This window comes from Myotis yumanensis, unplaced genomic scaffold (genome assembly GCF_028538775.1).
Source record: "Myotis yumanensis isolate MYYU_CA2020_CCGP unplaced genomic scaffold, mMyoYum1.0.hap1 SCAF_2, whole genome shotgun sequence".
NCBI classification, from domain to species: Eukaryota; Metazoa; Chordata; class Mammalia; order Chiroptera; family Vespertilionidae; genus Myotis; species Myotis yumanensis.
This window is the reverse complement of record NW_027223753.1, coordinates 48578669-48690753: the sequence shown is the minus strand read 5'-3', so window position 1 is coordinate 48690753 and position 112085 is coordinate 48578669. Positions and strand designations below refer to the sequence as shown.

General features: G+C 38.6%; 1 protein-coding gene across 1 annotated transcript; it reads right to left on the bottom strand.

Annotated features, from left to right (window-relative positions):
* Positions 1-16843: 16843 nt before the first annotated feature.
* On the bottom strand, positions 16844-84260 carry IL23R (interleukin 23 receptor). The gene is made up of 11 exons (XM_070403366.1): positions 84197-84260; positions 83025-83127; positions 79793-80089; positions 72749-72872; positions 60053-60213; positions 54437-54582; positions 47558-47714; positions 27493-27582; positions 24705-24810; positions 21912-22002; positions 16844-17497 (listed from the first exon to the last, which is right to left on the bottom strand). Exons 2-11 carry the CDS (start codon positions 83092-83094, stop codon positions 16844-16846), a joined length of 1896 nt encoding a protein of 631 aa, XP_070259467.1. The 5' UTR covers positions 83095-83127; positions 84197-84260.
* Between the last annotated feature and the right edge of the window lie 27825 nt (positions 84261-112085).

The window sequence follows — 112085 nt, the reverse complement described above, 5'->3', positions numbered from 1 at the left end:
TGGTCACTATGACACACACTGACCACCAAGGGGCAGATGCTCAATGTAGGAAATGGACTGGTGGTCAGTGCGCTCCCACAGGGGAAGCTCTGCTCAGCCACAAGCCAGCCTGATGGCTGCCAGTACAGTGGTGGTGGTGGGAGCCTCTCCCGCCTCCTCAGCAGCGCTAAGGATGTCCGACTGCAGCTTAGGCCTGTTCCCCGCTTGCAAGTGGACATCCCCCGAGGGCTGCCGGGCTGCCAGAGGGATGTCTGACTGCCAGCTTAGGCCCAATCCCCCGGGGAGTGGGCCTAAGCCAGCAGGTGGTCATCCCCTGAGGGATCCCAGACTGTGAGAGGGCACAGGCCCCCCTGAGTGCACAAATTTTTGTGCACCGGGCCTCTAGTGGTGTTAATAAAAAGCAAGGGGTCCTGAGACAAGGAGAACTTAGTTCCTTTAGCTAAGTCTTCTCTGACTCCCTAATGCCTTTCAAAATTATGTTTCGTCTCTGGACTCCTATTTAATTTATGCACAGCCCCTTCTCCAGATTTCTGAACCCTTCTAGATGCTGGAACAAGAACCCCGGCACATTGTCCCAGGAACCATTCTAGAGAAAGGGGCCACAAAGATAAACAGGACAGATAGTGTCCCCACCCACCTTGAACTTATGGTCCAGGAGGGAGGACAGACAACTAAACTCATTAACAAAAATAATATGCACTAAGTGCTATAATTGTGAAAATATAAGATGCTTTGGGGACACCCAGCTAGAATATCTAGCCTAACATCCGAGTAAAATCAGTGGCTGTAAAGGAGATAGGTAAGCATTTCAGGGCCCTTCTAAAGAGTTGGACTGAGATACATAGGCCCCTCAGCAGGCTAATACCTGGTACTCCTTTAGGGAGATGGTTTTCAAATAACTGTTCAACCTCTGTTCAGAGATGCTGCTGAGTCTGTTTGGAAGAAGAGCAGAGCAGGACCACGGGGTTTGTTCCTACCACTCACAGCCATCCTGTGCTGGCCACAAACCCCTCAGAACAGAAGCCAGCACTCAGGCTGGCTTCGAGAGTGTGTGACTTGTGCAGCTACTCAGGCCCCAAGCTTAGAAGAACCCCGTGCTTCGTTTAGTTCTCTGCTGTCACCTTCTTGAAATCCTTAATAATTTTTGAAAAGGTGGTCCCACGTTTCCATGTTGCAGGAGGCTTTTTAATTTGTATAGCTGGTCCAGCCTAAGTACATTTGCAATCCTTAAAGGGCAATTTAGCGTGCTCCTTGGGAGTTTCATAGGACCAGGATTGTTGTAAATGCAGACACTCTGGGCCTACTCCAGCCCCACTGAGTCAAAATCTGCATTTTAAAAGTTCCCCTGGCAATTTAAGCATATGAAAGTGTATGAGAAGTGTTCACTGAGAACACCTCATGCCCCCTGTGTGTTGAGAGTAGAGCTAACCCTACCCCTGACTCCTCTGATGAACACATGACTCAGCCTGGCCAATGAGAATTCCCCGGTAACAGTGATTAATTAGTTTAGAAATAAGCATGTTACACTGGTTATGCCAAGCATTGTAAATATTGAAATTTGTGTAGGAATGACTCAGCTGAGACCTTCTCCCCCCCATAAACCCCCCCCCCCCCCCAAACTGCTAGTTGTAATAGTGACCTGAGTCTGGAGTTGTGGCCACCATACACCATACAAAGCCTGCAAATGAAACCAACACTGCAGAAGCCAAGAGATGGGGAGAAATTGTCATCTGGATGCCATAGCCTTAGCTTCCAGGTCAAGGTGTGCTTGTAGTTAAAGCTAAGCCTGGTTTTTTTTAATTACTTGATCCAATAAATTCCTATTTTCATTTCAGTTCATTTGAGTCAGGTTTTCTTCTCTTTGGTCCAAAAGAGATCAGATAGGTTAAAAAAAAAAAAAACTCCTGTTCTTGTTCACATGAAGTGACCCTCAGAGGTAGAGAGGTCTGGTTTGCTGTAATCTTAGGTACACAGCAATAGATGCACTTTTCACTTGAACTATTTAGTTTGGTTATCGAGTTGCAGAAATTCACTGGATAATTACCAAATTTTCACTTTGTTTTACTTTAAATGACATACTAGTTCTGGATCAAAAATACTATTTTCTCTTTGCTTGTGTTTCTCTGCTGTTTCAATACATGCAATTCCACTGTAGCTCTTACTGGACGACCAGTCAATTCCAATGTGTAATAATATGTTTCCTTCTGGGGTGTAACTTCCTTAGGCGGTTCACTGAGCCAACAATGCTAAGAATGGAATGCTCCTGTTTTCACATCAGGAGTAAATAGCTGAAAGCATTTCTCTAACAAAAGCCCGCCCTTTCTCCCATGTTCATTACCTCCTTTAATTGTTGCTTAGGTTCCCCAAGGAAATGATTAACCAAGCTTTTTCTTTAAGACAACATCTGAGTCCCTTTTCCTTCAAAGCTTTCCAAACCATGTTTTATTTATCTCTGGCGACCTGGTAGGTAGCTCAGTGCCCTGATTAAGTATTTTCTTAACATGTACTTGTTGATTTCTGTTAAATTAAGTCTACACACACTCATAAGCAGGCTAAGGGTATAAAGATTACAAATCCAGCTCAAATATGAACCATTAGAGCTGGAGGGGACTGAGAGACCCGCTGAACTCTTTTATTAATCTGTCTCTCTCCCTCTATCTCTCTAAGAAATAAAACAGTGTAAATATAATTAAAGCCAACCCTACCCTACTCTTCCTTCTCCCTCCCACTAGAGCAGTGGTTCTCAACCTTCCTAATGCTGCGACCCTTTAATACAGTTCCTCATGTTGTGGTGACCCCCAACCATAAAATTATTTTCGTTGCTACTTCATAACTGTAATGTTGCTACTCTTATGAATCGTAATGTAAATATCTGATATGCAGGATATATTTAGGCGACCCCTGTGAAAGTGTTGGTCCACTGCCAAAGGGGTCGCGACCCACAGGTTGAGAACCGCTGCACTAGAGGTAAGCTCTGGTGAAGTTGGTGTATATTAATCCAGTGCATGTTTTTGTATTTTTATCATGTATTTTAGTGTCTGAAAATTTACATTAGTGGAATCATATGAATGTATCCTTTTGCACTATGCTTCCCCCCCTCCCCCCCGCATTCTTATATTTTTTAGTTTATCCCCGTTGATATGTGTGGATAAGTTTGCACGTGAGCACAAGGAAGAATGTATATAGCTGCTCACTGTAGCACTGTTTGTGATAGTGAAAAAGTTGAAACTACCCAATGTAGGGGAATGGATGAACTGAGGTTTATTTATATTGAAGCATAGTAATTCCTCCTTTAGAAAACTGCTGTTTGAAACTGCTGTTTGAACTACTCTGTTATTCTTAGACAGTCTCTTATTCTGTAGGTCAACTCTGTTATTTTTAGATATTCCCTTATTCTGTAAAATAACTTTTAGTTTGAATAATAGAAAAAGATAAAAACTTAACTGTTTGACCTTGCAAGCTAGCTATCTGACATAACAGGCTAATGCTGATACTGATAATAATTCCTGTATTCTTATGACAAGTATTGGTTCATTATATATTCAAGGTTACAAACTGTCTGTAACAATAACCTACACAGAGCTCTTTGTAAAATCTTCAGACAAAGGGCTCAAAAAAGTATAAATAGAGAGAACTTCCTCTATTTGTTTGCTCAGAGATTTGGGAAACACCTCCCTCTGGGCCCGCACAAATAAAGACTCCTAATTAATTGGCTCATTAAGGTGTCTCCTATCTATCTCGCTGATTTATGATACAACAATATAATGGAATGCCAACCCACAGTTAAAACAAATAACTTCTGTATTTTACGTGGTCCAGAGAGGTTTTGTGAAATGGCAAATGTCACTCAGATGGGTAATGGGACGCAGGACTCCTGCATCTATGCCCGGTGCTTCTTTTTATTAATCTTATATTTTGAAGTAATTTCAAACTTACAAAAATAATTGTGAGAATAATACATACAAAGAATTTCCGTATACCTTTACCAGACTATTTTTAACACTTTGTCACTTCTTTCTCTCTCTCATTTTCTCTCTCTCGATACAGTTTCTTTACTAAGTTATCTGAGAGAGGTTGCTTATATATATTATGGCCCTTTAGCTATATGACTCCAGTGTGTTTTCATATAAATAAAGATATTTTTTATGTATTCACAGTACATGTATTAAATGCAGGAAATTTAACAGGGATACAGCATTTTAAATAAATTCTTTATTGTTTAAAGTATTACATATAGTATCACATATGTCTCCCTTTTCCCCCCTTGACCTCTCCCGGCCACCCCCACCCGCCAATACAAGCCCTCACCCCCCACCCTAGTGTCTGTGTCCATTGGTTATGCTTATATGCATGCATACAAGTCCTTACCTGCCCCCACCCTCTCCTGCCTTCCCACTGAAGTTTGGCAGTCTGTTCAATGCTTCTCTGTCTCAGGATACAGCATTTAAAAAAATAATCTACACCTATATTAAAATTTGGTTGAATGTCCCAATAATAATCATGACAGCAGACCTCCTATTATATATACCCTTGGCATAGAAATCAGTCCAAAATAATGTGTTGCATTTGGTGGTCAAGCCATTTTAAATGATTCATTATTGCTAAATCTGAAAATGTTTCACAGGTGTGCCTTTAGTGATTCCTCTATTACACACACCTGCTGACTATAATATACTCTTGGTAACTGCTATATTCTTGGCATGTACACATTATTACTGCCAAGGTTTTAGTCTTCTATGACAAAGGTTCATTGAAAGAAGCCATGTAAACAGCAGAGTCCAGACCTGAGGAATTCACAGTTGGGCACAGCGCTGAGATAGGCACATGGTATGAGTGAGGTGACCCTGGCAGGATGCCTCATCTCTTGTGACTCAGTTTCCTCAGTGTCAAAGGTTGTTGGGAAGTTAAACAAGATATGGAAAGAGCCAGGTATGAATTTGTAGAACTCATTTATTGCAGATACTTGTTTTCCCCCAGTTTGTGCACTGAGATTTAGTTTCTGTCAAGTTTGTGTATTAATAGTTATGACACCTCGTAGCCCTTAAGTCTATTCACAGCAGGAAATGTGGGAGGTGACACTTAAGTCATTTCTTCCCCAGTTTATGACAAGGTTACCTGGTTTCTGCACAAACACAGATAAAGGGCTTTACCTTTTGCATGCTACACCACATAAAACTTTGTAGTGTGCAAAAAAAAATTTGCTTACGTAGTCATAGAACAGAATTTGTACCTGGTCGCTGGAACATTTTGGTTAGCCATACCTTACTCAAATTCTGAAAGTCAGTCACATAATTTAAAGGGATTGTCCTCTTCTCAGATAATGTGCAATATCAATGTCTAGGCATAATTGTTGAGATGGAAAGCTGAAAATTATAAATACTAAAAAAAATAAAAATATTAGAACTTAATTTCCACTTCAGACTTCCAGTTAGGATGCACAAAGAGTGAATAGTGCAATCCAGTGCTCACAGGCTTTTGAAAGGTATGGTTTTTCTTCAAACTGAATTGCATTTATTTCCAATCCTTCTGTCTGTAATTGCAAAGAGCTCGATGTAGGGGAGATGCTGTCAGGATGGCTTTAGGTTTAACTCCAGTAACAATTTACTGAAAACAACATCAAACATATCTTTGTGCAGTAGTACCTTTCAATTTTAGGTAAACTGATGTACAAGATAAACAGCATCATTGCTAATCATCATTAGAAGAAAATCATATAGATTCTGGGAGCAAAATTCAAAGCTTTTTTTCTTTTTCTTTTTACATCTAGGGGGTTGTATTAATTAGAACTCTCAATTATAAATAATAGAAATACAACTCTAAGTAGCTTAAGCAAAAAGAAGACTATTATACAGGTTTCTCTTTAACTGTAAGTCATGAATGTGATTGAACTGTATTAACAATTAAAACCAGGTCCTTAGATGCATTTAGGCTTCTCATTTCATCTCTTCTCTTTGCCTTTTTCTGTTTATTTGTTTATTATTTTTTTAAAATATATTTTATTGATTTTCCACAGAGAGGAAAGGAGAGGGATAGAGAGTCAGAAACATCCATGAGAGAGAAACATCAATCAGCTGCCTCCTGCACACTCCCCACTGGGGATGTGCCCGCAACCAAGGCACATGCCCTTGACCGGAATCAAACCTGGGACCCTTGAGTCCACAGGCTGACGCTCTATCCACGGAGCCAAACCGGTTAGGGCTGTTTGTTATTCTTGTTCTCTGTATGTAGACCATCCTCCTTTTATTCTGGTCAAATGGAGAGAAACATGACTGACAAAAGCTTCTGAACTTTGCATCAAAAATTCTACCACTGGAGAGACTCTGTTTCTCCAAAGTGCCTGGGAGAAACCTTTGATTGGTCCAGCTTAGGTCAGGTGTGCACCTCTAGCCCAATTGTTATACTCAGAGGCAGGTGTTGGGGAAGGCCTTTGACTGGCCTAGCTTGTTTTAGAATACCTCATACCAATCCCCTGAGCCAGCTGTCCAGGGTGATGCTGAAGGCACATGGATTAGAGGAAAAGAGTAGATCCTAAGAAAGGGGAACTGAGGAGAAAATAGATGACCACCATAGGGATGTACGCCATCCATTCTTTGAAAAAAAAAAAAAATTCTGATTACCTGTTGCAACCATTATGATTAATTCAGATACAAAAACAGGATGACCAATAACAGTGATTTAAAAACATTAGTCTCAGCTAAAAGTAGAGATAAGTGCTCCAGGGCAGCTCCTCAAAATCAACAGGGAGCCTGGCTGGCATGGCTCAGTGGTTGACAATCGACCTATGATCCAGGAGGTTATGGTTCATTCCCAGTCAGGGCACATGCCCAGGTTGCAGGCTCAATCCTCAGTGTGGGGCGTGCAGGAGGCAGCTGATCAATGATTCTCTCTCATCATTGATGTTTCTATCTCTCCCTCTCCCTTCCTCTCTGAAATCAATAAAAATATATTTAAAAAAACAAAACACCAGGGATGTGGGCCTCTTCCATCTTTCTGCCGTGCTATGCCCAGTGAATGGCGTTTGTCTTCCAGGTCACCTGTGGTCCCAGGTGGCAGCTGGAGCTCTAGCTATCACGTCCACTTTCCAGTCGTCAGGAAGGAGCAAGGGGGAGGAAGAGGGGAAATTTTTTTCTATTTGTCTGTCTCCCCTTTTAAAAAGACTTCCCTGAAATCCCTCTAACATCTTCTGGAAATATCTCATTGGACAGAACTCATCGCATGGCCACACCTAGAGGCAAGAGAGGCTGGAGAATGTGTCTTTCAGTGGGATCTATTGATGCTTCAATAATACAGAGGCTCTGTTAGTAAGTAAGAACATGAGAATGGGTGTTGAATAGACACTTAGAAGTGTTTACCACATTTACTCTGAGCCAGGCACTGGTGGATGAGAACAAGATGGGTGTGATGTGTAAACAGGTAACTACAGCCAGTCCCTAAGGGAGCACAAGATGAGGGGGAGAGTCCAGTGCTGGGTGGAAAGATTAGCCTGGAAGGGGAAAGGTGTAGTCCTTTTGTTTTATGAAAGCAAGGAGAGAGAATGAGTGAACGCAAGTTTATAGATGGGGTGGTGATGAGATGCAAGGGCTCCCATGGATTGGCATCTATTGTCCCTGAGAAAACCCGGTGATGGAAGGATTGGGGATGTAAATAATAATGCATAAAGGCAGGAAGTTTCTTTTCACAAGGAGGAGCAATTAAGTTAATGGTTTCAACCCTGGCAGTGCATAAATAACCCCAAAAGGTATCAGTGAAACTGGTGGCGATCAGGCTTCCGTGGTTTTTGCTTCTGTTTTGTTTATGTTCTCAAGGTGATTCTAATGTTCAGGCAGGTGAGAACCACTGGTCCATTTCTAAGCAGCTAATTTGGTGTAGGTTGTGAAAGAGCCCTGGTCTAGGAGTCAGGAGAGTGAGATCTGCCCTAACTCTGCCACCTCTGTACAAATCACCAAGCCAACCCCAGCTTCATTTACAAAATTTACAGGCTAATTTGAAACTAAAGCAGATGGCATTTAAAACAACAATACACAAATACATACATTCTGTGGATTATCTCTACTTGGCTATTTTTAGCAACATATCTTTACACCAAAGTTCCGATAAACTACGAGATGCCTGGTCTTTTAGAATTTAGCTATTGTTTTTTTTTTTTTATTAGTAAGCTATTTATCTAATGTTCTATAAGGCGAGAACACTTGTTTGTTTGGTCATTTTCTTTAGCACCCCACACAATTTGTCTGCCCCTTTCAGTGAGCATCGACCCATGCACCAATAGGTCACCGGTTCGATTCCCAGTCAGGGCACATACATGGTTATGGGCTCAATCCCCAGCACGGGGTATGCAGGAGGCGATTGATCAATATTGATGTTTCTCTCTCATTGATGTTCCTGTCTCTCTCCCTCTCCCTTCCTCTCTCTATAAAATCAATAAAAGCATATTTTTTAAATGTATGCTTGATTTTATGTGGTAGTGAGTGCCATGAAGAAAGGAAAAGCAGGGGAGGAGAGTAGGAAGTATGAGGGTGAGATTTGCAATTTTTGATGGAGTGACCAGGGAAGGCCTAAAGTTACTGTGCTACTAAGCAATGCACCAGTCTCGGGGAAGAGTATTCCAGGAAAAAGAAAGAGTAAGAAAAATCCTTGAGACCAGTGGGATAGAGAGAGATAAACCAATTAGAGCTCCATAGGTCACTGCAGTGACTTGGACTACTATTATTTCGAGGGATGGGAAGCCATTGGCAGGTTTTGAACAAGTGTTTAGCAGGATCACTAGTTACATCTAGTTCTCTATTGAAGACGGACCTTGGGAGACGTTTGCAATAACCTAGGCAAGAGATGATGGTGGTTTGAACTAGGGTGGTGAAGTTGAGGTGGTACAAAGTGATTTAATTTCAGGATATATTTTGAATGTAGGGTAGACTGGATTTCCTAATAGTGTAGACCTGAGGAGTGAGAGCAAAAAAGGTCAAGATGACTCCTAGATTTGTGATTAATTGGGAAAAATGGCAATACTGTTTATTGAGATGGGGATATCTGTGAGAAGAGAAGTCTTGGGAGATCATCTCATGTTGGGTCCTCCAGGCCATGAGGATGTGCAAATGGATATGTCAGAAAGACAGCTGAATGTATGAGTCTGGAGTTCATGGTAGAGGTCAGGATAACCTGTTTTCTTGGCATGTAGGTAATGCTTAAATCCACAAGAATGGACAAGATCACCAAAAGAGAAACTAAGGCCTGGGCCGAGGGCCTCCAGTGTCTGTGTGACAGAGAGGCTAGGAGAAACGAGAAAAGGAGGTTGAGAGTGAGTGGTCAGAGAAACAAGTCATGGACTTGTGGTGTCCTTGGAGTAAAGTGGGGAAAAAAGTATTTCAGGGAGGAGTGAGTATTTAACTCAGTCAAATCTACTTCTCCTTCTCCTCTTCCTCCTCCTCATCCTCCTCCTTCTTCTTCTTCTTTTTTAATATATTTTTATTGATTTCAGAGAGGAAGGAAAAGGGAGAGAGAGAGAAACATCAATGATGAGAGAGAATCACTGATCAGCTGCCTCCTGCATGCCCCCTACTGGGAATCAAGCTGGTAACCCAGGCATGTGCCCTTGATTGGAATAGAACCTGGGACCCTTCAGTCCCCAGGCCGACGCTCTATCCACTGAGCCAAACCAACTAGGGCAAATCTACATCTTTTTAAAAATAAATTATTTTTTTTATTTATTTCAGAGAAGGAAGAAGGGGAGAAAGATAGAAACATTAATGCCGAGAGAGAATTATTGACTGGCTACCTCCTGCATGGCCCCCACTGAAGATTGAGCCCGCAACCCAGCCCGGTGCCGTGACTTCCTGGTTCATAGGTCAGCGCTCAACCACTGAGCCATGCTGGCTGGGCTCAGTCAAATCTTCTTTAGCAAGGTACACCCTGTCCCAGAAAATAGGACAAACAGAGAAAATATCAAATTCTGATAATTGTCCAAGGTCACACACTTGGCATTCAGTAGATTCAGAATTCAAAAACCCTGACTGTTGGACCTTATTTCAAGCTCTTCACTGGAAAATTTAAAAAAGGAGGTTTAGTTCACCTATTGCAACATTAGTTATATTTGTAGTTCTACATGCTTTTCTGCAATTTTTTCTTTTGCTAAATGAGGATTTTCATTGCTTAGTAAAACAAAATAAACAAAATGGAAAAATAAGAATTTTAAAGAGTGCTTTTAAAAAATCAATATTTCATTGAAGTTATGAGGATAGGTTGAATCTATCATCTGTTGTATTTCCTAAGCATTTCTGTGTGGTGTTTTTTAAAAAAATATTATTACAGTTGCTTTTCTGCATTACTCTGGGCTTTAGCAAGCTCCTGCCCAGCTCTCATAGGGTTCTGAATATGCTGCCTCTATTCTATCAAATGGAATCTGCAAAGTAGCACAGAATGTACAATGAATACTAAAAAAGGAAAAGTGAACTTGCAAATATTTGGCAGAGGGCAACTTCTTAAAATCCTAATCGCCTCATTTAAGAAAACATAAGTGATTTTCAATTTCAACAACTAAGATAAAATAAATCTCCTACATTGAATCCCATAGTAAAATGAGAACTGAACTTTGTTTAAATTCAGATAAGAAGAGGTTTGGAATAAGTATCACATCAGCCAGGATCCAAGGAATATATTACATTTTTCATGTTTACTATGAAATTCTGAACACTGAAACAGAACAGCCAAAGTGTGATAGGAATTTAGGGTTGGTGCTGTTTACTGGGTGAACAAGAGCAGTCCTGTGTTGCTTAAAAGTGCATTTTTTTGGGTTTTCTAATCCTATTTCTTTACCTCCTGTTTGCTCCACAAGTCTCCTGACATGTCCTACCTCTCCACTCAGGTACCTCATATTCCCCTTCTTTCTATATCCATTTAGGCATTTATCCTCCCCACTCCCCCAATTCACATACTTGTGTGAAGATGTATATAAGATGAATTATTACAAGAGTGGGTATAATAATGAAAAATGGAAAACATATGAAATATCCAGAATAGGTAAATAAATCATAATACATTTATTCTATGAAATACTGTGCAACTATTTAAAGAATAAGATAAAGCTATATATAACAACATGTAAAGATATCCAAGATGTACTGTTAGGTGAAAATAACAAGTCACAGAACAATACAACATTTTTAACCATTAAACTGCAAAGAAAAACACTAGTTTATTGAGAATAACTATTTTATTAAATGTATTGGAGTGACATTGGTTAATAGGGTCATATTGGTTTCAAGTGTACGTTTCTATGATACATGATCTGCATATTGCACTGTGTGCCCACAGCCCAAAGTCAAATCATCTTCCATCACCATATATCAGGCCTCTTCATCATATTATTATGATAGGGATGGGGCAAGGAAGCAGGGGTGTACAGGCTGACTGTCACTTTCCACTACATTGATACTGATATCACTTTGATTTTTTAAAAGCATTTTTTAAAATACATTATTGTGTAGCTTGAAAATAAAAAGTGCTTTTTAAAAATTTGACTATTCTTTCCCTCTCACTCACTTCTAATAAAATTCTCAGGCCGGATGTGAACAGAAAGAAAACAGTTGGTTTATTGACTTCCGTGTGTCACATGGGTTCCAGTGTTTGCTATTTATGATTTCCTTCCTCTGCCCTGACAGAGTCATGACTGTTAGGTGTGCCTTCATGGCTACAAACAGCATTCTGGTTTGCTTGAACTTTTGAACCAAGGATCTCAGGAAAGAACTGTTTCTCCAACACTTGCTTGATTTAGTTTTTTAAATTTTTCTTGTCATAAAGCTAGGGAAGACTTCTTTTTCTATCCCAAGCAAAAATGAACCATGTAGGAATAAATTCTTAATTTATTGCTAAATGCTAATTATTAAAATTAAATAATAAGTTGTTTTCTTGAACATAAGCATAAAGGAAATACATCTTCAGACAGTTGATGGAAATTCTGGATGAAAAGATGCAGAGTAGGTTGAAAAGTGAAATTAGCAAAATGGCTAAGAGAGTCCTTAACATGAAACATTAATTGGGATTTAATGGTGTAATCTTAGCAGCGGGAAAGAGACGTAAGAATATTCTATCAAACCTTTGTTAGAGTTCCTTATAAAATTGCCTTAACTGTGGCATCCAAGAAAGTAGTACACAATCCACTCCATGAATCAGAATCCAATTATTTTATATTGGTTTCATGCTTTTACCCCAGAGAGCTCCATAAATTGTTTTTAATCACTTTCTTTTATTTTAAATCAATAGTGTCTGCCAAGTGGATAACATTGCCCATTAAAACATCACGTCCTATAATTGGTATAATTACTTCATAAAGAGATAAACCACAGAACAATTCAACAGTCTTTGGGGTTATAATCTAATTATGTTCACAGCACAATATTTTATTCTTAATGATCAAAAAAAGAACATGAACTTGAACAAAACCCAGACATTTATGATAAAGTAATTGGAAAGAAACAAGTTAATTATTGCATGTAGTACTGCTTCTATTAGCAACCTCTAAAAGAAAGCTCCTTTTTACAAAGTCGTTCAGGGTATACGAAGTTGTGGTCCCATTAGCCTGGGTTGGCAGCCTATGGCTGAGATGGAAAGTTTGGTACAATCCTGAGGAACGGCTTCTTAAGGCTGGCCTGGAGTCCTGATCACCCTGGTGTTGAAGAGAGAAGTCCTTGGGTTTTCACATGCATGTATAAGCTGCTTCAGACATGACCTTCAGTCTCTGTTTTAATGGAAGATTTGCTTTCACCTGTTTTACATTTTGGACTTCTGCAAACAGATTTAATGTCAGTTGCTAAAATTTATTTATGAAAACTCTGCCCTATGCCATAGGCATCTGATTCCTTTTTGTCAAAGACTGAAAATATAAGAAAAGAAGTTGAGAACACCCTCTGATTGAGCCAGCAGGGCCAGAGAGCAACCCATGTTGCCCCTGAGAGCCACATGCTAAAACTCATAAGCCTTCTTATATCATCAAATAGTACTTCTATTTGTAAAAACAAATTCCTAATTTAAAAAAGGATAGAACACACACACACACACACACTCAAGAAAACACCTCAGAACTGTACCTCTTCCATTGCTTCTATGTAAAAAAAATAACGAAATAAAAATTAAAAAGAAAAAGAAAGAAAGGAGGGAGGGAGGGAGGGAGGAAGGAAGAAAGGAAGGAAGGAAGGAAGGAAGGAAGGAAGGAAGGAAGGAAGGAAGGAAGGAAGGAAGGAAGGGAGGGAGGGAGGGAGGGAGGGAGGGAGGGAGGGAGGAAGGAAGGAAGGGGAAGCAAGGAGCAGGGAACATACTAGACCAGGAGGAAATTTCATGTCTCTTAGTTTTAGGATTGTCCAGAATTATGATGTCCTGTTTTGCTTCGGCATTACGGAGAATTAACCTGCCTTTCTTTGTATTTATCTTCTCCTCTTCCCTCTCAATGGTATCATTAGGGGCTATTTCCTCCCTCTTTCTCTCTTCCTCCTTCTCTTTAACCCACACCAAGAAGCATGACACATCCATTAGGAAGCAGCAACTTACAAAGATTGTGAGACTTAGAAAGTTAGTAATAAGCCCAAGGGCTAGATGGAAAGATGAAAAGATACACACTTGTCCCCCAAATCTACAGAAAATTCTGCCTGAGGAAGGGAGAGGTGGCGGGGGCAGGGGGGTGTTAGGGGCCACATGAACAGGAGGGAAAGAAGTAGAGATATTAGCCTTGGAGAATTTCTCCAGAGAAAGAACTTGTCAGTGGCAAGCTGATTCTCCCACGTTGGCTCCTACGTGTGATTCAGATGGCAACGTCAGTGTCCCTTTGGGAGGGGCTTGCTCTGACTCTCAGTGTAAAGTGACCACCAAGTTGATCTTCACCACACTATCCCATTTTCCCTCTCTACACACACTTACTATCGGACATTCTTCTTGACTTTTTATCCGCTTCTCTTCATCCCCTGTCTTCCCCTTCCCCACTAAAATGTAAACTCCTCGAAGGGCAATGACTTAGCCACATGGACTGTGTGTTTCTTTCTTTCTTGTTTTTTAAAAATATATTTTATTGATTTTTTACAGAGAGGAAGGGAGAGAGATAGAGAGTTAGAAACATCGATGAGAGAGAAACATCGATCAGCTGCCCGCAACCAAGGTACATGCCCTTGACCGGAATCGAACCCGGGACCCTTCAGTCTCCAGGCTGACGCTCTATCCACTGAGCCAAACCGGTTTCGGCAATGTGTTTCTTGCCCATAGAATATAAGTCCCGACGCTGCATGGACTTGGCTGGTTTTGTTCACCCCCATATCACTCAGAGTGCCTAGCACAGAGTAGGGACATTCAATACTACAGAGAATAATCCTATATAATAAAAGCATAATATGCAAATCGACTGAATGGCCAAACAGCGGAACAACCATCTGGATGACCATCCGGATGACCATCCGAGACCACGCTATGACACCCTCTGGTGCCAGGCCAGCCAAGGCATGTGCGATGCGATTGGTTGGGGGCCCGGCCATCGCCCCATGATTGCCCCACAGAGGGAGGCCCAGGTCCCGGGAGCCAGAGTGAAGCCTGTGGCAGCAGCCAGGGGAAGGAAGGCCTACTCTTGGATGAATTTCATGCACCGGGCCTCTAATATAAATCATAGTAAGAAAACCCTTGCCCGTTTACCAAGGTTTCATTGTGATGAAATTTTCCTGGAGTTAGGGCAAAGGCAGGCACATTGCCTCTGTTATAGGTATTGCCTCAGTTTTTAGTCCATTGGGACCATGAGGCCGAATGGCAAAGTGTCTCCTTGGTGCTGAATAGTGATGTGGGTGTGGGGAAGACACCTTAGAAAGGGAAAGCAGCCCAGAGAACAAGAAGTTCTAAAGGAGACGTTCACTGTTACAGAAGCATATGCAGATCAAACAATGCTGTAATTCTTTAAGCTTGACAAAAGCTTTCTTTAACGTGCGGCAGATTACAATTGTACTGAAATACACTAAGAAAATATTCTTCACATGCTAACAGATGCCATCATCATGTTGGTAAACATGAAAGATTTATCTCAGTCGTTTGTTATTTCTATCTCAAAAGCTACCTGCCTCTTTGCTTCACTATAATTTCCCTCTGAAGAAGAATAAAGCAAAGACATATGATCATTTACAAATCACGATATTTCATATTGGCATTTCATTCGTGATTTAAAATATACTTTCAGGATATGTAAAGTACAACTATTATGTACATGTTTTAGGAAAACAGAATTTCACAGCAGGGGATATGTTTTTTAAACTGTGAGTAGTAACATTCCATTTTTGAAACAAAATGGCTTTATAAATGATATAAAGTAAAATAAAGAGGACTGTCAATGCAAAAAAAGAGATGATGCGATAAGTTACTTACATGCTGGACGTTAAGCAGCTTTCACAGATAGGGTGACCATATGATTTATCATCCAAATGGGATGCTTCTGAGGGTGAAAGGGTTTGCTGATCTTATTTCACTCTGGGGCAAAAACCAGGGAAAGCAGGATGTATGGTCATCCTCCTCATGAGGACACTTAATAACAACAAAACTGCTTTTAACTTTTTAAAAAATTAAATGTCTCCTTTTTTATTTTTTAAAAAAAGCCAAAAACAAAATAGCTTGCTCGTGTGCTACCCACATGGTAGGCAACTGGTCCTTTTTAAAAATTAACTGCTTGACTTGTTCTAATAAAATTAAGCGATTTAATCTGAATATAAGTTATTGTTAACAACTGTAGGAGAGAAAGAGGAATTCAGGGGATAAGCTACCCTGTTTTCAAATTGTTCTGATAATTAAAAAAGTGTTCCCCTTGACCATAAAAATTAATCACAATAGAGAAGTCTGCTGGGTACCAATTCTCAACTTAAAATATGCACTTCATATTTCTAAGATCACCGACCTTACAATATTGACCTGGTTGGCAGGTCATCTCGTCTCTGCCATTATTGATTGTGGCCATCACAAGCACTGTGTTGAGATGATTGACTCTAAGGCCACTTTAGGGCTCAGCAAAAGGCATGTAGTGATCAATTAGTGATGTCTGCCTGAGACATGACATAGGAAGCAATGGAAGGTGTGGCAAGTATTTAGACATATATCTGTATTAACAGTAATTTTCTGACATATATCTAAAACATAATTGAATCCGAAAAAAATTACACCTTGATGATCCTGCATCTGCTACCTCATTAATTCTACTATTGTGTAATTAATACACCAACTATGCCACAGGAGAGCAATGCTATCACTCTTGACCTGAATAAAAATAACAATCTCATGATTTCCACACATCATTGTTTTAATAACTTCCTTAGTTCATAATCAAAATAAGGAAAGGTCAAATCCCTAACAGCTGAATAGAAAATAGTAGAAAAAAATAATACAGCAAACATGCTAATTAATTGCTCTTCTGTTTCTGTCCTTTGCTTATTTTGCTATTGGGGCTATGTTTTTATCTACTCAAGATAATTTTAAGCAATAAAGTGAAAATTAAACTTGCCTCTCCCTTGCAAGCTAATATTAATGTCTTGGTTTTAAATAACTATTTTCAGCATTTACTTCACTACCATATATTTTGTATTATTTATCCTTCCTACAACAGAGAGAGCTGTTCTGTGCCTGACAAGGAGGGAAAATGAAAAGGATATCGTTGATTCTTTTTTAAAAATACAGGAGGTGTCCCTAATATTGCTACTTTTTTTGTGACCATAAAGTATATTCCATCTTTGGATCTTAATTCTCTTATTTTTAAAAAATAGGGCAGAATTAAATTTATGTTGAGGGGGAAATTCAACTTCAGATTGCAAGGCCGCTTTCTCACATTAATTTTGACTACACAGTTCTACTTTTCCAAGAGAGACATCCTATTGAAGCAGTTTTCCAAAATATTTTGTGGGAAATAAGAATTAATAGATGGCAACTCCTCATTCATGATCCCCAAACAGGAGACAAATTCATCGGGCAGCAGGGTCTGTTCTGGAAGAGTTTCACTGGGGGAAGCATTTTCCAAAGGCATGGTGGTTTCATCCTCTGTCGAGTTTTGCATGTCAGAAGGATTGCATTCTCCTTGATTTAAAATGAGGCTTAACTCTTCAAGAAATAGTGTATTGTTTAATGAGTTCATACTTGAGACAGAAAGAGCAAAATTAGGGTATTTTTTAAAAAGGGCATTTTTTCCCAGGTCTAGGGAATCAACTGTTGGTTTGAGAGTTGAGGAATCGGTGTCATCATCATTGCTGAAATGGTCTTCCTCAGTGAGGAAATTAGAAATCTGGGGTTTATACCCCGTGTTGATATCAGGAATATACACAACTGTAGTACTGGCGAGCAGCGACTTTGGCAGGCACTCTGTTGTCTCCGGGGCTCCTGTATTCCCTCCTTTCTTGCAGTCCATGGGCTTGTGTTCTTCTTGGAGAAAGATTTCTATCTCTGTAATCACTGGATCAACATATAGGTCCTGTTCGCTGGAATTATTATTCATAAGTTCACTCTTTTCCTGGGAAGAAAAAGCATTGTTTTAATTTACAAAAGACATTTAAAGGGGCCAGCTGGATAACTGGGTAAGGACTGGAATTCTAATTTCCCTCAACTTTCCTTTCCCTCTCCTGTTTCTCATATTGTTTATCTTCCCATAGGATTTTCTCCTTTGTTACCCTGCTTGAATCCAAGCCTTTATTAAATTCTCCCTTGAGGAGACTGAAGGAAAGGAAAAATAAAAATAATCCATGTCTTAACGACATGCCTTGGTTTAAAATTTTTAAAAAGAAAGCGTTCTGCATATTGTTTCAGGGCCTTTTAAAATTTGGATTTTGAAATACAGTGGGGCCTTGACTTACGAGTGTCCCGACTAAAGAGTTTTTTGAGATACCAGCTGTCTCTCCGCTGATTTTTTGCATTGAGTTGATAGAGTAATTTGAGTTAACGAGCTCCTTAACGAGCTCGGTCTCGGAATGAATTAAACTCGTAAGTCAAGGCCCCACTGTATGTTGGAATATCTTTTAATATTATGAAGCCTTACTACAAGAAAATATTTGGCTGCTTAAATGAAAAACTGTGGTAGGGGGAGAATCCTATTTCGCTTTCATTTGAGACTAAGGTTGTAAGAAGTGTTTTGAGTTGAATTTCTAAAGTTGTGCAGCTGCTCACAATTCAGACACATCTGTGGTAATCAGGAGGGTAGATGAAGAAGACTTTTATTTGTATAAAAGCCTGATAATTCTTCTGGGTAAGAAAAGGTCTCAAGGTTTTCCAGCTGATGACTGGCTTCCCAGGGCAAATAGCTTCCACCCAACACAACTGTAAAATTATAGCTTCTGCTGTGGACTAAATGTTTGTGTCCCTCCGAAATGCATGTGTCGGTGCCCTAATCCCTGATGCGATAGAGTTCTCTTGGTTGAATCATTTTTCACATGCTTGATTTGATCTTGTATTGTTTTGTGCAGTAACACACAGTACATGCTTATAGCCTGGGACCAATAGTCTGTAGCATATAGCCTATGTGTGTAGTAGGCTGTACCACTATGGAAGTGCACTCTATGATGTTTGCACTAGGACAAAATTGTCTAACACATTTCTCAGAACATATTCCATCATTAAGCAGAAGATGACTGTATATACTATGTTTTTTTTTTTCCTATACAGACATACACTACTTTATGACTTCTCTTTGGATAGCCAATTTTCCAACTTCACTACTCTTGTGCTTTGGGGCCTTTATTAAGTAAAATAAGGGTTACTTGAAAACAAGCACTGGAATACCACCAGTCAATCTGACAACTGAGATGGCTACCATGTCACTAATGGGCAGGTAGTGTATATAGTTGGATACACAACAAATGCTCAGAATTGGCACAATTTAAAACTCATGAGTTGCTTATTTCTGGAATTTTCCATTTCATATTTTTGGACTGCAGATAACTAACAGTGGGAAAAGCAAAACCGCGGATAAGGGGCAACCACTGTAGTTAAAGGACGGATGAGGTCAAAGGAACTGCAGGAAACTAAGAATGCAAGGTGACTGTGTTCTGGGGAAGGAGGTGGTTCCCCACTTTGGGCTGGCAACTATGTGAGGAAGTGGGTGGGAGTCAAACCACAACGAAGGACACAAGAGACCAACGGGAACTATTCCAGAGTGAGGGCCATAAAGGAAGAAGAGGATCTGCTCACGAGGGATCAGAGACATTTCCTTGAGCCATAAGAAGCCCCTAATGCCCTAGTACAATTAATAGGGGAGCAAAAAAGAACTACTAAGTGGAATGAATATCAAGACTAACATATTCGTTACCTGTAATTTGGTGAATGTATGTTTGTCCTTCAGTTAATTAACCTTGTACCTCATTACATATGTGGGTTCAGTTGTTTAGATCACCCCTCCACTGTCAGCCATCCAAGCCCTTTCTCTCCTTCCTGTATCCAGAGACAAAGATCCCTCCTCCTGCTCAGGGTGGACTTTCCACCTCTTTCCTTTAGACCAGTGGTTCTCAACCTTGGCTGCACATTAGAATCACCTGGGAATCTTTTTAAAATCCTGATTTCTGGGCCCCATCCTCCGGAAATTCTGTTTCTTTGTTATGGGGTGTGGCCACAACATTAGTAACACAGAAACAGAATTTCCGGAGGATGAGGCCCAGAAATCAGGATTTAAAAAAGATTCCCAGGTGATTCTAATGTGCAGCCAAGGTTGAGAACCACTGCTTTAGACCATTCCCTCCCTTCTTCTTCACAGTCGTGTTCAATCACGTTCCCCTCTCTGTAATAATCTTTCTCAGGCCTGTCCAATTTAGTACAAACATGCTTCTGACTCCACACCCCTCTGGAGTTACTGTTATTCATTCATTGCACAAGTATTTGAATGCTGACCACATGTCAGCAGAGCCCCTTTCTTCCCTTCCCTTCTAGACAGCACTCATCAAAAGATGTTTCCACCCTTACTCCCCACTTCCTCCTTCTCCATTCACTTCTCAACTGAACCTCTGGACCAGGATCACCAATGACCTGCTCCTTGTCACTCCATGGACTCATTTTATTTCTTATGTTTTATAGACCCCCTACAAATGAGTCAGCACTCTGGATTCTTGCTTATTGACACTTTGTCCACACCTCACTGTGCTCATTTCTCTGATCCCCCTAAATCTGCCTCTTTTCTAGGACCATGTCTATTTCAGTTGAAAACTCCCACTAGCTCCTCATTGTCTTTAGCAGTAGTTTTCAACCCCTCAATAGTGTTCTCAACATTGGCCATGAAGTGGAATCATTTGGGAAGCTTTGGAAAATACTGTTGCCTGGGTCTCCCCAGACCCATTCTCCGCCCCCAGAGTTCCTGGAACGGGCCAGGATTCTAATAAGCAACCAAGGCTGAAAACTGTTGCCTTAGAGCAGTGGTTCTCAACCTTCTGGCCCTTTAAATACAGTTCCTCATGTTGTGACCCAACCATAAAATTATTTTCATTGCTACTTCATAACTGTAATGTTGTTACTGTTGTGAATCATAATGTAAATATCTGATATGCAGGATGGTCTTAGGCGACCCCTGTGAAAGGGTCGTTTGACCACCAAAGGGGTCGAGACCCACAGGTTCAGAGCCGCTGCCTTAGAGAAATGGGGAAGTAGTTGATTAATGGGCTTGCTTGCCGAAGCTCCAAATAGAGCCATTTTGTCTTACAAATACTAGTCTTCCTCACATCATTTGAACACGGGGTTCCTAAGCTAAAAATACAGATTTTATTAAAGTTTTAAAACTATTGGTCAATGGAATGAAGTTCCATAGCTGTAAGACCTTTTGTGATCTTATCTCACTCACCATTCCAGTATTTTTCCAACTACTCCTCATGTAAATCCTTTTGATAAAGCAATACCCAGCACACTCCTCTCCCTTCTGTGCTTTTGCTCATGTTGTCCTCTCAATTTTAAACATTCTCTGTATCTTCTGAGCAACTCCTATTCATCTTTCAATATACTCTTGTCATGTCTCATCTTATTTCTGTCACTGCACTTACATCACTGCATTGCAATGCTTGGATAATGTGTCTGTCCCATTGACTAGGTTTTGAGCCTCTTGATGGCCAGGCCAGAGTGCTGGAAAGTAGGATCACACACAGCAGATTCTTTCCCCTCACTCATAATCAGCAGCAGTTCCTCCATAACCAGCAAAGGCCCATATGTCCTCAAGGTCTTCTGGCTCACCCTTCTCTTCTTTGCTGAAGTGAAAACCTGACCCCACCCCTAGCGACACCTGCTCCCAAAGTCCTCACACATTTATTTTCTCAAATTCCATTGGGTCTCAGGAGTGAAGTGGTGTCCTCCTTGGGCTCCACCTGCTTCTCCAATCTCATGTGAAATGAAAACTCCTTTGGGTCTGTGAGGCTCATTCAATTGAACCTTTCTGCCCCCTTTCTTTGGTCCCTGAAGATACCTCCCAATTGCCTGGCCACCAAGTGACTCTGACACCTAGTTCACAATCTTTCACTTCACTTTACTTTTCCTCTGTCTCTGTCTCTATCTCTATCTCTATCTCTCTCTTTCTTCCTTTTATCTTTCTTTATATTGTTGACATTATTACTGAAGTCCTCAATTCCCTACTCCTCCCCCTCCACCCACACCCACCCTCTCCTTCCTCTGGCCCTAAGCACGTTGTTGTCTGTGTCCATGCATATATGTTCTTTGGCTATTCTCTTCTCCTTCTTTCATCATGTTGAATAGCATTTTTTTCCTATCTCTCTTTTCTTTTACTAATTCCATTCTCTCATCTCTTAAGTATGATTTGAAATATGTATTAGTTTGTTTCTACATATGTTTATACAGTTATGCTTATATGTACACACATTTGTTTATTGAAATGGAAATTCTACTCTATTGAACTGCACTCTTGGACACAGCTGCCGTTTAGTTTTTATTTGATGGTGTTTAGTTACCTGTACCATTTTCACAGCATTACTGTTCTTCATATTAGGAATGTCTTCATGAAGCCATTTTGGTATTAGCAATAACATTCTTCTTTTAATGCTAAAAAGCAAAAATGCACATTAGAAGCATTTTACTTTAGGATTGGTGTAGGCAATCCTATGGGAGATTAGGAAATCAACTTGAATGGAATGCATAATAAAATCAAGCTTTCTGAAGCAGAAGCTAAGATTTTAATCTCTTTAAATAGTTAAGTGGGAAGTTGATTCAATGTCTGTAGGGATTTTTCTCTTCTCTCTATTACTCTGCTTTTCTCTAATGAGCCGGAACATTTCAAAACACTCACGCTAGATTCAAGATAAGTGGGAGAACCACCCTGGAAGTGAAAACTGTACATATGTTAGATATGGCAAAGCATGATGAGCAGGAGGTCTCAGTGTGGAAAGGTTTGGAAAACTTAAGGGATATTTTGTAGAACTTTCCAAGGTGACCACAACCACAGAAAAATAGTAAAGAAGAAAATGTTATATAATAAAACCATTTAATTCAAGCTTCTCTAATTCTGAATTTGTAATGATTCCAGGTAGGCTTGAGATGATAGTGGTGGTTCAGACTTTCTTTATGTGGATGGAATCGGGGGACTGGGAAACTGTCTTACAGTATTGTGGCACAGTGAAAATGCCATTTTTTATTTAGCCTGTGTATTCAGGATCACTGGGGTGAGGTGATGGAAAGAAGAGGGAGAAGCTGTGTACAATCCACTTCTTCCCCAAAGCTATCCCTTGGCACTGCCACTGTGTTAGAAGCATTTTCTGCATTTATAGTAAAAATTGATTTGAGAAAAAGATTGTACCGGGAACTTAGAAGAGACTAAACTGATCTATGGTACATTTTCCCATGGTAACAGTGCATCCATTAACAACAGATCAGACTTGTTAATCTGTTTAAGCAGCTTCTCTTTGGACTTTTACTAAGTAACAACCAAAATGTCCAAAAGTGCTTCACTAGGTCAATTTGACCTTGAACTGTAGGGTAAAAATAATTTCCTTACACATTTATGCAATGTTTCATGATTCAGCTTTCTCACTAATTTACACTCTCTTTCTATACCTAAAATTAGACCAAATTAGTAAGTTCATGCTATTGTAGAAAAGTTTTATACAGCTGCTGATACAGTAAGAATATCTATATAGAGAGAGATATCTATATATATATCCACTCTTAGTTTCATTATTTAAAATGTTTTATTCTCTGTTTTTCAGCTCTATTTCTGAAATAAGGCTTATATAAATAATGTATCATTACAGTAAATAACAGTATCTGCTAATATGTACAAAAATTATATTGGAATTATCTCTTGTTCTTTTAACTTTTTAAAAATAATACATATTTAAATAATTAAATTAGCAAAGAATTGTCCTATTTTTTTATTTGTCATTATCAACAGGAAGCTAATTCTTAGGTTATTCTTAGTAACAAACTTACTGTTATTTAAAATTTCTCACTAATATAGACTTCTTGGATAACACAAATATGAATATTTGTATGTGGTATAAGTTTGAATATTAAAATATTTCAAAGGGCTTTGTAATTGAGTATATTTTAAAACAACTGAAAATAAAGTTCCATATTCCTTTGCCCAAGGTACAAGGGGTAGTTTATTAATGTGTAATTTAAATACTTAATTTCTGAGGAAAAAGCCTACATACATTTTAAAAATCACTAGTATACTTTATGTAGAGTAGCTCATTCTAAATCTTTCTACTGTGTTTTGATTATAAGTTTTAAAAAAAAATTTTATCTCATGAAACAAGGGATGGCAAAAAAGAGAGACTCAATGCCAATTAGCACAGTCATATGTGTTAAAATGTGTGTGTCATTGATGTACTGGGAGACTGCCACATGAAACAACATATTATAAATATGTATTCAGTGCATCTAGTAAAATTTAGGAAACTTAAGGCCTTGCTTTCCTCAAAGTCTCATTTTTAAATAACGAAGTGTAGATCTTTACTAATACCATATTGGGGGGAAATGATTGAAGAAGGCCAAGAAGAACGGGCATTGGACCCACGTGCTAAAACACTAACACAATTGGTATCCAGTGATGAATTCAAATGGTGCCACACTTCTCTTCACACTGATTCAGGGAGCATGTTTGGATAGAATTCAAGGCAGGTTATGATGACTTAACCACTCTAAAGAATCCATGTGTTGTGGCTCAGTGGTTGAGCATCAACCTATGAACCAGAAGGTTACGGATCCATTCCTCGTCAGGGCACATGCCCAGGTTGTGGGCTTGATCCCCAGGAGGGAGCAGGCAGGAGGCAGCCGATTAATGATTTTCTCTCATCATTGATGTTTCTATCTCTCTCTCCCTCTCCCTTCCTCTCTGAAACCAATAAAAAAATTTTTTTTTTAAAAAAAGAAAAGAATCCAGGCACTGTAGATACACTTGAGGGCACAGTGAGAAGGCTGTGTAGTGAAAGAGAGTACATGGGCTTTGAGATCAGCCGGGTCTGGACTCCTGGCTAGTGCTTAGTGACCTTGGGCTGACCACCTAACCTCTGTAAACCTTGTGTAAGTCATCCGTAAATTAGACCATAGAGCTTTTCTGGCAGGATCACTGTGAGGATTCAATGAGTGACATTTGTAAAGAGTTTGGCATAACTGTTCCTTTCGTTTTTCCTTCCTCTGAATAAAATTGCTGATGGATTTTTCTTGTAAATAACTGAATAAACTACATTTTGGTGGTACAAATATATGGTCTAAATCAGAAAAATAGAAATTCTGTGAAAACCTACCCAGTTCGGAGTGATTTGTTAAATATCCCAATCAGAGAAAGAATTGAAAACACAACGGCAAAGGAGACCATTCCTGATAAAAGTCCAATGTCTTGCTGCCGGTTGTCTGAGAGGAAAGAAGAGTAATTTCAGCTAAGCATCAGTGTCCATGCGATATCAGAATCATTGTGCTCTCCCTACTCTCCTCAAAGCGAAGGTCATTGATCTCAAAGGAAAAGGGAAAGGGGGAAACAAAATTAATCTTTACCTCTCACTCTAAGGTGACTGCCCTGGCAAACTGCGTGATGATACTTTTTGTTTGAGAACACTGGGTTGCATGTATCTGATGTCAGCGGGTTTCTGGAAGTGCAACTGTAGCAAATGTGGTCGGCATTAGACATTCTTCTGAGCTTGTGCGTGCATATTTTATATAAAAAGGTTTAGTGATGAGCCAAATGGGGTTCTGACACACGTGAGAATTCTCAATTGCTTGTAACAGAGTCTAAAGCTGGCCATAATTACAACTGAGGTTTTGTTGTGTGCATTTTTTAACCTTTTATGTGAGACAGAAGTTGTATACAACTTGTCACCATTCTTCAAAAGTGATTGTTCATGATTTTTTTTCCTGCTGAGAAAGAGCATTCACTCTACTTACTAGTAGAACAATATATGTAATAAGAAAAAAGTTTAAATTGTTATACATCTTGCACTCACATTTTATTTTAAAAACAATGCCAGCTTTCCTCACATTTTGAAGTTGAATTAATCCCCTAAAATCTTTAAATAATTAGTATAATATATCCAACATGTGTAACCTACCAAGATCATCACACCTTCTCCCTATTTCCTATTTTTAAATATAGGCTGTAATTGAGAAATGACTTCTCACACTGGAGTTTGTTCTGAGCCGTGCTGGGTATTAACCTCCATTCCATCCCTCTTCCTCTCTCCCTTTGGCAAATGTGTATCAGATACTTATCACGCGGCAGACACTGTGTTGGTCCTTCTCTAGTTATTTCCCTGCCGCACCTACCATACACTTGCAGCTCCTCTCCTAAAGCCAGTTGGATGTCAGGGGCTTAGATTACTCCAGAGTTCCAGTGGAATATGAAATTAGTGTTTTCCTGGGATTAAAACACAATTGCTGAAGATTTCATGCAACTAATGGAAGATACTGTCTGCCACATACCCTTGGGCATTAGTGCCTGGAGGAGGATAGAGAATCCCCACATTAACATCTGACGGGCAAAGGGGACCAGGATAAAGCAGAGTGACTGAGATGCCTGGGTTTGAAATGGACTCTGCCACTTATCAGCTCTCTAACCTCAGGGCATCATTATAAACTTGCTGAAGCTCAAGTGTCCTCTTCTGTAGAGTAGAGGTAATAATACCTGTCTAGTAGAGCTGCCATGAGCTCTGAGCCTCCACAATTCCCGCAGAGATATCAAGGTGCAGGTCTGTGTAGGCATCTGTAATTAGGGATCTATACTGAACCTAAGCACTTGCCTTGTAATTGATTCACATGTACAAGTTCAGAGTGCTCATACCTTGCTTCGTGTTTCTTTATATCACGTACTGCCGCCTGACTTTATTCTTCTTGTTTTGTTTGTTGTTTTCCTCACCACCCTCCCCCCACCCCCCCCCCAATCTATCTAGAATAGAAACTCCATGAAGACAGGGGGCTTTCAGCCTGGCCAGTGTTGCTCAGTTGTTAGAGTGTCGGCCTGTGGACCCAAGGGTCACAAGTTCAATTCCCAAAGGCAGGGTTGTAGGTTCAATCCCCAGCCCCAGTTGGGTGCCTGAGGGAGGCAACCAGTCGATGTATCTCTCTCACAGCGACATCTCTCTCTCTCTCTCCCCTCCCCCCTTCTCCCTCCCCCCCCCCCCCCCCCCCCCCCCGCCCCACTCTATTCCACTTTCTCTGGAAATCAGTGGGAAAAAAGCCTCAGGTGAGGATCAACAACAACAACAAAAGACAGGGGTTTTGTTCACTTTTTTCACTGCCGATTCCCCAGCACCCAGAACAGTGCCTGGCACATAGTAGTTGCTTAATAAGTATTTGTTAAATAAATAAAGTCCAAAAAATTGTTAATATAATCTGCAAAAATTCTTATGCTATTCCTGTTAGATTTCTATGCAAGGAGAAAAATGGTCTATCCATGGTCAGTAGTGAAATAGTCATGCCTACAGTTTTTCAATTGAAATTTCTATTTAGAGTTGTATTTGCCCATTGCACAACCTACAACCTGATCTAATATCTTTTTATGCCTAAAATATTTAGCTATGCTCATCAATGGAAAACCTTGAGTCATACTAACAAATAAAATAAGATCTTGATTGTATGAAAGACTTCAGAATTTGAAAAATAGGATTTGAATTTTAGTCTGTCACCTAATGTGAAATGGCACAAGTTCCTCAACCTCCCTGAACTTTAGTGTTCCCAACCAAAAAATATATTTGTAACACTTATCTCACCAGGTATTTTGAAGATTAAAAAAGATGATGTATATAAAACTCCTACTACATTGTAGACACGGAAATAATGGAAATGTTTTAGAAAAACATTTTGGGGTCTTGAGCCCTAGCACCAATTAAAATGAAAACATATTCAACACGGAGCAAAATCTGGTAAAATCCACCTACATCCACCACTCCTTAAATTCAATTTTAAGGAGATCTTTGTTGATTATTTTCCTATATAAAGCATATGGGCAATCTTCTTATCAAGAAAGGTATGCCTGACACAATTTTTCAGTTGGGAGAATTCAAATAAATGATTCGTTAAAAAACCCACATTGCATTTTCTTACCAGAAGTGAGGTGTCCTTTAAAGAAGGAAGCAACTTGAAGCCCAGAATTCCGAGTGTCATGTTGGAATGATTTCAGTGTGACCAGGGGAACTTAAAGAAAAAGAAAATAGCGTCAGCTTTTTATATCTTACACTCAGGTTACCCAATTTCCTAAGAGTTTCTTTACTCGTTTGGAGATGATGAAAGTAAGTCAGTAACTTTAATAGGCTTAAACGATGGAGTAAACTCAAAGGCCTCCAACTGTGTCTTTTCTTATTCTTGTTATTTAATTGGGTAAATCCCAAAGGAGGAAAAAAAACAACAATAGAAACCACTTAGGGTTTATAACACTTCAAGGTGTGTCTGCTAATTTGATGAGGCTTCTAGGCAGCAAATACCAAGGAGCTTTATTTCTTTCACTGAGCCAGAAAAAAATGTACAAGAACTGGTCTCTACTTTATTCCTTCCACTAGACGATGCAATAAAATTCAGGCTTCCTTGCGAGCCTCCAACATGTGTCACTTTTGCCTTTGCACAATCTGTGAGATGCTGTTAGTGAACAGCCTCTAGCCACCGTAAAGAAGCCCAGTTTTGATTAGCAGACACTCTGAGGTTGTAACACAGGGGAGGAATGCCACTAATGACCTCCCCCTGCTCCTTTCCACTGGCAAGGATCTTGGCCAGCCCCAGCTGGTCATAAAGGTTGTAAGGACCTTTATGTAAGCTTCGGACCAGGGTGGGGTGAGCAGCCTTGGCTTCGAACTCGCTTTCAAGTCTGAATTCAAGAGTCCTGGAGCTTCCTTACCCATCTCTTCCCTCCTGATAATTAAAAGCTGCCAGAGGTGACTTTAAGGACATGATTCTCCCAGTTGACAGAAGAGAATGGTAAAAAAGGTTCTAAGCCCTGGATCCCCAGGCGTGCCTCAAGCCCCCATTATTCATTCTGATTTAGAGTTCAAATTCTTCTTTTAAAAAAAGTACTTTGGAGCCAGGGGGAATCACAACTTGTGGTGTCCTTAGCTGCCACGGAGACATCACACACTTGAATAAAACAAGCTACGTGGCCCAGGCAACTCTCTCTGAGGAAAAATATCATAGAGTTCCAATACAAAGGTTCCTGTGGGTCTTTGGAAATGTTCGAAAAGGGCTGATCTGGGTGCCAGCACAAGCTCCATTGAAGAGCAGTTTTCTAAGAACAATGGGTAGGGCACTTTAGAAGATGAAAACATTAGAAAAGCCAAAAGATCTTTCCCGTGTTTTTATTCTGGCTTCTCCACAGCAAGAGGGGAATGTTTCACTGTGAATTGTGACAAATCAGAAATTCCCTTCGGCTTCACAATGCTTCATTAAGTCTTTTGTTTCCAGGTATGTGGTTCCATCAAACTGTGAGGGAACAAGGTTCTGCCCCGTGCCCAACAGCCAGGTTTATTCATCTAAATTAGTATTTTATAAGCTTCTGTTCATTCTCAGGGAGCCCATGCAGGATGCTGCATCTACATTAATTTGAAATTTTAAAGAGAAATATAACATTAAAATGTGATACAATTTTCAGTATGGCAAAACCATGGGTTTATAGCATATGTTGCTGGATTTCTTTTCATTTTCATTATTTTAAAATTAGCATTGATATTTAAGAATATATATTGCTGTTGGCTTTTAACACAGGTTAATGTAATTCTTTTGTATAAGTACAGGTGGTTATTTGACAATGAAAGGGATCATTAAAAGCTGTCAGAGGTGACTTCAAGGACACTATCCACCCAGCTGACAGAAGACAATCCTGAAAATGGTGCTAAGCCTATGATTTGCATCATATAACAATAATTTTCATATCTGACTAGGTCTTTATTAGCCCTAATAGAGAATAAACACAGTCTTCCTCTTGGGTCCTTTGTCATCATAGTTTCAAATCTACCAGGTTCATTCATTTAAATTAGATTAAGTTAAAGTCATTTTAAAAAGAGGCTTAATTATCAGAGAGCAATTTCACAAATTGGATAGCTGAAGTAAAACAAGTTATAAACAAGAATGTTGTAGAAGAAATCAAGCCAATGGCAAAATCTTTTAGTGTAGGACTGCATTGAAGCCATATAGACAATATTCTTCATGGCATACCACCACCAAGTGGTTAGGTCATTTCTTAAATAATACTTAATAATTTTTCATTATAAAAGCAGTAACTATAAGAGAAAATAATTTGAACAGGGAAAATAAAAAGGAAAGAAAAAGAATCATCTCTAATCCCATCCCCATAACCTACTTGCTATTAGTAATTTATAGTATTTTCAAGTATTTTAACATACAAAAACATTTACAAACACAGAATGATGTACACACAAAGCTTTTATGACTGAAAAACTATTTATATCAGCTGTAATTATCAGTGTATTGTCTAATGTGCCAGAAAAGCCTTGTGGTATTTTTATTATTTATTTAATGTCTGCCGCGTCATATCCATAACGAGACAATTCTGTCCCTGCAACGGATTATTAAATTATGCCTATTACTCTCACGGTATATACTTGAGTATGCTCAGAAAACCCAAATTATCTCTACTTTTTAAAAAAATATATTTTATTGATTTTTGCAGAGAGGAAGGAAGAGGGATAGAGAGTTAGAAACATTGATGAGAGAGAAACATCAATCAGCTACCTTCTGCACACCCCCTACTGGGGATGTGCCCACAACCATGGTACATGCCCTTGACCGGAATCGAACCCGGGACCCTTCAGTCCGCAGGCCAACGTTCTAGCCACTGAGCCAAACCAGCTAGGGCTATCTCTACTTTGATAAAAAAAAAATTATATAACTTATGTGCACTGACATTGGATACTAGAGTTAATCTTATAGAAGACCGACCCTCCACCCTCACTCCCCACCCACTGTCCTCTTTCATAGGTGTGTGATTTTTGTCCAGTCTCGTCCCGTATCCCCCACACCCCAAGAATATTCAGTCCATCGAGACCAAGATGGCGGCGTAGGTAAACACCGGAGACCGCTGCCGCAAACAACCATTTCAAAAATACAACTAAAAGACTGAACGGACATCACCCAGAACCACAGGAAGGCTGGCTGAAGAGAGACTCTACAACTAGAAGGAAAGAGAACAGCAAATCGAGGCTCAGAGGCGGCGCAGTGTGGAAAATACAAAGGTACCAAGGTGCGCGCGCAAAGCGGGCTGGTGGCTGAGGGCGCGGTTGTCGTTTTCTGTCGGGAGTGAGTCTCAGACTCTGGGCTCCAGATCCGGGCGAGTCTCTAGGGACCCAGACTCAAACGGGAGAAGCGGGATTATCCGGCATCAGTTGGAACCTGAGGGCAGCTTTCTCTCCGTGGTTTGCAGCGGCTGCCGGGGTTCTGAGAAGCAGAGCCTCTGGGAACGGGACTGAGCGTGGCCATAACTGCTCCCTCCGCCCGCCCTGTTGATCCCGCCCCGCCCAAAGCCTGCGCACAGCCATTTGCCGATCGCCTCAGGCAAAGGCTGGATTAGCGCCTCCCCAGAAGGCAGACGTTTTCCATACAGCTGATTCCTATAGCCAGCCGGCCTGGGGGTCAAATCCCTCTAGTGTTAACTACAACAATTAAGGCTTGGCTAGAACAAGACTGCGCACAGAGACCACAAGGGGGTGCACCAAGAAAGCATAAAAGATGCGGAGACAAAGAAACATGACAGAAATGGAGGATATGGAGCTAAGAATCGCAATTTTGAGGGCTTGCCATAAATTTGTGCAGAGCCTCACGAAAACTAATGAGACCCTCGATGCTACGATAAAGAAATTAGAAAGTAAGCATACACGGACTGAAATAAAGAATATTATACCCAATAGCAGACCAGAGGAGTACAATAATCAAACCAAAGATTCGACAAAAAACACCCAATTGGAAAAGCAAAATGAAAAAAGAATCCGAAAGTGTGAAGATAGTGTAAGGAGCCTCTGGGACAGCTTCAAGCGGACTAATATCAGAGTCATTGGAGTGCCAGAAGATGAGAGACAGCAAGATATTGAAAACCTATTTCAAGAAATAATGGCAGAAAACTTCCCCCACCTGGAGAAAGAAATGGACTTACAGGTCCAAGAAGCACAGAGAACCCCAAACAAAAGGAATCCAAAGAGGACCACACCAAGACACATCATCATTAAAATGCCAAGAGCAAAAGACAAAGAGAAAATCTTAAAAGCAGCAAGAGAAAGAGGCTTAATTACCTACAAGGGAATACCCATACGACTGTCAGCTGATTTCTCAACAGAAACTTTGCAGGCCAGAAGGGAATGGCAAGAAATATTCAAAGTGCTGAATACCAAGAACCTACAACCAAGATTACTTTATCCAGCAAAGCTATCATTCAGAATTGAAGGTCAGATAAAGAGCTTCACAGATAAGGAAAAGCTAAAGGAGTTCATCACCGCCAAACCAGTATTATATGAAATGCTGAAAGGTATCCTTTAAGAAGAGGAAGAAGAAGAAAAAGGTAAAGATACAAATTATGAACAACAAACATGCATCTATCAACAAATGAATCTAAGAATCAAGTGAATAAATAACCTGATGTACAGAATGAACTGGTGATTATAATAGAATCAGGGACATAGAAAGGGAATGGACTGACTATTCTTGGGGGAAAAAGGGGTGTGGGAGATGCGGGAAATGACTGGACAAAAATCATGCACCTATGGATGAACACAGTGGGTGGGGAGTGAGGGTGGAAGGTGGGGTGGGAGCTGGAAGGAGGGGAGTTATGGGGGGAAAAAAGAGGAACAAATGTAATAATCTGAACAATAAAGATTTAATTAAAAAAAAAAAAAAAATCTTATAGAAGACCGTGTGTTCATAGGAAATGTACAGTGGTTGCAAAAAACAAAAAAAATGTAGTTTCTTAAACTTGGCCAAAACTAGAAACATAACTACATTTATTTTGGCTCACCAAATACCAGCATAATTTAATAAAATCTGCTGAAAGGGATTTGGTTTTAGCAATAATGTATTCCATCTGTTTCTTATGGATGATGTCAAATCAATCTCCTCAGCCCTTCCCTCTACCCCGTCCCCCAAGGGGCAAAGGGTGCTTTGTTATTCCTTTTAAGCGATGTACTACACTTTACCTACCTCCTCTCATTTCATCCTCAACAACTTAATCAGGTGCATAGTGCTATTGTCCTTATTTTATGGATGAGGAAACAAAGGTGTTAAAAAGGGTGAATGACTTGCCCACAGTCACATAGGCAGAAGTTGCAGAGTGAAAATTTTCATCCAGTTCTGACAGTGTTGCTGGTCACTGGCCGCATTTGTTCATCACCTCACTTCTGCCACAGGATGGCTCAGGATGGGAAGGCTCAGCCAGCCCTGAAAGCAGCCTCTCCCATGCTGAGACTCAGCCACTGCTCCTCCGGGGGCTGGCCGTTAGGGCTCTGAACCCCACCACAATGGGTTACGGTTGGGCTAACCCATTTAGCACTGATTCATAGAACATTCCAGGCAAGAGTTATTTTTTTCTGAAAACCAACTATTTTCCTTTCTTGTACAAACAATGCATGCTACTGTAGGCTGCTTGAAAAGTATGAGTATAGAAAAGAAAATACTGTTTTATATTTGTTCCCAAACAGGAAACAATTATTTTTATATTTGTTAACAATCCTTTGTGTATATCTGTACCCTAGTAGTCTTTTCTGTTTTTCTTTTTCATTAAATATTATATCATGAACATTTCCTCATTTTATTATTTTTTTTAAAAAATTCTTTATTATTATTATTTTTTAATTAAATCTTTATTGTTCAGATTATTACATTTGTTCCTCTTTTTTCCCCCCATAACTCCCCTCCTTCCAGCTCCCACCCCACCCTCCGCCCTCACTCCCCACCCACTGTGTTCATCCATAGGTGCACGATTTTTGTCCAGTCTCTTCCCGCATCTCCCACACCCTTTTCCCCCTAAGAATAGTCAGTCCATTCCCTTTCTATGTCCCTGATTCTATTATAATCACCAGTTCATTCTGTACATCAACATTTCCTCATTTTATTAAAAATTGTTCAAAACCGTCCTAGTAATGACAATGTGATATTTCATCATGTTGCTACTGTATTTGTTTAGTCATTCCCCTATTGAGGAATGGTGATGGTGTCAGGCACCAGCTTTGAATTCAGACAAAACTCACTTCAAGTCTGGACCCACTACTTGGAGTTGCATGGCTCTGGGCAAGTTGCTTAGCCTCTCTGTGACTCAGTTTCTTCATTTATAAAATTGGATAATAACAGTACTTCACTTGTGAGATTTGATGAGATAGTTCATATAATTCACTTGGCACCATGCCTTATGCAAATTAAAAGATTAGTAAGTGTTTGCTACTGCTGTTATTGAACTTTTAGATTGCATTCCAAATCCTTACTATTATAATTAGCTTTTGGATAAATATCATTGTACACGAATCTTCTTTCCATATCTCTGTTTATTTCCTGAGACTAGATTTCTGTAAGTGGAATTGCTGGACCAAAGGTTATGGACATTTATAAGGTTCCCTTATTTACTTTTTCCCTTGTCAATCTTGCTGTCAGCACTAACCAAGGTCTGCATCATAAAGGCTTTGACCAGAGCTGACACAAGGACCTTTCTAGACCTTTCTCTCAGAAGGTTCTAGATATCAGTATTCAAGAAAAAAGGAGTCATATAAAAAGAGACAAAGGGTGTGTTTTTCAAATCATTGGAATTTTTTTCAACCCTTCTTTTCTTAAAACATAAACATCCCTTTTTAGTTTCTTTCTAATCTCCTTCTCCTAATAAGCTCAGCTGCTTCACAGCATTTAAGTGTTATCTCCCCAGACTAATTTTAGCCCATGGTTGGAATTCAACATTATTGGGCCATGGGTAGAGATTTGACTCTAGTTCAGGTCACTGGCAAAGCAAAAGGCAATGGCCAGACATATCAAATAGGCACAAGACGCTCAAGGCAGAGAAAAGGATATGTCAGAACAAACTCATTACCACACCTTGAAAAACAAGTCAAACAATGAATCATTTCATGGGTTACAGTATCATCCTTGCATATTAAGGATAGAAGGGTGTGCCTAGACATATTCCAGAGGTTATCTTCATGCCTATATTCCTAGCTTGTAACTACTTGGTACATAGAGGAAGAAGAAGGCAATGGATATATGTATGGCACTCGTATTGTTAAAGAGAAAGAGTAAGAAGAGGGAAAGGTTAAAAGCAACAGCCACCCAGGAAATTTTCTTGAGTGAAGACCACATAGAGGTGAAGGTCTGATGTCAGAGAGTAGCAAAACTTTATATGTAGGAATGAGCAACTTCCAAGTTTTACTCAGTGATTTAATATTCTTCAAAAGTGCAGCCTTGCTCTCAAGCACAGCATGTACCTACTTCTTGAGTCTGAAGAGTCTAGTGAACATTTGCCATTTTTGTAGTTGCCCAGCACCGGGACATACTTCTTTGTGGGCATCCTAAAATAAGTAAGAGGCAGGTAGGGCTTTCCAGTCGACCTCAGTCAAGCATTAAGTAGATGACCTAAGCCTGGCTCATCAGATGCCCTCCTCCCCCAACTTGCACAGGACACACAGCTCCAGGAAATCACTAGGAATCCAATAAGCGTGCAGCAGCTATATCCAAGGTCTGGTGACAGCAGGGGTCTCCAGGGCACAGGGCAGGCAGTTCTTCTGAGGCCAACATTTTGGTTGTGGTTCTGGCTCTAACGTCCCTTGGATCTTGCTTGTGACCATTTTGCCAGCCTTTCTCCTAATTTCTATCTTCCTAATAATTCTCTTTCTACTTAAAAGAACCAGATTTGATTTCTTTTGCTTGCACCTCCACAATGACTAGTAAGAAATTGCAATAGTAGATAGTGGGTGGATAGGTGAGAAGACATAGCTGGACAAATAATGATCCCCCAAAGATGTCCATGTCCTAATCCCCAGAACCCTTGAATAGATTACCTTTTATTGCAAAAGGGACTTGAGATGGGGAAATTATGGGTGGGTCCAATGAAATCACAAGGCCTTTATAAAAAGAAGGCAGGAGAGTCAGAGAAAGAGATTGGGAGATGCTATGCTTCTGGCTTTAAGATGGGGCCACAAGCCAAGAAATGCAAGCAGGCTCTATAACTGGAAAAGGCAATGAAACTGGTCTCTCTTAAAGCCTCCAGAAGTAACACAGCCCTGCTGATACTTTGTTTTCAGCCCGATGCTACTGATTTTGGATTTCTCACCTCCCGAACTGTAAAATAATACATTTGAATTGTTCTAAGCTACTATGTTTGTGATAGCTTGTTACACCAGCAACAGGAAACTAATACAGGAGATTATTACTTCCTCATGGAAAAGCATAATTTTTAGCCTCTATCAGTGGGTTGCAAACTTCAGAGAGATTGTGAAGCATTTTTTAGGGGTTTTTTAATTTATTTTTTTTAATGCTATAGAACTCTGGTGGTTTATTAGAAGAAGAAGAAATAAATGCAGATGAAGAGTCTAAAATGATTAGTATGTTAAGGAACATTGTGTATCTGATTAACCCAGTTTAGTAAATATGTTTCTACAAATTTATAATCCATCTCAATATGAATTAATCAGAAATCTCTAATTACAAACAGCAGAATTTTTGAGAAGTACATTCTGCCCAGCCGGTGTGGTTCAATGGTTGTCCTATGAACCAGGAGGTCAGGGTTCAATTCCCAGTCAGGGCACCTGCCCAGGTAGTGACTCATTCCCCAGTAGGGGGTGTGCAGGAGACAACTGATCAATGATGTTTCTATTTCTCCCTCTACCTTCCTCTCTAAAATCAACAAAAATATAAGAAAACTACATTCTATGTGCCAGTACCCCCTAATTTCATTATATTTAGTATCACCTATATTTAGTTGCTTTGATATAACATTTGTTTGTTTTTTTTCTTTTAGTCCCTAAAAGTCCTGAAAATTTAATGAGAATCTTTATGGAGTCATTGGTAATGCAATGACCAATAGTGTTTTGTGGGAACAAAACACAATGTGGTTTAATATCTTGCTCATACTTGCCTTCCTTTGGAGAATTGTCAAAAAATTAAAAGGAAGAATATGATATCTCTGGGAAACTTTTCTACTGCAAGTAGCAATTCAAGCAAGTTAGTCATTATGAAATGTGACTGCCCTTCCCTCGGGCCTCTGACTTGTCATTAAAGAGATTACAGAGCCTGCGCCTTTTCTCCTTTACAAAGGCGTCTGCATTACAGTACCGCATTGACAACACTCCTGCCTGGAAGTCCTCTTTTCACCTTTTTTACAGCAGTGGTAGTGAATTTAGGGAATTGCCTTTCACATTTTCAGTGTTGGTTTTCTATGCTGACAAATTATCTTTTCCCCTCTGGGGCTCTTTTGGTTCTTGGTTCTGCTTAGGGACAGCAGGAATTTTTACAGCTCTCCAGGTGGGTGGTCTAGAAGCTCCAACTTCAACAGCCCTCACTGGCTCTCAGAGCCTCAGCTGAAACCTCACATCCCGAGGGCAGGGTCTAGGCAGAGGGATAATGTGGGACACGATGGTTCACTGGAGCAATGGTCTCGCCTCCCTGCTTCTGGGGATTCCGGGCTCCTGAAGTGGGCTGGGGTGGTTAGTGACTCAGGAAACAGTGGGCAGGAGGAAGAGGACACAGAGGTGACCAGATAGTACAAGCGATAATGGCCTGAGGTTCTCAGAGCCAATCCTTTTCTGTCCCCTCCAAAACCACTGCTAATGCAGAGTCTTCCAGTCCAGGAACATGGACTATCATGTTTATTTGTGTCTTTTTCAATTTATTTCATCAATGTCTCGTAGTTTTCCATGGATATGTCTTTCGTCTTCTTGGTTAAATTAATCTTAAGTATATTGTTGTTTTTGGTGCTATTGTAAATGAGATTTTTTTCTTAATTTCTCTTTTCAATAGTTCCTTCTTAGTATATAGAAGTACAACTGATTTTTTTTTTTGGTATATTGATTTTTTATCTTGAAACTACTGAATTTGTTTATTAGTTCTAATAATGTTTGGTGGAGACTTTAGGGTTTTCTGTATATGAGATCATGTCATCTGCTAAAAAGAGACAGTTTTACTTTCCCCCCAATTTGCATATTTTAAAAAATTTCTTTTTCTTGCTTAATTGCCCTGATTTGGACTTTTAATACTGTGTTAATAGAAGTGGTGAGCATGGGCATCCTTGTCTTGTTCCTGATCGTAGAGGAAAAGCTTTTAACGTTTTATTATTGAGTATGATGTTAGCTGTGGGTTTGTCATAAATGACCTTTATTATGTTGAACTACATTCCTTCTATACATAATTTGTTGAGAGCTTTTACCATGAAAGGATGTTGAATTTTGTCAAAAGCTTTTTCTGCATCTATTAACACAATCATATGATTTTGTTCTTTATTTTGTTAATGTGGTGTATCACATTTATTGATTTGCATATGATGAACCATTCTTTTTTGTTTATTTTTTATTTTTATCGACTTCAGAGAGGAAGGAGGAGAGAGATAGAAACATCAGTGATGAGAGAGAATCATTGATCGGCTGCCTCCTGCACACCCCACACTGGGGATCAAGGCTGCAACCCAGGAATATGCCCTGACTGGGAATCGCACATGACCTCCTGGTTCATAGGTTGACACTCAACCGCTGAGCCAGGCCGGCTGGCACGTTGAACCATTCTTGCATGCCAGGGATAAACTCCACTTGACAGTGGTGTACGATCTTTTTAATGCACTGTTTAATTCTGCTCAGTTCTGTCTACATATCCTGCCCACACCCAACATTGTTGTTCGAGGCACTTGTCCCTCTTAGAGTGTGTGTCTTCTAACCTCTATGTGCAGTGGTTCTTACACTTTACTGCAGAAGTATCACTTGGCCAGAGGCTGAGAAATCTGATTGTGAACTAATTTCCCAAGCATTTCTAATATAGTTGGTCCACAGACCCCACTCTGGGAAGCACTGCGTTCTAGACCAGCCGTGGGCAAACTATGGCCCGCGGGCCGGATCCGGCCCTTTTGAAATGAATAAAACTAAAAAAAAAAAAAAAAGACCGTACCCTTTTATGTAATGATGTTTACTTTGAATTTATATCAGTTCACACAAACACTCCATCCATGCTTTTGTTCCGGCCCTCCGGTCCAGTTTAAGAACCCATTGTGGCCCTCGAGTCAAAAAGTTTGCCCACCCCTGTTCTAGACCCTTTACTGAATCAGGACCAGCTGGAAAAACACGAATTGCCCTGTGGTGGTCCTGTCTTGGCCAAAGCAACTTTTCCTCATCTCAGGCTGCCCTATCCCAAGGTTCCTGGAGTCCTGCAGTTTATTCTCATCACCTTAACCCAAGACTGCTTCCACACCTTGTATTCATGCCAAAGTAGAAATAATTGATATCAAATTATGGTTCACTCTTTTCTCATGTGTTTGAATTTTCATAACAAACATGACACTTAAAATGAAGTGCTGTTGGCATAGTTTTATTATTAGCTAATGTGTGGAGGAGGATTTGGTTCGGTGGCTGAGGGGGTGCTGACACAGGGCCTTCCTAGATCTCCTGGGAAGGAGACAGCAGAGCTGTCATGCAGGTGCTAGAACCCCACAGCCTGCGTTAGGCCCTGACTCTACCATTCACCAGCTTTGTAACAGTTGACAAAACTGTGCAATCTCAGTGTGTCTCATATCTTTTTCATCTGCACAACTGGAATAATAATTACACTCCTATAGTGATGAGTAAAGGGCAATTCATATGTAAAATGCTTATCATAGTGCCCAGCACATAGAAAGCATCCAATAAGTGTTAGCTATTATTATTTACTAGAGGCCTGATGCACGAAATTCATGCAAGGGGCTCAGCCCTCACAGCCCCGACTGGTCTGGAAGGTCGTCTGGAAGGATGTCCAGAAGGTCATTTGGCTGTCTGGTCTAATTAGCATATTACCCTTTTATTATTATAGCTTGTCCTGAAGTCACCCTGCATTCAGTCACTTAATTAAGCTTTTGCTATTAATAGCATAGGAAAACATGAGTTTCTAACCCAGAGAAACTTCTCCTGTGTGTTTGCTAAAGCCTGATATTATATTCTGAGGTTAATTTCTTGTTTTTTCTTTTTTATTGTAAGGCTTTGTTTTCCAGTAAAGTCTAAATACTCTGAGGAAGGAAAAGAGAATAAGAAATCATTTAACCCTCGCAATAAATGAGTTTGTTCGATTTCTTTTGCAGACCAGGTTTTCAAAGGTTAAGGAAAGGCAGTATCCAGAGGGAAAGTGATAGAGAAGAATGTTAGGGGCCATACCTACTTCATGGTTTGCCCTGCAGTGCCATCTGGGCAGAATTTTGAAAACACATTGTGTGTGTGTGTGTGTGTGTGTGTGTGTGTGTGTTTTCTTGTGTGTGTTTGTTGTTTTTTAGTTTTTTACAATTTTCGTAAGAGTTTATTTGAGTTAAACATATACCAGGGAGTAAGATCTCAAATGCTCCTGGGAATAACAGTTTTGCAGCTTTTTAAAATACATTTAAAATGAATAAAGAAATGTACATGGAGGAGGAGAAAGCAAGGCAGGAATTGGATTACAGGTTAATTAACAAGATTATGTGCTCTCATTAGGGTTCATGCCACCTTCGAGGGGTATTACTTCTAGTATTTCAAAGGTGTGCACAAGAACAATGAGCAGGGCTGGCTTAAAACCTTTCACGTATGAAGTTATAGGCCTGGGAAAAACACATTGTTTTGAGATTAATCAGTTCAGTTATCCACACATAATTTTAGCAAACAAAATAGGAAATTCCTGCATAGAGGGAGCATTACTGCCTGGCCTGTGTTTCTTCATATATAAATAAACTTTTAATTACTGGGAATGTTTGGCTGCTCAAAAAGCCCCATTATCAAACAAGTTGGTTAACTTAAAGTAATAGGAATTATTTTTTTCAATTGTGAAATAATTGAAACTTCAGTTATGAGGTTTCCTTCTTACTGCTTTTATTTATATCTTTATTCATAGTGCTACGTACTTTACTGTTTTGTTATGCTTTTTTAAAAAATATATCTTACTGAATTTTTACAGAGAGGAAGGGAAAGGGATAGAGAGTTAGAAACATCAATGTGAGAGAAACATTGATCAGCTGCCTCCTGCACACTCCCTACTGGGGATATGCCTGCAACCAAGGTACATGCCCTTGACCGGAATCAAACCTGGGACCCTTGAGTCCGCAGGCTGACGCTCTATCCACTGAGCCAAACCGGTTAGGGTTTGTTATGCTTTTTTATTGACTGTCTTCTCTAGAATTAAGGGATCTTTGTCTCTGCTCACTGAGGTTCTGCAAGCATCTAGCAAGTGCCTGGTGCCTGGTAGGGTCCAAATGAACATGAGTGACTAAATGAGTAACTTTTCAGGAATACCTTTTAAAAAGCAACTGATATTAAAGATTTACTAATGAGCAATTTGACAGTTTGCAACAAGCATCTTAAAATGTGCTTAACTCTTGAGCCAATAAGACCTAAAGGCCAAAGGAGAGTTTATATGCAAAGCCTAGTCAAAGAAATTTATTGATAATGGGAAAAAATGCAATAACCTACATATTATTAAAATAGGGAAATGATTAAATATATTATTATACATCTATAAATTAGAATGCTGTGCAGCCATTAAGTAGTTTCTAAAAATAAGAACTGTATTTGAACAGTACACACTATAGTTTTTATCATTTAAAAATATGTGCAAAGAAAAGAATTAATGTTAAATCCACTAAAATGTAAACAACAGTGATTTTTAGGTTATATACTACAATAGATTTACCTTGCTTTTTCAAATAGAAAAAAAGAGATACATTTTCAAAAAGATTTAATATTATCACTTTCCCTAACACACTTTCACTGTTTCTCATTTAATGTATTTTAGACAGGAATTTGTACCAAAAGAAGTTTATGTTTCCTCTTAACTAACATGTTAAATTTTTACAGATGCAAGTTTTCAGGGATATTTAATTTTAATGTACTTTTGCCTCAAGTGATCCTCCTTCCCTCCCCCAATAGAAACCAATACTATACTTTAAATGTAGGCTTGTTGCAAGGTAGCTGTGATGTTCCTATTCTTTTGATGTAAGGTTTAAAACCTTTACTTTTAAAGAAGCAAATTTGTGGTCCTGTACTTAACTTGTAGAATATTTTAGTAAACTGATCCTCCACTTTGATGTAATTGGTTAAAGAAATTGATGAGATTGCTGAGGGCTATTGGTAAGAAAATGTGTATTCTAGTTTAGGCGCTATTACTCACTAGCAATGTGTGATTTAGAAAATCATACCTCACTTTTTCACTTGTAAAATGGTGCCAATTACATTGCCAAATATGGCTGATGTAAAAATTAAACAAGATTATGCATAGTAGTACTTTGTAAGTGCTAAGTATATGTTAGTTATCAATTTGAATAATCTTGTTAGACAATTTAACATTTCATTTAAAAATAATTTGGTTACCAATTAAATTATGACTATTATAAATGGCATCTAAAGTCCTAAGAATTTTTAACAATATCAACTTAAGGCAGAATATTTTCAATTAAAAACTAACTTTTAAAAAAGAGACTTGGTATTGCAAATGATTCCCTTAATAAAGTGTTTCTACATCAAAATTACAACTAAACTACAGAACAACCATCATTCAGAACTGTCTGAAATCTGGCTTAATGGAAGTCCTACAACTAGAAAATTAAAGAAGAAGCTACACCAAGACTGGTAGGAGGGGTGGATATGCAGAATGGGCTGGTCCCACACCCACATGTGTCGGATAAAAATAAGAAGGGATATCTCAGCTGTAGGGGTGTCCCCTAAGGAGCAAGGGGTCCCAGCCCCACACCAGAGTTCCAATCAATGCCCGGAAGAGAAGTCCCCACAACTTCTGGCTGTAAAAACTAGTGGGAATTGAGGCTGAGGGAGATGGAAGCTCCTGGAGTCCTAGGCAGTTCCTCTTAAAGGGTTTGCACACGAACTTACTCAGACTCACTCCCTCTGAGTTCCAACACCAGGGCAGCAGCTTCAAAGGCACCAAAGACATATGGGGAGGGACTGAATTGCCTGACATCAAGGTGGGTGCTGGAGGTGAGAGGGGAGCTTTCTCTCAGACAGTTGGCAGAGGCCATTGTTCCTTTGATAAGCCTCTCCCCAACTGAACCAGCAGGTGGGCTTCATATCTGAGACTCCATCAACTTGGCTCCCACTGTTTGCCCTGCCCTGGTGATGCCCTGAGATCCCACCCCACCCAACTTGCAGGTCCACCCACACTGTTTCCACTTTTTCCATATGAATTTCCTGTCTTGCTTGGCTCATACTCGAGGTTTTTCCAAAATCTCTCAAACAAGCAGCATCTGGCCTCAGCATGCCCTGTACTCTCCCTGTGTGGCTCCAGATGAAGCCCTAGTAGCAGCTGTCCTTCCTTCACAGTCTGAACTGCCCTGGGCACCTCCAAACCCAGCACAAGTAGTAGATATCTGCAAATCACTTTGTAGCCTGTGCCAGTGCCCCGGACAGAACTCAGGTGGTGGATGACCTTGGCCTGCACCTCCTGGGTGTTTCTAGAGCCACCACACCCAATAGACAGCTCGAGACCACATGAAACACCACCCAACCACCTCTACAAGTGACACATGCAAGGGGCACCAGAACCCCACTGAAAATGCTCTGTGGGGTGGTCCCTGCACAGCTGATCCTCCACAGGAGTCAGTGGTTGAAGCCAGTCCTTGCAGCTGATTGGCCTGGGGGTAAATTCCTCCCATTGACATGCCAAAAGCAATCAAAGCTCAACTATAATAGCAGGGTATACACAACTCACACAGGGAGTAGGGCACATCTCGAATGCCAGCTTGGGTGATAGGGGAGGCTGTGCCACTGAACCTTACAGAACATTGATTACATTAGGCCACTCTTCCAAGACAGGGAGGGGTAGCAGCTCTACCTAACACATAGAAACAAACAGGGAAGCAGCCAAAATGAGGAGACAAAGAAACATGTTCAAAATGAAAGAACAGAACAAACCTCCAGAAAAAGAAATAAACCAAATGGAGACAAGCCATATTCTAGATGCAGAATTCAAAACACTGGTTATAAGGATGCTCAATGAATTTAGTGAGAACTTCATAAATGAAGGATACATTAACTGAAATGAAGAATTATTTACAGAGAATCAGTGGTAGAGTAGAGGAAGCTGAGAATCAAATTAGTGACTTGGAATATAAGGAAGCAAAAAAACACCCAATCAGAACAGCAAAAAGAAAAAAGAATCCAAAAAAATGAAGATAGTTCAAGAGCTTCTGGACAACTTCAAGCGTACCAATATTCACATCATGGGGTACTGGAAGGAAAACAGAGAGAGCAAGAAATTGAAAACCTATTTGAAAAAATAATAACAGAAAACTTTCCTAACTTGGTGAAGGAAATACAAGTCCAGCAAGTGTAGAAAGTCCCAAATAAGATGACCCATAAAGGCCCATACTAAGGCACATCATAGTTAAAATGCAAAAGATTAAAGACAAAGAGAGAATCTTAAAAGCAGTAGGAGAAAAGCAGTTAGTTACCTACAAAGGAGCTCCCATAAAGACTGCCATCTGATTTCTCAACAAACTTTGCAAGCCAAAAGAGAGTGGCAAGAAATATTCAAAGTGATAAGGAACAAGGACCTTACAACAGAGATTACTCTATTCAGTAAAGGTATCATTTAGAATGAGGGGCAGATAAAGAGCTTCCCAGATAAGAAAAAGTTAAAGGTGTTCATCACCACCAAACCAGTTATTATATGAAATGTTAAAGGGTCTCTTTAAGAAGAAGGAAAAAAAAATCAAAATTATGAACAATAAAATTGCAATAAATACATATCTACCAACAACTGAATCTAAAAAACCAAAATAAATGAACAAGCAGAACAGAAACAGATTCATAGATACAGAGAACATTTTGACAGTTGCCAGATGGGAGGGAGGGTCGAGGGGATGGGAAAAAAAGGTGTAGGTATTAAAAAGTACAAATTGGTTGTTACAGAATAATCATGGGGATATAAAGTACAGCATAGGGAATATAGTCAATAAAATTCTAGTAACTAGGAGAGAGACCAAGATGGCGGCATAGGTAAACACCGGAGACTGCTGCCGCAAACAACCACTTCAAAAATACAACTAAAAGACGGAACGGACATCACCCAGAACCACAGGAAGGCTGGCTGAGGAGAGACTCTTCAACTAGAAGGAAAGACAACAGCATACCCAGGCTCAGAGGAGGCGCAGTGTGGAAAATATAAAGGTGTAGAGGTGCGCGCACAAAGCGAGCTGGTAGCTGAGGGTGCGGTTGTCGTTTTCAATCAGGAGGGAGTCTCAGACTCTGAGCTCCAGATCCGGGCGAGTCTCTAGGGACTCATACTCAAACGGGAGAAGCGGGATTGTCTGACATCAGTTGGAACGTGCGGGCAGCTTTCTCTCCGAGGTTTGCAGCGGTTGCTGGGGTTCTGAGAAGCAGAGCCTCTGGGAACGGGACTGAGAGCAGCCATAACTGCTCCCTCCACCTGCCCTGTTGATCCCCTGCGACCCGCCCCGCCCAAGCCCTGCGCAGAGCCATTTGCCGGATAGCCTCAGGCAAAGGCTAGATTAGCACCTCTCCAGAGGACAGAAGTTTTCCCGAGGCAGACACAGCTGATTCTCACAGCCAGTCGGCCTGGTGGTCAAATCCCTCTAGTATTAACTACAACAATCAAGGCTTAACTAGAACAAGACTGTGCACAAAGACCACAAGGGGGTGCACCAAGAAAGCATAAAAAAATGCAGAGACAAAAAAACATGACAGAAATGGAGGATATAGAGCTAAAAAACGCAATTTTGAGGGCTTGCAATAATGTGCTAGAAGCTGCCAATAAACTTGATGAGAGCCTCATGAAAACTAATGAGACCCTTGATGCTATGATAAAGAACCAACTAGAAATTAAGCATACACAGACTGAAATAAAGAATAGTATATAGACACCCAAGAGCATAACAGAGGAGCGCAAGAATCAAGTCAAAGATTTGAAATGCGAAGAAGCAAAAAACACCCAACCAGAAAAGCAAAATGAAAAAAGAATCCGAAAATACGAAGATAGTGTAAGGATCCTCTGGGACAGCTTCAAGCACACCAATATCAGAATTATAGGGGTGCCAGAAGATGAGAGACAGCAAGATATTGAAAACCTATTTGAAGAAATAATGACAGAAAACTTCCCCCACCTGGTAAAAGAAATGGACTTACAGGTCCAAGAAGCGCAGAGAACCCCAAACAAAAGGAATTCAAAGAGGACCACACCAAGACACATCATAATTAAAATGCCAAGAGCAAAAGACAAAGAGAGAATCTTAAAAGCAGCAAGAGAAAGAGACTCAATTACCTACAAGGGAATACCCATACAACTGTCAGCTGATTTCTCAACAGAAACTTTGCAGGCCAGAAGGGAATGGCAAGAAATATTCAAAGTGATGAATACCAAGAACCTACAACTAAGATTACTTTATCCAGCAAAGCTATCATTCAGAAGTGAAGGTCAGATAAAGAGCTTCACAGATAAGGAAAAGCTAAAGGAGTTCATCACCACTAAACCAGTATTATCCGAAATGCTGAATGGTATCCTTTAAGAAGAGGAAGAAGAAAAAGGTAAAGATACAAATTGTGAACAACAAACATGCATCTATCAACAAGTGAATCTAAGAATCAAGTGAATAAATAATCTGATGTACAGAATGAACTGGTGATTATAATGAATCAGGGACATAGAAAGGGAATGGACTGACTATTCTTGGCGGGGAAAGGGGAATGGGAGATGCGGGAAGAGACTGGACAAAAATTGTGCACCTATGGATGAGGACAGTGGGTGGGGAGTGAGGGCGGAGGGTGGGGCGGGAACTGGGAGGAGGGGAGTTATGGGGGGAAAAAAAAGAGGAACAAATGTAATCTGAACAATAAAGATTTAATTAAAAAAAAATTCTAGTAACTATGTATGGTGTCAGATGGGTGTGAGATTTATCAAATGATCACTCAGTAAGTTATGCAATGTCTAATCACTGAAGTGTACACCTGAAACTAATTTAGTAATGTATGTCAACTGTCATTCAAAAAATTTTGTATGATTTTTTAAAATGTGTTTCTAAAATTTGGGCTTTAGGGGGCGCCAAAAGAACTTTTAAACCAGTCTTTGGGTCTTGGCTTTCTCTACTGCTGGTTGGTCACCAATATTTATAATGAATGTTAAACTACTTTGAAAACATAAAACACAATTACAAGATGCTATATTATAATAAAGATGATATTAACAATAGTGTGATTATAATTAAGTTTTTCTGTTCTGAAAAGAAAAAAATAAATCTAGTGTATAAGCTACCTATACTAGAGAGACATCTTTAGGATAATGGGGCAATTATCAAATATTATGATAATTACAATAGGGTCATTTTATTGTATGCTTACAATTGAAATCTATTTGGCTACGATTTTATTAAATGACATGTAAATGCCTAGAATATTAAACTAGTAATATTAAGAGCAGAGAAATAGCTAAATATAAACAACAGCTTAGCTAAATTTTATTGAGAATAGAATTAAATAATTTCATAGTTAAGTGCTTTAACTCTTTCGGATTGTTTTGCATATAGTAGGTAATCAATACTTATTGATAGGATTTGATTTGTGTCTGTTTTTGAAGAATATATTTTATCAGACCTAAAGAATTGAATGTAACTCTGAGCAATGTCTTTTTTTCAAAACAAGGCCTGAGGTTATTATCTGCCTCACAATCACCCAGGGTGTTTGTGAGCAATGCTGACGCTTGAGCATCCCGCCCACTCCCGCTACCTGAGACCTGTGAAAGAGGGATGGCTAACATGCACACCAGGTGGTGTGCATTGGTTTTTAGGCCCAGGAATGTTCGAGAACCATTGCATAAATTGTAGTCAGCCTCCACAAAAATCAAAGCAAGATGACAATGAAAGTATTGCCACCTGCCCTAGAATCCTTTTGTCAACTTTGATAGACATTAAGAAGAAAAAAAAAATGTATATAATTAGAAGAGAGATAGAGGTCAAAAGAAAAGCCTAAGAGATTAAATATATAGATACACTCACCTGTTTCAGGTGTTTTATGAAAAAAGGGTGAACTCCAGGACTGCCAGTAGCTTTTACCTGTTTCTCGACATCTCACTTGAAATACATATTTGGTATTTGGCTCCAAATAGAATGTTGACTTTTGCACATATGTAAAATTGGTGTCAAATTCCTTAACCTAAAATGGATGAATAACAATAATGAAATGATACAATGTGCTTTTAAAACAATTATTCAATTTAGCAGAAATGCATGGAGTACCTATTATATTTCAGGCACTCTTCCAGAGCCTGGGAAAACAAAGAGGAATAGGGTATTTTAGGTAAAACATGGCCATAAATAATTAAATACATGTTATTTAACATTAAAAATTAAGTACAGCCCAGCCAGTGTGACTCAGTTGTTGACATGCCCTGTTGTGGGTTGCGGGCTTGATTCCCAGTGTGGGTGTGCAGGAGGCAGCTGATCAATTCGCTCTCATCATTGGTTTTTCTATCTGTCTCTCCCTCTCCCTTCCTCTCTCTGAAATCAACAAAAATATATTTCGTTTTAAAATGAAGTACACATTGTATTTGATAACTGTCTCAAGATTTTAAATTTCAAGAAAGTCCAAATGTAATATATTCTTAATTTTGAAATAGCTGATTATAATGGGGTAGAAGAAATGGGGGACCTAATAGCAATTGTTTGATTTCAGTTCTCTCTCTCTCTCTCACTCTTTGCAGTTGGATATTTAGATCAATAATTATTCACGAATGGTTATATAATTTCACTTGCTAATGATGACTTTTAGAAAAAATTACTCATAAGCTAAACTGTTAAATTGGTCCTTATTGCAAATTTATGCAGATTCTGTAAGACCTGTTATGTATATGTATGAGTGAGAAAATGAAATGAAACATTTAAGGAAATTGAACTGTAAAAATCCAATGGAAGATAAGCAAGAAAATAGCTGAGGTATAAACTTAAAAATCATTTTCTGGGGCACTGCAACCTGCTACAAAATGTAATGAAAAATGACCCCCGAACAAGCTGCTTCAGATGGGAGAGAGAAATCACTTATACAGCACCGTTAGTATGTTGTGATAAGGGATTTACTGAAAAAGTGAAGCATGATTAAAAGTTAGACATAAAATATATCTAAAAATGCATTTATGCAGCAGCTGGGAGAAAACAGTTACTGAAAACTCATGAAAGAGAAAGTTGAAACTATCAAGATGCTTTTTTTTTTTTTTTTTTTTTTTTTTTAAAGAGCAAGATAGCAACCTCATTTAGGGATTCTTCTGTTAAGACCCAATCTTTAAAAAAATAATAATAATCTTAACATAAATCTTTAAAATTTGCAATGCATTGAAAATATGTCTCTATGGAATTTTCTGCTATGTAAACATGACTGGTGACCCCCGGGGTCTCCTGGGTTCCAGGAGACATTTTATTTGTGCCAAAAGTTTGACTTTCAACTGCATTCTTCTTCACATTAGTGTGGATGAAAGGGGCCACATGCTAACCTAATACGCTCGGGAAAGGCCTGCATGGCAGTCTTGCAAACTCAGAGGCCTGAAGTAACCACAAAGGATGGTCTGAAATTAAACTTTAACTAAAAGCAGTTATGGTGGGCAGTTACGTAGTAGGCCGGGATCTTCACTGACAAGGTCAACCTTTACCTTAACTGAGCCTGTCTTTTTGCATCTATAATAACATACCCTTGAAATGTCTGGGTAACTTGTAACTTCCCTTTTTCTGGACCCCTTGGGGCACAACCTAATGTGCCTGGGCTCCAGGACAGATACCACAAATCCTTCATTGTTATGTTAATTGTTCCTACACCCACCTAAGTATGTGTCTATCATTTTACTTTTTATCCAATCCCAGGGGTTTCCCTGTTTTGCTTTCTCCTGTCTCTCTAGTCTATCACCAATGGATTTCATGTAACCCACTTATGTCCCTTTCCTTTGATTGCAGTGTATAAATACAGATGTAACCTGCCATTCTCCGGAGCATTATCTCAATTTGTTGAGGTTTTGCTTCCCGGCATATGTCAAAAGTTTGGCTCAAATAAACTCACAAAAATTCTTTACAGGTTTCAATGGTTTTTTAAGTTAACATAGTTTCTCTTAGAAGGGAATTGTTATTCTCTAATATGTCTCTTGCCATTTCATTTACAGATAAGTCCTCTTGAGGAAGTACCCTAAAGTATAGCCAGAATTCTAAACTAGAGAGAAAAAATTTACAGAACTGTTAGCAGAGTTGTTTCTAGCATTAGACAAGCCAGGTAACTGCTTAGGTTCTTGCAACCACAGGATGACGACACTTCAAGATGCTATTTTCAGAGGCTGAAATGAACATTGAGGGCTAGACCTAATTGAGCACCCATGGCAAAGGAATGATCTCAAGTGCAAGAAATAGGACTTTATTTTTTATAGCAGTTAATTTCTAGTTCGGTGAGGGCATAGAGATTCAATCTCCATCTTTTGTTAGGGTTTCATCCAAGTTTCTGAGAGCATCCTTTTGTGGAGGGGAGGAGAATCTCAAACCTATTCAGAGAGTTCTATAATCCTGACTTCCTTCAAATCCCACCCTGGGACATGGCCCAGGGCCAGGGGACCCTTCTCTGACTCTCCAGTGTCTTAACTCTTTTGATTCTCCCCTCCTACCTCTGGCCCTGGCCAGTTTTAGCTCTTGCTGCTCAGGTAATCTTTACTGTTTGGTGGAGGAGGGAAGGGACATGATTATTGGGAAACTTGGTCATGACTAATCTCTTCCAAGTCTTCCGTCTTCTACCAGCATTTACACTTTTGAAATGCAAAGGCCAAAGGTTTGGCCCTCTGCTATCTGTGTATTGTTCTATTAGTCATTCCAGGGAGAGAACGAATACTTGGTTTTGTGGGGCCCATGAGCTAAGAATGGGTTTTACATTTCTTAAGTGGTTGGAAGAAAAATCAATGGAAGACTATTTCATGATACATGAAAATTATATGAAATTCAAATTTCAGTGTCCAAAAATAAAATTTTACTGGAACGGAACAATGTCCACTCACTTAGTGTCAGTTTTGAGAACAGTGGCTTTGTAATACAGCTTGATATCTGGTATTGAGATCCCTCCTACTTTGTTCTTCTTTCTCAGGATTGCTGCAGCTATTCAGGGTCTTTTTTTTTTTTTATTCCAGATGAATTTTTGGAGAGTTCGTTCTAGGTCTGTGAAATATGCCATTGGTATTTTAATGGGATTGCATTGAATCTGTAGATTGCTTTGGGTAGTATGGACATTTTAATGATGTTGATTCTACCAACCATGAACATGGTATATTCATCTGTTTATGTCTTCCTCTATCTCTTTTTTCAGTGTCCTCTAGTTTTCTGAATATAGGTCTCTTACCTCCTTAGTTAAGTTTATTCCTAAGTATCTTAATTTTTTTGGTGCAATGGTAAATGGGATTTTTTTTAATCTCTCTGTAAGTTCACTATTGATGTATAAAAATGCCATAGATTTCTTGGTGTTAATTTTGTATCCTGTTACATTGTCAAATTCATTTATTAAGTCTAATAATTTTTTGATAGAGTCTTTAGGGTTTTCTATGTACAGTATCATGTCATCTGCGAATAATGACAGTTTTACGTCTTCTTTTCCAATTTGGATACCTTTTATTTCTTCTTGTTGTCTAATTGCTATAGCTAGCACTTCCAGTACTATGTTGAACAGGAGTGGTGAAAGTGGGCATCCCTGTCTTGTTCCTGTTCTTAGGTGAAATGGTTTTAGTTTTTGCCCATTGAGTATGATGTTGGCTGCAGGCTTGTTGGCTATAAGGCTTTTATTATGTTGAGGTATAATCCCTTTATTCCCACTTTGCTGAGGGGTTTTATCAAGAAAGGGTGTTGGATTTTGTTAAATGCTTTTTCTGCATCAATTGATATGACCATGTGGTTTTTATCTCTCAATTTGTTTATGTGATGTGTCGTGTTTATTGATCCTACTTGGTCATGGTGTATGATCTTTCTGATGTAATGCTGGATCTGATTCGCTAGAATTTTGTTGAGGATTTTGGCATCTATGTTCATGAGAGATATTGGCCTGTAATTCTCTTTCTTTGTGTTGTCTTTATCTGGTTTTGGTATTAGGGTAATGTTGGCTTCATAGAATGAGCTTGGAAGTGTTGCTTCCTCTTGAATTTTTTAGAATAGTCTGAGGAGGATAGGTTTTAGTTCTTCCTTGAATGTTTGGTATAACTCCCCTGTGAAGCCATCTGGCCCCGGGCTTTTGTTTGCTGGAAGCTTTTTGATGACTGCTTCTATTTCCTCCCTAGTTATTGGCCTATTGAGATTTTTAGATTCTTCCTGATTGAGTTTTGGAAGGTTGTATTTTTCTAGGAATATGTCCATTTCCTCCAGGTTGTCTAGTTTGTTAGAATAGAGTTGTCCATAGTATTTTTTAACAATCCTTTGTATTTCTGTGGGGTCTGTTGTTATTTCTCCTCTTTCATTTCTGATTTTGTTTATTTGGGTCCTCTCTCTTTGCTTCTTGGTGAGCCTGGCTAGAGGTTCATCAATCTTGTTTATCCTTTCAAAAAACCAGCTCTTGGTTTCATTAATCTTTTGTATTGTTTTTTTTGGTCTCTATGTCATTTATTTCTCCTCTGATTTTTATTATCTCCTTCCTTCTGCTCACTCTGGGCTTTTCTTGTTGCTCTCTTTCTAATTCTTTAAGTTGTAAAGTTAGATGATTTATTACCATTTTTTCTTGTTTTTTAAGGTAGGCCTGTAGAGCTATAAACTTCCTTCTCAAGACTGCTTTCACTGTGTCCCATAGATTTTGTTTTGTTGTGTTTTCATTGAAAGAGAAGGTTTTGAGAAGTGAGCTCAAATTTACCAGTCATCAAGTCTCACAATGACATATATATCTCCACCAGGGGGAGCAGAGAACAAGAGTTTCAACCAGAAAACAGCTGGTTTCTGAAAACCTATTCAGAGATACAGATAACATAATTCCTTTGTATTTTCTGAACATTCTTACAGCCTATTACTTCCTCCTACTTCTGCCAAATAAAGGAGTTTCCTATTCTCAGTATTATCCTATGACTGTCACACTACACAAGGGCCCAGGTGTCCTATTCGAGCAAAACCCTATAAACTCAAAATCTAAGACTCAAGAATTTCATTTAGGTTGTTCTCAAATTTACCTAAGTTCAGCCTAAGCAAAAGAGTGGCTGTGCACACAGATGCATAATTATTCAGGCAAGGAGTCCAGCAGCATGGCCACTTGGTTACTGCCCAAACGATGCAGCACATGGACTCACATCTCAGTGTAATCTGAACAACTGTGAAGTTCACATTTCTGATTTAAGTGAACAAGGTAAATAAATGACTGACAACAGGGATTTATTTGAAAGAGCAATCTTTAGAGGATGTCATGAAGTCAATATAGTTTTACCCTCATCTTCACACTCTTTAGCACATTGGTCCACAGCAAAACTCATGCTCAGAATGATGAAGCTGAAGCAGAAGAAGGCTTTGGAGTCACATGGATAACCAAAGATTAGTCTTAAATATACATTGTTTTATTTAACTCCATGAAAACTGGTAAATTTATACATGATACATAACTCACAGTTGTTTTTTGAAAGAGAGGGTTGTTATTTTATTTTATTTGGATGAGTATGTTCAATTCATCATGTTCACCCAGAACTAACTTAGTTTTCTTTCTTTCTTTCCCTTCCCCTCTCTCTCCCCCTCCTTTCCCGCTCCCTTCCTCCTCCCCTTTCCTTTCCTTTCCTTTCCTTTCCTTTCCTTTCCTTTCCTTTCCTTTCCTTTCCTTTCCTTTCCTTTCCTTTCCTTCCCTTCCCTTTTCTTTTCTTTTCTTTTCTTTTCTTTTCTTTTCTTTTCTTTTCTTTTCTTTTCTTTTCTTTTTCTTTCTTTCTTTCTTTCTTTCTTTCTTTCTTTCTTTCTTTCTTTCTTTCTTTCTTTCTTTCTTTCTTTCATTTCACCCATTCTCCCCACCTTCCTCCCCTTTGGCAAACATCAGCTTGTTCTCTATTACAATGGGTCTATTTTTGTTCTATTCTTGTTATTTATTTTGTTGTTGATTTTCAGATTCCACATATAAGTGAAATCATATGATACTTGTTTTTCTCTGTTTGTCTTATTTCACTTAGCATAATGCCTTCCAGGTCCACCCATATAGTCACAAATGGCAAGATTTCATTCTTTTTTAATTGCTGAGTAATATTCCATTGTGTGTATGTGTGTGTGTGTGTGTGTGTGTGTACTAGATATATCTCACATCTTCTTTATCCATGTATCTATCATACATGAAAAATAACTCTCAATTAAGCAAAACCAGGCAACTCCATTTATTAATTACTTTTACTGAATGGTAGTTCATTGTAATCACAAGAAAAATAAAGCTGCATTTCTTTTCAAATTGGAACTTTTTTCTCAGACTAATGTTACCCTATAGTTCAAATTAGTGAGTTTTTATTAATGTCCACAGGTGCTGTCATGTGATGTGATTTTATTAATGAACCTTGTACCTATGCCTCTCCTAAGACACTTGGTAACTTGCCATTGATATTTGAGGGTGATTAATTTGTCTACCAGTAGACATTCACTTTGTAACCTTATACTCATCTAAGACTGAGGCAGAAGAACTAAGTAGATGGACATCTCTCAGCTGAACATTCAACTATTTAGCACCTTACAAAAGGCAAGTGGACCTGTTCAGAAAACATCTCCCTGTGTGGAAACATAGTATAATCATTATTAAAACCAGAGTGGTATGAATATCACACAAAGAATCAGATAAAAACATGTCAAATAGATCCCTGTAAGTGCCCTGTGGTCACTGACTGTTGGTTGGCGCTTTTTTTCATTCACTTACATACTAAAGAATGGTGAAAGTTAGCTTACATTCCAAGTTCGGTTTGTTGTAGCCTTGTGTCTCATTTCACAGGAAACCTTTTCAATTGTTGTTTGACTATTCCAATGAATTATGGTCTTGGGGACTGTAGTATTTATATCTTCAACCCTGAAAATGATAGCTTCAGAAGGTATCACTAGGAAAAAACAAAAACAAAAACCCAGCAATTTAAAACTTGCCTAGAGAGAATTGTGTGTCTTTTCATCAATCTACAGATGTGTTAAAACTCAGTACTGCCCTGGCCACATAGTTCACTTGGTGAGAGCATAGACCCAATATGCCAAAGTTTAGGTTTGATCCCTGGTCAGTGACACATACTAGAATGTACCAATAAATGCATATATAAGTGGAACAACAAATCAATATTCTCTCTCTCTCTCTCAGATCAATAAATAAACCTTAAAAATTATAAAAACTCTTAAGTACTAAAAATAACTCCATGATCTAATTAATAATTAATGATTTTTTCCCTTGTTTTCTATTCTGTTATATAGGAAACAACTGGGGTTGCTAAGTAAATTTCTATTCAGCCCATTCTTCAGTTCTTTTAAAAGGAACTCTAATAGTCTTGTCTTTCCTCCCCCCGACCCCCCTCCACACACACACACCCTTATAATCCTAACTAATGAAATTCCAGAGCCTGGCCTTATTAACAAAATAATGTAAAAAAAGAAATAAAGGAGATAGCCCTTTTTCTCTGCATCTGTTTAGGAGAGATGTTTTGCATCCTAAATTTACTTCAAATAATTTGATTTAATAAGTTGTTAAATATAAACCTTTCACAATAATATTATCTTTATTCTCTGGTGTTATATGGAAATTTGTGTGAATATTTATATTTACTGCTAACTTGTTTTATTTTCCATTAAAACAAATCTGTATTTGAAAGTATGATTTGAACAAAGCAAGTCTCACAAGACTCTAAGATTTTACCAATTATCACTATGTTCTATGAAAATAACTTTTAAAAGGGAAATGAAATTCGGATTGGTTCTCTAATTAGTTTTTTGTTGTACTATATGTAAGGGCGTAAATGAAATCTCTATATTTCTAAACTATATAAATACTTAAAAGTTTGTTCTGTCCAAACAGAATGGGATCATTGGTACTTTCCATTTCTCCTACATGCACGCTTAGAACAACAACAAAAAAACACCTATGACTTTTCTAGATGTATTACTATTAATATTATTGCATTCTTTTTTTTAAAAAAATCCTTACTCAAGGATATGTTTATTGATTTTTTAGAGAGAGAGGATGTTTGTCTCCCATTCGCATTCTGATGGGGGAATGAATCTACAATGTAGGTATGTTCCCTGACGGAATCAAACCCACAACCTTTTTGGTGTACAGGATGATGCTCCAACCAACTGAGCCACCTGGCAGGGACCTCTACTTATATTATTTAATAAAAAGCTCAAGACTGTATGTGTGTTTTTAGGGACCATTGTTGAAGTTTAATATCCTCTATGAATTCATTTTCTTTTCACTTATTCTAAATGTAGAAAGTATTCTTTGGGGAAATTATTTTTTAATTATTAATAACTATTATCTAAAATTATGTGCACAGGTGTATGATTTATAGAGAAATATAAAAATTGAAGATTTGCTCTCTAGTAGCACAGTCTTAGAATAAAATCCTTGGGCTAAACCTAGAGCAGGACAGAAGTAGTAGTAGGAGAATTAGTCTAATTAAAGACCTTACTGTACTGAACTTTTATCATCTGAAGCCCATAGTTGATTTCCTATAGCTAGTATATGCTTCTTATAAGAAGAATCAGTATTCAGAGATGCCTAGAGTCAGGGAAGTAGACCCCACTGGGGGCTCTGAGCAAGCTCACATTATGCAGGGAAGTGGACCTTCTGAGACCACTGGAGACCACATAAGTACCCTTAGTGCTGTGTTATTTACCCGCTCTTGTCTCCCACTTCTGACTTTGGCCTGCCACTGCTAGAGCAGCACAAGCATTCATTTGCAGAAAGAAATTTCTGGGAGGAACCAAAATCTGTTTAGTCCTATGAGAAATGCAGATCACAGTAAGTCAGGTTTAAGATAGAGTCTTGGCACAGTAGAGATCTAAGCCTTTAGATTTGAATCAGCTTATATGTTTTAAAAAATATATATGTTATATAACATGTACTTGAACATATTTTTTGTTATACAAGATTCAAATGTTAAATTTTTGTTGTCATTGATTAGGTTTAAACCTTCCTGTAAGATTTTACATTTTTATTTTGGTTTTGGTTTTCTCTATTTTACATTTTTTAAAGAACTGTCAAATCTAGACCCAACTGTAAAAGAGAACTTAGGATATGATAAAATATATAATAAAACTATAAAAGAAAATATCTATAGTAAGAAGCAAATGACAAATATTATGTAATAACTGATCATCCATTTGGAAAACAATCCAAATTAGATTCTATGGAAGACATTGATTGGTGGCCAAACAACCATTCCCAAACCTCTTTTCCCTTATAGAAAAGGTAGCTTCTATCCTTAATTTATTGGTAATAATTCTATCGCTTTTTTTCTACCTCATATGTATTTCTCTATAAACAATATATTATTCAGTTTTGTCTGCCATGAAATATTTATACATTGAAAAAAATCCAAAAATCCCCCCAAAACTGTCATGTCATCGTAGATACCATATTTGCAGTTTTTACTTGTATTGAAATAAATAGCATGTATTTACCCATAATTATTCATTGGGGAACATTAATGTTCAAAATGGCAGCCAGAAAGCACTACACTTTCTGTATTCTAATTTATTTCTCTATCAGAGAAGTTTAAGCATTCCTCTCACATGTCATTTTGGTACAGTGTTACTGCACTATTACTCGGCCCTGCCTTTCAGCACAGCCTCTCTAACTTAATTAAAGCCCAATCCCATAGCTATTATGTGGAAATTGCTCCCAGGAGAGTCCACTTTCCTCAGTTTCATAGAACAGTTTGTTTATCTAACTTGCAATGTCTCATTCTTAAAGTGTCACAAATGAAAATAGCTCATCTGTTAATATTCTGGTGGCTTTGTTGTGTGAAGTCCTCTATCTGTTATGTTATCTGGATAATGAGGGAGGAGAGGAAAAGGAGGAGGAGGAGGAAGAGGAGGAGGGGGAGGAAGAGGAGGAGGAGGAGCTCCAACAAGAAGCTTCCTTATTCACAGTGTAAGAAGTCAGATTTGCTGGTGGTGGCGACCAGATAAGATTTTTGTTTTATGGGAGGTGTGGTGATAATTATGACAAGTTAACAAATTTGGGATGAAATCTAGCTGTCCTACTAGCTATGCAACCTTGAGCAAATTATGTTATCTTTTTCTTCCTCTGTAAAATGGGCACAGTACCATGTGTGATTGTTTCCAGAACTTAATGTGATATGCTTGTTGTCTAGAACACAATTCAATAATATTATGATCATAATAAGGTCACAATGATAATAACAGTAACACTGCTACTACTAATTTAGTTACTAAAAATCATATTGCCCAAATGATAGTGGATATGATAGCCTTTACTCATCATTAATCCATCAAGGTGAATCTGTTATAAGAAAAGAGCATGTTACCCCATCTTACCTCAAAATGTAAATTTACTAAAATGTATAGGTCATGGTCAAGAGAACTGTAACTCCAAGAATAGATAATGCAATGGAATTATTTTTCATCACCATAGTCAGCAGTGTTTATTTCAAATCCAAAATTCAGAGCATAATGACAGATTTTTAGACTAATACTGTTAGTTGAGATAGTTGACATTAGTCAAGACAGAAGTTGAGAAATTAAGATATTAGTTCAAATAGAAGAACTTTGTGATCCCCCAAAGATACCCATGTTGTACCCCATAAGAAGGCATCACATCTCCTAAGTTATTAGTCAACAGGAAAATTGTCAGACACATTGTACTGTGTATTTAAATAAAAACAGGATAGTAGTTGAGGATGTTGGAATTAGAAGCTCCTTAGCTCTGCAATCTCAAATTTCTTAAGGCAACAGCCTCAGTTTTCTCATGTATACATTATAATCTCTTCTGCAAAATAGAGCTGTTGTGAGGGTTAAATAAGATGATGTGTGTAATAGCAGTTAGCTTGAAGAAAGTGCTGCATAAATGTTAGCCTACTGAAATCATCCTTCATAGAGTAATCTTCCTTATCCGGGGCTGACAGGTCCAAGACTCCAGTGGATGCCTAAAACCACGGATAATACCAAACCCTAGGAATACCATGTTTTTTCCTGTACATATTTACCTGTGATAAAGTTTAACTTATAATTAGGCAGAGTAAGAGATAAACAACAATAACTAGAAATAAAATAGAACAATTACAATAAAAGTTATGTGAATGTGCACTCTCATAATATATTTTGTACTATTCTTACCTTTTCACTTAAAGGGGGCCCTTTCTGCTTCTCTCTGGAATATCTGAATTGTCAGCATCACTACTCTTGCATTTTGTGGCATTATTGAGTAAAATAAGGGTTACTTGAACACAAACAGTGTGACAGTAAATCTGATAACCAACACAGCTAGTAAGTGACTGCTAAGTAGGAAGCGTATATACTAGTATAGTGGGTGGATATACTGGATAAAAGGATGATTCACAACCTGGACAGAATTTAACAGGATGGCTTGAGACTTAATCACCCCACTCAAAATGGTAAACTATTTAAAATTTGTGAATTGTTTATTCCTGGAATTTTTCATTTAATATTTTTGGACCACAGTTGACCACGCATAACTGAAATCACATAAAGCAAATCCACAGATAAGGGTGGGCTATTATGATAAAAACAGGAATAACTGGGATGAGGATTATCTAAGAGAATGACTCACATTTGGTGTTCATTGGCTGAACTCTGGCTTTAGGGCTGGGATATAGTTATAAAATGCTCAAGTTGTAAAAGGCCAAATTACTTTTTGGAATTTATCTTCACGAGAAAACCAACTACAAGCAAAACTTTAACCAAAAGGTTGTTCATGGCAATAATTTATAATGGTGAAAATTTGAAAACAGTCTACATTTTCAACCATAGTGACTAGTTAATGACATTTATTAAAATACTATTGTAAATTAAACTAATAGAAATATTTATTCTCTATTGTAAGTCAAAAAAGGCAAGGCCTAAAAATATCTGAAGCAAAAAATATTAATATCTGTTCAATTTGGCTGGTAAAGATGTCTACAAAATTCTCCACAATTTTCTATGTATTTTGTAAAACTTTTCAAAATAAAAACATAACTTCCACAATAGTGCATACAGAAGAAATTCTTTATTATGTGGCCCTTCTCAGAACATAAAACTCATGATACTTTATTCTAATTCTTATTTCATTCCCTCTTCCCTGGTAGACGTTAAGGCATTTAGGGCAGCAGGTACCTTGTCTATTTTATTCCCCATAGCCCTTAGAACAATCATTGAACATAAAAAGTTATCAGTATTTTAAAAAACAGATACACCCATGTAGAAATTATGGGTAATTCTTGTTTTCTTTATCATGATCTACAAGAACTTTGAGGGAACTCCTTTTAGATCTAGACTTCACTTAACTAGGTCAGCACAAATTAGTTGTTTATTTGTAAATACAGTATAGGATTTCTTATTCTTTACCTATATCATCCAGGTGAATTTGCAGTTGTCTTGACTTCTCCGTACCTAGTACATTTGCAGCTTGGACCCAAACCAAATACTTCTTGCCTCCTTGTAATGAATCAGTGGAGATGTTAATATAATTTGAGGCGAAATATTGTTGTTCTTCTTCTGTCTCTAAACTTTAAAAAAAGATCGTAATTACCAATTATGTTTGGCTTGAATTAATTATTCCTGAATTTTTTGATGCTACCTTTTTAGCCTGCTTTCAGAAATCAACATTTACTGGGGGGGGGGGGGGGGGCAGGGGGGAATAGATCAAACTTGATTTTATTTTGAGAATTTAAAAAAAGAAATTCAAGACTATCTATGACTACAATGTGACTTTCATGGGCCCTAAACAATTTTGCCTTCATGGACTCCTTCTATTAAGAAAAAAAAAAAAAGTATGTATGTGTGTAGGTGTGTTTATGCTTATATATACATGTACATACCTATGTTTTTATAATATTTTACAACTGTTGCTATAAAAGCAAATATATTAATATCACATATTAAAACATTTTCTCAGACTTAACAGTTAATTTTTTCCTTCTGATTTTAAGTGAAATTAAACATTTTCATGGGCTCCTGAAAGTATTATGGGCCCCAGGCACTATGCCTGCTGTGCCTATTGAGTAAGTCAGCTCTGGACATAGCTTAAAACACATGAGCACCCTCTGGGAAAGGGCGTTGCATAGGGGCTCAGTGCAAGGGCTCAGATGTAGGATAAACGTAAGAATGAGGTGAAGGGTGATGGCAGGTGGGGGGGGGGGGGCAGGGAGGGGGAAGATTTGGATGAGATAGGAGAAGACTAACCTTCCAAATAGGGAAAAAACAGTATGTTCTGAAACAAATAAATGAAATGACATGCCGGTTTTGAGAAAATTCAACAAGTTCAATACTTTGGGGCATGAAAGTATAAGAAATAACTTGAAGTAGAGCAGACCAGGTCAAAAAGACCTTCTACATATTTTGAGGTTAGAAATGACTGGCTCTGGTGGTTGATTGAATGAGGGGATGGAAAAGATAGAGGAGAGAGACCCACTTTGGAATGAGAGCTATAGAGAGCTATTAACTTATCACTTCCAATTATATTTATCTAAGTTTTTATAAGTGAATAATTGAAGATCTCTAACCCACCAATTAAAATTTCCAGTTACTTGTTAAGGCTAACACTTAACATTTTATTGATTGACATTACCTTTGAACAAAAAGTTTGAGCGTCTCTTTTCAGTCTTTGAAAAAATTTACTCTGTAATAGTTTAAGGGGGTGGGAGATTGGGAGTAGTGGAGAGGAGAGTACTGGGGAATGTCTCTTCCCTCATTTTCTGGTTCTGTGAGGAGAAATTGTCTTTAAACGTCCCCGCTTCTTGTCCTGCCCCTCACTCTCCTTTCCCTCTTGAAAGTGGGGTGATTCTACTCAAGAATAAGTGGGCCTGGGCCTCAGTCTCTTCCTCTTTCCTTTTCCCTCAGGAGTCAGACCAGGGAGATGTCCTTTTCTAGGCTGCTCCTCCAATATGCTGTAAGATTTTTTAAAAAATATATCTTTATTGATTTCAGAGAAATGCAAAAGGGAAAGGAGATAGAAACATCAATGATGAGAGAGAATCATTGACCAGCTGCCTCCTGCATACCCCACACTGGGGATCAAACCCACAACCCAGGAATCAAACCATGACCTCCTGGTTCATGGGTCAGTGCTCAACCACTGAGCTACACCAGCCAGGCAAAATCAGCATTTCTTGTCAGTTACTCCATTATTGTCAATAGCATGCTGCCTTTCTCATATCCTCAGTTTGCCTTTGTTTGTGTGCCATTTTAAAAAATTCATTGATTCGAGAGAGGAGAGAGAGAGAGAGAGAGAGAGAGAGAGAGAGAGAGAGAAAGGTAAGGAAGGAAAGAGGGAGAGAGAGACAGAGAGAAAGAGACATTGATCTGTTGTTCCACTTATTTATGTATTAATTGGTTGTTTCTCATATGTGCCCTGACCGGAGATTGAACCTGCAACCTTGGTGTATCTAGATGACTCTCTAACCAATTGAGATAGCCAGCCACAGCTCTCAGTTTTCCATTTTTTTAATACATATTTTATTGATATTTTTTACAGAGAGGAAGGGAGAGGGATAGAGAGTTAGAAACATCGATGAGAGAGAATCATCGACCAGCTGCCTCCTGCACACTCCCTACTGGGGATGTGCCCGCAACCAAGGTACACGCCCTTGACCGGAATCAAACCCGGGACCCTTCAGTCCACAGGCCGACGCTCTATCCACTGAGCCAAACTGGTTTGGCTCAGTTTTCCATTTTTAATAATTTTCTCTCCATTACACTTAAGAGACAACCAAAGAAGTGAAGCGTTTTTTAAAAGATTCTTTTCTTATTTTCTCTTTTCTCCCTATTTTGGGAGCTGTGACGATGGCCTAGGTTCTATCTCTATATTAATTGCCAATGGTGTATTACTTGCAGATTCCTAAGTTAACTGTACTACATTGTGAAACCTAACTTGATATAGAAATCTAATTTAGAAGGGAAATAACCTTGGAATTTGAACAACAGTGAAAAGACAAGTACCTTATATTTTTATATTTAACAAATAGAACACTTCACAAATTTGTATGTCATTTTCATTCAGGGGTCTTCTCCATCTTCTGCGCTGTTCCAATCATAGTATTAGTGCTGCAGAGGCAAGCACCGCCTGATTCTTTATCTAATACCATTAACTGCTCTCTGTCCTGAGGGACTGACTTGATAGGCTTTGTGGGGAAGAAACATTTTATAAATCACTGGCGTTTCATCCCTGGGGCTCCACTTCGGGTCCTGTTCCTATTATGTGTCTATACAGCAACTTTTGAATTTCTCCAGCCCCACAGTCCCCCAGCCAGGATTATAACTTGCCAGACACTTAGAATTGTTGGAATCCAGAGTAACGTGCTTGCCAAGACACAAAACTCCAGGGAGGAAAAGAGGAACCAGCCTTATACTACCATGAAATAAATGCATTTATAAATCAAATTACTACATAAATTATATTTCTGTTTTTTAAACTTATTGCCACTATCAGAGCCAGATAACCTCAGCAGGCAATCAAGAAATCTCTCTAAGGTTGGCAGAGGGTGGGGGGAAAGGGGTCCACAGCGTACAGGTGACAGCAGCTACTCTATCTTGTTCAGCTCAGGTTTCTAACTGTCAGTATATATTTTCCAGTGCTGCCTCTTTCCTCTCACCAGCAGGGAGATCACTATGAGCACCATGAGAAAACAAGAAAGACATATCATGGTGATGAAAAGCACAGGGCCTGGATTTTAGAGACAGATTTAGGTTCAAATTTCAGCTCTGCCCCTCGATAAATTGTGAGAGTTGAAGCCCCTCACTTAATCTCTATGTACTTCAGTTTACTCATCTGTAAAGCAGAAATAATAACATCCTGTTATCATGAGTAAATGAGAAAATTAAATTAAAAAGCATTGAGCATGGCTTCACATATTAGAAAACAGTTATTGCCCTAGCCGATGTGGTTCAGTGGATAGAGCCTTGGCCTGCGGACCAGAGTCCCAGGTTTGATTCCGGTCAAGGGCATGTACCTCGGTTGCAGGCTCCTCCCCGGCCTGGGCCCTGTTTGGGGCTCATGCAGGAGGCAACCAATTGATGAGACCAATTGTTTCTCTCACATTGATGTTTCTCTCTATATATATCCCTCTTTCTTCTACTCTTTCTAAAAATCAATGGAAAAATATCCTTGGGTGAGGATTAACAAAAAACAAACAAAAACAGTTATTATTATGACTTAAAAGGTACTTATGACATGTGACTTTTATGCATTTAAAAGAATAAAAATGAAAGTTTTAAAATTGCTTTATATCAACAAGTGAAATTTTATATTGTTTGTATCTGAGGCCAAATCTTGCTGTTAAATCCAAGTGTTTACATAGTTGACTTATATTCTTTCCGAAGTAAGGTGTTACATAAACAAATTAGAGGATAATTTATTATAAGGCACGCTAGCCTCATGCTAAAAAAGAATTAAAATGTGAAAATCAGAAAATGGCAGCTATGTGTAAGTACTAAGTAGGGCATCTGTGAATATTTTCCAGTTAGAGAAAACCACAAGCATATTCTTAATTGGTTTGTGGCTAATTCTTTTACCGCACATATTAAGACCACAAGTCAAAATGAAAATGTATTCTCAAACCGATATTAACCATATACTGGATAATTTAATTCTGCTTTTAAAACCTCCTCTCATATTGGCATCTAGACCACCAACCGCTATTTTAGATGAAGATTTCAATAATAATGACTGACTATACTTTGGGACTACTTTTATTTAAAACCGTATATTACAAAGTTTTTTAATTTCTCATTTCTATTTCTTTATTTCCTGTACTAATTAATACATGACAGATTATTTGTTAAAGTGGGTCAGCACGATTTATATTTTGAGAAGTGTCCTGTGCATCTAGCTCTAGTTGTAATGAACACATTTTCAATAAACACTGTCGACTTATGGTGATAATGGTGACAGTATCTTTCGTTTATTTAATCACTCATTAAACAATATGTATTTAATACCCACTATGTTCCAAGCACTACTTTAGACAAAATTCCAGGGAGGTGAAGAGGAACCAGCCTTACGTTACCAAATAATGAATACATTGATACATCAAAATACTACATAAATGAACAACAGTGAACAAGTCAGCTAACGTCCCAAACTTTGTGGAACATACATATTGGTAGAAACAAATAAATATGTAGTATATCCTTTAATGATACATGTTCAGAAGAAAAATAAGGCAAAAAGGGGTTAGGAAGTGCTAGCAGTGAGGGTGGGGGAATTTTTTTGTTTCAGGGAGATGAGGAAGGTGAATCTGAGAAGGTAACATTAGAGCATTAAACAATCAAGTCTTGTGGGTCTCTGGAGGAAGAACATCTAGGCAACTTGCAAAGGCCCTGAGTCAGGACCTTGCTTATCCCGTCCAAAGAACAGCAAACAGTAAGGAGGTCCAGGAGGCTTGGCAGAGTGAGGGAGATGGGAAGGGGCTAGAGAAACAATTAGAGAGCTAGGAGGGGGGGAGATTTAGAAGGCATTGTAAGGTCACATCGGTCCTGCAAGGACCCTGGTTTAGATTTGAGTGAAATGAGAGATTTTGAGCAGAAGAGTGGCATGATCTGACGTGCATGTGAAAAGGATGATGGTGGTTACTTGTGAATAACTAATGAACTGTAGGAGGGCAAAGGTTGAGGCTACTAGGGCATCACTTAGGAAGTTCTTGTACTAACTCAGATGAGAGATGATGTGGCTTAGACCAGGATTGCTATGTACATAGTGGAAAGAGGTTAACTTTTGAAGATAGAGCCAATGCATTTTGCTGATCATTGGTACAGAAGAATCCAGGAGGAGGCCAAGGGATTTTCACCTGAGTAATGTGAAGGACGGAGTGGCCATTTACTGAAAAGGAGAATGCAAGTCTGGGGAGAGGAAACTGGGTGTTTGATGTTGAAAATGTTAGCTTTCAGTTACCTTTTGGAGTTCTAAGAGGAAATGTTGAGACGATATTAGATATATGTTAGCTGAGTTCAGAAGAGAAGTCTGGATTGGAGATAAATAAAGGGTTTTACACCATATATTTGGATGAGGTCTTTTAGGTAAGGAGTTTTAGATAGAGATAATAAGAGATCCTAGGATACTGCTGTGAGGGCCTATTCCTTTACTGGAAATGAAAAGGAATCAACCAAAGAGACTGAGAAAAACCATCCAGGGAGTAGGAGAACCAATAGGGGGTGGTGTCCATCCAGGCAGCCAGCAGAAGGAAGTGAAAAGCTAAATGAAGTGCTCCTGCTAGTAAATGATTTTGATAAGGAAAATAAGAACTGAGAATAAACCATTGGATTTGGCATTAGGGAAGTCATTAGTGGCACTGTTTCAGTGGAGGACAAAAACATGACTAAACTTGATTTTAAAAAGGATGAGACCTTGGCCGGGGTGGCTTAGTGGTTTAGTGTCAACCTATGATCCAGGAGGTCACGGTTCCATTCCCAGTCAAGGCACATGCCTGGGTTGCAGACTTGATCCCCAGTATGGGTGTGCACAGGCAGCCAATCAATGATTCTCTCTTGTGATTGATGTTTCTAGCTCTCTCTCCCTCTCCTTTCCTCTGTGAAATCAATAAAAATATATATTAAATAAAAAAGAGGATGAGAAGAGAGGAAGCAAAGACAAAACACAGACAACTTTTTTGAGGAGTTTTGCCATATAGAGGAGCAGAGAAATAGGGTAGTAGAGGAGAGGGACTAAGAGAGGGTTGTATTTTTCAAGAGGGCAGCATGTTTTAAAGCTGAAGGGAATAATCCAGTAAAGATAGAAGAGGTGATAATGCAGAAGAAAAAGAGGAACATTTTGGAGCAGCGTCCTCCGTGGCAGGAGGGGTAAGATCTGGTACACAAGTGGAGACTTGGCCTCAGGGTAAAGGTAGTTCACCCACAGGAGTGGAAGAGAAGATCAAGTATGTGCGTACAGATGTCAGTACATCAGTAGATGAGGGAGGTTGTGGTGTTTCTCATGGCTCCTATTTTCTTAAAGAAATAGGAAGCAGGTCATCAGTAGAGAATGAAGAATGTTGGAGACCAGAGATGAGAGAAAACAGAAATAATTATTATGTGGAGAAGTGGCCATTTGAAATGTAGTGGGATTACCGGGTGACTCTCTGGGCCCAGTTGAGGTTAGTGGTCATGAATAGAAAGTAATACGAGTAAGTTTGTGTTTGTCCCCAGCCACAGTTAGCTTTCTGAGTACAGGTACAGAATTGGTGAGGAAAGGGATTTTAAAATGTGAGATGCCCATCAAGTCCTAAAAGAATTACTGAAACACAACATCAGAGCCATGAAAATATTTAGAATCATATCTAAGAACTCTTTCTGGTTGTTATGAATATGAAAAAGGTGTGGCAAAAACAAGCAGATCTTATGAATTGGCAGAATAAACAATTGATTTTAGGGGGTCTGAAATTGTATATCATCTAAAAATAATTGCCCTATTGGTCTTTCCTGGCACCTGAAAATTCCGCCATTGGCATTGTTCTAAAAAATGTATGAATTTTTCATGCACAGAGACATTATCTATACTTTTTAATCTCTAGAATTTAATATGATGCCAAGAAGACACAAATGCTAAATAAATATTTACTGTTATTTTGGATGGAATGGAATGAAGGGCCACCATCATTCATTAATTTTCATTCAACAAGCATTTATTTGAGTAGAAGGCACTGTGCCAGATATTACAAGTTTCCAAGATAAAGAACATATTTACATGAACCTGTTGATGGTATTGGAACATCAGTAGATAGACACTTATTAGCAGAGGTTCATTTTTTTTTATCACTATCCATTGATACATAGCAAAATATAGAAGTATACAGAAGGGTATGTGAATGGCCATGCATATCTGCTGATATGGTCACTACAAAGGCACTGAACAAAATTCTTGAAGTAATACACAATTCCTCTACTTTATAACTTCAACCCAACATAGAAGGAAGCCCTGATTTTCCATGGAGGAAATGCCACCTTCCTGTCACTGGTAAAATAAGTGAGTGGGTGGAGGTAAAATGCCTGTCAATATCTGTGATTTTACTGGAAAATAGAACCACATGTGTTGGAAGTGAAACCTTACAAATGCTGATTTCTACCTACCTGCCAAACTGGAAAATACACAAAGAACCCTGGATCAAGAGGAGCCTTTTTAAATCCCATACTTACTACTTCAACCACAAAATTCATTCTAAGCCAGCTTTTTCCTGGGAGGTAAGATTTTTTTGCTAGTTAGAAAAATTTATTTTCTCTTCTCTAATTTTTTTCAACTCAGGGGTGTGTTTCTAATTACAAGATAAACAGATATTTATCTGTGCTGACAGAAGCTCATCTTTAAATTTGCTAGAGGAGAACCTTCATGGTTATGCCAATTTTTTATGTCTTCTCTAAAATATGATCAAATCCCATTAATCTGGACTCCATTAATTCAGAATTTTTGTTAGGTTTATCTGATTTTGGCTATAATTTATAATATACTAGAGGCCCAGTGTGCACGAAATTGTGCGCGGTTAGGGTCCCTATTCTGCCAATTCATAAGATCTGCTTGCCTCTGCCACCCTGCGATGCTACGTGAAGCTCCCCACCCCGGGATGCTCCACTAACCCTGAGACTGCTCCGTGAGGCTTCCCCTGCTCCTCAACTGCTCCACGAAGCTTGCTGCCACCCCGCGACTGCTTCACGAAACTCGCTGCCGCCAGGTGACTGCTCTACTCAGGGCCATCTGGCGAAGCAGCCCGCCACTGCCGCTCAACAGCCCCCAGTCCCACCCCTCATGGTGAGCGGCTCGGGGGCCGGGGGAGGGGGGGACTGATAGGTGCTCCATGCACTTCATGGTAACCAGTCGCCCATTCAGTTGTGACGGCACCTAGCTCTTTATATATATTAGGATGACCTTTTATTATTATTCTTTAACTAGACTGTGAAGGGGAAAATGCACTGGCATTCTAGGCTCAAGTAATACAGCAGTGAGCAAAACAAACAAAAATTATGGGCCAGATTGAGTGAACATTCCGGTTTGAATGAATGAGTGTATTTACTCTTGACATATGTACAATAGCTAGAAAATGAGTCTCAGCATATTTAACATCTTTTTCTAGTAATCTGTCCAAAATTACTATTACTTGAAAATAATGTAAATAAAATAATTATTTCTAATATCCTGTAAGTGATCATTTTTTAATGGCTTTATGTTAAATTTCTCTCCCAAATCAGTCAGGTTTTGATGCAAGAACGAATTAAATAAGCCTAGGGAGTCCACCTTGAGTGTCACCATAATACTCTAACATTGCCTTTGTGTTGTTCATGTCTTAAGCATTTCCTATAATTTGCTTTCTTATAAGTTTTATAATTTGCTTTCTTATAACCCAGTATGGTATTACTTATCCTCATTTCACAAGAGGCTAAGGTTCAGCAAAACTAAATAACTTTTCCAAGATCACACGGCTAACAACTATGGCGGATAATGTTGATGACAGTACTAAGCTCCATCTACAGGGCACTTGGATGAGAAGCCTGGAGGTAAAGCATCTGAGGTTTAAGGTCGACATACAAGATTACAGAGGAGAAAGGCAGAAAGAGCCTAGATCCTTGGGGTGTCATTGAATTATCAAGCCAGCTCTGAGCTAACTACACCTACGACCTGATATAAATAAAGCCCCACCTGTTCAAGTCAGAGTGCTTGGGTTTTTTTGATATTTGCATCATAAAAGACATCTGACTGATAGTCTGAGAACTGGAAAGCAAATGTAAAACTCTGAAGCCCTTGTTCTTTCCGATGGAACAATCTCAGTACTCATCACTCACTACAGGTATTCTTCACTTTATAAAGAGAATGTGTCCCTCAAAACCCACATGCAAATCACTTAAACATATTCAATTTAGAATGCATTAATTAATGTTAAAAGAAATCTGTAATAAATGATCTTATGAACTATTTGGAGAATATTTTTATGACATTAAATAGGAATCAAGTGGTGGTTGGCAAGTTTTTGCGAACAGATGTATTTTCTCAAATTGTGCTATGTGTGTTCCAAATTTACAAGGCAATTTTACTGTCAAGATTCTGAGAAGGCGGGTTAGTAGGACCTAAAAGGATTAACCTACATCCACTGAGATGGCAGTAACCAACAAGTGTTGGCCAGGATGTGGAGGAATTGGGACCCTCACACACTCCTGCTGGGAATGTGAAAACACTGTGGCAGTTCCTCTAAAGGTTCAGCAGAGTTGCCATATGACATAGCAGTTCCATTTGGAGTTGTATTTCTAAGTATCTGCCCAAGAGAAATGAAAACATATGTCTACACAAAAGATTGTACACAAACGTTCATAACAGCCCAAAGTGAAAACAACCCAAATTCCACCAGCTAATGAGTGGGATGTATCCATGCAATGGAACATTATTCAGTCAAAATAGGCATCCATAGAGAATGCTGGAAAAGTTGAAGAGAAATAGTGAATGACTACTAATGGATACAGGGTTTCTTTTGGGCATGATGAAAATGGTCTAAAATTGATTGTGATAATAGGTGCACAACTCTGTGACTATACCAAAACTCTGTGAATGGTACACTTTATGTAAGGTGAATTGTATCATATATTGAATCAACAAAGCTGTTACATTTTTAAAAATTAACCAACCAACCATGATCAGGAGATAGTAAAAGGGTCCAGGAAATAGCAAAAATCCTGAAGGCTCTAGGCTCCCTGTCAGTCTGGCACTTCTCGTTTTTCTGTGAGCTTGGGCTGTGGGGTTTACTCCCATACTGCCCTCATTTTCACAATTCCGAAGTGGACTTAGCAATGAGACTCTAGTTTTCTTGGCCTTTTTTTTTTTTTTTTTCATCTCCTGGAGACTATCTTACCCCCAAGGCAAGGGGTGAGGTTAATGAACACTCAGACCCTTGTTAGAACCCTGGTTCCCTATGTCTTAGCCAAGTGACCTTGGAGAGACAAGAGGAGCTCGCCAAGCCCTCTGGAAATGGGAATAATAATAGTTACCTCACAAGGTTGAGTTGAGCATTGAAGACATAAGCACATGAAGTGCACACGGAGCACATGGCTTAGCACATTGTGTTCTGTTCCTCAGTGCAACCCATTTCTGATCGCTTCCATCATCCCTTTAATGCCCGACCACACCTCTGTTAAACCCCTGCTAAGAATGAAAGGTGTGAGCTTCTTGCCCTTGCCACACGGCTAGTAACTCCAGGCTTAGCCATGTACTCAGAAAGATGTCTAGTTTTTACCCAGAATTTCTTGAATGAAAAGGTGTTACTTTTTATGATTTATTTCATCACAATTATTCTGAGTACCTAAAAGGTAGAGAAGAGCAAGTTTGGAAGGTTATTCTCTTCCATATTGATGAGACCTGGACAGCATCTATTAAATATGCCCTGTGATCTGGTTCTCTACACGATTTCAGCAGAAAAGTAAGGAAATTAGAGGTAAGGCAGTCAGGCCAACCCAGATTCAGAACCTGCCTCTCCCTCTCTCTAGCTGTGTGGCCCTGGGCACATTGCCTAACCCTGCTAAGCCTCCGTAGCCTTGCTTATGAAAGATGGGGGTGAGGGGAAGAATCTTACGTACATCACAGGGTTGTATAGGGGATTAAATGAGGTAGCACATATAAAGCTTTTGGCTCAGTGCTTCCCAAACAGTAAGGCTCTAAAAATTTTTTAAGTAAGTAGTTTGTGAAATTTTTGAGAAAAAAATATTATGCTTAAAATAAACTACTGAAGGCATTCTTTTTTTTAATCCTCACCGAGTATAAGTTTATAATTATTATTACTATTATTATTATTATTATTAATTACTGATTTTAGAGACAGAAGGAGAGAGAGAGCAAGAGAGAGCAAGAGAGAGCGCGCGCACGCAAGACAGAGAGAGAGAGAGAGGGAGAGAGAGAGAGAGAGAGAGAGCCATCAATGTGAAAGAGAAACATCTATTGGCTGCCTGCTAGATGTGCTGACTGGGGATCAAACCTGAAATCCTTTGGGGCACAGGATGACACTCCAACCAACTAAGCCACCTGGCTAGGACTAAAGGCATTCTTTAAAAAAAAAAAAAAAAAAAAAAGATTAAAAAAAAACACAAAAAACAAGGGTGACCAACTTACCCCAAATTGCCTATATTTTTCAAGTTAATGGTTTTATTTCCATCCTTAACAGTAACAGAGGAGTCCAACACAGACTGATGTACGTGGGTATGGTTGAAACGTAACATAGGAATATTTGAACTATGTACATGGAAGAATGGAAAGGGATTTTCTCATATCAACCTTTTCCTATGTTGCAGTTTCTGAATATAGAAACTAAACATGCATGCCCCACCCCCCAATTTAACTTATATGTAGTAATATAACTCTTATGATCAATCATTTGTCTTTAAGCATAAAACTTGAAGAGATTTTGGCTGCCTGGTGGTCTTGGCTCCTGTAGTCTGGTCTAACATAACGAAGGAGCATTTCTACAAAGCTCTCCTCAACTCCAAGGAGAAAATGATTCCTTTCATTCAATCATTACTTTCAGTTTTAAAGCCAAAGGTCCTGTGTCCCAGGAAACTCCTCAGACTCAGGAAAAACCAGGAAAGTTGCTCAGCCTACTTGACACCAAATTTAATTCAGTGCTAACTATGGACCTGGCGCTGTGACACACACTTTAAAAGCCAAATTTCATTTAAATAAATAGAACAAACCTGTGCAATCGGTTCTATTTTGGCCCATTTCAAAGATAAGGAGAAGTCCATTTGGAGAAATGGGGTAAATTGCCTAAACCTTAGAAGGATAGCTCTGGGATTTTTAAGCTGAGGTCCTTCTAAAACTGTCCTGCGGTACAACCATTAGGCTCCTGCCCCCAGTTCCCTGTCAATGAATTAAAGGTTAGAAAGGTTATAGAAAACCTTGCCCCCCAGAGTGAAAGTATTAATGGTGTGAAAGGGTTGTGGTAGCCTCACTTATTATGGTTAGGGAGCTGGGGGTAGTCAGGGTGTCCGTTCATGCTTGGGGCTCATTTCTTGGGCCCCTGCCGGAGGTGAAGGACTGGCTGAACTGCTGTGGAATTGCTTATTTAAAGTGTTGAGGAAGGAACCTACCTTTTCATGTGCACCACATACTTTGTGTCTAGGTAGGTGGGCTTCCCGGTATTCCAGGTACAAGTCATGTTGCCTGAATATTCATAAATTACACAGGTTACCTCGTCAGGGACATCTGGTGGATCTGCAACAAAATGTATTGCTTAGGAGCCACCATAGAAACATGGAGTTCTTTATAAAGTAGTTAGTTGATAAACTTTCCATTTCATTGGAGAAAACAGGTCAATTCCCCTCAGCATTTCTCTCATTCATTCTCTACCACCTCACCTTGCAACCCACTCAGCCATCAGACACTGCTCCTTTCCTTTATAGATTTCTCTATATACTCTACTTCTTTGTGGATATTAATGTGATCAAGTTCCTCCCATAAAATAAAAATAAAAATTTATCTCCCTAAACTCTCTTTTTTGCTACCACTGTATCTTTCTCCTTTTCTTAATAGCTAAACTTTTTTTTTTTTTTTTAAGAATTCACTATACTGGTCTTTTTCTTCATCTCCTATTTACTTGTAAGCCCCAACAACTAAGATTCAGCCCACAATTCCACCAAAACCACATTTGGTAAGGTCTTTAATGATTTCCTAATCAATAAATCCCATGATCTCTTTGCAGTCATTATTGACCTGGACCTCTGCAGCGTTTAATATTTGGGCCACAACCTCCTTGAAACCTTCTGTACCTTTTAGCTCCTGTAAAAGAGTTCTCCAAAGGGTTTTTTTCTACTTCTCCTCTGGCATCTATTCCACTTTAATAGTGTTCATACCTACTATTGAGTATTACTCAGACTTAAAAGGAAAGGGACTCCTGACATGCTACAACACAGATGAACCTCGGAGACATTATACTAAGTAAAATAAGTCAGACACAAAGGAGAAATATTGTATGATTTTACTTATATGAGGTATCTAGAATACAAAGTCCTAGAGATAGAAAGTGGAATGGTAGCACGGTGGTTGTCGATGGTTGAGGGTAGGGAGGAATGGAAAGTTGATGGTTAATGGATACAGAGTTTCAGTTTTGCAAGATGAAAAGTGTTCTAGAGAGGAATGGTGGTGATGGTTGCACAACAATGAACTCAATGCCACAGAACTGTACACTTAGGAATTGTTAAAATGGTATGTTTTATGTTGTGTCTATTTTACCACAGTAAAAACAAGGTTTTTTAAAATGTTGGTAACCATAGAATTCTATTTCAAGGTTCTTTCTCCCTTCCTCCACCCTTCCTCTGTGCTTTCTCTGAATGGCCATATTATTGAGAAAATTATTAGATTTTGTCTGCTAGCATTTTTCCCTTTTCAGCACTGACATCTCCTCACTCCCAACCTCATCCCCTCGCTACCCCCAAGGGCTATCAATCACTAAGCTCCACAGAGAAGTATGCCCTTGACCTAGGCTGATTAATCAAGTATTTCTCTTGGGAATGACCACATGACTCAAGATGAACCAATCAGAATTCTCCCAGGGACTTTTTCAGGAGCCATTGTAAAAGAGGCAGCCTCTTTCCCCCTGAAATTAGTAATAGGGAGCTGTGAGTTGCTGGTGGCCATCTCCCTGTCATAGTGAAACTGCCTATTTAAGAATGAAGTCAACACAGGGAAGACAAAACCCAAGAGAGGGGAAAAGATCAGAGAGTTCTGATGATAGTGTTTGAGCCCTTGGGGCTTCTGGAGCTGATGAAACCCCAACAACTATGGAACAGCACCTGGAATTTTCAGTTACACCATCCAGTAATAAATTACCAAGAAAAAGATAACAAAAAGAAGTATGGAAATATTCAGTGCTGATTAAATACTCACTTTTCAGGTGCTGCTCTCTCAGCTTGTGCCTACCTGTGCAATCCTGTCTGGGAAACTAGACTGTTCAGAGAATGACCAGACAAATGGCAGAATGGAGGCTCATAAAGAATAAATGTACAGACATTTGTGCACCTGATGTTATACCCAAAGATTTATCTTAAATCTAAATATACTTCTTGCAGGTCACCTGCAAATTATATACCAAGAATATTACTTGTAAAATCAGAAATAAAATGCAAAAAAAGTTACCCTCATTGCAAATTGAAAAGATAATAGGTATCATTTAGACCTATAAAAATGGCAAGGATTTTGAAAAATGGCAATCCTCAGTGTGGGAATGGACAAAGGACAATCCTCTAACACACTTGTGCAAATTGCTACAGCCTTTATGGCGAACACTTTACATATAATCTTTAGAAGCTAGAGTAATACCTTGCAACTCAGCAATTTTACATCTAGGATTGCATTCTTAATGAAATGGTCATTTAGCTAAAAAATTTGCCTCTTAAAGTATTGTTTATTTTAATAAAAATTCAGAAACAAACTTAATAACCCAACATAAGGTTAAATAAACTATAATGCACTCCTAAAATACATCCCAAAACAATGTAGAATACAATTATGTATGTTTAATTAGTTTAGTAAGTAATTAAATAATGGTCATATGATAAAATGAAAAAAACAAATTGTGATGTAGTATAGTATAGTGGTCTCATTTGAGAGACAGAGAGAGGGGGATTAAGGGGTAGAAAGAGAGAGATAGAGAGAGAAACTTGAAAGATACTCTGAATTATTAAAGAGGGATTCTATTAGTGAGATTATGGGATTATAGAGACAATGAGTACTTCTTTTTGCTGGTCTAAAAATTTTAAAACTTTATGCACTGACTGTAATTTGATTTTATAATTGAAAATGATTTTCAAACAGTAAGAATAGACTAAGTACTTTATAACATTTTTGTGAGTTGTAGCATTGAGTTACAATGGGGAGAAACAGGATGCCAAGTAGGGTAAAGAAAGCTTTACATTTTATTTACACCTTAAAGGAGGTAGCTGTGGACACAGACATTTAAGTCATTTTGAATATTGATTGAATTGTGGTCTCTCAATGATTACAGTGATTTGTGCTGAAATTATTTTTGTTTTCTGGTTTCAGATAAGAGTATTATTGAATTAGTCATCATGAAAGACAACTGTCAATATTTTGGGATATGCTATTTATTCCACAGCATTCTATCTGAAGTGAATGCTCAGGATTATAAATGTCTGATGATTTATTAACTTTGCAAAAGGCCAAATAGATATATAACACACACACACAAATAAGCACAATACCTATAATAATAAAAGCATAATATGTTAATTAGACCGGATGTCCTTCCAGATGAAGCTGTGGCGTTGGGGGCTGAGGCAGAGGTGGCCACCGCAGTGGTAGGGGCCTAACCCCTTGCACAAATTTTGTGCATCAGGCCTCTAGTTTGTAATATTAATGTGAAGCTATGTAAAGATGGGAATGTGAGTATGGTTATGAGAGTAAGACCAAATTGTTGTTAGATCTCATTTCCAGGTTATTCAACGTTCAAGAATAAAAACCTACTTTACAACTAGATACTAAAAGTACCCTGAAATATACAAGGATGAGGCTTAAGTTTTTGCTTTTGTCTACCAATGCCATCCTCCCCTATTGGGGCACTTATTAATCACAGGCCAGGTTTCTAATTAATTCAGAGTCTACCAGGGGTGGGCAAACTTTTTGACTCGAGGGCCACAATGGGTTCTTAAACTGGACCGAGAGGGCCGGAACAAAAGCATGGATGGAGTGTTTGTGTGAACTAATATAAATTCAAAGTAAACATCATTACATAAAAGGGTATGGTCTTTTTTTTTTTTTAGTTTTATTCATTTCAAACGGGCCGGATCCGGCCCGCGGACCGTAGTTTGCCCACGGCTGGCTCTAGACAGAGATCATTTTCTACTGAGAGCGTCTTGAAAGCAGAGTCTGTGACTCCCTCTTCTTTGACTTTCTAGCATTTAAAGCATTTTTAGTGCATAGCAGTCTCTCAATAAAGTATACTTCATGAATTGATTGGCTTGATTAATAGCATGATAATCATAAGCAGACTTAAAATGAGAAGAGACCCAGTGCTTCTGACAAAGATCAGTCCTTAATTCCTTCTCCAAGGACAGCACAAACCAACCTGCTTGTGCCAGTAATGCTACTTAATAGCAATGCTAAAGATGAATATTCAGGACTTTTATTGGATAACAAGTCTGCTTTTATCAAGGTAAGTAGAGATCAAAGATGATTAAAATTTAAGTCAAAGATGTTTAGACTTTTAAATAAATGATTAAGTGGTGATGTGATTGTCTCATGTAAGGTTTACTTTAATTTGGCATTTTTAAATGCATAAAGGCATCTCTTAGTGTTTGCTTCCAGGATTGGTGTTATTTTGCTAGAACAAACTTCCCATAATAAGCATGCATGTAATCACAGACAAGAAACCAAGATGTGTTTAAAATTATGGCTACAAATGAAAATTGTAATAATAAGTTTGTGCTTCACAAATTACACATTAAAGTACAGATCATTTTAAATATACATAGAGGGATAGATAGATAACTTTTCAGGGAAAGCAATGATTCATTTATCTTCTCTTTTATGACTTGTCTCCAGTCTAAAAATATACATATGATCATTTTGTTTGAAGCAGTAACGATAAATTGACATAGTAAAGCTCACAGGACAAATATCCTGTGATCAAAGTGATCCAGTGAAAGCATTGTGATTTCTAGAGTACCACAAAAACCCTCAAAAACCTTTTTTTCTGACCTACTTAAAAAGGAAGTTTTGTGTGCTAAGAATGCAGAACCCAAGGACACAGGGGTTCTTCAATCCAGGGGTTTGAGTAAATTTTTACCTGGCAGTTACAATTCCATACTCATAACCAGAGGTCTATGTGAGAAGTTACAACTCACAAAGTAAATAAATGAAAGAGAGATGTTCTTTCTAAGCAGCCATTTGCAGAGAATAAGTGCTTCATTATATTGTCCTAGAAGGGGAGCAAAGGCCATTCCCTGACCTTAAGCATCACCCAATGGTTTTGGGGGTGGGGGGCTCAGAGGCCCTCAGCCAACACTGGGAGAGCTCCTGGTAGTAATCTATCACCCAAACTGCAGCTCAGGGAAGGAGGCCATGCTTCTTCGGCCTCTTTCTTCCTCTGGCTTTAATCAAAAACTAACCTTTCCTCATAACTGTGGAAGTTGCTAATTTGCCCTCTGAAAAAATTATATATTATCTCAACACCCCCACCCCAAAGGATAAATAGTGAAGTAGTTAAGCATTAAGGCTTATTTATATTTCCTGAGGATGTGGACAAGGTAAAGAGTCCTCATACATCAGGTAAGATGTCTGCCTGTGGTTTCAATTACCACAATTTAGGGCAAGTTTAGCATATTGTTATCAGTTTAAGGCATACTTTTGCCAACCTTATTCTTTGACTCCAAGATATACTACTTCCTTTTCAACTACTTTTCTTCCTCAGTGTACTTCTACCACCTCCCATATTTCTTCTCTATCTTTAAAAAATATATTTTTATTGATTTTTTTAAGGAGGGAGGAAGGGCGAGAGAGAAAGAAACATTAATGCAAGAGTGGATTGATCTACTGCCTACCCACCTGAGCATGTGTCCCTGACCGGGAATCAAACCAGCAACCTTTTGGTTTGGTGCATGGAATGATGCCTAACCAACTGAGCCACACCAGCCAGGGCTTCTTCTTTTTTTTGAAACTCTTGCAAGATCAGGTAACCAGAGTTAAATAGGACAATGGCCTTATTTGAGATCCCCTGCTTTTCAGTTATCCATTTTAGGGTCCAAGTGGTCTGGCTCTTACTCGGTAAGGTCTGGAGGTGAAGAAGTAAGAACTCAGATTTGATTCTCATGAGTGTGGAGGAAGAGAACATAGCACATACCCAAAGCCCTCTACCTTCACTGAAAATGGGCCTAGATGTCATCTATATATATATAAAAGCCAAGCGACTGGAATGACTGGTCACTATGACTCGCACTGCGGCCAGCCAACCGGCCGGACGGAAACAGGGCCAGCCAACCTCCCGCAGCCCCTCCCCCCTGCCGGCCCCAAATGGCCCTGATTAGGGCAGGCTGGCCAGACCCCACCCGTACACAAATTTGTGCACCGGGCCTCTAGTAGGGAATAAATATCTGGGTTAAAACAGTGCTGAACTTATTGATCCATCTTTCATAATAGTACAACAAAGAATTAAGTATATTATTATGCAAGTCAGCCCATATTACTCTAATAATTTAAACATCTTCAGAATGCTTGAACACAAATTGAATTTAGCAAATATTTTAAAGATTAGCTTGATATATTTTTTCTTAATAATTAAAGTAATAAACATAATGATTCACAATTGGGGCAGTGGGATTAGAAGCAGGAATTGTATCAGAATCTTCCATGTTTTGTCCAAAGGGTGTATTTTTAAGGGCTTAGGCACATTGGTTGTACTTTAAAGTGTATAAAATGCTTTAAAAGAAATTATTAAAATTAAGGGCTTGCCACAGTCAGTATAATTTGCCTCATTTTACAGATATGGAACTGAGGCTTGGATTCGTTAAGCAACTTGCCCAAGGTCACACAGCTGGTAAGGAGTGTAGCAAGAACACAAAGCTAGTTTTGCAACTGTTTTTCTCCCTAAATGTTAGCTTCAAAATTTTACAGGTGGATCTGCTTCAAATTTGATGATATTAATTTGGAAAAATAAAAACACACATGAAGCGAAAAACATATGAAAAAACATTTAACACCTGAGTTTGTTGCCTCTCCTCTATGCTGTATCTGACCAGGTAACTGTTGAAAAATTGTTTTTTTGGAGCTGTTGGTAACATGGTAACATTTATAGAGTTCACTTTAAAAGTTCATATTTCAGTCTTCTTCTAAAGAATCAAAAACTCTGGGAATACTGAGCCCTCACAACTACTGGAGCTGGGCAGTGGCTGTCCCAGTAGACCATATCTCTGCTTTCCTCTCTGCACAGATCCCACCAGCTTTTGTAACTCATTTATTCCACCAATCTGGCCCCTGGAGACATTTAAGTTTGCAGTTCCTGTATTAAACTAATAGAAGAAGTGAACTATATCAATTTGCCTCTATTTTTAGACAAGTTGGTGATTACCAGTGATTGTTAGACTAACTTTTATTTGGACTGTGAATGCACCCCACACACTTACATCCAGAAGAGATGTCTTCCCCACATATCAGTGTCTCTTGAGAATATCCGGGACATTCAGCTGTGCAGCGCAGGGAGGCACGTGGTTCCAGAAAGCTGTCATACCGAAGCTTAGCTGTCGTTTTATTAATCCTTGTGATTTTCAATCCTTCTTTGATGTTATTTTTATAAAAATAAAATTTCCTTGGTTGGCAGTTCTTAATTGCTGCTTGGCAATATATGGAAATATTCATACCCATCTTAAAAATTGTGGCTGGTTCTACCCAGATATGGCCAGAGCAGTTTATATTTGTAATTCCTGGAAATAAGTAGATTAAAAGAATAAATTCCGTATTAAACATTAAAGCAGGAGATTTTTAAAAAAAAATAGGCTATTACTTTTAAAATGTATTCTTTTCTATTAATTAAATGAATTCCATTGGGAAAAAGTTGGGGCACTAAATGTATCTTTTAATTGATTAGCTTATTGCCATGTATTTTTACTATGCTTCTGTTAAGACGCAGAAGCATGACAAAAAACTAGTATAGGCCTTTAAGCCTCTCTGTCTAAAGAGTAAGTATAATTAGTTCTCTTATTTTAAAGCAGAGAACCAAGGCATTATGAGGCTACACCTTTTTTGAAAGGTAAGATTAGAGGTGTCACTTGGCACTACAGAATCTAAATCCCAACTAATCAATCTGTCTTTATTATTTTTTTAGATAAAGGCTACCTTACCAGAAAATTCAGAGTTTAATGAATAAAACCATACTGCTACTTATGGCAGAAATCTATTACTTGGTAACCACTTAAAATTCACTCTTAATTTAATAATATGGGAAATGTTCAGAATTTTTTTAAGTTAAAAAGAATATTGCAAAACAATGTATGTAATTGTAATATACATTCATGTTAGAAAGAAATAGATGGATTAATTAAAGAGAAATACACTGATATTAACAATGAATTATTTAATCAATAATTTTTCAATACACAGAAGTCACATGGATTGCATAAGAATAGGTCACAGAAAAATATGTTAACTTCTCTTTTTAATAGGGTTCTTGGATTGGTCAGAGGAATGTTAAACATGGTATATATATATATATTTTTTTTAATTCAGCAAAGCTATTTAAAAAGGGTAACTAAAATTCTAGTAGAAAACTTGGAAAAGATAGTCTGGATTATATTAAAAATTTTCATAGCAGATTGAAAAATAATCTATATATATAAAAGGCTAAGTGTCCATCCATCCAACCAGTCGCTATGACACACACTGACCACCAGGGGACAGACGCTCAGCACAGGAGCTACCATGACACACACTGGCCTTTTAAAATTAAACGGCACCATGGACCTGGAGCCAACAAAGCAACACTTGGCTTCCCCCAAGTGGGACACAGGCCTTGCCTGCCACCATCCTGGAGCGATACCCCACCAAATCTCAGCCAACACTGCCAAGACCCCATGGCGCAAAATGCGGCCCACAGCCCAGCCCAGAAACAGTCACTGTGGGTGTCAGGTAATGACATCACATAGCGACGCCTGGCTTCCTCTCCCTAGCGACTAGCCTCCTTGGAGTTTCTCCAGTCCAGGAACCTGACTTGCTTTATAGCCAAGTGCAAACATTTTACAATTTAACCAAATGTTTGTGAAGTGTTTTCACGTGGCTCATCTCATTTGACCCTCACAGAAGTCCTGGAGTAGGTAGATAGGAGACTCGGTAGAATCTTATTTTCTTTTCATTAGCGGAAAACGAAAATTTAGAAAGTTTAGGAACTTGACCCAACTGAAAAGAAGTAAGAAATAGTGGAACTTGAAAAAAGTTTTCTCACTGCACAGAATATAGTCAAACACTGCTGCAGTTAAATATTTTACCCTTTGTTCTCCCTGTATGATCTATAATATTAATCTGCTTCATGCTGATATTTACTGCTGTGTTGCTGATAATTACCTAAAAGAGAAGTTAGGGTGCTTCACTGGGCTGGAAAAAGTTCAGCTAGATCAGAAAGCAGGTCTAATTAAGCAAGTTTATCTATATATATAAAAGGCTAAGGTGATTTGCACATGTGCAATATATATAAAGCTCTCGCTGGCTTCAATTGCACACGTATGTTTTGATCTGTCATTGTCGAACGTGAATTTGGTTGACACTTCTATTATAGAGAAAGGGTGAATAGCAATAGTAAAATATTTCTTCTAATTAATTTCCTTTCAATGTGCACCAGGACACTAGTATATAAAATAATATCTGATGGACAGCTAAAAGGTCTCTAATGCCACACCCCAGGGACCCATCTTATTTCTCTATGCTCTGTATTAATCACTTGAATGATAAACAAAAGTCCTACTTATCATTTTCCAAGAAGCCAGAAAAAGCAACTGGTGCCTTATTTCCCCCAAATCTTCTTGGATAGTGTTGGTCTGACTCTGGAAGGGTCCAATATCCTGCTGGAGGGATTCTAGTTCTGATGAGGAGGCTGCCTCTATATCTCCAATATAATTGTGTCCCAGCCTGTAGAACACAGTTTTGCACTTGCCACTACTCTGAGTAACTTGCACCATCTAGAAAGTTTTCTTCAAGGCCTAGAACCCTGCCTTGGTGTTGCTTTGTCACCCAGTAAATGAGTCCTTGCCATGCATCCTCAGGATACCATTGCCTCCAATAGAAATTCCTAAATGCAAATGGCTGTCCTGTCTGAACTTCTGAGGATCCCCTTCCTGGATTCCTCCAAACTGCTTATGTCTGTCCTAGTGCCAGACGTGTGTGTGAACTGTAGGAAGGGAATAATAATAGCACTCAATACTGCTGCACAGAGTTGTTGTTGTGAGGGATAAAAGGCTTAGCACAGTGTGCCTGACACAGAATAACCCTCAACAAATGGTCTGTGGAATTGAATTCAATTCAAAATGTTTGATGGGTTTTCATAGAACAGTTATAATAGTTCAGAGATAGAACATGCCAACTCAAAGTAATAAGCTCCTTATTTATATAGGAGCTCCTTATTTATTAGAAATGTTTATATAGGAGTTAAAGGTGGTTCCGTTAGGGATACATACTTGAGAAAGAGATCCCGCCTTAGGAAGGAGGGAGTCTTTTTTATTTCATTCCACATAATTCTTATGCTAATATAATTTTTCTCAATATAATAACTTGGTTCTTCAGAAATCCTACCATACATGATACCTTGAAAATATTAGACATTCAATACTTTATTTGAATAAAAGATAACAGTAGGTATTCAAAATACTATACCTCCATGACACCAGTTGAAGAATACGTACAGAGCTATTACCACATCCCACTGAAATGTGACCTGATTCATGTCTGAAAGCAGGGAAAAGCTCCTTGCTCCTCTCTAGAGAAAAATACAAAAAAGGTTAAATTTTAATATTTTAATAAAAGAATAAAAGGCATCACATTTTTTCCTAGCAATTATTATTATCTTTGATGAGAACCTCTGCTAAGGAAGAAAGGAAAGATGGAGAAAGGAGGGATGGAAGAAAGAAAGGAAGGAAATGGTAAAAAGTCACTAGTGTGGGAAGAGGTATAATATGGAGTAAAGAAAAAGAATGCCATTTAACACCCTTCAAAAATAACTATGAATTAGTTCAGTAGGACCTTTTGACCCTGGATATAATCGGTTCCTCTTATCTGGTCTCTCTCTTCATAAATCTCCTTCTGCTCTAAATCCTAATGGTGAACTTTTCTCCTGACCAGGTTATGCATCTATCAAGCTCCAAGAATATCAGTATTTGATGAGTAAAACTTAGGAAAAACCAAAAATTTCATAATCTCCAGAAAAAGGGCATTTAAAATGAAGAAAGATGAAGTGACACAAATGCATATGTGTTGTCACCAGTTAAATTTACAGAAAGTTCACTCATCTCTGAAGAGCTCAAAAGAAGCATAATATAGAAATTGCCATGAGTTTACCACTGGAATTATGTTACTCAGGTAATCAGTTTCTTACATTATTAATAATTCAGTTATTCAATAATCAACATTATTCACTTTTTTATTTGTTTAGTTAAACCTTGAGCCTTTAATATACAACAACAAAACAAAATTCATAACTCATCAAATAGCATAAAATAACTGATAACATTTTTAAAAACTGGGGTTCTCATCACTCATGAAATAGGGATCCCTTTCGTAAGTTATTAACAATAGTAGGTGTCATCTTTATAAATAATAGTGAAAACAAGCCCTAAAATATTTCGGAAGTTAACCACTCACCTACTAGACTATGCACAATAAATATTAAGGTGATGTGATGTCACACAATATTATAGATTCAACTATCATCCGTATCATCCACTGTATAAAATACCACAAGAACTTATAAGAGAAAATAACTTTGCCCATGTATTTCCAACAGGAAATAGAGCTGTTTTTAAGTATTTGGATGCTCATTTTCTCTTTACCTTTCAGTCCGTTTGAAGCACATAATTCCACCTCAGGGCCAGGCCAGCGTCCCGTCTTCTTTCCCCACCGCCTGCCTGTCAGTGATCACTTCAGGTTCTCAGCGATGAAGCAAGTGGAAATGTCAGCAAAGCCCTGACCTACATTTCAGATTCTTGAAGAGGAACTCAAACTGTCCAATTCAAAATGACTGGCTCTCATGTCACTGTTTGGGAAAACCCAGATTACTGAAAGTGAACTGCTCTGTCAGTACTTTTTGTTTTCTCAGCTTAATTTAGAATCACCTATCTCATCCAAACAGTAGAACACATATACATGCTCTGTCAAAATCTCTGACACCAAACACATGATGCTTAGTTTTAATTTGCAACATTGATATTAATTATAAAATTTTTTCTTAAAAAAAATTCTAAATGCTACTGTTGACCATTAATTTATTGTTTTAATATTTATTGTTTAAAGTATTACATATGCCCTCCTTTTCCCCCATTGACTCCTTCTAGCCTGCCCCCAACCCCACCTCAGGCCTTCACCACCCTATTGTCTGTGTCCATGGGTTATGCATATATATATATGCATACAAGTTTTCTGGTTGATCACTTCCCACTCACCCATCCTCCCCTGCCTTCCCTCTGAGATTTTTCAGTCTGTTCTATGCTTCTATGTCTCTGGATCGATTTTGTTGATCAGTTTATTTTGTTCATTAGATTCCACATATGAGTGAGATCATGTGATACTTGTCTTTCTCTGACTGGCTTATTTCACTTAGCATGATACTCTCCAGGTCGCTCCCTGCTGTTTCAAAGGGTAAGAGATCCTTCTTTTTCACTGCTACATAATATTCCAGACCATTAATTTATTTAACAAGCATTTTTTAGTAGTACTTTGTGCCAGGTATTGTTCTGGGCATTAACGGTATAATGGTTATTGATTATGAAACAGGTCCTTTGTTGTATTGTGTACAGTGATTAAATTACAGATCAGTTGCTTTAAACTATGGTTCACAGTTTAGCAGGATTCTACAAGCTAATAAAAAATTTTACCAAATATTTGCTTGGCTTATAGTAGGCCTCACTGGGGGCCTTTCCTGGCATGCCTTTTCTTCCTGCCTCCTCTATGTGTCCTACATGCACATCCTTTCACTTTAATACACTTCTTTCTATTTGTAAATGATGATTAATTTTACTTGTTTTCTCTACTGCAAATTTCTTGAAGTCAGAAACTCCACACTGTCTTTTTAATTTTTCTATCTTTAGTAACTCACACATTAGAATACTCTAGAGCAGTGGTTCCCAACCTTCTGGCCCTTTAAATACAGTTCCTCATGTTGTGACCCAACCATAAAATTATTTTCGTTGCTACTTCATAACTGTAATGTTGCTACTGTTATGAATCGTAATGTAAACATCTGATATGCAGGATGATCTTAGGCAACCCCTGTGGAAGGGTGGTTCGACCGCCAAAGGGGTCGCGACCCACAGGTTGAGAACCGCTGCTCTAGAGGAAGACTTAACTGATTCCTATGCTTAGATTCTCGATAATGCAGTCTGAATTTCTGTGGGTAGAGGCTGGGCATTGACATTGTTTAAAGCCCTCCTCTCCCAGGTGATAGGATGAGCAGTTAGAGTTGAGAACCACTGGGATATACAACAAATAAGATTACTATTTTTAAAGCCCACACAGAAGAAATGACTACTAACTGGGTTTTAATGATTTGTAACAATTTTCCAGCCTGTGAAGGAGCGTGTGTAGGAAAACATTTCACAAGAACAAAATTTGCAAGTAAGTAATATAGATGTATGGGACTGGCAAGCATTTCTCCAGGTTGAGAGGAATAAGATTTGAGCTGGAAAATTAGGTAAATGGCAGATTGTAATAGGCCTTGTATTCCTGCTAAGTATTTTAACCTTTATCTTGATATCAGTCAAGAGATAGCAAAGGTTGTTAAATATGAATAACATAATTACATTGGATTTTAGAAAGGTAATTCTAATTAGTGGAGAGAATGAACTGAAGATAAAGAGCCCAGTTAGGAGCCTGGCTGGAGTGGCTCAGTGATTGAGCATCAACCTATGAATCAGGACGTCATGGTTCAATTCCTGGTTAGGGCACATGCCCAAGTTGTGGGCTTGATCCCTAGTATGGGAGTGTGCAGAAGGCAGCTGGTCAGTTATTTTCTCTCGTCACTGATTTTTCTATCTCTCTCCCCTCCCTTCCTCTCTGAAATCAATAAATATATACATATTTTTTAAAAGAGCCCAGTTAGGAGGCTAATGAAAATCAAAAGCTGATGAGGATCTAAAACAAAGCAAAGGCAGCAAGAACTGAGAGGAGAACATAGAACTGAGAGCTCTGTAGAGGCAGGTTGGACAGGCTGTTGTGACCAATGAAGAAATGGTGACTTCTGGCATCTTGCAGTCAACAATGCGTGTGGGAAGTGAAGGATTCAGGTCACAAAGAATGACTCCGGTGACTAGTTTTGCTGACCCAGTAGATAATGACATTAACTGAGCACACAAAAGAAGGAGAGATTGTGGGGAAATTATGAATTTAGTTCTGAGCATGTTGATTTGGGGATGCTTAGCGTATATTCAGAGAGAACTATCTAATAGGCTGTTGTAGACATTGGTAAACTTGGGAGAAAAGTTTGAGTTGGAGATCTAAATTTGGATGATTTCAGCATATCAATAGTATTGAAACTAAAATTAGAATAAGACTAAGCCCTGGCCAGGTACTCAGTTGGTTAGAGGGTAGTCCTGATACACCAAGGTATGGGTTTGACCCCCCCTCAGAGCACATATAAGAATCAACCATTAGCCCGGCATGGCTCAGTGGTTGAGTATTGACCTATGAAGTAGGAGGTCACGGTTCAATTCCCTGTAAGGGCACATGCCCGGGTTGCAGGCTCAATCCCCAGTAGGGGGCATGCAGGAGACAGCCAATCAATGACTCTCTCTCATCATTGATGTTTCTATCTCTCTCTCTCCCTCTCCCTTCCTCTCTGAAATCAATAAAAATATGTTTTTTAAAAAGAATCAACCATTGAATGCATAAATATAAACACTTGTAACAAAAAATGGACATTTCTTTCTGTTTCTCATCAATAAATAATTTTTTTCTTTTCAATATAGAAAAATAAGAGGATTCAAAGAGAACACTTAGAGCAATAAGTGGTGGCCAGAACCAGAAAATGTTGACCCAAAAGAAAGAAGAAATATAAATAGTGTGGGGGCTGGTGGTGGTTCTTAACCATCTTTTCAATAGAAATTTTATTATTTTTTAAAAATATGCTTTTACTGATTTTTTTAGAGAGAGAGGAAGGGAGAGGGATAGAGAGATAGAAACATCAATGATGAAAGAGAAACATCATCCAGCGGTTACCTCCTGCATGCCCCATACTGGGGATTAAGCCCACAACCTGCGCATGTGCCCTGATCAGGAATCAAACCAGTAACCTCTTGGTTCATGGGTCAATGCTCAACCACTGAGCCACATCAGTGGGGCATCCTATATAATAAAAGGCTAATATGCAAATCGACCAAATGGTGGAACAACAGTAGCTATGAAGCGCACTGACCATCCGGGGCCAGACGCTCAATGCAGGAGCTGTCCCCTGGTGGTCAGTGTGCTCCCACAGGGGGGGCACTGCTCAACCAGAAGCCAGGCTCACAGCTGGCAAGCACAGTGGCAGTGGCGGGAGCACTAAGTGCAGTGACAGTGGGGCTAAGGATGTCCAACTGCCAACTTAGGCCCAGTCCCCCAGGGCTCCTGGATTGTGAGAGGGTGCAGGCCAGGCTGACGGACCCCCTGAGGGCAAGAATTTTATGCACCAGGCCTTTAGTACTGTATATAGTTCTTTAGCCTATTTTTATTGGTTTGTTGATGTTTTTTTATTATTGCATTTTGAAAGTTATTTACATGTTTTGAAAAAACAGTTCTTTATCAAATATGTGTTCTGCAACTATTTTCTCCTAGTTTATGGCTAATCTTTTTATTTCCTTAATGATGTCTTTGAGAGCAGAAGTTTTTTGTTATTGTTGTTTTTTAATCCTCACCTGAGGATATTTTTCCATTGATTTTTAGAAAGAGTGGAAGAGAGAGGGAAAGACAGAGAGAAACATTGATGTGAGAGAAACACATCAACTGGTTGCCTCCTGCATGAGCACCGAACAGGGCCTGGGCTGGGGAGGAGCCTGCAACCAAGGTACATGGCCTTGACCAGAATCGAACCCAGGACCCTTCAGTCCGCAGGCCAACACTCTATCCACTGAGCCAAACTGCTCAGGACAGAAGTTTTTAATTTTAAGTTCAATTCATTTACTATTTTTTTAAATATATTTTATTGATTTTTTACAGAGAGGAAGGGAGAGAGATAGAGAGTTAGAAACATCGATGAGAGAGAAACATCGACCAGCTGCCTCCTGCTCATCTCCTACTGGGGATGTGCCTGCAACCCAGGTACATTCCCTTGACTGGAATCGAACCTGGGACCCTTCAGTCCGCAGGCAGACGCTCTATCCACTGAGCCAAACCGGTTTCGGCTCACTTACTATTTTAATGATTCATATTACTTTTTGCCTTGCAAGGCTCTGCTCACATTTTCATCAGTAGATCAACACATAATCTGGTTTTATGTGTGTTTCTGATTAAAGACACCTTATTTAATCTATATTGTTGACTAATTAACATTAAACTTTGGGCCAGTAACACTGTCATTCATGTCTGAACGAAGCCCATCTAAGATACATATTTTCTTTGTAATGTACATTGTAGCCTTGTACTTAGAACTTTAGGACTATACTTGGGGGTCATTTTAAACAGCAAAATCACCAACAAAAAGCATAAAATGGAAAAAAAAATTTAGCAGTAAAGAGACTGAAAAGACTCTTATTTACAGTATAAGAGCTGAAACGACTCTTTTGCATTCTCCAAAGTACTGTAGACTGTATGTGCAACGAAAGTGAAGAGTAATTTTGATGATTGACTGTGCCACCCTGCCTTTCTGTTGTTATAAGCCTAATACAGGGCTGCACCTTCCTTTAGTGCCCCCCCTTTGTCAACATTCACCGTGCCAGGGGCTATGACTACAGAAGAGGATGTTAATGGCTTTCTAGGATCCTGAAATGGGAAAGAAGATGGTATTTTAAAAGTACAATAGGACAGAACAAAATGCTAATGGAAAGATATGAAAACAGTTACTTAGTATATACAGATAAAAATATACAACAGCCTCAGGTCACTTTCGAGCTTCAGCCCTGTGTGCCAACTCCTGTAGAGCCAAGCTTACCTCTTCTGGGTCAATGACTCAGGCTCAACTTCTTGCCTGTTGCCTCCTGTTTGATCTCACACCTGTGACTCTGCACTTGATTTTATGATACCAGCATCCCTCTCTCAACTGCCCCTCCTGCTACCCCGTCATCCTCCAATTGGTGTGTGCTGCCACACTGTGCCCACTTTACTTCACCAACTGCTCACTGGCCCTGCCCTACTTTACCACGTTCACAACTCTTATTATTCATCTAAGAAAACTTGTTATCAAAAGTGTTGGACTTGTTTTTCTAACTTCATGGCTTAAACTTGAAGTTGTAAGCTTTAATTGTCTTAAGGATAATTTTACTTGGAAGGACGCATTCTTCAAATAAGCCAGATAAGTGAGGCGTCGCTTTATTTTATTAATTATCTTAACCACTGAATTAATAACCCATTATTCATAAAGAGTTATGTAGACTCTAGAAAGAGAAATAAACACCATAAATCCTTTGACTCATCCAAAGAATGATGCCTACATGCAGCTGCTTGATGCTCCTCGGCATCAAACGCCTTCTGGCTCCTCCAGCTCTGTTGGAGAAACAGGTGCTACAGGCTGAATCATCATCATTTCCTGTGAGATATGCAAACTCTTATTTCCTATGAGTTTTTTAGAAACTTAAGAACTCTAAGAAGTGTGGGTGAGTTCAAAACCTTCAATGTACAAATCTAGCTCTTCAAGATTGCATGCATACTTCAAAGGTCAATTTCCAGGTTCTCAAATTTAACATGTGCCCTTTCTCAAATCTGCTTTCTCTGAGAATGAGCCTGGGTTCACAGTCATCTTTCTCTCACTTCATAAAAAAATGGCATCCTCCACCCCAAATCTCAGTCATGTGCAGTACCCTGGATATACTTAGCTCCAGGGTACCAAACAAATGGAAATATTGATTTTAGGAAGGTGCCCTTGCATAATTAATCAAGAGCTTTAAACTTGTAAAGCTGTATTATTTATCTGACATATATATTTTTTAGAAAAGTGAAGCTTACTAAAATACTTGTGTTTCCGTTCATGTTGAGATACTCAGAATTTTAGTCAATTTGGGGATATTTGGGGCCACTTTGGAATAGTCTGAAACTAGGATCAGAAGCAACATGGTTGTGGTTATCCTCCTGAATGCAAATGAGATTTTTGATGGACTATCACATTTTTTCTAGACACATTGGGTAAAATTCATGTAAAAATCGTACTTGATTTCTTTACTAGATTTGCTGTAGTAATAAGATAATTAAAGGCATATTTGTTCCTATTACAGCTTAGTCTCACTTATTTCATCTTATAAGATGTTCAGCCGAAACCGGTTTGGCTCAGTGGATAGAGCGTCGGCCTGCGGACTGAAAGGTCGCGGGTTCTATTCCGGTCGGGGGCATGTACCTTGGTTGCGGGCATATCCCCGGTGGGGGATGTGCAGGAGGCAGCTGGTCGGTGTTTCTCTCTCATCGATGTTTCTGGCTCTCTGTCTCTCTCCCTTCCTCTCTGTAAGAAATCAATAAAATATATTAAAAAAAAAAAAGATGTTCAATAATTTCCATTTCCTATATAAAAGGAAATAAATTTATTTGACTTATGTTTCATATTTTAAATATAAATTTAAAATTATGTAAAGGAGTGCATAATTTTAAAAGCCTTTTTAAAGGTACACAAGGAAAACATTTAGACCATTTCATTAGATAGAGCTCAACTATGTAAGCCAAACAAAAAGACAAATGTGGAAAAAATACAACAAAATATCAGAGTAGTTTCTTTGGATTATAGAATTATGGTTATTTTTTCTTCCTTTTGCTTTTTTTTAACTTCCTACTTTTTAGGATGAATATATGTGACAATTTTAAAACACTTAAAAAATATTAAACACATTAAGTAATGAGGAAAACTTTAAAGGAAGAAATATAAATAGGAAGTTCCTTCCTGGTCAGTTCTAACATATGAGACATCTGGAGGGAATTAGTGATTTGTCTACTGCTTACACATTTTACTTATGCAATTTAACTGTAAGTAGAGGGGAGAAGAGGGGGTTTATTCCATTGAACTCTCCTTCATTCTTCTATTATCCCCTTCAAAATAGACCTTGAGCCTTTAGTGACTAAAAAAAAAAGTTCATATAATTTTTTAAATTGATGAATAATTGACAATACTGTATATATTTAAAGTGTATAACATGATGATTTTGTATATGTATACATATGTGAAATGTTTACCACCATCGAGCTAATTAACACATCAATTATCTCACATAGTAAGCTTTTAACTTTTTTATGGTAAGAACACTTCACATCTACTCTCTTAGCAAATTTCAAGTATACAATACAGTATTATTAACTATAGTGACCATGCTATACATTAGATACTCAGAATTTATTAATCTTATAACTAAGTTTGTACCTTCTCACCAACATCTCCCCATTTCCCCCACTCCCAGCCCAACTTAGCATAATGCCCTCAACATTCATTCATGTTGTTACAAATGGCAGAATTTCCTTCTCTTTGTGGCTGAATAATATTCTATTGTGTGTATATATATAATTTTCTTTATCCTTTCATCTATTAACAGACACTTAGATTGTGTCCATGTCTTGGCTATTGAGAATAATGTGGCAATGAACATGGGCGTGCAGGTATACCTTGGAGATATTGCTTTTGCTTCCTTTGAATATATTCCCTGATTGCTGGATCAGATGGTAGTTCTATTTTTAATTTTTTGAGAAACCTCCATACTATTTTTCATAGTGCTTATTCCAATTTACATTCCCACTAACAATGTACAAGGGTTTCTTTTTCTTCACATCCTCACCAACGTATTTTTTTGAGGGAAATGTCTATTCAGGTTCTTTGCCCATTTTTTAAAAATATACTTTGTTGATTTTTATAGAGAGGAAGGGAGAGGAATAGAGAGCTGGAAACATCGATGAGAGAGAAACATTGATCAGCTGCCTCCTGCACACCCCCTACTGGGGATGTGCCCACAACCAAGGTACATGCCCTTGACCAGAATCAAACCTGGGACCCTTTAGTTCGAAGGCTGATGCTCTATCCATAGAGCCAAACCGGTTAGGGTGCTCATTTTAAAATCAGATTCTTTGGCTACTTTGCTGTTAAGTTGTATGAATTCCTTATATTTTTTGGATATTAACCCCTTATGAGATATATGATTTGCACTATGAAAAATAGTATGGAGGTTTGCCGGGGGTCTTGTTCCAGCATCTAGAAGGGTTCAGGAATCTGGAGAAGGGGCTGCTGTAAATTAATCAAGAGTCCAGAAATGAAACATAAATTTGGAAGTCATTTTGTGGAGCCAGAGAAGACTTAGCTAAAGGAACCAAGTTCTCTTGAATATCGGGACCCCTTGTTCTTTACTAACACAATTTGTCCTAAGGCCAGGTAGATATACACATCAAAGGCCAAGGTTTAGTATACAGAAGCATTGTTGGATTGGGGGAACTGCCTATGGCTATTCAGGTATTTGGCCAGCAGGAGGCAATAACATGTAGATTAAAATGCCCTCAGCTGTCTGGCAGCAAGCAATCATTTTATGCATCCTTTTCAGGTTTGGGGAAATGCCCTCAGCCATCTCCAGATGATTCAGCCCTGCTGACAGGCTGGAATTGGCTTCTGGCAGAGGTTTCTCAAAAAATTAAAAATAGAACTATCATCTGATCCAGCAATCCCACTTCTGGGAATATATTCAAAGGCAGCCAAAGCACTATCTCCAAGATATACCTGCACGCCCATGTTCATTGCCACATTATTTGCAAAAATTTTCTCCCATGTAGTAGGTTGCCTTTTCATTTTTTTTTTTTATTGTTTCTTTTGCTGTGCAGGAACTTTTTAGTTTGATATAGTCCTACTTCCTTAATTTTGCTTTTGTTCCCTGTGCTTTCGGTGCTATATACAAAAAACCATTGCCGAGGGGCCAATATCAAGGAGCTTTTTTCTCTTTTTTATTTCCTCTGGAGCTTTATAGTTTCAGGTCTCAATTTAAGTCCTTACTCCACTTTGAATTAATTTTTGTGAGTGGTATAAGAGGTTTAATTTCATTCTTTTGTATATGGATACCCAGTTTTCCCAGCACTATTTATTGAAGAGACTATCCATTCCCCAATATATGTTGTTTGTACCTTTGTCAAATATTAGTGTTATGCCCAGATTTCAAGATTCCCAAGAAGCCACCAGGGAGTCAGCCAGTCCGATGCAAAAGCAAAGAGTCTTTTATTTTAAGCCCGGGCTTAGCTCCTCTACCTTCCTTACTGACGCAGCAGCAGGTGGCAAAGAGAAAGCAGTCTGCTCGAACCAGGGGTTTTATAGAGGGTTGGAGTAGGGGTGGGAGAGGGGGCTGTGCCCCCCGCCGATTGGCCAGGTGCAAGCTGGTGACCCATTACACAGGATGTGGTCATAGCGATGGCGTGCACTTCCCTTGATTACCATTGGTTAGTCCAGAGAAATGGTGGGTGTGGCTAGCAGAGGCTCCTTCCGAGGGGGAAGGAGCCTTCGCTGAGCACATGGTTCCATACAAAATGGAGGTCCCTTAATGGATGGGAAGCCGGCCACTCGGCTCCCATGCAAGGCCTGCCGCCGTGGGCGTCACCGGGAAGCAGGCCGCCCACCACCCCGCCTGGCCCTTGGGTTGCCCGCTGCTCGGCCCAAAAGTGACTCGGAGGCCGAGGAGGGCAGCCCGGGTTTGTCTGGGCGTCCGCGGGCCTGCGCCTATCTGGTCAGGCGCTGCCTTGGCCATGGCTGCCCGTCCCTCCCTCGCAGCTCCTCTCAGCGGCCCGTTGGGCCGGGCGCGGCGCGCTGGAGGCGGTGGAGGCAGAGTGGAGCCGCCCAGCCTCGGAGCCCCAGCCCGGTGGCCGAGAGCTGCATCCCAGCCATGCGCCCCGCCGGTGGGCGTCCTCGCTGGCCTCCATGCCGCTCCAGGAGGCCACGCCTCGGCCGAAGCGCGGCCTGTCCAGAGCCGCCTTCCGCCCGTGTTCCTGCTCTGCCCGGCGCCGCGGGGCGGGAAGACAAGCGCCTGACCCTGAGGCATCGGCGGTCAGCGCACGGTCTCCGCGGTAACCCGCGGCTCCGGGGCGCCCTTCGCGCCAGGAGGCGCCACGATGCGGCCCCCCCAGCGCCAGGGCATCTCACGGGCCTGAGAGGGGCCCTTGGCCAGTCATCCTCCCTGCTGGACGCCTGCGGGGCCACGTGCCCCGCCGGCCCTTTCAATTAGTTGACTATATATGTATGGGTTTATATCTGTGCTCTCTATTCTGTTCCATTCTCTACTTTTATGCCAATACCATACTATTTTACTTACTATAGCTTTGTGATGTAGTTTGAAATCAGGAAATGTAATGCCTCCAGCTTTGTTCTTTTTTCTCAAGATTATCTTGACTATTCTTTTATTTGTTTGTTTGTTTGTTTTAGGGAGGTATGGGGTTCAGTACAGATTATAGAACTTTTTTTTCTGTGAAAAATTCTATTGGAATTTTGCAGGGATTGCATTGAATTTGTATATCGCTTTGGGTAGTATGGAAATTTTAACAATATTAATTCTACCAATCCAAGAACATGGAATATCTCTCCATTATTTGGGTCCTCTTCAATTGCTTTCATTATTTTCTTACAGTTTTTACTGTACAGGTCTTTCATAATCCTGGTTAAATTAATCCTAAGTATTTTATTGTTCTTGATGCTATTGTAAATGCAACTGTTTTCTTAATTTCTCTTTCAGATAGTTCATTGATAGTTCATATATTGATTTTTTTTTTAATCATGAAACTGGTGAATTCATTAGTTCTAATAGTTTTTTGGTGGAGTCTTTAGGGTTTTCTATATATATGATCATGTCATCTGCAAAAAGAGAGTTTTACTTCTTCTTTCTCAATTTGAATTTCTTTTCTTTCTTTTTTTTTACCTAATTACTCTGGTTTGGGCTTCCAGTACTATGTTAATAGAAGTGATGAGAATGGGCATCCTTGTCTTGTTTCTGATCATACAGGAAAAGCTTTTAGCTTTTTAATGTTGAGTATGATGTTAGCTGTGGGCTTGTCATAAATGGTTTTTATAATATTGAGGTTATTCCTTCTATACCTAATTTGTTGAGAGCTTTTACCATGAAGGGATGTTGAATTTTGTCAAAAGCTTTTTCTGAATCTATTGAAATGATCATTGTTTTTATCCTTTATTTTGTTACTGTGGTATATAACATTTATTTTTTTATCACATTTATTGATTTGCCTGTTTGAACTAGCCTTGCATATCAGGAATAAACCCCACTAGATCATAGTTTACAACCTTTTTATTTTTTAAAAAAAATATATTTTATTGATTTTTTACAGAGAGGAAGGGAGAGAGATAGAGAGCTAGAAACATCGATGAGAGAGAAACATCAATCAGCTGCCTCCTGCACATCCCCCACTGGGGATGTGCCCGCAACCCAGGTACATGCCCTTGACCGGAATTGAACCTGGGACCCTTCAGTCCGCAGGCTGACGCTCTATCCACTGAGCCAAACCGGTTTAGGCAACAACCTTTTTAATGTGTTGTTTAATTCTGTTGAGGATTTTTTGCATCTATGTTCATCAGAGATATTGGTCTGTAATTTTCTTTTCTTGTAGTGTCCTTGTTTGGCTTAGGTATCAGGACACCAAAAAGATTTGTCAGTTTTGTTTATCTTTGTCTGGCTTTGATATTAGGGCAATGTTGCCTTGTATAATGAGTTTGAAAGTGTCATTTCCTCTTTGATTTTTGGAAGAGTTTAATAATGATTGGTATTAATTCTATTTAAATGTTTGGTAGAATTCACCAGTGAGGCCATCTGGTCCTGGACTTTTCTTTGTTGGGAGATTTTTGATCACTGATTCAGTCTCCATACTATTAATCAGTCTGCTCAGACTTTCTATTTCTTCATGATCAGACTCGGTAGGTTGTATGCTTCTAAGAATTTACCCATCTTGTCTAGATTAGTCAATTTGTTGGCATATAATTGTTCATAGTAGTCTCTATGAGCAATTGCTAATTTGAGTTTCAGGCAGATAGAACAGTTGAGGGACAGGAAGAGGGTTGAAAAAGAAGCTCTAGGGTGCATTAGAGGTCCCATAGGGAGGCCACTGTGAGAGGAGCAAAGTAAGGAAGGGGAGAACAATGGGAATTAAGTCAGAAGAAAATGAGTTCAGAGAAGTAACTGTAGCCAGGGGTGGTGGGCAAGTGTAAGACTCTAGAAGGCCTTCAGCTCTTCTGATAATTGAGTTAAGCCATTGGGGAGTTTTAAGTGGGGAAATGATAATGATTTGACTCCAAGGATTTTGTTCTAAGCAACTAGAAAGTTTGGATAAAGTGACCATTAATTGAAGTGTGATAAAACTTGAAGAGGAAAATACTTGCTGAGGAATGGGGAAGGGATTTAGGAATTTGTGTTGAGACATGTTAAGTTTAGAATGACTACTCTGCTTCCAGATAGAGATGTTGAATAGGCAGTTGGTCATATCAGTCTATTCAGAAAAGAGATACAGGCAGGATATAAAAATTTGAGTTTCATCTACACATTGATGAAATTTAAAGTCATAAAAATGGATGAGATTACCAAGAAAATAGATATAAACTAGGAATAGAAGAGGAAAGAAACCCTAGGACTGAGCCCAGAACATGCCTATGTAAAAAAATCAGGAAAAACAAACCAAGGCAAATTTTCTAATAACTTAAGAAAGTTAGCAGGAAATGTATTTATTCATTATTGAGGGGAAAAAACATAACTACAAATAACAAAACTAAAGAACTTTGATGCTAAAATAGACTTTAGCCTAAAGGATGATCAAATTCAGCCTGTTAGCCTTTTGGCAGCAAATACTTTGACATTTAAAAAACTAGCTGACTGAGTCATTCATCAAATTTTTTTTTATATCTTTTTTTATTGATTTCAGAGAGTAAGGGAGAGAGAGAGAGAGAAGCATCAGTGATGAGAGAATCATTGATCGGCTGCCTCCTGCACTCCCCACACTGGAGATCAAGCCCACAACCCGGGCATGTGCCTTGACCGGGAATCAAACCCTGACCTCCTGGTCCATAGGTCAACGCTCAACCCCTGAGCCACGCCGGCTGGGCATTCATCCAATTTTAGATTAGAGTTTTAATTTCTAATTATGGGCAATGATTGAAATATGAGTCCTCAGTATAAAGTAGGTGGATTAGTGTAAGTATGGGGTTGCTCAAAAGAGGGATCTAGTTTTAACTCAGGGGTTTGGGTGGGGCACCACTCAATTCAGAAATATTTATTGAGTGCCTATTATGTGTTAAACACTTGATAGAATAATTTGGGAAATACAGTTATGAATAAGACACAGTCTTTTTCTTCAGAAAGAGTACAACAGAAAAGGAGAATAAGATAAGTAAAAAGTGATAAGAGCCATAGTGAGGCAGAGAGATATTTCATGGGGATTCAAGCTAATGAAAGTGATTCTCCATTGGGAAAGTCTTAGAAGGCTCCATAGAGGACATGGCATTTAAGATAGCCCAGTGATGGCGAACCTTTTGAGCTCGGCGTGTCAGCATTTTGAAAAACCCTAACTTAACTCTGGTGCCGTGTCACATATAGAAATTTTTTGATATTTGCAACCATAGTAAAACAAAGACTTATATTTTTGATATTTATTTTTATATATTTAAATGCCATTTAACAAAAATCAACCAAAAAAATGAGTTCGCGTGTCACCTCTGACACGTGTGTCATAGGTTCGCCATCACTGATGATAGCCTCTAAAATAAGGGTAGGATGGGATTTTGACAGGTAAAGGGTATGATATGGGCAAAGGCCCTGGAGTGGGAGTATGTTCCACTCAGGGGTGTTCATGTACCAAAACCATTGCTATTGTCCTCTACTATTTTCTTTCATTGTTTTCTCCCAAACAGGGAAGCAGAGAGTGCATAAACAATTATTAGTTTGAATCCATAAAGAAAATATGCATATATTTGTACGCCCATGTTCACTGCAGCATTGTTCACAAATACCAAGAGGTGGAAGTAATCTAAATGTGCATCAGTGGATGAACCCATAGAAAAAGGTGGTATAAATTTCAAAGGGGAGGTGGGGGTAGGAGGAGGGGGAGGAGAGATTAACTGAGGAATTTATATGCATATATGCATAGCCCATGGACACAGAAAATAGTGTGGTGAAGGCTTGGGAGGGGCAGGTGCAAGGAAGAGGGCGTCAATGGGAAAAGAAAACAAAAAAAAACAAAGGAGACATCTGTAATACTTTCAACAATAAAGATCAATTTAAAAAAATAAAAAATTTTAAAACCAATAAGGTTAATATTAGTTAATTAGGTATAACAGATTCACCATGGGAGAAGAAAGTGGTATATACATACAAGGCAGCCCTTAAAAAGAAGGAAATCCTGTCATATATTATAACATTGATAAGCCTTAAGGACCTTATGCTAAGTGAAATAAGCTGGTCACAAAAAGATAAATACTGCCCTGGCCAGTTTGGCTCAGTGGATAGAGCGTCGGCCTGCGAACTGAAGGGTCCCAGGGTTTATTCCAGTCAAGGGCACATGCCCGGGTTGTGGGCTCGATCCCCAGTGGGGACCTTGCGGGAGGCAGCTGATAGGTGATTCTCTCTCATCATTGATGTTTCTATCTCTCTCTCCCTCTTCTTTCCTCTCTGAAATCAATAAAAATATTTTTTAAAAAGACAAATACTGCATGATCCCACTTATATGAAATATCTAAAATAATCAAACTCATAGAAATAGAAAGGAAAATAGTGGTTGCAAGGAGTAGGGAGGAGGAAAGAAAGAGTTGTTATTCAATGGATGTAGTGTTTCAGTTTTGCAAGATCAAAAATTTCTAGAGATCTGTTGCTATATTGAACATTTATATTGAACTACTATATTGAACATTTAAAAATAGTTAAGATAGTAAATTTTAAGTTATTTTTTTACCACAATAAAAAAAAGTAATCAATATTAGTGACTAAACCAAACCAGAATAGCTTTCTCAAACAGAAGGAATTTTTTGGTTAGAGAACCTAAGAAACAGTAAGCTGCAGCAGGACCTTTAAGATAACTGCAACAGGGATTCTAAAAAGCCCCTAGGTGTCGCCCTCCACCTGCTGACTCATCTTTTGCACTGTTAATCTGCTTTCTCAGACTGGCCAACATAGCTGAGTTTAACTCCCAGGTTTTATACCTGAGACTTTCTGCCACAGAAGTGCCTGATGTTGTCCCTCCAAGTTCAAAATATTGAGAAGAGCTCTAAGTGGCTCAGTTAGCCTCTGGACAAACTGAAGACAGGATCTTCTAAAAAAAAAAAAAAAAATCTTATAAGGGGTCAGGTCTTGTAAGAAGAACCTGGTAAGTCCTATGGGAACCATATGATTGGGAGTGGAATGGGATGGAAGGTATATCAGTTAGCCATTACCACTTTAATGTTGTACAGCAAAGTGCCCCAAACTAGTGGTTTAAAACAATTGTCATTGATTTTCATGGATCTGCATGTTGTCTGGGGGCAGCTTTACTTTAGACTGTGGTGATGAGGGTGGCTATATTCCATACACTGGTCATCCTCCTTCTGGGAGCAGTAAGCTGGCCAGGGCACATGGGAGACCTCTGAAGTTTAGGCTCAGAACCATTCTAACCCATATCATTGAAACAGGAATTTTGGGGGGTGAAAAAGACAGGTTTTAGGAAATTTTAGAAATTAAGGGGACCATGGAAGAAACACAGGGCTGCAGAGCAGCAGAAGGTATATCTCCATAGAATAGGGAAGCTGAAAAGCTGCAACAGGTACATTTCCATAGAATGGGGGAGCTGGGAACAGCAGAAGGTCTATATTCACAAAATAAAGGGAAGGAAGCCTTTCATCCAGAAGGAGGAAAAGAAGGCCGAAAGGAATAGGAAAACAATAAGGAAGGAGGGGGGGAAACCTCACGTGTCCTATGTGAGGTTCACCTTTGAGCTCAGAAGTTGCTATAGTAACCAGTCCAAGGAAATAGTGACCAATCAGAGGGGATATCAAGGCACCAAGATCTGCAGCCTTTATAAGCCATAGGGAAAAGGAACTCAGTGGGACTCTTCCCCCTCCCTACATGGGAGTCTGTGCTATGAAATTCTTTCCCCCACACCATGTGGGAGTCTGTACTTGTTCTTCAATAAATTTCCACCTTGTCTATACCACCTTCCGTCCGTGGATTCATTCTTGGACACCACCAGGTAAGAGCCAGGGAACCCGTCTGCCCAGGGGAATACAGCATATTCCAGTCCAAAAATTCTGTTTCACCATGGATCAAAGCAAGTCACATGGCTAAGCACTTAAGTCAAAGGGAAGAGAAATACTCTCTGTTCATAGTGAAGCTTTAGTTAGAGCAGGATGTAGGGCAGTGATGGCGAACCTTTTGAGCTCGGCGTGTCAGCATTTTGAAAAACCCTAATTTAACTCTGGTGCCGTGTTACATATAGAGATTTTTTGATATTTGCAACCATAGTAAAACAAAGACTTATATTTTGGATATTTATTTTATATATTTAAATGCCATTTAACAAAGAAAAATCAACCAAAAAAATGAGTTCACGTGTCACCTCTGACACGCGTGTCATAGGTTCGCCATCACTGATGTAGGGGGTGGGATAGGATGGGGATAAATCATTTAATTTAAAAGAGGGTGGGTGTGTGAAACAGTTCCCAGAAGAAGACTGAACGTTGGGCATACAATATAATAAGTGTCCAGTATAGTATTATTATGTAGATACAAACAGTAAAATATGAAGAAGTAGATTTTATTCATCCTCATTGTTAAAATAGAGAACAATTGGAAGAGAACTAGTTAACCCTTACAATGCAACAAGCACTCTACTAGGAATTGAATAGATATCATTTCGAAGGAGAATCAAAGAAGATATTATTAACCTGAAATAATATAATTTTCCCCATAAACTCTTTTTTTAAATTTTTTTATTAAGTTATTACATATGTGTCTTTATCCCCATGTTACCCCCTCTCCCCTACTAATGCCCTCACCCCCCTGTTGTCTGTGTCCATTGGTTAGGCCAGTGGTTCTCAACCTTCCTAATGCTGCGACCCTTTAATACAGTTCCTCATGTTGTGGTGACCCCCAATTTCATTGTTACAAATTGAACATAATTAAAGCATAATGATTAATCACAAAAACAGTATGTAATTATATATGTGTTTTCTGATGGTCTTAGGAGACCCCCAAAAGGGTCGCGACCCACAGGTTGAGAACCACTGGGTTAGGCCTATATGCTTGCATATAAGTCCATTGGTTGATCTCTCCCCCTTACCCCCACCCTCCCCTACCTTCCCTCCGAGGCCCAACTGTCCTATTGATGCCTCTCCGTCTCTGGATCTGTCCTTGTTCATCAGTTTATGTTGTTCATTATATTCCTCAAATGAGTGAGATCATGTGGTATTTATCCTTCTCTGACTGGCTTATTTCACTTAGCATAATGCTCTCCAGTTCCATCCATGCTGTTGCAAATGGTAAGAACGCCTTCTTTTTTACTGCAGCGTAGTATTTCGTTGGGTAGATGTACCACAGTTTTCTAATCCATTCATCTACTGATGGGCACTTAGGCTGTTTCCAGATCTTAGCTATGGTGAATTGTGCTGCTATGAACATAGGGGTGCATATATCCTTTCTAATTGGTGTTTCTAGTTTCTTGGGATATATTCCTAGAAGTGGGATTACTGGGTCAAATGGGAGTTCCATTTTTAACTTTTTGAGGAAACTCCATACTGTCTTCCATAGTGGCTGCACCAGTCTGCATTCCCACCAGCAGTGCACGTGAGTTCCTTTTTCTCCACATCCTCCCCAGAACCTGTCGTTTGTTGATTTGTTGATGATAGCCATTCTGACAGGTGTGAGATAGTATTGCATTGTTTTGATTTGCATCTCTCAGATGATTAGTGACTTTGAGCATGTTTTCATATGTCTCTTGGACTTCCTTCTGTCTTCTTTTGAAAAGTTTCTATTTAGGTCCTTTGCCCATTTTTTGATTGGGTTGTTTACCTTCCTTTTGTTTAGTTGTATGAGTTCCCTGTAAATGTTAGTATACTGCCATCAAGTGGTGGGAGTTTTTAAAATAAGAGTATTTTTTTCTCTGCATTATATTCTTTTGAAACTACAGTTTTCTTCTGAAATTTCATTTTATTCTATTGACATTACACACACACACACACACACACACACACACACACACACGGTTATTTATTGGTCCCTGTTGATGTCCTGCTCATATCCCCTCAGTCCACTCTGTGGTCACTTGCAGCTCCATGGAATTCCTTTATGTGCCAAGGGCGTCTTACCTCAAGCAAGAGAACATATTCTTGCTTGTACCATAAAACCCTTCAAATCATTTTTTCTTATTTATAAAGAAATTACTTATTTGCTCTTTAAGGCTCTCCAACATATTCAATTTATTTCTCTCTCTACCACCCCTCTCTCTCGTTGGTCTCTTCCTCCTACCTCCAACATATTCGATTTATTTCTCTCTCTCCCACCCCTCTCTCTCCTTGGTCTCTTCCTCCTACCTTGACAGGAACACTCCTCCACCCATTTGTCTGTTTTTTTCACTAGTGAACTTTGACTATAATAATGTTTTTTCTAATTTAGTTTGAGTATTTTTTACCTGTTTAAATTAATAAAACAGATTTCTTAGAACTTTTCTTTAAAGTAACAGAATCCCTTGCAAAATGTTTTGAATAAAAGTATATATTTTTTAAAATCATCTTAAACTGGTTTTCATTAGTGGTCCTAAAAAGTTGACAAAATGAATTTGGAATTATAATAATATTTTCAACTCTAAGTTCATCTAAGCAGAAATTCTATGTTCAGCTCAGCATCAGAGATTCTATTTTAATTCAATTGGATGTATCCTCACTAGTTTTGAGCAATAAAAATGTTTACATCTGATTTTATGAGTCATAAGAGCAACTAATATATTATTTCTACTCCAGGATGTAATCTGTGTTTAGGAGTCTTGAAGTAAAAATTAATATGTCTTGCTCATTTCAGATTTTTCCTGCCTTAGTATCAAAACCAATTGCTTATATTGAATTTGTAAAATATCTTTGAGAGCAGATGAACTGGAGAGGTTCAAGCTTGTAGTCACAAAAAAGTGTCGTGGTCCTTCCCTCAGATAAAAGTGCCACAACCTGGACTAGAGAATAGAAGGGATTTTAAAGGGATTACTATCAAATGATCAACAATGTTCCTTTTGTCTATTCTCAGCTTTTCTATTTTTAATATAATAATTGAAATCATTAAGTTAATTTTTTAATCTTTAGCTTTGTGGATGAAAAAGGGGTTCTACAAAAAGTAACCTCACAGAGTGACTTGATCATAGTTCCTAAATGGGCAGACCATGGTGAGTTGTCATGCCCCAGGCATATAACTTCTTTAGTAACAGATTAATCTTTACCTTAAGCCCTGTCCACTGTTTCTGTGCATGTAAGTTAACAAACTTTCAGGCCCCTCAGAAGAGAAACCACCCTCAAGAGAGCACATAATCTGCTTAACTCTCCTGTCAAACAATCCCCACCTTGCTTTTTCCCACCTTCGTGTAATCTTCCTTACAGTCCCTCCTAAATTCCAAATGCATAAAAGAAGCAGCAAACTGCCATTTTAAGAAGCATTTTCTCAGTCTATTGAGATCTTGCTTCCAGGCATATCCTGTTTGGCTCAAATAAAGTTTTATAAAAATTCTCTTTAGGTTTGGATGTTCTTACCTTAACAGCTTTGTGTACTTTTGTAAAAACTTTTTTGAATGCCAAATGAAAAGACATTTCAAAATGTTTAAAAGAGGCTTTTGACTTTTCAAATCCAATAAGAAGAAAAAAATACTTTGGGTCATATGAAGTATTTGAATAACTTGGCTGTAAAAATAATACATATTTATATATAGTCTCTATGATGCATTAGTCTTTGTGCATTTAAAAAAGTACAAAAGAGTACAAAGTAAATAAAGAATTTCAAAGGTATCATTTCAGCACGTTAAAATACCATCTTTTAAGGGTATTTTAGTACAGGTCTTTTCTGTGGACAGAGACCCTTACTTGATTTTGTTGTTGTTTTTTAAATCATTATATGTGTTAAAATCTTATCTGATTCTTTCAATTAACACAATATCATAAACATTTTCTTATATCTTTTAAATCACATTTAAAAGCTACATTACATGTGACATCCTATGGCTAGACAAAAATTTTGATAAGAAAATCTAAAAATAGTAGTAAAGATCATAGACTTTATGATCTTTTTTTAAATGAAATATTTTATTTGTTTGTTTGTTCGTTAATCCTCATTTGCAGATATTTTTTCCATGGCTTTTCAGAGAGCATAGAAGGGAGGGAGGGAGAGAAGGGAGAGAAACATCAATATAAGAGAGACACATAGACCAGTTGTCTCCGCAGGTGCCCCAACTGGGGTCAGGGAGCCAACCTGAAACCCAGGTATGTGCCCTTGACAGGGAATTGAACTCAAGAGCTTTCAATGTAGAGATGTGGGGATTGCTGATGCTCTAACCGCTGATTCACGCAGGCCAGGATGGCTTTATGATCTTGATCAGCATGCTTAACGTCTCTGAATTCAATTTTTAATCTATAAAATGAAGACTAAATGAGACAATATATGTGATATTCAGTACAGTATTTGACATGTAATAAATTTAATAGCTGGGATTTCAACAACTAAATAATAGATAATTGCTATTATCCTGCTTTTAATTTTTCACACCATTATAGAGAATGTTACATCAACATCATTGTTCCTAACTCTTTGAGAATTTCTATTATTAATTTCTAAATATAAATTCTTGGAAGTAGAATTGCTGGGTCAAAGATTATATATATTTTTGAAAGTTTTATATAAGTTGTAAATAAACATCCTAACAATTTACACTTCTGCCAATAGAGCATAGGTGTTCATAGGTCTCTGCTCCTTCCCCCTTCTTGCCAATACTGTGTAAGGGAAAAGTTATATTTTGTTGTTTTAATACATATAACTTTGAATATTTTGTTGATATTAAAAATATAATTAATGGTCATTTATAGATATTTTTTGCAAATGGACTATTTATATTCAATACACTTTTTTTCTTTGTTTATCCTTTTCTTAACAATTTGTAAGATTTTTAAGAATGCTCTATTTACACATATTGAGCAGTTTTCCAAGTTTAGCATGTTTGGAAATTTCATTGTTTTTTTAACATGCAGAAATGTATAATATTTATGAAGTCAGCTCTAACAATCTGTTACTTTAACTATTGTGGTTTTGTGTGTATAGCAAGTAAAACATTTTAAGATGCTATCCAAAGAAATATACTTAAAGTTGTAGTCTTTATTAGGAGGCAAGAACTTAGAGGAAAGAAGTTTAGTATTTAATAATTCAAACATTTGAGAATATGTATTTTCTTAGTACTGTAAAATCAGGTTTAAGTAGCACTTTCGAACTGTGTTGTGTGGACTTTGTGGGGGTAGGGAGAAAGTTAGGACACAGAAACATAATGAAAGTTTTTAGTATCTGCTTTTTGCTAGACATTGTGCTTGGTGCTTCAGATTGCTAAATCATTTAATTCTCAGAACAGCCCTATGAGATCAGTAATTTACCCATTTTATGGTTTCCCTTCATTTGACAAATATTTGTTGAGCACAGTATTTAGACTTCATTTTATAGAAAATGAAAAACAAATCCAAACTGGTCTATACATGAAGAGAGTTTATTTCATCGTGTAAACTGAAAAGGTCTAGCAGTAACTCTAGCTTCAGTGGGAGCTTGACCCAGGGGATTTTGTATTGTTTGTTCGAATCTTTTTTACAGTCCAGAAGGTTCTAACTGTAAAATAGTGCTCTTCTTTCAAAAGTAACTTTTTAACTTGATATTGTTATTTTTAGTAAGGACTCAGACTCTAATGTGCATATATGGTTGGCCCTGCAACCTTGAAATTGTTCATTGATATAGCCAAGTCTTTGCAATGAGGCCTATGGATGACTTATGGTGAGAGTCACTGGGAATTTGATTCTGCCCTAGTTGGCAAGTTCTCTATTTCATTGTGTTCTTTTTTTTAAAAAAACTGTCATTACTGAGCGAGTAATTAAGAGCATGAACCCAAATTTCCTTTGAAAATCATTTTACTGAATTTAGATTTGGCAAGAACCACATTTTTTTAAAATTTTTATTTATTTATTTATTTATTTTGCTAAAAGTATTACAAAGGGTATTACATAAGTGTCCTTTTTTTTTTCGCCACCCTTGACAATCCCCTTCCCTCCCTTACCCCCCAGTGTCTTATGTCCATTAGTTATGCTTATATGGATACATACAAGTCCTTCGGTTGATCTCTTACTCCCCTCCCTCCTGTCCCCCAACCCTCCCTGGCCTTCCCACTGCAGTTTGACAATCAGTTTGAGGCAGCTCTGCCTCTGTATCTATTATTGTTCAAAAGTTTGTAATGGTCTTTATTATCCATGAATGAGTGAGATCATGTGGTATTTTTCCTTCATTGACTGGCTTGTTTCACTTAGCATAATGCTCTCCAGTTCCATCCATGCTGTTGCAAATGGTAAGAGTTCCTTCTTTTTTACAGCAGCATAGTATTCCATCGTGTAGATGTACCACAGTTTTCTAATCCATTCATCTACTGATGGGCACTTAGGCTGTTTCCAGATCTTAGCTATGGTGAATTGTGCTGCTATGAATATAGGGGTGCATATATCCTTTCTGATTGGTGTTTCTGGTTTCTTGGGATACATTCCTAGAAGTGGGATCACAGGGTCAAATGGGAGTTCCATTTCCAATTTTTTGAGGAAACTCCATACTGTCTTCCATAGTGGCTGCACCAGTCTGCATTTCCACCAGCAGTGCACAAGTGTTCCTTTTTCTCCACATCCTCTCCAGCACTTGTCGTCTGTTGATTTGTTGATGATGGCCATTCTGACAGGTGTGAGATGGTACCTCATTGTTGTTTTGATTTGCATCTCTCGGATGATTAGTGACTTTGAGCATGTTTTCATATGTCTCTTGGCTTTCTGAATGTCCTCCTTTGAAAGGTGTCTATTTAGATCCTTTGCCCATTTTTTGATTGGATTGTTTATCTTCTTTTTGTTAAGTTGTATGAGTTCCCTATAAATTTTGGAGATTAGGCCCTTATCAGATATGACGTTGGCAAATATGTTTTCCCACGCAGTGGGTTTTCTTGTTGTTTTGTTGATGGTTTCTTTTGCTGTGCAGAAGCTTTTTATTTTGATGTAGTCCCATTTGTTCATTTTCTCTTTAGTTTCAACTGCCCTAGGAGCTGTATCAGTGAAGAAATTGCTTTGGCATATGTCTGAGATTTTGTTACCTTTGTATTCTTCTAGAATTTTTATGGTTTCCTGTCATACATTTAAGTCCTTTATCCATTTTGAGTTTATTCTTGTGTATGGTGTAAGTTGGTGGTCTAGTTTCATTTTCTTGCATATATCTGTCCAATTTTCCCAACACCATTTATTGAAGAGACCATCTTGGCTCCATTGTATGTTCTTGCCTCCTTTGTCAAAAATTAATTGAGCATATTGGTTCGGGCTAATTTCTGGACTCTCTATTCTATTCCACTGATCTATATGTCTGTTCTTGTGCCAGTACCAGGCAGTTTTGAGAACAGTGGCTTTGTAATACAGCTTGATATCTGGCATTGAGATCCCACCTACTTTGTTCTTTCTCAGGATCGCTGCAGCTATTCGGGGTCTTTTTTTATTCCAGATGAATTTTTGCAGAGTTCGTTCTAGATCTTTGAAATAGGCCATTGGTATTTTAATGGGAAGTGCGTTGAATTTATAGATTGCTTTGGGTAGTATGGACATTTTAATGATGTTGATCCTACCAATTCAAAAACATGGTATGTTCTTCCATCTCTTTATGTCTTCCTCTATCTCTTTTTTCTACGTCCTGTAGTTTTCTGAGTAGAGGTCTTTTACCTCTTTAGTTAAGTTTATTCCTAGGTATATTAATTTTTTTGGTGCAATGGTAAATGGGATTGTTTTTATAATCTCTCTTTCTGAAAGTTCACTATTGGTGTATAGAAATGCCTCGGATTTCTTGGGGTTAATTTTGTATCCTGCTACATTGCCAAATTCATGTATTAAGTCTAGTAGTTTTTTGATGGAGTCTCTAGGGTTTTGTATGTATAATATGTCATCTGCAAATAAGGACAGTTTTACTTCCTCTTTTCCAATTTAGATGCCTTTTATTTCTTCTTCTTGTCTAATTGCAATGGCTAATACTTCCAGGACTATGTTGAACAGGAGTGGTGAGAGTGGGCACCCCTGTCTTGTTCCTGTTCTTAGGGGAAATGGTGTTAGTTTTTGTCCATTGAGTATGATGTTGGCTGTGGGCCTGTCATATATGGCTTTTATTATGTTGAGGTATGATCCTTCTATTCCCACCTTGCTGAGAGTTTTTATCAAAAATGGGTGTTGGATTTTGTCAAATGCTTTTTCTGCATCAATTGATATGACTATGTGGTTTTTTTCTTTCAATTTGTTTATGTGATGTATCACGTTTATTGATTTACGGATGTTGTACCATCCTTGCATCCCTGGGATAAATCCTACTTGGTCATGGTGTATGATCCTTCTGATGTACTGCTGGATCTGATTTGCTAAGATTTTGTTGAGGATTTTGGCATCTATGTTCATGAGGGATATTGGCCTATAATTCTCTTTCATTGTGTTGTCTTTACCTGGTTTTGGTATTAGGGTGATGCTGGCTTCATAGAATGTGCTTGGAAGTGTTCCTTCCTCTTGAACTTTTTGTAGTAGTCTGAGGAGGATAGGTTTTAGTTCTTCCTTGAAAGTTTGGTAAAACTCCCCTGAGAAGCCGTCTGGTCCTGGGCTTTTGTTTGCTGGAAGCTTTTTGATGACTGCTTCAATTTCTTCCATAGTTATTGGCCTATTAAGATTTTTAGATTCTTCCTGATTGAGTTTTGGAATGTTGTATTTTTCTAGGAATTTGTCCATTTCCTCCAGGTTGTCTAGTTTGTTGGAGTAGAGTTGTCCGTAGTATTGTTTAACAATCATTTGTATTTCTTTGGGGTCTGTTGTTATTTCACCTCTATCGTTTCTGATTTGGTTTATTTGGGACCTCTCTCTTTGCTTCTTGGTGAGCCTGGCTAGGGGTTTGTCAATCTTGTTTATCCTTTCAAAGAACCAGCTCTTGGTTTCATTGATTTTCTGTATTGTTTTTTTGGTTTCTATGTCATTGATTTCTGCTCTAATCTTTATTATCTCCTTCCTTCTGCTCACTCTGGGGTTTTCTTGTTGCTCTCTTTCTAATTCTTTGAGTTGTAAAGTTAGATGATTAACTACCATTTTTTCTTGTTTTTTGAGATAGGCCTGTAGAGCTATAAACTTCCCTCTCAGGACTGCTTTGATTGTGTCCCATAGGTTTTGGATTGTTGTGTTTTCATTGTCATTAGTGTCCAGGATGTTTTTAATTTCTTCTTTGATGTCATTGGTAACCCAATCAATATTTAATAACATGCTATTCAGCTTCCAAGTGTTTGAGTATTTTGGGTTGTTTTTATTGTAGTTTATTTCTAACACTATGCCATCGTGGTCTGAGAAGAAGCTTTTTATGATTTCAATCTTCTTGAATTTGTGGAGACTTTGCTTGTGACCCAATATGTGGTCTATTTTTGAATATGTCCCATGAGCACCTGAGAGGAATGTATATTCCATGGCTTTGGGGTGAAGTAAAGAACCACATTTTAAAATAATTCACTCAATTTCATATTTCATCCCCCCAGTAAATCATCATGAATTAACATCATCTATTACAGAGAAGCTGAGATTACTCCCCATAAAATGTTATAATTGGAAACATCTCCAAATTCAATTGTCATTTTCAGATCCTGGTTAGGTGCTGAGATTCAGAGGTGGGTAAGTCAATTGTTGCTTTCAATGAGCTTCAATACAGTGAGAAAGAGATTTGTCAGAGAGTGAATCTCCATAGCATGATGCCAGGTTCTATGGTGAAGCACAGATATGCCTGAGGAAACAGCAGAGTGCATCCAGGGAATAGGAGTAGTAGAGTATTGCAGAAGACAGGATATGGTAGGAGACTAACTGGAAAGGCAGACTGAGCCAGATCCTCAAAGATCTTTTCTTGAAACATCTTGTATGTCATCTGAAGAGTTTATGAGTTATTCTGCAGGTGATGGGGAGCAAGTCAAGGTTTATGGCCTGGAGCTGGATTTAATCAGTGTCCTGTTTAAGGAACACAGTTCTGATGGCATTTTGAAGGATCAATAATTGAGAGATAAGGAGGGGAAGGATAAGGAGACAGTACAGTACAATAACCTAGGGGAGGGAAAGTGAAAACCAGAAGGTCTGAAGGAAGACGATGGCAATGGAAATAAAAGTAAGGATTTGAAAGGTCTTGTCCAGTTGGGGTCAACATTACCTCATTGTTCATGGAATTATGTGAAAGACTGTTGACCCATTCTGACCTCAAGATTCTATGAGTTAGTCTTCTCTGACCACAGAAGAACCCTATACTCTCAGAAGAGGGCGTTTTCCTACAACTCTAAGTATATATAAGAATGCTTCAGACATATCTCTACATATTTAAGAAGTGAGATCATCTCTCCCACCCACCTATTATATCAGTTGAAATGAAGATAATTAGATCTATTTACTTAAGCACAAACTAATTTTATTTTTTTGTGAGTTTCCAGTTTGGAAACAAAGTAATGCTTATCACAGTAGTCTCCCTAAATAGGAGACCTACACTTGTGCTTTATAGGACAGCACATTCTAGTTTCTGTTCACTGACCTCAGAATAAGAATTTAATAGAAAACTGAGAAGTAAAACTGTGAGAAAACTAGAGAAGGAAAGGAAGCAAGATAATCAAATGACATGGTACAGAAGATACTGAATTGCCATATCAAAATAGAAGATACTGACTTGCTGAATAAATTCTTATTGTTTCCTAAGTTACAAGGATTTAGAGTAATTGAAGAAATATACTGTGAAGGAAAAAAGTAGGTCATCAGATACATGGATATCATTGGTGATTGCATGTGGCAGGTATGATGAAAAAAAACAAAATGACATACAGATGAAGAACATGCATTTTGCAGCACTAATAGATAATATCACATATCTTATTTCTTACTTGTAAGTATATCATTACTTATATTTATTTCTTTTATTTGCCAAACATTTATGTGTTGCCAGGACTGACCAATAGACCCTGAGTGACAGATGAATGGATTACTCTGACATGATGTTTGCTGTGAAAGAGAGGGCTAAGGGACTGCCTGGCTAAAGGAACCAGACAACCTCAATTGCCTGCCTTGTTAGGCTTTTATTGTAATAGCAGTTTGAAATAAAGTTTATCTTTTAGATACAATCAGTAGGGAAAGTAATATTGAGAGGACACATGTGTCTGTAATGTCCTTTAAGTAAGGACACCTAAAGATTAAGCATAAGGATTCCAGTAAACACCTGGGGGTCTGCATGTACACAGACTTGTTTGGAAAGGTCAAGGGATAATTAGGGGCACCACCTTTGGTACTCCCCTAAGTCTCACCTAAGTCCGAATCCCCATAAA

Excerpts from the sequence above, each read along its gene's own strand:
- IL23R (XM_070403366.1), bottom strand. The coding sequence starts at position 83,094 with ATGAATCAGGTCACATTTCAGTGGGATGTGGTAATAGCTCTGTACGTA. Across the intron at positions 22,003-24,704 it reads AACAAATCACTCCGAACTGG|CATTAAAAGAAGAATGTTAT; the intron begins GTAGGTTTTCAC and ends TTTGCTTTTTAG. Across the intron at positions 17,498-21,911 it reads ATGCTGTGAAAATGGTACAG|GAAAAGAGTGAACTTATGAA; the intron begins GTAACTAAACAC and ends TTTTCTTCCCAG.